Source organism: Phaseolus vulgaris, chromosome 3 (assembly GCF_051622355.1).
Source record: "Phaseolus vulgaris cultivar YP4 chromosome 3, ASM5162235v1, whole genome shotgun sequence".
Taxonomy (NCBI): Eukaryota; Viridiplantae; Streptophyta; class Magnoliopsida; order Fabales; family Fabaceae; genus Phaseolus; species Phaseolus vulgaris.
In genome coordinates this window covers 41,866,155-42,010,333 of record NC_143500.1, presented here as the reverse complement: position 1 = coordinate 42,010,333, position 144,179 = coordinate 41,866,155, and the positions used below count along the sequence as shown (strand labels likewise).

The 144,179-nt window shown below is 31.9% G+C and overlaps 15 protein-coding genes and 1 pseudogene across 19 annotated transcripts in view; 8 read left to right on the top strand and 8 right to left on the bottom strand.

Annotated features, from left to right (window-relative positions):
• Positions 1–335: 335 nt before the first annotated feature.
• LOC137807693 (MADS-box protein EJ2) lies at positions 336–4,889 on the top strand. The gene is made up of 8 exons (XM_068608452.1): positions 336–763; positions 3,166–3,244; positions 3,573–3,631; positions 3,734–3,833; positions 3,993–4,034; positions 4,120–4,161; positions 4,337–4,476; positions 4,589–4,889. The coding sequence occupies exons 1-8, from the start codon at positions 579–581 to the stop codon at positions 4,671–4,673; spliced, it is 732 nt and encodes a 243-aa protein (XP_068464553.1). The 5' UTR covers positions 336–578; the 3' UTR covers positions 4,674–4,889.
• Positions 4,890–10,220: 5,331 nt separating this feature from the next.
• Positions 10,221–15,724, top strand: LOC137807694 (agamous-like MADS-box protein FUL-L; annotated as a pseudogene). The gene is made up of 7 exons (XR_016519113.1): positions 10,221–10,572; positions 13,019–13,097; positions 14,323–14,387; positions 14,470–14,569; positions 14,856–14,897; positions 15,032–15,139; positions 15,423–15,724. The product of XR_016519113.1 is annotated as an agamous-like MADS-box protein FUL-L (transcript).
• Positions 15,725–18,940: 3,216 nt separating this feature from the next.
• Positions 18,941–20,403, top strand: MRH6 (Adenine nucleotide alpha hydrolases-like superfamily protein). 2 transcript variants are annotated; one of them, XM_090299485.1, is made up of 4 exons: positions 18,946–19,085; positions 19,330–19,485; positions 19,782–19,867; positions 19,975–20,403. In XM_090299485.1, exons 2-4 carry the CDS (start codon positions 19,368–19,370, stop codon positions 20,257–20,259), a joined length of 489 nt encoding a protein of 162 aa, XP_090155611.1. In that variant the 5' UTR covers positions 18,946–19,085; positions 19,330–19,367; the 3' UTR covers positions 20,260–20,403. The 2 variants fall into 2 exon arrangements, with proteins under 2 accessions (XP_068464552.1, XP_090155611.1); XM_068608451.2 differs by having other exon boundaries at positions 18,941–19,485.
• A 5,654-nt stretch (positions 20,404–26,057) lies between these two features.
• Positions 26,058–30,082, top strand: LOC137807691 (hexosyltransferase GAUT11). Its single transcript, XM_068608450.2, has 2 exons — positions 26,058–26,552; positions 28,256–30,082. The coding sequence occupies exons 1-2, from the start codon at positions 26,397–26,399 to the stop codon at positions 29,708–29,710; spliced, it is 1,611 nt and encodes a 536-aa protein (XP_068464551.1). The 5' UTR covers positions 26,058–26,396; the 3' UTR covers positions 29,711–30,082.
• Positions 30,083–33,711: 3,629 nt separating this feature from the next.
• Positions 33,712–35,528, bottom strand: ASPGA1 (N-terminal nucleophile aminohydrolases (Ntn hydrolases) superfamily protein). Its single transcript, XM_068608449.2, has 4 exons — positions 35,234–35,528; positions 34,908–35,141; positions 34,723–34,809; positions 33,712–34,380 (listed from the first exon to the last, which is right to left on the bottom strand). Exons 1-4 carry the CDS (start codon positions 35,393–35,395, stop codon positions 33,895–33,897), a joined length of 969 nt encoding a protein of 322 aa, XP_068464550.1. The 5' UTR covers positions 35,396–35,528; the 3' UTR covers positions 33,712–33,894.
• A 2,641-nt stretch (positions 35,529–38,169) lies between these two features.
• On the top strand, positions 38,170–39,230 carry BASL (breaking of asymmetry in the stomatal lineage). The gene is made up of 3 exons (XM_068605576.2): positions 38,170–38,546; positions 38,641–38,930; positions 39,039–39,230. Exons 1-3 carry the CDS (start codon positions 38,241–38,243, stop codon positions 39,145–39,147), a joined length of 705 nt encoding a protein of 234 aa, XP_068461677.2. The 5' UTR covers positions 38,170–38,240; the 3' UTR covers positions 39,148–39,230.
• Positions 39,231–44,862: 5,632 nt separating this feature from the next.
• Positions 44,863–49,592, bottom strand: MPB2C (movement protein binding protein 2C). Its single transcript, XM_068608448.2, has 5 exons — positions 49,295–49,592; positions 48,991–49,074; positions 46,703–47,035; positions 45,806–46,024; positions 44,863–45,296 (listed from the first exon to the last, which is right to left on the bottom strand). Exons 1-5 carry the CDS (start codon positions 49,460–49,462, stop codon positions 45,126–45,128), a joined length of 975 nt encoding a protein of 324 aa, XP_068464549.1. The 5' UTR covers positions 49,463–49,592; the 3' UTR covers positions 44,863–45,125.
• Positions 49,593–57,353: 7,761 nt separating this feature from the next.
• On the bottom strand, positions 57,354–58,966 carry LOC137807688 (dof zinc finger protein DOF5.4). Its single transcript, XM_068608447.2, has one exon. It carries the CDS (start codon positions 58,572–58,574, stop codon positions 57,711–57,713), a length of 864 nt encoding a protein of 287 aa, XP_068464548.1. The 5' UTR covers positions 58,575–58,966; the 3' UTR covers positions 57,354–57,710.
• A 19,190-nt stretch (positions 58,967–78,156) lies between these two features.
• Positions 78,157–86,235, top strand: LOC137807686 (uncharacterized). Its single transcript, XM_068608445.1, has 6 exons — positions 78,157–79,008; positions 79,328–79,428; positions 83,118–83,215; positions 83,918–84,126; positions 84,871–84,923; positions 85,864–86,235. Exons 1-6 carry the CDS (start codon positions 78,753–78,755, stop codon positions 85,885–85,887), a joined length of 741 nt encoding a protein of 246 aa, XP_068464546.1. The 5' UTR covers positions 78,157–78,752; the 3' UTR covers positions 85,888–86,235.
• A 5,932-nt stretch (positions 86,236–92,167) lies between these two features.
• Positions 92,168–93,052, bottom strand: LOC137805634 (uncharacterized). The gene has a single exon (XM_068605575.1). The coding sequence runs from the start codon at positions 93,050–93,052 to the stop codon at positions 92,168–92,170; it is 885 nt and encodes a 294-aa protein (XP_068461676.1).
• A 4,385-nt stretch (positions 93,053–97,437) lies between these two features.
• On the bottom strand, positions 97,438–105,111 carry BIM1 (basic helix-loop-helix (bHLH) DNA-binding superfamily protein). Of its 2 annotated transcripts, none has more exons than XM_068608444.2 (10): positions 104,023–105,111; positions 103,290–103,682; positions 100,987–101,089; positions 100,756–100,883; positions 99,714–99,819; positions 99,497–99,566; positions 99,319–99,414; positions 98,655–99,097; positions 97,995–98,130; positions 97,438–97,900 (listed from the first exon to the last, which is right to left on the bottom strand). In XM_068608444.2, the coding sequence occupies exons 1-10, from the start codon at positions 104,036–104,038 to the stop codon at positions 97,796–97,798; spliced, it is 1,596 nt and encodes a 531-aa protein (XP_068464545.2). In that variant the 5' UTR covers positions 104,039–105,111; the 3' UTR covers positions 97,438–97,795. The 2 variants fall into 2 exon arrangements, with proteins under 2 accessions (XP_068464545.2, XP_068464544.2); XM_068608443.2 differs by having other exon boundaries at positions 98,655–99,100; positions 104,023–104,857.
• A 9,104-nt stretch (positions 105,112–114,215) lies between these two features.
• LOC137807684 (uncharacterized) lies at positions 114,216–120,868 on the bottom strand. The gene is made up of 3 exons (XM_068608442.1): positions 120,420–120,868; positions 115,125–116,421; positions 114,216–114,683 (listed from the first exon to the last, which is right to left on the bottom strand). The coding sequence occupies exons 1-3, from the start codon at positions 120,717–120,719 to the stop codon at positions 114,451–114,453; spliced, it is 1,830 nt and encodes a 609-aa protein (XP_068464543.1). The 5' UTR covers positions 120,720–120,868; the 3' UTR covers positions 114,216–114,450.
• Positions 120,869–124,847: 3,979 nt separating this feature from the next.
• On the bottom strand, positions 124,848–125,707 carry LOC137805927 (uncharacterized). Its single transcript, XM_068605802.2, has 3 exons — positions 125,544–125,707; positions 125,384–125,445; positions 124,848–125,294 (listed from the first exon to the last, which is right to left on the bottom strand). Exons 1-3 carry the CDS (start codon positions 125,632–125,634, stop codon positions 125,001–125,003), a joined length of 447 nt encoding a protein of 148 aa, XP_068461903.1. The 5' UTR covers positions 125,635–125,707; the 3' UTR covers positions 124,848–125,000.
• A 5,112-nt stretch (positions 125,708–130,819) lies between these two features.
• On the top strand, positions 130,820–132,200 carry LOC137807683 (uncharacterized). The gene has a single exon (XM_068608441.2). The coding sequence runs from the start codon at positions 131,016–131,018 to the stop codon at positions 132,018–132,020; it is 1,005 nt and encodes a 334-aa protein (XP_068464542.2). The 5' UTR covers positions 130,820–131,015; the 3' UTR covers positions 132,021–132,200.
• A 152-nt stretch (positions 132,201–132,352) lies between these two features.
• On the top strand, positions 132,353–136,080 carry LOC137805633 (uncharacterized). Its single transcript, XM_090299484.1, has one exon. The coding sequence runs from the start codon at positions 134,540–134,542 to the stop codon at positions 135,170–135,172; it is 633 nt and encodes a 210-aa protein (XP_090155610.1). The 5' UTR covers positions 132,353–134,539; the 3' UTR covers positions 135,173–136,080.
• Positions 136,081–140,933: 4,853 nt separating this feature from the next.
• The window catches only part of LOC137807687 (serine protease SPPA, chloroplastic), a 9,086-nt gene continuing 5,840 nt past the window's right edge, over positions 140,934–144,179 (bottom strand). Inside the window, exons 8-13 of one of the 2 annotated variants that reach the window (XR_016519112.1) lie at positions 143,555–143,687; positions 143,150–143,304; positions 142,524–142,629; positions 141,697–141,784; positions 141,469–141,612; positions 140,934–141,378 (exon numbers count right to left, since the gene is read on the bottom strand). Coding sequence is in view for 1 of the 2 variants with exons in the window: in XM_068608446.2 (XP_068464547.2) it covers positions 141,148–141,378; positions 141,469–141,612; positions 141,697–141,784; positions 142,524–142,629; positions 143,150–143,304; positions 143,618–143,687 (794 nt within the window). In the remaining variant the exon portion in view is untranslated. The remainder of the gene's footprint in view (positions 141,379–141,468; positions 141,613–141,696; positions 141,785–142,523; positions 142,630–143,149; positions 143,305–143,554; positions 143,688–144,179) is intronic. The other variant, XM_068608446.2, reaches the window with a different exon arrangement.

Sequence of the window (144,179 nt, the reverse complement as noted above, 5' to 3'; positions counted from 1 at the left end):
CCTGACACCTTTATGGCATGTGTGGCAATATTAAAACTGGTTGGTAATGAAAGTGAACATAACCTTTTGTAACTCAATATAGGTTTCCTATTCAAGCATAACCAAAGTTGAATGAAATAGTAAATGTGATTTTGGGGTGTGGAATTGTGGTAAGTTAGTGAGCTAGAGATATTTTTGGCTACCTAGGCGACACTATACAGTTAGTGGCCTAACAATAGACAAACAAGGATTAAGTTCAACTTTTGGGGTACTAAGATAAGGTACAAATAAGATATATGAGAAAGTATGTCAAATTAGTATGCAAGCATAAAAGTTTGTCATTCTAGTGTTTAGCTGATTAAACATATTATAGAGGGTATACGGCAGAGAGATGAAAACCAAACATAAGGGAACCTTTTTCAGGTTTCCTCTTTTATTTCCTCTCTTGCACTATTGTTTTATCCCTTTTGGTACCCCAAGCAAAGAGTCGATTTAAGAAAGCACTCTCATCTCTTAACCAATACAGGAAAGGGAGTTTCCAGAGCGAGAGAGAGTGTGTGTGTGTGTGTTTTTAAGAGAAGTAGAGAGAGAAAAGAGAGATGGGAAGAGGGAGGGTTGAACTCAAGAGGATAGAGAACAAAATCAACAGGCAAGTCACATTTGCCAAGAGAAGAAATGGCTTGCTCAAGAAGGCCTATGAGCTCTCAGTCCTTTGTGATGCTGAGGTTGCCCTCATCATCTTCTCCAACCGTGGCAAGCTCTATGAGTTCAGCAGCACCTCAAGGTATACATAAATAAACTCTTAATGCTTATGTCTCTCTCATGTTTAATTGTTTGAATGAGTACACAAGTGCAAACATGTCAGCAATGACTTCTCTTTTGTGCACCAATAGTGTTCCTGTTAATTTGGAGCATTTTTTGTACAAGATCTGTGTTTCACTGCTGCTTCTCCTCAGCCTAAGTACTTCCTGATTCATTCAAAACAACTTATAATTAAGTTTCAGCAGCTCACACCCAAAATCAAAGGCCCTTTTTGCCTCACATCTTCCTTTCTTTTTTTCTTTTTCCTAACTTGTGGGAAGTGTAAAGTTCCGATCTTTCCTCTCTGTTTGCTTTCCGTAATTTTATATGCAACAAACAAGTTGTTTTATTTAGTTCCTATACTTTTAAATGTGAAGATCTGAAATTCTATCTTTTAACCCCCTCTATATAAGGTTGGAAATTTTTCATTTTGGTGTCTTTCAGATGTTCTTTTGAAAAACTTTGCTGCTTCTATTTCATCTGGGATACACATACCCTCTTGAACTAGGGCAAGCTCATTTCTGGAACAGACGAGTGTAGAAGTTGTTAATCTTTTGTTTTATTTCGGTAAAAGAACTTATAAAAGTGTGATTTTGGCTTCTAACAGTCCTCTTAATCTTTGGCCAAAGTCAATTTCTTTTAACTTGGGTGATCATGAATATAAACCATGAACTGGCCCTAATAATAACCATTTTGAATTTTTGAAATATTTCTGATTAGAGAAAGAGCCTTAACAGTTAAAGCCAGGGTTTTACTGTTATGATTTGGTGTCAGAGATGGGATGTTTGATGCGAAAACCTGTTTTACTTTGCATTACAATTTAAGGATTTGCGCAGACTCAGAGAGGGAGAGAGACAGGAAAAGAGTGTCCTTTAGCTTCTAAGGCTGTGAATCTACGTCTATCCTCAAAACCGTTGTGGAATAGCTTGTTTGATCTACAGAGACTAAAAGACAAAAACACTTTTCTCACTGCTTGCAGAAACAATTATAGAGAGCAATTATTTTCCTTTTTCACAAATCGAAATGAAAGAATGAAGATCAGAATTGGAGCAAATGAGCAGTAATCTAACAAAAACTCTTTAACTGTCTTGATCTCTTCGAGTTGTCCACTAATCTATATATTTTCTTCCTTTCACTTTCTTCTCTTCAATCAATGACATTGTACATTGAACTTTCGTCTTCTTTTCTTCTAATAGAAGTTTATCTTGTGCACTGGAAAGTGTTTGGTGCTGTTATTGTAGTAAGTTTTGCTTGATTGTTGGAAAGCTTTGTCTTAGGCTTCACGACTTTGGATATATATGAATGCTGTTGTCGGTGTTCCATCGATGCGTCATTGTTTTCAACTTTTTCATTATACTAATAATATAACGCCTCCAAACGTTAGTGTGTATAATGGTTATTGTCATTCTTCTATAACCATTGGACATTATATGTCACTTAAAAAAAACCTAATATTTGACGGGTTACCTGCTGGTTATAATTCAAAAAATGTCCCATTAATTCACTGTTCTGCATGTGGTTATAATGCCCAGTTAAATTTTTTTTTTGCTTTAAATCTACTTGGTAAAAAGGTTTTGCTTTTCTTATAAAACAAAACCCATTTTATAAATTACCCACAGGGTGAATGCTTTGGATTTTAACACTTTATGAAAATATCTGAAGCATAGAAGTTTGTAATGTGATCAATAATTCAACTTAACTAACTAAATGCATTTGTATAAATAATATAAATATGTCGGCTAAAACGATTCCCTATCTCCCAGTCAACATGCATTAATAATGTTAAAAAATTTCTATCACAGACTAAAATATAAAAAATAGGAAATGCATATCAATAGTGATGTTTTAACCCCTAAAAGCGACACAGTACTTATCTTTTCAAATGATGAATCTTCCATATAAATCTAATTAAGGGAATACTAAAGTTTAAACGGTAAGATATTCTAACACTTGCTAAAGTCAAAGCCATTTTTCGTTAATTACTCGTACTAATGTATGAAAAGGTATGCAGGAATTATATAGACGGTTTGCTGTTATGGTTTAACATCCTTCTGTGAAGACCATTACAATGGTGCAATTTTTGGGCTCTTAACACAGAAATTAAGTGATTTTCTGATGATTAATTTCCAAAGCATTGATATTGCCCAATTATGAACATACATAAGCTTGCTGAGCTGCTATCCCTTAACAATGTTGCAGAACATGCATAGACACGTATAAGCGTGCCATTTTTCTCTTTTTAGGGTTTGGGTGTACACTTTTCTGAATAAAATTTGCAGGTTTATTCAATCTTAATTAATTTGCAATTTTTTGTTCAAAATTTTCCTCCTTTACAAATGAATGATCCCTTATTTTTTATTGAGTAATTATTTCTTTGAAACACAGTATGGTGAAAACACTGGAGAAGTACCAAAAGTACAGTTACAGTGCACTGGAGACCACCCGACCAATTAACGACATTCAGGTAAGTCTTCATGTATTAATTACAAGAAATGATTTTCTTGCTTTAAACAATGGTTTCGTAGACTTTAAACAATTTTTTCTTACTATATCACCTCCTCCAATGACGTAGTTTTTTTATACATTCTAGTGCTATATGAAATAGTCTTTTGCCGAAAAAATGGATTCAATGTTTGAGCACTAGTGATTCAAATTTGTGTAGTAACTTCTTTAGGTTGACCTTTGCTTGCTGTTAGTCTTCTTAAGATTGCACTTGTTGCCTTGCTTTGGATGAATTACTAATTTTGTGATTCATAAATGAAATATCTGATAACAAATATGTGATTTGACAGAACTACCAGGAATATTTGAGATTAAAAGCAAGGGTAGAAATCTTGCAACGTTCACAAAGGTAATTAACTTAAGAAGAAGAGAGTCCAAGACATTGTGTTTTTGGTCTTAAAGCTTGTACTTCATATGAATATGTTTCTGTCATTGATTCTAAATGATGCAGGAACCTACTTGGGGAAGATCTTGCCCAAATGAATACAACTGATCTTGAGCAGCTAGAGAATCAACTAGAGACAGCACTGAAGAATATTAGGTCAACAAAGGTAATAACATTGGACAACTTCAATTTCACTTTTAAGTATTCTCAACTTGACTAGCTACCTGGATCAGTGTTCTTTCTCTTCGCAAATGCTTTCACATCTTTTTGTTATATCTTTCGATTTCTTGGATATTTTAACAATGTTTTTTCACAATTTTTTCAGACTCAATTCATGCTTGACCAGCTGGCTGATCTTCACCACCGGGTATGCGCGTGTTTTTTCATCTTAGTAGATTTGACACTGTCTTATATTCTTTGCTGTAACCTTGGCTTTTACAAACTCAATGCAGGAAACGTTACTTGTTGAAACTAATAATGTGTTAAGGAGTAAGGTAACAGCTACTTCCAATTTCAAATGCTATTTTTTGTATTTGAAGTTTATATTTGATGAAGCAATAATCTGGTGGATAGCCTTCAACATGAGGAAATGAGCAGATTTTTATCCATATATACTAATATTACCTAAGGGTTTTTGGTTGAAAATGATCTGTGTTGAAATTGAAACAGTTGGAAGAAACTAATAACTCACAAGTTCCAGTGAGTCTAGCTTTGGAAGCTGGAGGGTCTAACATCCATTACACAAACTTTCCTCCTCAATCAGAGGGGTTCTTCCAGGCAATGGGAGTGAATCCCAACTTGCAAATTGGGTAAACTCATTACACAAAATTTCTCAAACACATTTTTCTACGCAATAGACCTATGAATTATATATTGATTGCTCTATATATATCTTCAAAGTGTGTGTTTTGTTGATTATAGATTCAACCAGATTGGTCCTGATGATGCAAACGTTGGAGCTTCATCCTTGAGTATGCATGGATTCGCCTCTGGGTGGATGCTTTGATGATATTGAATTTACATATAAAAAGAAAACGCGTCATGGATGTGTAGAACGCACCCATAATTATATATATGTTCTCATTTCCTTTTTTATGCATTATTTGTCAATGTTTAAATGAATAAAAAAGGTTGCGAGTAGTATTGTCATACACATTTTGTGAACCTAAAACGCTGTATATTTGCATTCAAGTTTAAACTTCAAGCGTTTATTTATGCCTTAGCACCAGTGTACACCCCTTTCTATAATTAGCTCCGGATCCATGATTGGTTTTTCATATTATTGAAGATAAATTAAATTTTGTATTTTTTTTCAAATTTATTACTGATAAAAGCATGTCTGTCTGATAAAAAGAATTGCTACTCGAATCAATAGTCATCGAGTTTGTACAAACAATACCAAAATTCTGAATGTTTGGGTTGCATGAGGTTTTAAGGTTTACCGAAACATGTGAAGACATCTGACATGGATATTGTAATAAAAGTTGCTATGAGAATAATTTTACCATTAAGTTGGACACTTAATGTGATTTAAAAGTCCTAAAGTCAATAATTTTTTTAGTTTTAACCTAAATATTAGTGAGTGATATTGATTAGCAAAAAGCCAAAGATAAAAAGAAAGAACATAACTGGATGTATAATGATCGCAATGAATTATGGACAAGACAATGAATATTCCCCATCAGTGCTTGCACCTCCATAAATTTCAACTGCAGCCCATACTCCTTGTGAAAAAAATCAAACTACCCTTCTTTTATTTATATTTAACCTACCTTCTTATTTAGTCTCCCCCACCTTTTCTTCTATGTACCCCCTTCCAATTTTCTTCCTCAATCTGTGAGTGGGAAAAGCTACTGAAGTATATTAATCACTCAGCTTGTATCGCCGTTAAAGAGGTAAGTATTTACGATATATTTTGTTATCAGTGTGTTATGTGTGTAATTTAGTTTTTGAATTCAGAAATACATTTGAAATGTATTATGAATTATACAATTCAGACCCTATATATATACATTATGTATTCATAAATATATTTTGAAATGCATTATTATGTATGTTTTAATTTTTAAAATATAATTAATTCTTGTTATTATTATTGTCAGGGATATAAGACCAAAGGTGTATCATCATCCCAAGTGTAAGCTATACAAAGATTAACCGTATGTATAAGGGATATGAAAAGGGTTGTCACTCCTACCATTTATGGTGATGTGTTGCCATTATATGCTATAGGAGAGTATGAGAAAATTGGAGTAGGATTTTCCGGGAGACCTAGTGATACGTCATTGTTGCAGAGTTATGCCGACCATGTGACGTGTAGATTGTGGAAGGATGAAGATTAAGGAGAACTAAAGTTGGTCTCCAGCATAAGCAAGCTAATTAAGTTTGGGATCACTCATTCCTAAATTAAGGTTACGATGCTTAACACTAGATTGTTGCCGATGTGTAACATTAGTTATGAGACTGCTGATAAATGTCTCATACCAGCCTTTGTTGAGAAGTGGCACCACGACACCCCAACAATTTCCACCTTCCTGTTGGTGAGATGACCATCACTTTGGATTATATGTTTGCATTGCTTCATCTTCCCATTCTAGGGGTAGTTTTGCACGTCGCATGACATCAACGTCATCATTGTTGGTCGAGTTACTTGGGATAGATTTTGGTGATGCCACAACAGAGTTGCGTTAGTGTCATGGTGTTCACGTTCGACTAAGCTGGTTGTGCAAGGTGTATAAGGAGTGCATCGTACACCACAAATGAGAGTTCACAACTTGAGTTTATTTATTGCATCGAGTAACATGCATAATCTTTCGTAATAAAAGTTCGACATCAATTAATGTGTCGTACTTGTCACTATTCGGTAATTTGAGGATGTAATTGTTGTCATTAATGACTTATGGTTGTACTTTACCATCCATCTTGTTACTGGTGGACACTGGCTTAGTGTGTGTAATCAAATACATGCAGTGGTTCAAATTAATGTCACATTCATACATACTTCCTCATGCGGATAAAGATCGACCATTTACTATCGTGTTATCAACCACATTGTCCAGATGATGGTTAGACACGATTTTCATCACAACACGAGCATTCTTGTTTGGTGAGTTATTTCCATTATTATGTTACCATGATTATTTGTTTTATGTTTCAAGTGACTAATGCATTAGTTCCATGAATGTATGGTTTTTATTTTCAGCAATAAGGATTGAATAACAGGAACCACTTAAGGGGTGGTTCAACCCTTATACATACCTATATAATAGGAACCAATTTCTCTGGTCTCCCAAACCATCAAAATGAGAGAGTCAAAAATAATCTACCACTATAAATCCCGTACAATATAAAAACAAACTCATTATAATCTCACTGCAACCATAACAAGGGGCAAAATAGAATAACAGACCTTAGTCACCAACCCAACTACCAACCCAACAACCCACAAAAACCAACAACCATCAAAATAGAAATACCTATCACCCTAAACTGGATCATGCCAATTAAATCGATTTCAAACACGATAAAGAGCAAGACACCAGTCAGAAAAGGAAAAGCAAGCTGAGGGTATTTTAGAAGTTACCCATGACCAAGCCTTCAATTGAGCCAAAGTGAAGATTTCATAATGATCCACTACACCTCCTTTAAAAATAACCTTGTTCCTGTGACACCAAATCTCTCTAACCATCGAGATCCACACACTTCCCAGCACAGAGTTAAGCGGCTTTATAACATTACAAAATTGCAAGAAGTGTATGGTATATATGGTATATATTCAAAAGATTGTCGGTATTCTCTAATGCGTGATCGATTGTGGACATATGGCAAAAGGTACTCCAACGAATGACAAAAGTGCATTGCCTTTATCTTGAGAATTTACGAATGAATGGACCGTTTATACTAGATCTCCATGGCTATACAAAGCAAACGATAGATACATAGTTATAGTACTAAGGTTTTGTATTTTAAAACTTAATAATGATATTATACAAAAAAAAAATTAATTATTAATATATGTGATATTATCATCAATTTAGAAGGTTTACTTTTTGGTGAATATTGTTCCTATTAAAAGAATATTTTTATTAAATAAATTATTTATTTTAATATTAAAAAATAATCTTTAAAATAAATTAATTGTGTTTGAAATTAATTTAAAATAAAATAAAAAAATTATTTTAAAAAATCTAAAAATAATGTATTCTAAAATGTTCAATCTAAAATACATCTTGTATTCTATTATGGAATGTACAATCCAAAATACAGAAGATTTATTTTACATTGTACCTTCCAAAATACATATTTTATATCTGGACTATACATTCTAAAATACAATTTAAAAAAAAGTAAAAATGAATTTTAAAATTATGTGAGGGTGTAGTTGAATTTTATGGGAGTGCAGAATGAAAAACCCTCACAATCTTTGTAGTTGGGCTGACCTTTGAATTCTGCCCACGGACCCCATTTTTACTGGAGTTACTGTAAGAGACTTTCTACTGGCACCCTCTCTTTGCTATTACCAGCTTAAGACGAAGAGAATATTCGAAATTATATACTGCGATTTTTCTTTTTCACTTTAACATTTTCTGGATGATAACATTGATCGTTGGTGGTTGTGCGCTGCTTCTTCTCCAAACCTGCTTTTTAGTGTCTTTGAATAATTATAGAAATATTAGTTGCATGCTTGGGGAAAGTCTTAATAAAAATTACTCATTTTTTAAAATTTGTAAAATATTTATTATTCTCAACGCAATGGAAAAAGTGCATTTTAAAACTGAAATGCAACTAAAAATTAATTCTTAATCTTTACAGTAAATGATTATTTTTATTATGTATTTTTTTTATAATTTTATTCATTTTTAAACTCCAATGAAAAGTTAAATCAATATTTATATTTAATTAATTATTTTATTGAATGTAGTTTTTATTTTCTTAGTTTCTCTAATTAAGACTATACACACTAAGATTCATTAATTGATATTAAATTGATTTTTCATCAATTAAATCGGTTTTAAGTATTTTAAAGGTAAACATATATTTTAACAATTTAATTTATTTTTATTATTAACTATATTAAAAAACCAATTTATTCTTTGAGATTATAATGATAACCTAAATTGGACTCTAAAATAAAAAAAATGAGGAAATAATTCATGAAATTATGAATAATCTCAATTTAAGCCATTTGTTATTGATTAAAAAGGCCTAATAAGTGTCTGACTAATTGTCAGTTAGAAACACAGGTTTGAGCTCTAATAATGCTACTGCAGGTGGCGTTCTGAGGAAATGATTTTAGTCTTAAAAAAATAATCAAAATTATTTTAACCAAATATTTTAGTCCTAATAAATCAATTTTAATGTGCAAGTTTTATTCTAATTAAAAATACTACTATTTTTATAATGTTAGAAATTCAATTTGTAAAGGTATACTTAACATATTCTAATTTTATAATAAATATTATAAATGACGATATAATACTGTTTTTAATTATTTAATTTTTTCTTTTGTAATACTAAACTTTTTTTAATTGAGCTTTGTTTTAATTTTTGGGATCGCTATGACATATCTTTAATGGGTACATCCAAGAAAAAAAATACAATATTGAACAAATAAAATCATTTTAAAATTTATTTTATTATTATTATAAGTTTTTAGGTTGCTATGGTGGTGATTTATTTTGGGTTTTGTTTTGGAGATATATAGCCTCATCCTTATGTTTACGAATTGCACATCCCATAAATATTTATTTTATTTAATTTATTTATTATTGATAAAAAAAATTTTATAATATTAAACTTAAAATATTAAATCCTAAACTCTAAACTAAAAAAATCCTAAACATATAGATTTCTAATTATATAAAAAACTCATATATATATATATATATATATATATAATAATGTGACAATACATAAATTTTATCTTGTCAAAACAACATTATCACAATTCACTATCAGTTTAATAGAAGCTAATTAAGATAATATAAATATAACATGTCTTGGTGACTCTCATCTTATATTTTACTTATAAACCAGAGTTTTTCTACTATAACAAAAATCCACAATACAAAGTAGAAGACTATAGAGACACTTCTCTTGAAGTCACTTGGTCTATATTAATTTTACTTGGTGATGCTACATTCTCAGTTTTTTTTATAACAGTTACTCTTTCTTTTAAGGATTATTTGGTGTTTTATATCTGTCATTTGTTAAAATTTTAAAATAATATATTTTTTAATTATACCCTTATTAATATTTCATCATACATCTAAAAAAGATTTAAAAAATAGAAAACTGAAAAAATGTATTAAAATTTTTAGTTAAAATCATATAAAAAAAATAAAAAATGAAATACATGTGGGGAATATAAGAAGTGTGAAGAAAGGGTGGGGACAGGACAGTGTCTCCGACCAATCGTAAGTCGACAACGTATTTGGCGAAACCACTCAGGTTTTGGAAAACCACGTTGTATATTCGATTACCGGCTTCTCTTTTTTTTCTGATTCCCCAATAGTTATTCATTTATTATACACTAAAATAGTAAATACCAAATACCCACCAAAGATATTTGGGTCTTCCAATAAAGTATGGAGAATTGTGATATTTATATATGTACCTATTTCCTCTGCCTTCTTCCTCTCAGATTGTTCTTCCTCATCCGATTGAAATTGGTAGCAGAGTGAGGTAACTGAGAAGGAGAGAGAATCTAAGTATTGGTTAATGGGGAGGGGAAGAGTGGAGTTGAAGAGGATCGAGAACAAGATCAATAGGCAAGTCTCGTTCTCAAAGAGAAGGTCTGGTTTGCTCAAGAAAGCTCGCGAGATCTCTGTGCTTTGCGATGCTGATGTCGCTCTCCTCGTCTTCTCCCCCAAAGGCAAACTTTTAGACTTCTCCAACCAACCTTCGTACGTAACCTCTCTTCTCTTCTCTTCTACACACTCTTTCTCTATGCATGTCTCTGTCTCTTCTACTCCTTCTACCAATGCACCCTTATTCCTTCTTTCTTTATATCTATGCCTCACATGTCATTTCTTCTGCTTTACTACTTACTGTCATCGTTTCCTGTTTCTTTCTTCATATATTTCCTTCTCTTGTTTCTTACAAGATTCTTAGCACGCAGTTTAGATTTCTTGTTTAGTTAGACTTGATTTTTGAAAGTAAAAGAAGAAGAAAACAAACAGAACCTGGATCGGCAAAGAAATTATTAGAAAGTTCTTCTTCGTCATTATATGTCTGTATTCCTACTGATTTTTATATGCCACTGATGATGGAGGTTAGATAGGTTATGATGATTTTTCATCACCATATTGGAAGGTCACCACGAATTTATTTAGATTTAAAGATTTAAAGATTAGGATTTAAAGCTTATTTTCAACATTATTAATTTTATTCATAATAAAATAATTTAGTTATTATTAATTTATCCTCTTTATATAAAATTCAAATTCAAATACTATTAAGAAGTGAACTTTAAACCTAATTCGGTGATCCGATAACAGTTCGATAGCGGGTGGTCTGATAAGTCCAACAAACACTCATTAGGATAGACTCAAAATGGTTTTATATTAAGAAATGAACTTTAAGCCTAACTCAATCCCATAAAACCGGTTCATGAAATTGAGGTTTACATTCACTTATATAAAATAAAATATCCTAACCTCTAGTCAACATGGTATCTCCAATAAATAGTAATGTAAAATTATTATATTTAAATTTTAAATATAACTTTTAAGTTTAAACTTAACTCAATTATGTATATATACTAATTTTATATAACTTATTCTTAAAATATCTAAAATAAAGTTAATTGAGTTATATTATACTTGTGTCTAGTCTTGTCTGATATTTTTAAGGCAAAGTTTACACACAAATTAGCATTATGTCTGATCAACCTGGGATTTCTATCCATTTGAGTGTGTTCATGATAAAGTCCCTCACCATGCTCTTAAAAAGAAGGATGCGATTCCCAATAATTGACTCTAACAACTTGTTTTAAAACACTTAAATAATTAAAGACAGGTAATAGTTTTGTTATGTATCTGGAGAAGTTGAATGTGACCAAGCATACAGTAGTAAAATATATGCACGTGATTTGCCATTTTGGGGCCATCTTCATATGTAACTATACATAGCCACACCTAACTTTGAGAAAAGGGACCAATTACTGAAAACTGATATTCGGATATTTCAAAATAGGATCACTTTATGAGAGATGAATCTAGGTATATGATGATGTAACAAAAAAAGTGATAGAGACTCTAGGAATGTCTAGCCCCGTTCAATAATATGGAATATTTAAATGTGTTTGATTCTATTTCTTTAACCGTTGTCTTTTAAGTGTGTTTGAGTGTTCATCAGTGGTTGGTTGGTGGTGAAAAACGATTACCTACAGAAGTTTTGGTATTATGAAGTGTCTAAATCTCTCTTCGATTAGTTTAAGATGTTTACTAGAATATGCTTACGCGTTTGATTTTCTTCTTTTAACACCACCCAGTTTTAAGGATCAAATTCTTTGGTGCTTATAAAAGTATAGGTTAAAAAAAAATTCACAAGAACTTAATCCAATTCAATAGTTTTCTCTTTACATATGAAGTTTAAAATTTTAACTATAAACAAAAAAACAATTTTGGTATAAAAGTATATAATGAAAAACATATTTAACTTTAAAAAATTTATGTATTAGTGTTTATAAAAAACATAGAATTTTTTTAAAAAAAGTTAGGTATAAAAATAATTGATACAGAGACAATCAGGCTTACCAATCAAGCTCAGGGATGACGGTGTGCCAATTCATTCTATTTATAACATTTTTGACAGGAAGAGCAAGAATCACGAGTTCCTTTCTCTGCTTTTTAAATTAATTATGAGAAAAATTCTTTAAAAAACTTTTTTTTTGGCTAAGGTCTCAAAATTATGCTTACCTTTCACGTCCCAATTTTATATATATAATATGTGTTATAAAGTAGTTTAAATTTAATTTAATCCTGTAAAATAAATTTATAAAGTGAGAATTGTCTTTATATATATATATATATATTTATTGGTTTTTCTAATATAGTCCTGATGTAAAATATTATTGGTTTGATACAACTATAACATAGTGTGTGTGACTCTGTTAATGAACTTAAAATAATTTTGAGTTCATTTTTGTAAAGTAGTTTAGGTTTGTATACAACTCCTATGATCTATGATTATTGTGAAAGTATCATTTCTCATATTCAAATCATCGTATCAAACAGAATGTTGATATTATTTCTACGTAGTTGTTGTGTTTGTTTGTAGGCTTTAAGGTGATGCAATGAGCATATAAAATCTTTGCTCACTGCAACTTTTAATTTCCTGAGTTAACAGTGTGGAAAGAATTCTCCAACGGTATGAGAGGCATTCGTATGCAGAGAGGCAAGACGGTGCAGGTGATCAAGCACCAAATGTAAGCCTTCAATTTCCTCTTAATCAACTTTTAACTGTTATTTTGATATTACTTTACTAAGAATGCAATAGTTGCATTGTTAGTCTAAACTTTTAGCTGTCAACTAATTAAAGATTATTATTAGTATCATTTTTAATATAGTTTGATAAAAAAAAATTGTTAAATATATTGGAATGATAATTAAATTTTCAGCTATAAGATGAATTTGGACTGGAAAACAAATAAATTTATTTCATCATTTATCGAGTTTCATCATAGTTAAAATTGTATTCAAAATCTTTTACATAATCTGTAACCTGATGTTAAAAACAATGTTAAAAGACTTTGAAATCTTAAAGCAACAATAATGATTTTATTTATAATCAAGAATTAGTTATATATGACATGAAATTAACCAGCATCAACAAGCTTTGAAATATATATCATTAGAAAATTATTAAATAAAAATTAATGTTAAAAACAAAAAATAATTAATTATTATATTAATTAAATTAGATATTATTTTATAAACTAAAAAAATTTATTAATATAAAAAATAATTTATATTATTAAAAAAAATTATAAATTAGTTTCAATTACTAACATTTTATCTATCAACTTTAAAATTTAGAGTAACTATTCATAATTAATTTATGATAGTTTTAATTAGGATAAAATTTAATTTCAAATAAAATCAAAAAATTTAATACAATTTTTTTTCTTGTTTTTTTAATAATTTAAGACAAAATTAGAAGACAAATATGTAATTAAATTCACTTTTATATCACATTTTTCCTTATTTTATGGGTGGTGGAGGCAAGAAACCGCATTTCCCCTTCTTTTTTCTAAACAATTCATAAACAAACATTATTGTTTGAAAAAACCTAACAAGTTAATTTCCCATTATAGTAGCAAACCAAATATTTGAGGAGTTAATGTGATAAAGACTTGGAAATATTAGTTTAATGCCAATATTTTTTTGCAAAACTAATACGAAGGAATAAATAAAAAATAAAAAATATTTGAACAAGAATCTGTGTCTAACTATATTTACACATAACATCCTAAACATGTAATAGTATTAAAAAGTAAATTTAAAATTTAATTGAAAACAAAAGTCACTTTATATAAAAGAAAGTTTGGAGCACTTATATGTAAATGACAGGGATCTTGAAGAAATAGTTGTTAGTGTTACAATAATTAGAAGTATTGGAATAGTGATATAATTATCTGCTTGCATTGATAGGAAAACTGGGTTATGGAACAAGAAAGACTGAAGGATAGGGTGGAGGCACTGCAGCAACGTCAAAGGTATTGAAATTTTATGAACAAGAGGTACTTGTGTTTGTTGTCTAATCAAATATGCAATGACAGATTTAGTGTTTCCTTTCAGGAATTTTATGGGAGAAGAGCTTCATAGCTTAAATCTTAGAGGACTTCAGCGTTTAGAACAACAACTTGATTCTGCCCTCAAACACATTAGATCACGAAAGGTCAAATAAAACTATACATATGCATTCTAGTTAGCATTTTAAATTTTGTAATATTAGTTCATCTATCTACGAATGTTTTTTAGGTTGTTGGAGAAATAAAAAATGTCAAGTTTTATTTGTGCATATGAACAACATTACTGCAATATATCCTCTAGTATATGTCTTGCTGGTGATTAAGTATCCAAAAATACATAATTACATGATTGCACTTGAGATTCTTCTAGTATAATTTGTAGTTGGAATTGAATGTCATTGTGATAATCATTATCTGTGTGTTAATGTGCAGAACCAAACCATGCACGAATCTATTTCAAAGCTTCAGAAAAAGGTGAGTTGTTTAGTAAACAACCGATTACAATGATGGTGAACAGTTTTCTTTTTTTCCCTTAAAAAAGAAGATTGAAATATTTACTTAAAAGCAGTGCACACATCTTACGAGTACATGGTTTGAGTAAACAACAGATTAAAGAAAAAGAGAAGGCACTGGGCCCTGAAGAGCATGAGGTTGCAAAATATCAGGGATGTGACTTCTGTCATTGTAACTAAGCCATTGGAGTCCTTGAATATTGGGTTAGTATCTTTGCTCTGAATCTATTCTTATCATGTGTGCATTTGAGTATATGCATATGAATTCACTTTGAACATACCACCTCATGTTGGATGAATGCTGAATTCTTCACTCTTATATTCTCCACACTTCAATTTACTGTTCAAAGTTATATATACATGAAATGTTAAGCTCAAATGAGTGTGTGCATATTACCTAATTTATTTCTAAAATCCACATTATTATTAGTTGAATTTGGATTTGTAACTACTAATACTAATTGAGTGACTTGGGGGCTTAATGTAGAGGCTCCCCAAAAGCTAGATGTAATGAAGGAACTCCAGCGTCAACTAAACCTAAAACCACACTTCCTCCTTGGATGATAACTCGTCCTACAGATGAATAGAGGAAGCGTGTTAGGATCATATCATGACTTGTACATAAGTCCACATCGTTGAAGACATTTAGTGGTGAGTATACCACTTGGATTGTAATTTGTATGTGAGATGTGTGACTGCATTATAAAATTGAGATGTTGCTAAGTTCATTAAAGGTTGTTTATAAATGATACTAATAAAATTGAGTTTCAACAAAAGGTTCTACTTTCACACATATCCAATATAAAATTCATGATAACTTTACCTGCAGCTCCAAAGTATTTGTTTTTTTTTTCTATAGGAAATTAACTATATTTATGACATTTAGAAAGAGTATGCTATATATATTAAGGAATCAATGAGTTGAGAGAAATAGAGGAAGATACATAAATAGTGAGTTTACCAACAATATTTTTGATGGTGAGGAACATGAGTTAAGGGCTGCAAGGATTATCAGTAATCTTGAAGCATTGAATCTTTGGGAGGCCCTAAAAGAAAATTATGGTTACTGTACCACGAAAATGTGAGTAAAAAATCTCATTTTTGGAGGAGACGAAATACTGGTCAACTATGACTTTAGAAGAATTGGTCAAAGAAGAATGATGAAATAATAGGAGATTGTACAAAGTTTTTTTTTTCATGTAAAAGAAGAGAATTGTAAATGTGACAAAAATAACAATAAATGGAAGAAAAAAGAGTGTGCTTCAATAATAAAGGTGAGAACTTTTCCTCTTGTCCACATTGTAAAAGACAAATCATCCAAAGAAAAAAATGTAGGTGGATGCCAGATGTCAAATGTGAAAAATGATGTGATTTGGGACATGTAGAGTGAATTTGTAAGTCCAAATCAAAAGAAACAATGTGACTTTAGAGGAGAAAAGATGATCAACTCTTTGTTGCAACATGTTTTGCTAGAACCAACATTTTTAGTGACTCATGGTAAATGGATAAATTCTATCATTTCAAAAGTCAAAATTGGAAATAATGATTTCATTTAATTAAAGAAAAATGGACCATTGTTATTGAAAGTTTGACACGTTTGAAGTGTATATTAAAATACTTTATATTATTAATAAATATTTTCCAATTTAAATATATATATATATATATATATATATATATATATATATTTAAAATGAATACTCAATCGATAATAGAAAATATTTTTTTAGATGTGATGGATTGCCATTAAGCATTACTCTTGCTTGTGTGGACTCATATCATAAACTCAAAGTAAATTGGAAACTCAAATTCTAAAATAATTTTGTAAAAAATTTGAATTAATAAAAAAAATAATTAACCTTGGATCTCTATTAAAGATTCAAGGAGTTCAGCTACTTACAAAGAATTTAGAGAGAAATCTAAAAAAGTGACAAGAAATTCATAAACTAATCTTTTTCTCAGTTTTTTTAACAGAGGTATTTGAGTTAATCTATGAGCTGAGTGTTATTAAATAAAATTGATCCAATTAACTTTTTTTTAAAGGTAATATAATGTATGAAGTTCAGACACTTCTCTTAAACGGCGTGTCGGTGTCAGATACTCATATCGGACATCGACACTCGTATGACACTTGTAGGATACATATCCGTGAAGTGTCCAATTCAAAAAGTATTTGTTGAATTTCTGACAATTCTAACACAATTTTAAAAAGAAAAAATACATTAACTTTCTAAAACTCAAACTTGTTGTATAAATTTTTATTATGATTATAAAAATAAGAATTTTTTTTTTTTGAACCAGTCATGAAAAATATTTTTCTGATCCAAAAAATAATGTAGAACATACTTGTGCACATAAATCTTTATTATCAATTTATATAATTCATAATTATATAATATATAGATTCGTGTCTCCGTGTCTTACATTTGATACATTATACGTATCTTCATGTCCGTGTTGTATCAGTATCTATTGTCTGTGATACATAAATTATAAAATAGTTTGGAGCTAATTTGAGTGAGTTATGTTCAATTTAAAATGAATAATCCAAAACGTTAAAAAAATGCAGAACTTGGAAATTCAATTATTGTTTTAATGTGGAATTGCTCCTAGTGCAGTTGAGATCACGAGAAACAAAAACACTTGAAACTTCCAAATTGAATATCTTTAGTTCTAATTATAATTTAAATAATACCAATGCATCAAAACGAATACAATTCTAAAAATCAATGAAGATCAACAATTAAATCTATTAAAGTCCACTAATTATAACCTCGCTTAATATTTAATATTAAATTCAAATATATGAAACATGACTTACATGTATCGTACATCAAGTTTTTGTTTTACACATAAATAACATTACAGAGGAACGATGGTACTTCAAATATAATAATAGTAGTTCTTTAAGTTTATACGTAGTGTATATAAAATTATTTAATCCTATTTTATTTTTATTTTTATTTTTATTTTATTTTATGTTTTTGAACTCCATAACCCCTCATCTTCTGCTCAAAAAACTTTCTTTTTGCACCTCATAAAATAAATAGATAAAATGACTAAATGTTCCTATTTAATCCGTTCTTATATTGGAAAGTTTTTTCTAAAACACACTTTAAAAAAATTATTCTAGAAATTATAGTTCAGAACAATTTTATACACGCAAAAAGTTTATTCCAAAATCTTTTTCTATATTTGTTGAATTCTAAAATGTATGTTGTAGAAAGCTTCCAAAAAATATAATACAGATAAAAAAATGTTTCCAAAAAATATATTTGTTGAATTCTAAAAAAATATGTTCTAGAAAGCTTAAAAAAATATAATACAGAAATTATTTTAAAAAAAAAGGTAAAACAGTTTTTTTGAAAATTGATGGGATGCACAAAGAATTTTAATAGGATGGAAGAAGAAACACCCTTCACCTATTGATATGGACCCAACAATATTGGGAAAAAAAACAAGTGAAATCAAATAAAAATTTTATTTTATTCTTTTAGTAGGGTTTAATTTTTAATTTCAGCCTTTTTATAACTAAAAAATTAACGATAAATTAATTTTACCTTAGTTTTATATAATTCAAATAATGGAAATTAATGGTATCATTTTATTTCATTCTATTTTATCTAAGTACAATAATCATCTTCCATGAAAGACATTTATAAGAAAATGTGGCTACCATTTTTTGGGAGCTCAATTATTATCGTTTCCTTGCATAGAACATCTTCACATCCAACAATGGAAAAGGATGTTTTGTGACTTTTGTAACGGCTTGACATTACGTGGCTCCATGTTTGAATCGCTTAAAATTCTGAATCAACGTGATCTCCATGACTCCTCAAATTGATATAAATACTTTTCCATATATATAAACTCCTTAACTCAATGATTAGTGCGCGTAATTATAATATTAATAATTTTGTATTGGAAGGTGTTGTCTCGAGAATTGTTTTTCCACGTGTGTGGAAAGCATTAAGGATTAAAGAATTAATGTCAACATTGTCAACTCTGGTTCATCATGCAAACTCCTCTTGATGGTTGGCACGTTCGATATTAGCCCCACATCGAAGACATAACACGGAAACAGACGAAGAAACCATTAATTGGCATTTAAAAGAGAGGCGGAAGAGAACGAAGAGGTTCAAAGTCAAGGGTGAGTGTGAGTATAACAAAGAAGCTTTGTTTCATTAATTTTGTTCCTATTATTGTGTGTGTATAGAAGGACACAGTTTGAGTCCTTTGGGACTAACCCGACATGGGAAGACCACGTATCAGGCTCTGCTTTGGTCACGCCACGCCTCGTGTTCGAGCCTGTTCTGCATCTACTTTTCGCTCCAAGTCCCCCTCCTCTGCTTCTATCAATTATGCAAACAGAACTGAGTTTTCAGGTAATGCAGGCCACCACTCTAACGGGGCTGAAGGAGGCAATAAGATAATGGTGGTTGTGGATTCAAGCTTTGAAGCAAAAGGGGCTCTTGATTGGGCTCTTTCTCACACTGTTCAAACCCAAGACACTCTTGTTCTTGTTCATGTCACCAGACCCAACACGGAAGGTCAGAACTAATACTGTTACTGTTAGCATGCACTTAGATATTGGCTAAGTTAGAATGCAGTTCTTGGTTTAGTTTTTCAAGATTAAAATCTCGTACTGTAGTCTCTTAAAATCTTTGTTAGATCAAATTGATCATTTTACAGAATTGCCCATTTGATCTAACTGAGACACTCTAAATGATTGAAGTAGAAGTTTTTAAATTTATCTGACCAAACTGGAAAAAACAAATCAAGATGATTGAACAAAATGTATGAATTGTGTACAAGTTTTGACAAAGCTGTGTGTTTGTATTCACAGGCAAGGAATCTGGTGCGAAGTTTAATGTGAAGGCTTATCAACTTCTCCTTGATATGAAAAGTGTGTGCGAAAGGAAGAGACCCGGGGTAAGTTTCTTTAGAGAAATGTGATTGTTTTCTTGTGAAATGGACATGGATGAATGAATGTAGGAGAAGAGGTAACTGACTAAAGTGTTGTTGTGGATGGGTTTCAGGTGGTGGTGAATGTAGTGATGTTGGAAGGAGAGGAAAAGGGTGTTGCCATAGTGGAAGAGGCAAAGCAACAGAGGGTGTCATTGTTGGTTGTGGGACAAAGAAAGCGATCATTTTTATGGTGCATCTTGCGAACATGGGTAAGGAAGGGAAAAGGACCAGGCTTCGTGGAGTATTGTATACAGAACTCACCCTGCATGACAATTGCGATCAGGAGGAAGAATAAGAAACATGGGGGCTACTTGATTACTACCAAACGTCACAAAAAGTTTTGGCTTTTGGCTTAGTATTATCACCATTTGTGAAATGTGCTGAGGTGTTAAGGAAGGACTTTTGTCTCTAAATTTCGTCCTTGTTCAAATTGGTTGCTGGAACTTTCACTGTACTTCAAATTAAATTACAAATATAGATTTACTTGTGGATTTTAGAAATAGTCCTTTTAAAGTTGCAAGTGAGATTAACAAGACACAAGTTAGCTAAATATGCCATATAAATGCATGATGTTATGAATCATAAGCTACATGTCTTGAAGAGCATTTTGGGAAATACTGAACAATCTTCATCTGTCCAGTGATTTGGTGATTTTTCACACTGTTACACAACACGCAGGGGATATAATTGAAAGCTCAAAATTAAAATTTTATGAATGAAGGAAGTTAAGAACAGGAAATTGTGGATAAAGTAGAGAACTGAAAGTTAGAACCTCAGATATCAGAAAGAAAAAAGCAATGAAGCATTGTTTGGTTGTTGAGTTGAGCAATGTAATATTGCCAACCAGAGTTGTTCAGAGTGAAATTAATAGAATGGCGATAAATTAATTTGGGTGTTTCTTCCTCCACCTCCAACCAATTTCTTCCTGTACCCCCATTAATATTGGAAAGGACTGTTTTACCATTTTTAAAATGATTTCTCGATTGCTTTTTTTTTTTAATATTTCTAGGACATATTTTACAGAATTCATAAAATATATTTCTGGAAAATGTTTTCCAAAACAGAATTTTCAGAACAAACTTTCCAAAACATATAATGCATTCTAGAATGTGTTTTTTAAAAATATATTTTTTAAAATATGTTTGGAAATAACTTTTCAGAATAATTGCGAATTAGAAGGGCATTTTGGTTATTTTATGTAATTAATGAAATGCAAAGAGAAATTTGACGAAATACAGGAAGAAACCCCATCAATTGGCTATGGGCTAGCCCGGTCTAAAATGGTAGCTCAACAGACTCTTTCTTCCTACACCTCCATACCTTCTTGTGCCACCCCCATACTAAATATGAAAATATCATTTTATCCTTTTTTTTCACTCCCTTGGATTTGAAATAATAAGCCTATGGATTATGTAATCTGGATAAATTCCGGATTACATAATTCGGAAGTCAATTTCATATTTAGAAAAGACTTCCGGATTATGCAATCCGAAAGCTAATAACACATCAGAAAAAAAGACTTCCAGATTACATAATCCGGAAACTAATCTTATGTATAGAAAAGACTTCCGGATTATGTAATCCGGAAGCTAATCACAAAAGACTTCCGGATTACATAATCCAGAAGCTAATTTTGAATCTAAAAAATGACTTCCGGATTATATAATCCGGAATATTGAAAAGGGTATTTTTGGAATAAGAAAAATGTATGGGGGTGGCACAAGAAGGTATGGAGGTGCAGGAAGAAGCAGCCAGCTCAACAAGGTGTGATGAGTTAAGGTAGCCCATCAATTGTACAGTGACATTGTGTTTGAAAAAGAGATGCAACAACTATTAAATATTTTTCTCCAACTTGTCTCCTTTGAGATTTTGTACTAATATTAGAACTAGATTTTAGTTTCTCCAATATATGGTAGCATTGAAATCCTTTAAATTCATAAAAAATATATATATTTCTTTTACTTTTCTAATCATGATGTTACCAACATTTTAAATAGTTTCGGTCCCATGATTAGTGTTCATGTGTTTCACATACAAGTTCATTATATCATTCTAGTTTGAAATTGTCTTGAATCGATAATCTCTAGTCTTTTTGTGAGATTTGGAAGAAAAATAAATAAGTAAATAATTAAATGAATAATTATAAATTTTCTTTAAATAATAACACTATATAATATGACATGTTCTATATTTCAATCAATATTTTTAGTTATGTATTTAGTTTCATCCCAATTAAATCCACTAGAATCAAGAATGTCACTAATAACTCCATATCATGATCTTCAAAGTTTTGATTAGATGGTTAGCATTCTTGCAAGTGACTTGGAATTTGAAGTTGGAGGATAACATTATATATGCTACCATTTTCCAAGTTTGTGCTCTCTTATTGTCCAAATTTCTTTGATCTCTTAACACTTCAACATTTTTCAAGCAAAGAAAAAGGGAGAATAAATAAGAAGTGCTTCCAAAAGGAAAGAGGGCATGTGAAAAGAGTGAGAGCATAGAGAGGTGGGGCTGAAATTTGAAATTACTTATTTTAAAAATGAATTTCAACTTCTATTATCTTAGTTATTTGAGTTCCTCTAAAAAAATTCCTAAATTTCAATTTCTTTTTAATTTCCTTATCCAAATAATTTACTTTATTCTAATGAATTCTAATTTAGTAAATAGATAAATTATTCTCTTAAATTATCTTATTTAAAAAATAGAGTGAATATTTATCTTATTACAAATAAGGAATGTTAGCGGGTTGGATAGAATTTGAACAAACCCATTATGCAACCTACTAAGAAAATATTTGGTTGGGTTTCTACATTCTTTTATGTTAAAAACAATCCAACCCAACACACTATTATATGAGTTTGATTGGCTTGGACTAGTTAGGTCAAAATTTTGAAAAACTTTTTTTTTTTTAAAGTTGTAATTTTCAAGTATCAACCTAATTAAAAAATAACACAATCCGTACAAAAGTTAATTCAAAATTTCAAGTAAGCCAATAGTTAAGTCATAACAAGTTTGTCCAATCTAATTCAAGACATGAAAAGAAAAATATAACACAATTTGTTCATAACACAAGTATAAGAATGGGTCTTGGGTTGAGTCTTGGGTCACCTGTACTAAACATATCACCTAACCTGTATAAAAGTGAGTTAGTTTGGATTGCGTTGAATTTGACCCAATTATAAATTAATCTCGACCCAATCTAATTGAGTTGGATTAGGTCGAGTTTGGTCATCGAATAACTTGACCAAATGAATACCTAATTATAAATTTTAAAATATCAAATTTCCTAAATATTAGAAGTTTAGATTATTATACCTACATACAAAAGATTGAGCATCTTCATTACAAAATCTTATTTTGACATCTTGTACTATTTGTCAATTTTGACTCTAATAGTAAATTTCACTTTAAGATCTTAGTAGTTTTTTTTAGATCTCACCATTTTGTTTCATCATAGAAAAAAAATTTAAAATATGATTTTTTTTTTATTGTTTTAGGTTTGTAAAAGAACTCACTCCTCATGGTGAAGATTTTATCTCTCCTTATAATACAAGATATCGTAAGTAATAGATCTTATGTGTAAAATCTTTCTTGAAGATCCATCATTACATATGTGTTATTGGGAAGATCAAACCAAATAATGGGATGCACCAAATAGAAAAAGGAACGCATCAAACACCGATACTTTTATGTGAGAAACCCTCAAAGTGAAGAAAAAACCACGATACCTAGTTCAATAAAAAACTTCCACTAATTAATTGGTACACCACAAATTCTCTTTAAGTCTCCAAGGATAAAAAAACAATATCTCTTTTCTCCAACAAGATGGATAACAATATAAGAATTCTTTATCTCTTTCCTCGTGGCTTCTTTCCTTTTCTCATTAGAGACATTCAATTATTATCTCTCTATTTCCCATTAAAAATCTTGATGCAAAAAGATATATTCTTTAATAGGCATAAGGGAAGCCCATAAAAAAATAATATATTTTTTTTATTTTCTCTAATTAAGCATCATGAGTCCAACAACTTAGTGAGTTACCTAACAAATTCCCTTGCCAATTAATTGTGGTCATAGTCAATCAAGATCTTTCTCTTTACCGATAATAGATTTTACTACAAGGAACGTCTTTATCATCATATCTCTGTCATTCTTATCTATATATATTCAAGAATTTTTTAGACTCAAACAAATCACTTCATCTCTTTCATAAGTTGTAAGCTAAAGTCTCATTAAACACATGATGATAAACAATTTGATCTATCCATTTTCTAATCATGCAAATAGTTTTTTTTTCTTTAACTTCTTCCAATCTTCCCAAGGTTTATCTCTTGGTTTAATACTTTTTTTCCTCGATAGGATCATATAGGTATTTGCAAAATAACAAATCTTCCATTCAAAATTTCCACATTAAATAATTGGTAGAATCCAATTTAATTAGGATTGTGACGCCATCATCATCTTCTATCTTTCAAGAACAAATCAAAACTCCTAACTAGAGCTTTGATAACACTGATTGTAAAGATGGCAAAAATAACATGTAAAAGTAGTACTCATATCAAAATTTTGATGTATAAATAATAGCATACTATAAAAAATATCAAACAACAAACAAACACCAATAATAAAAAAAAAAAAGACGCATCAAACAAGAAAGAAAAACCAATTCACACAAAAACTTTTGATGTGTGAAACCCCTCAAAATGCAAGAAAAAACCACGAAACCTAATCCAATTAAAACTTTCACTAATACTAATTAAAGAATACACCATAAATTCTCTTTCGCAAGAAGGTAGGAATCAATAAAAAAAAACATGTTTCCTTAGCTTAGCTAGAATATAAAAAGAACCAAATACATAAAATAATTTATATAAAATATCTCTTCCAAAGTTTTTATATACAAATTTTCATGTCCACGAGACACAAATTATTATTTTCATTTTATTTCTGTTTTGCTGGATTCTTTTCTTTTTTTATTAAAGACTTTTAATTTCTATCTTTTTTATTTTATTTTATTTTTCACTTTTACATGTTTTCCTCTTTGTCCAGTATTTTGTCAGTGTGAAGTTGAGATAAAACATGAGGAAGAAAAACTGATGACAGTTGATGCCATCATGTGAAGACATGTTCACAGTGCGCAGGGACAAAAATCACAAAGCTTCATGCACAAACTACATCTAATTAATTACATTATGTTTCGAGTTTTTATGAAAGTAACATAATAAGTAAGAAGTTGTTTTAGTTTAATGAAAAAAGTTCGGACAATATTTGATAGTAACATACTTTCACACCATTATATTATTTAATTTTACTAGATTATTTTATTTCAAAATTTATTTTTTAAATAGTATAAATTGTATTCATGAATCCTTATAATAATATAAAATTGTTTAATATTTTATTAATATTCTCTCTCTGTTCATATCATTCAAACATTTTTTAAAATTTTTAAAAAAGTGTAATAATATAATATATTCAAAAACAATTAAGATTTAACTAATAATAATATACGCGATGAGAGTTGTGAGACTATATACTTTAAGAGATAATATTATTGAGATAATGCTTTTAAAACGTAAAAAAAATTGCATTTTCATCGTGAATTTGAATTATAAGTTTTAAACTTAGTTATTATTATACACTTCATATTAATTCCTGAACTCCATTACTTTAAAAAAATAAATTTAGCATATTCAAATTTAATCACTTTAAAGACTAAAATAGGACTGAGTAATTACATTTAAGGAATAAAATAATAACAAGAAATAAAATTCAGAAAACAAGGTGAGTAAAGGTGTGATACCAGACATTTTCTAATCAGAAAACTAAAGTGATAAATAAATTACCCTTTCATTTTTAAAAAAAAAAATTGAACACTCACAAATTTAAATAATAAAAAAATATTTCCATTTTCATTTCTAGGAAAAAAAAACTTTATATAACGTTTAGTACACAATAATTTTCTATATTTTAATACTTTTTCTGAAATATATTATCGTAAAATAAAAATGATGGTAGTATATTACACATTAAATAAATGTATATAATAAAATGAAAAAAATAATTAAAATGGAGTTGTATTTAAAGATGATTTAATTTTTATAAAAAATAGGCGAGGTAGTAATAAATAAAATTTAGTTTTGAGAGTGAGACGAGTGTTTTTAACAGTAAGAAAAGAAATGATATAAGAGTTGGGAAAGTGTAGGAGGCTAACTAACAGGTGAAAAGTGACTAAGTTTCAACCTCTATGTGTAGGTTTCATTTGATGCCATCATTCTTTATTTTTGTCTGTGATTGATTGAGGGAGTAAATGAATCCACAGTGAGTGAAGAAGGCTTTGCAATTGCATGCTTTTCCTTCCAATAGGGAGTGCCGTGAGATTCAGATTGGAATTGGAATTGGAATCGACAATTGAATTTTGAATTTTGAATTTTGAATTTATGCTGTTGGGCTGCCGCCGGCTCTGGATTGGGTGGTGAATCGGTGAAAGATGCGACGGCGGGCTGCCGATTTTCGGCGCCCGGTTCGACGGAGGTTTTCATATTGGATCTGGCTTCTCCTCGCCTTCTCCTCTATCCTAGCTCTCCTTCTCTTCCTTCTCCAACACAACCACCACCACCAAGATCCGCATCATTATCCCTTGCCGGTAACTCTCAACTTCTCTCTTCTCTTTTCATTCCCAATCGCAACTAATTCATACCATACTCACGTATATCTTACATTTACTTAGCCGATAAGATTATGATTTCACTGATTAGATCCTAATTCAAATCGTGTCTTTTCGGCTACTCACTCTTATTCACTAGCTTCTCGCCATTAGCGTCGTTCCTTGTGGTAATCCAATGTCCGTAAATTTGGTGATAGATGAGGTTTGTCTACAGTGAGCCAATAAGAGTGTTTGTGTTTTTTTAATTTTAGTAGGATAAGTTCATTATGCGCTTTATATCAAATCTTGGGTGGATTCAACTTTATTTGCTCGTTTGGGAGGAGTTATGTGTACAAGTAACAATAGTAACGTTTATGGTTGGAAGGTTTTTGGAGGGAGAGGTGCTTCCAGGACTCTATTCATATGGTTTGAATCTGTTTACTTTTGTTACCAGTGGCTTTTGTTTAGCATGTTAAATCATTTTTTTTTCATTTGTACTTTGGGTATACTGAAATCTGTGTTTGAATCCTATTGAGAATACGAAGTAAAGGACATTGGTTATTGTTGAATAAACCAAGATTTTTTTAATTACCTTTTACCCTTTTGAAAGGTAAGAGATTAGAGAACTGGTGCTACAGGTGGAAATTGTTTAGTGATTAACTACTAAAATGGGAAACAGGCATTTATTACTAGGTTTGGGAACTGTTCTGTATTTACTTGCGCATCATTCCCCTTACAACTGTTCACTCACATGCCACCCAATCTTCAGAAATTTTTATGCCATAGTTTCTAATTCAACCAAAACCCGTGACTTGTTTCGATAGTCATTCTACTTTTCAACAACAATCTATTATTCATTTGACTCCCCCTTCCGTGTCTTGTTTAGTATCCACCTCCTGTTCAATTGACCTTTTTCCAGATATGTAGTTTGTCAGAATGATGATAAACTTTTCATCATTCTATTATATTGGCATCCTTTGCTATGGTTATTATCTAAAGCTCTTTCAAGTCATCCAACAATCAGGAAAATATATAAAACCATGACATGCTTCTCAGGAAATGTTTTCATGAATGAGTTTAGTTTGGATAAACTTATTGATAAACACTGACTGGAGAAGGAAATGCAAAGGTAAAATAAATCAAACTTCTCTAGACAAACTAAAATCAACTTACGAACCTCACCTTTTCTGAACTTTTATCTAATTTCTCCAAAAGTTGAGGTGTATAACTTGCTTTAAACTTAAGAGAAATTTGATTATTTTACCTTCATATTTCTTCTATAATTACGTATGAAGAAGTTTATCTAAATCCGGTCACGATACTAATTGTACACATTTGCTTCTGTATGCATGAATTAATTTCATACTCAATTTTCTCTATGATATAAAACGCATAAGTTGAGTGATTAATATGAAACAGTAAACAGGATTAAATGTTTTTTGATAGTGTAAAAGAGTGGGTCTTGAAGACTACTGATGCATGTAAAATAGGCTATAGAAGTGAAAGACCAGAGACCTTGACTTAGAGTCCCAGAGAACTTATCCATTTCTATAAACCACTAGAAGAGATATATTATAGCTCCATATATCGTAGTTTCTGTTGTTACCTTTTAGTTAATATCACTTTCTGTTGTTACAACTTACAAGTAATTCCCTTATCTGTTCCTTTTGGATACTAATGGAGCAGGTGATCTTGCTTTGCAGGAGAGAAATGCAAGAGTTGAACATTTTGCTAAGGAGAATTTGAATTTTACTCAAGAGATTTTAAGTGTAAAATCATTTTCACGACAGTTAGCAGAACAAATGATTCTAGCCAAAGCTTATGTGGTTATTGCCAAAGAACATAACAATCTTCACCTTGCCTGGCAGCTTAGCTCAAAGATCAGAAATTGCCAGCTTTTGCTTTCAAAAGCGGCCATCACTGGTGAGCCCATCACGTTGGAGGAAGCAGAGCCAATTATTAAAAGCCTTTCTCTTCTAATGTTTAAGGCACAAGATATCCATTATGACATTTCAACCACAATAGTAACCATGAAATCACATATTCAAGCTCTAGAAGAGCGAGTCAATGCAGCAATAGTTCAAAGCACCGTGTTTGGTCAAATAGCAGCTGAAGCAGTATCTAAGAGTCTTCATTGCCTAAATGTGAAACTCATGTCTGATTGGCTAAAGATACCATCTCTCCAGGAACTCTCAGATGAGAGGAAAAACTCCCCACGGCTTGTGGACAACAATCTATATCATTTCTGCATATTTTCAGATAATGTACTGGCAACATCTGTAGTTGTAAACTCAACTGTCTCCAATGCTGACCATCCAAAGCAATTGGTCTTTCACATTGTCACTAATGGAGTCAGTTATGGGGTAATGCTAGCATGGTTCCTACGTAATGACTTTAAAGGAGCCACCATAGAGATACAGAACATTGAGGAGTTTCATTGGTTGAATGCATCTTATTCTCCTCTTGTCAAGCAGCTTCTCAATCCTGATTCAAGAACCTTCTATTTTGGAGCATATCAAGATTTAAATGTTGAACCCAAAATGCGGAATGCCAAGTATCTGTCTTTATTGAATCATCTTCGGTTTTACATCCCTGAGATTTATCCGCAACTAGAGAAGGTTGTCTTCCTGGATGATGACCTTGTTGTCCAGAAGGATCTGACCCCACTTTTCTCCCTGGATTTGCATGGGAATGTTAATGGTGCTGTTGAAACTTGTCTCGAAGCCTTTCATCGATACTACAAGTATGTCAACTTCTCAAATTCGGTTATTAGCTCGAGATTCGATCCACAGGCATGTGCATGGGCATTTGGTATGAACATTTTTGATTTGGTTGCATGGAGGAAGGCAAATGTGACCACAAAATATCACTATTGGCAAGAACAAAATGCCGACGGGACACTCTGGAAGCTGGGGACACTTCCTCCTGCCCTTCTGTGTTTTTATGGTTTGACAGAGCCACTTGACAGAAGATGGCATGTTTTGGGATTGGGTTATGACCTAAATATTGACAATCGCCTCATTGAAAGTGCGGCAGTCATTCACTTCAACGGGAACATGAAGCCGTGGTTGAAGTTAGCCATAGGCAGATACAAGCCACTATGGGACAAGTACATAAATCAAAGTCACCCTCATTTTCAAGATTGTGTCACAAGTTGAAATGCACTACTTCTCGATTGCTGATGGATTATGCAAACTCAGATTATTTTATACTCTTGATCCTTGGTTGCCTAAATGTAGAGTCAGAAGTAGAATTTTTTTACTTTGCTAGGAATTATTTTTCACCCCTTCTCTTATCTACTCCCAAATTTTCTTTTGAATCAATCTTGAAAGAAAACAGAATGATTTCTTATACACTGCAAAGTTTATATGCGTTACGTGAAGAGATATGAGAGAAATTCATTTTTGGCCGGGAGGGCTATCTTTTCCCTTTATGCAAGTGGTAGAATGATTGTTCTTTAGTAATTCTTGTAATAATTTATCAGCTCTTTCAAATAGCAATGTAATCGAATGAAAACATTTTTTCCTTTTCCGTCGTGTTATGGGTTACAGAGATCTTACAGTTACCTTTTGCCAGGTGAACGCAACTTTATTTGCTAAACTATAATTTGTTGGGTACTGTTATCCGTTTAGAACTACGTATCAATTGTAAAGGAAAAGGCAACTGGTGGAACAAAGACAAGGATTGAGGAACAAACCTGGAAGTAAATTACAATAATAGTAGGACAAAGACAGCACAGGTTACCATTTCAATTCCTCAGTTTTAATTTACATAATAACAAAACAGGGTAGATTGATAGCATGTTTCAAACAACGTCTTGGCAATACATCTGACACCAAACCACTCAAATGATGTACAAGTTACAATACAACCACATCAAAACAAATAGCCGACAGCCACTGTCTTAACTACTTTGTATTTTGTTGTCAGCTAAGTATTGGTTTAATTGTAGTTTAGTTTTCTCTCACTATGCAATATCTTTTTTTTTTCAAATTGATTTTTTAACTTTGATTCACCGATAATAACCTTATAATTATTGAAAATAGTTTTTTAAAATATTACATACGTCCAAATGGATGTACCACTAAAATATTACATCCACCCATAAAAAGTACTTAATGAAACATGGAATGAATTTACTTTAAAATATCATAAATAAACAATATAGTAGTCAAACGGTTGGGATCGAATCTCTAATGACCTACATTACCAAATTGACTTGTGTATTCATTTAGTTTTATTTAAATATTTTAAAACAATTATTGTACCATTTGAATCATGTTAAATCGATCTTGTATAAATTGGATTTTCTTAACCTAGCTGATTAAATAGGTGGGTTGAACCAATTTTGACAATTTTAATAAATAAGTATGTTAAAATGAGTTAATCTAATTCAACTTGTCCTCAACATGAAAAACAAAAAATACTTGGGTTTTGTTAAAAAGAATTTTTTTTTATGAAAAATGAGTAATTCATAAATTAAACCACCAGGTGAATAAGGTAATACAATAAATTGATGTAAATAATCTAAATATAAACATATTACAATCACATTTACATCCTACTAAATTATCTTCGCATAAATGTTCTTCACAAACTATCATCAAAACTCGAATAAAAATAGTGTAAAAAAGTAAAATGTGATAAAATTCACAATAGCTTAAAAAAAATGTTTAACAAAATAATATTTTAAAAAAACAAGTCATCAATATGTTTTACGTTAAAATCTCAATTTAGATGTCATAAATGACTTTGAAGTAGTAAATCATTCCAACTCATCAAGTGTTGAAATTGGTTTGAAATAAAATATATATAATTTTTTTTTAAATATGGATTAAATTGAACTCAACTCTTAATCTATTTCTTAACACACTTTAATTTTCACATATTATCTTTATAATATATAATTTTGTTAGTATGATCAAATGCTAATGAAATAAGTGAACATTTTAACTTTACATTTAAAAATAGATGTACAAAATATACTTAAGTGAACAAACTTAATTAACCTGTAGTAAGTTAAGCTGAGCTACAAGTCTTCTAATTTATCAAATGATCGAGAGTTAAGTTGAGTTGACTTGTTTTAGTTCAACACGTGATCAACCAACTCGTGTGAACTGGTTAATTTTTTTTAACAACCCCCTAATCAGGCTTCTTAATCCGTTGTTCGATTAAAAGGGTCATGCATGTTAATATATTAAATCAACTAACTCAATCACATGTTAAATTAATTAAGGCACAAATTTAACCACTTTTGACATGCTTTATAAGTTAAACTTTCAGTACATATGCAATCAAACTAAGGCTCTGTTTGGATTGAGGAGGAGATTTGTGAGGAGGGGAGGAAGTGGATTTGTGAGAATTAGAGAAGATGTGTGAGGATATGTGAGGATGTTTGGATTGAGAGATGATAGAGTAGATTTGTGAGGATGATTTATTGTAAGTTTACAAATTTACCCTTGTTATTAAAAAATATTTGAATAATGAATTATGATTTTTTTGTGTAGGTTTGAATTAATTAAATATTTTTAATATATAATATTCATAATTACTTATATTTTTTAATAAAAAATTAAAAAATATAATAGAAAATATTTGTGTTAAATTGAAATAAATTTATTAAATACATTAAAATTTATGAAAATAATATTTATTATTATATTCATTTGTAACTTTATATAACTATATATATTGTTGATATTATAATTTTATTTTTTTATTTTCATTATTTATAATTATATGTTGTTATTAATAGTATAATTAAATATTTTTAAAATTATAAATAATAAATAAATTTATGTAATATTTATTTTTGTATATTGTAATAAAATGTTCACATGGATATTTAGGTAAAATACAATAATCCTACATCATCCTCACAAATCTCTTCATTTTGTGAATAGTGAAAAAAATCATCCACCCTCTCCCCCCATCCACTCCCCCACCATCAAAATCCTTGAAACAAACACAAAAAAATTTCCACTCCCTCCTACCTCTTGGAAACAAACACACCCTAATAGATTAAAGAATTATTTGTCATAGGCCCTATTAATGCCTATTACCACCTAATGGTAGACGAAGTCCGTGGTGGGATGCCTTATGAAGAAGAAAAAAAAACAGAGACACAGGAGAGATGCAAACTAAGTGTGCAAAATCAGAATTCTTTTTTAAAGGTTATCGTTATTACATGTGTTTGGGACTACTTATCTTCTTCCATATGTATTTATACTTGTATTCTGATAGTTATTTTACACACAAAAAATCATTGCTGTATTTCATATTCTCTTTCTTTTATGAATGAAAACATTATTCCCCCTCAGATTAAATTGAATGTTTAGTCTTAATTTCATTCTAGTCTTTCATCTTCAACCTAACTCCAAATGTCACATTTTAGTGGCAATTTTTGTTCTAGTTACTGTGGTGCATAGTTAATCAGATAAACTAATAGAGGTCCTTCTGTTTAAGGTAGATCTTTTATACATTGTTCTTTTTCTCAAATAGGGCAATCTCTTCCACGGAAGGTAGTAGTTCTATCACGCATCAGTAGAAGTCTGCATTGCTAGGAATTTTAGACAAAGGAGATTTTTTACAACTTTCCCTATCAACTATCAACCAGTGATACATTCAAATTAATATGAATCTATCTCATCATTCCGAAAATAACCAGTGGTTGGAGAAATAAACCATGGCAGATAGTTTTAACCCTCTATCTTACCTCACCAAAGTTATCATTTTATCACGTTAGCGAAACTTTTCAGCTACTTCTGTTTTTTAACTGAACTTGGCACTTACTGCTAAACTTAAAATGTAGCCTAGTTTCATCACAGAATGGACAATATAATAGTGACACCTGACACACAAAGAACTTTGAAGTTACAAAGAAAAAATGCCATCCTCCCCCTTGGCCCAAAACAGAAAAAGAAAAAGGAGAAAACAAAAATAAGCATTCTGTGAGGACAGTGCATAATAAAGGAAACACTGACAGATATTAAAGGGGAACTAACAAAAAAATTTGAAGTACTGTATAGGAAGTGTTGGTTAACGTTTTTCCTTGACAAAGTCCACGTGAAATCTCATGTGAGATTAAAATTTGATGCTTATTCTGGTTCACTAATAAAAGTTACAACTTGATGTTATAGTTTATGAGAGGTAGCATAGGTTATAGTAATTTGCAACTGAATTGCGTTGTATTGTACTTCCATGAAATGGATGGTTATAAAACCCCTGATGATAATAAGGTGATCAAATTCACCATGTAGCACATGAAGCGCATGACATAAGCGCATGAAGCATCATCAAATGTCAGAATACATTAAGCTTGGGAATCAGAAAAGCCTAAAGATCAGTCAATTTTGGCAGAAGGCCAAATTGCAACCTCAGAATACCCATCTTCAGTAGCACATGCTCTGAACATGCCTGTTGTATTATAAGGCATTGCAACTTCTCCTTTGGCAGACACAGCAATCAAACCAAGAGTGCCTTTTGGCGTGCGCTCATGTACAACACAAGTCGCAGCTTCCTCGAGAGAAAGACCCTTAAACTCCATCAGAGCAGCCACATCTCTTGCCACAGTTCCTCGTATTATTGCTTCACCTTTGCCTGTTGCCGAAACCGCACAACGTGCATCAGCATAGGTCCCAGCACCTATGAGCGGTGTGTCACCAATTCGGCCAACCATTTTGTTCACTAACCCGCCAGTAGATGTTGCAGAAGCTAAATTTCCATTACCATCAACAGCCACACACCCAACAGTTCCAATTTGACTATCACCATTAGCAATTGCTGTTTCTTTCTTAGTATCGTTTTGGATAGGTTGGGTATAGTCAATCTACATATGTGTGAATCAACATCGTTGGAAGAATAAAAAAAGGACTTTCAGGCGATTAATGTAAGAAACAACCTATATGGACTTTCTTAAGTATGTTTTAGTAATATTGTCTAATTAAAATTAGAGTTTCACTTCAGCGATTATATTACTATTTAATGCAACCTATATTAACAGATGATTCAAAATGAAATTTTAATTTCGACTTGAGAATGAGAATAAAGCTAAATTTGCATAAAAGTTTAATAAAAAAACGAAAAGAAATTCGAGTTTGGATTAGAAAATAGTACGAAATAAATAAAATATCAGCAGAGTAAATGCATGTTTGTTTTCAAAATTTGGTACCTGGACCCTATTGGCTTCTTTTGCCTGCTTTAGCCTTTCAATATTTTCTGCAGTGATAAAATGGCTTGAATCCAGAGTCTCAACGCCCTGAAGAGGAAGGATGAACAATGATGGAGAAAGACGAGTGTTTTTTGAAGTTATAGTAGTAATAAATGACGATGAAAATAAAGGGAAAGGAGAGAAACTTGTTGTCTTGCAAATTCCTCTGCTCCATCGAAAGCGAGATAAATGTGAGGCGTTTTCTCCATGACCAATCGAGCGAGAGAGATGGCGTTGACGACCGTAGTGAGGCCGGAAACGGCTCCGCAATCCATAGTGGTGCCGTCCATTATTGAAGCTTCCATTTCCACGGTGCCGTTAGAAGTGAGCACAGATCCCTTCCCCGCGTTGAACTGCGGAATGTTCTCCAACTCCCGAACCTAAACACACTCCAAAACACAAAACGAATCAATCAATCAATCACCATACATACATAATACGTACTTGTCATGTTGATTGATGTGATACATACGACGCGCTCAACCACGTCGAGAGGAGGCAGTTTGGCTTTGAGAGCTTCGACGCCGATTTGGAGGCAGTGGCGGAGGGCTTCCTCTCGCGGATGGCGGCGCTCCGGTGGTAGTGAAAGAGGTATGTCGCCGGCGCCGCCGTGTAGAGCTATGGCCCAACCCATATTGTTATTGTTTGTTGAGTGTAGTCTGTTGTGAAAACGACTCCCTCTTAACTTCCCACACTACGGCCTAGTGGCAAATATTATATCACTATTACTTTGACCCGTGAAACGCACGGGATTTAACAAAAAAACTTTCACACTCCTTACTTTTAACAAAAGAACCAAATAGAATGTCGATAAGCACATCTTACGTATTACAATTGGAAAATGATACTTTGAGAATCTTAGTATATAATTATGGGTTTAGAAATAAATATATATAATAAAATATAAATTTGTAATTAAATGATATAAAAAAATAGTAAAATAATAATATTAAGAATTTGTAATGTGGTTGTATAAAAAACTAAAATTGTCAATGTATTATTACTTATATTTTGTCAAAGATCGCAGCATAAATATAGTATAGGAGTACATAAATAAGAAAAAAAAAATCATGTAAAAGACTTCCTTTACATCTTACATCAATTATAAGAATTTTATTTTGCACATATTTAAATTGAAATAGTTTTTAAAAATATATTTCAAATTAAATTATGTTCTGTATTTGATGATATTTTATTTATATTTCCGCATTTATTTTAATATTTAAAATAAATACATAAATTAGTTAATTAATAAAAAAATAATGAGATCATTTTTTTTTCAATTTTTTGTGTTGATCTTTTTTGACAACTAATTTGTATGCACACTTGTGTCAAATGTAGATAACACTCTTCCTATTAGAAATAATTAGGCAAATGTGATTATGTTTATCAAGCATATCTTTGAACTCTTATTTATTTTTTAACACATGTGAATGTAGTTGTAAGTTGTTTTTTGTGGTTTATTTTTACACTATAAAAAATAGATTGTTTACTAACTACTTGTTATATTTCTTCGTTATTTTGATAGTTGGGGAAGTCTCAACTTCATTGGGTACATGAGTTATTGATGTAAAAGATTAAATCAAATAATTAAACCATTTAAAAATGTACTCATCACTTTAAAATAGTTGGGTATTATGAAGTACATGATATTTTTTTGCTATATCCGTATTATATTAACTTTTTAAAATAATATTATTATGAATCACATTACTCTAATGAAAAAAAATACACATAATTCAAACAAGTATTATATTATTATTTATTTATTTTAAAATTTATTGTATAAAGTATGTTTTTTAAATGATGGTAATAAAATGTTCAAATAAAAAATTAATTAAGTAAATTATTTTTCATGTAAATAATCAAATGAAAAATAATATGTAACAGAAATACATTTTATTTTATTTTAAATTTTATTATAGTTAATAAATTTATATTTAATAATAGTATGTAATATTTAAAGTTTCCTTTTTTGTAGGTAACATTGAAAATTCAATCGTGAAAATAGATTTTAATCTAATGGTAAGTTTTGAAAAACAAAATATAATTCAATTAAAAGATATTAAATAATATAATATTTAGTAAAAATTATAACAGTATAACTTAAATAAATAAAGATGAAAGGGGTGTTTTCTTATAAAAAATAGTACTATATTAGTTTGAGAAAGAATCACCTTTAAAACTATTGTAATTATATTTTGCAACTTTATTATCATAAAAGGATCTAGGATGAATAATGAATTTGGATATATGTAAAGGTTATAAATATATGAAATAAAGATTAAAATTTGTTACCCAATAAAGATCTCTTATCCCTCAATTTTATTCAATTCAAGAATAGTGAATGACAATAAGCCTATACAAAAAGAGGAGACAACAACAAGTATGACTTTTCACTTACTTAGGTTAATCCATCTTCTAATCCAATTCAATTAGTTTTGGTTGAAAATTTTATAATTGAGTTCATTTCAACTTAATTATAACTCATTTTATACATATTTGTTAATAAGTTTAGTATGATATTGGAAACCTACTCTTATATTTGTTTATGGATAAATTATATTATAATTTTTTAAAATTTTAAATTAATTTGGATAAACTTGTTATAACTTCACCTATCCACTTATTTAAAGTTTAGAATAACTTTTGTAAAGATGGTTTTATTTTATTTTAATTAGATTGACTATTGAAAATTATATTTTTTAATAAATAAAATTTCAGAATCTTGCTCAATCTACTAAAAATTGGATTGAACTTAATATAAAAAGTGTTGAAAGTCAACCCAAGCTGATATTAAACCAATTCGAATGAATCCAAACTAACCCATCAACCCATTCTTTAAATACTCTCATTATTTATTTTTCTGTAACAATCCATTATGAAATGAAACGTTGGATCAGGAATTTAAGGCACAAATTAAGGTACGTTTACTCCTAATTTATGTGAGTTTATTATAGCAATTAAAAAGATGCCATGTAATGACCTTTCTTCAGCTTCATTCTCTTTTTAATTTCTGGTCAGTTTCAATTGGCAAATGAAATTGTGTGTGACAATTGGTTTTTGTGTCAAATTCCTCCCCCCTCTCCCCATTGGTCCTTGTGAATTGAATATTGTAACTCCCTTAGATTTTAAGGACTTTGTCCAAATTCAGATGCTAAAGCAAATTCTCCTATTTTTAATCTGTCTCCACTGAGTCATATTTCCTTTCTCACAGTATATCCTGACAAAGAACAAAACCACACAATGACATGCCTACTCAGATCATGTTTCTCTGTTTGCTCGATGCCCTTAGGTAAAGTGAGAAAGCTAATTTCCTTGGTTAATATTTTGCTGTTATACAGTTCAAATAAGAGAAAAAAAAAATGACAATATTTTCACTTTTATTGATCCCATTTCATATTCTCTCACAATTTTCTGAACTTCTGGCAGATGATCACAAACTGACTTCACCCGCTCGTGCTGCAGTGAAGAAAAGCATGGCATTTAACAAAAGCGAGGAAAGAAACTTTAATAGCATCTGCAACGACAATTTGTCACGGTCGAGCAACAAATGCAACACCAAAAGACTAGCAAACAAACCAATAATAAAGGACAAAGATGTTGGTGGGGTTCCCATTGGAAATGAGTTCGATCATTCAAGTTGGTCACTCTCCAAGGATGAAGATTACATAGTGTTTTGCTTTGGAAAGGATGTCGCACAAAAGAACAAAGGTGTCAATTCTGAGGCTCTTGTCAAATGTCTCAATGGAATGCACCAACCTCCAAGGCCAGTGAAGAGTAAGGTATGCACATCATAAAATATATGGTTACCCTGTTTGGCTGTTGGCTGTTAGATAAACTTTGATTTCCGTTACTTGGTGTGTGTGAATTTAGCAGCTGAAATATGGTGCGGATGAAGAACAAGGAAGTGTCTGGAACATTCATGACAAAAGATCAAACTTTAGCCAGCATCGTAATGATGAATTTGATGGAGCTTCTGTAGTTCAGTGCCACCACCCTCAACTATCCTTGCATGAAAAGGAACAAGTGATGGTAGACATGGGCTCACAGAAACATAGGAACATCATAAGAAGGGCTTCCCACGTTGAGGGAACTGAAGGGTCTGCAGCAGAATCAAGAAACTCTGACCAAACTGAAGGCAGTAGAAGTTCTTTTGCCTTCCCTGTGTAAGTTAAATTTTGTTGGAACTTTCATCAAAGTGTGTATTTATAATAATAATCTTAGGTAGATTAGATTCATGGTAGTAATTAACATGATGTTTTGGTATAAAACAGGCTAGCTTGGGAATGGATTGGAAGCCCTGTACAAATGCCGAAATCAGAAGGTTTGCAACTAAGGAAGCACAAGTTCAGAGCTGTGACATTTCAGTGTTGTAGATTCTGATGCCTCTGCACATTCTTTCATTTTATTATTTTGTATTTCCTCAACAATGAATTCTTTTGTCCAGATTGTAGTCAGCTACCATATTGTACTCATGTTCATAGTAAATCACCACAACTTCTTCCCATTTCATCTTCATTCTACTCTTTTTTTTTTTCCTTTACCAAATTGATTATTATATTCTCAAACAACACTAATAATAACTGATTTTACTTTTACATTTTCTTATCTTTTGTCTTTTTCATTACACTAATTGTCCCATTTATAATTTTATCATCAAATATGTAATATTGTTCAAAAAGTTATGACTTTTGTAGATTTTTATTTTTTCTAAAATTAAAATTCATCATTATTTATTCAATTAATACTGATGCATAAATGGTAAGAATTTTAATTAAAATCTATTTACAATATTGTGAACATATGAAATCTCTTTTATTTTGAGGAGTGGATTTTTCTTGTTGACATTTTATTTATCACTATTCCATTTCAAATTTGAGTAGGGGCTTATTAGTTTCCTTGTATACCCCATCAAAGGAATAGGTTGGAATAGAATTACGAACACATTTACCAATCATAATATACGTAAGTTTATAGTTTCAGTCAGACAAATGTATGAGAAGTTTTGAATTTCAGGTGATACTTTGACACAGTGAAAAGTAAAAGAATCTATTTAATAACTCAATAACTCAATAAATTAATATTTTAATTAAATTTGTTCTATTTTTGAATTTAAAATATTATTATATTATTATAAAGAGATGTTAATTAAATGAAAGTTTTCTACTATTTATGGTGTGAATTATTCTTATTTGAATCCCAACACATTCAGGTGGATGGCATGAACATAAAAGTAAATGATAATTAAAAAAAATATTTAAATAAATCTTGCAAGAAAATGTGACATGATCAATTGATTAATTCAATGAATTCACCTATAAATTATATTATTAATCAATTCAATAAGAGTTATACAGGGATCAATAATAACAATACTATTTTTTTTTATCAGCAAAATAATAACAATACTAATAGTATTTTAAAGTAAAATGAATCCGCAAGGTCGTAACTTTGTCACATGTTTAGGCCTTTAAATGTGTAAATTGGTTTTTTCTCTTAAAATAAAAGCTGTAAATTTCTCTCTTAACTTTAAAGAACATTAAGAATGTCTTATTTTAAGTTTGGAATCCCAATTAAAGTGAATAATAAAATAAGAAAAATAACTAAAATTAACAATGAAACATTAAGAATCGCTAAAACAAACCATAGTTAATATATCAATATATGATATCAAATAAAATATTTTCAAAATCTAGTTTAGATCTAATACGAAACTAAATCCAAATCCAATAAAATAGATTAAACAAAATTTAAATTCAGTTTAACTGGATCAGATCAAATTGATTTGAATTTTTTAAAATTCAATTTAAATTGGATTAAATTTAAATGAAATCTATTTTGTCAATTAGATTAAATTTTATGTGTAATTGACTTAATCAATTTGATCTTTGTATTGGTCGGATACGGTCCCAACATGACTTGAGTCCAGTCCGTCTTGATCCCATCTGAATTCTATTCGGCCTAAACCCAGTTAGTTGACTTAGCTCAATCTTAGTCCAACCTAACCTAATTTCGATTGAATTCGATTTGAATTGGTCCAACACAAGTCGATTGAATGTGGGGCTAGACCGACTCAACTCGACCTGAAAATAGGTCAACTCAGTTTTACTTGACATGGATTGACTCAACTTAGCTTAACATGGCCACAACCTGATATGAGTCTAACGACAAAAAATAGGTCAAACTCGACTTGGTTTGACCTGACCCAATCCATCTTGGTCCCACCTAGGTTCATCTAGACTTATATCCGACTCAACTTGGCTCAACTTGACCTACACTTAGTCGGACTAGATTCGGTCTTACCTAAACCTTACATAACTCGATTAAACGTAGTCCAACCCGATATAGGCTCAATGTCGTATGCCAATAAGAGCCCAACTCAAATTTACCATACCTGAATCTAGGATTGGGTTGACTATACTTAACAAGAGGTTGTATTAGACTTGAGTCCAAACTAACTGTGACTTTAACCTAATTGATTTGACTCGATTCAAGATTGAATTGGACTTTAACTCAAGTTAACTCTAACTTAACTCAACTTAGGTTTTGAACTTAATTGGTTCAACTTGGGTTTGAGTTGAACTATCTACGGTAATGATGCATTGGACTTTCTATTTTTGTCTACTATATGAGTAGTCTTCATAATCCATTCTTTAATTGCAAATTTTCAACCTCCCAATGGGATGAGTGTTATCTAGGGGTGGCAATGCGGGCTGGCCCGCGGGTATGTGGGCTAGCCCGCATAAGAAATATTTATTAAAAATAATAATTTTTTAAATAAAATTTTTGAATTTTTTATTTAGATGCATTAAGTAAATGGTCTCATAATATTATTTTCATGAAACATGCGTAATAAGATGTTACTAAAATATGAGGCTACATGAAGAAAATATAGGAGTGTAGAAAAAAAATTATACATTTTAAAGTTATGCGGGCCGCCCCGCCCCGCACTTGGCCTGCGCGAGCTGCAGGTTATGCAGGGTGGACCTAAGCGGATCAGCAAGTTAAAATAAGCAATCCGCCCCGTGTTTTTTTCAGTGGACCACGGGCCAACCCATATGAACCGCCCCACTTTGCCACCCCTAGTCTTATCATTGTTGGGTTAGTGTGAAGAGTTACCTATTAAACCATAATAAAAGTATTACTAACAACACAAATTTGGAGGGTTCATCTTTAGGAAATTGGAGTATGAAATCCTTTGATTGGGTATCATATAGAACATTTGGAAGGCTAGAAATCAGATTGGTTTTTAAGGGTAAAATCTTTATCTATGATGAAATTTTGCTTTATGATTTATGCATTGTATTTATAAGCTTGTGTTATAGAAGGAATTGATTCGGTAGTTATGAAGCATTTAGTGCAATTGCACTTAAATATCAATTAGCCATTACCTTTTTTAAAGGTTTATAAGGAATGAAAGATTATTTTTCACCTTTGTATAGGGGGTATTAGTGCTCTTTACCAATACATACATTTTTCGATGTGAATAGAAAAATCAAATGCAACAATTAAGAATGTATTGAATACATATGCAACAATTAAGAATGTATTAAATACATATAATAACTTCTTATAATGTAAAAGCTTTAAACTTTTATAATAACGTTTGATGTCTAAAATTGTGTAAAATAAATTTGATGAAAGCCAAAACGTTTGTACAAACACACTTGAACTAAACCATTTTTAATAAAGTGTTCTATTTTTATAATGTAAAATACTACGCAAAATACTAAAACTAAGGAAAAGAGGTACAGGACAAATTCTTTCTACATCCAATCTTTTATGCTTCTATACACTTTTTAAATTTTCAAAATTGCCCTTTATTCTGAAAATAAAAATCCAGAAATTAAAAACTACATTCCAAAAAAGTAAATTTATGATAGATTATTGTGTTCTTAAAATGAAATTCTAGAATAGAATTCTAAAATTAAAATCCTCTTCTAAAAAACTATTTTAGAATGTAAAAAATATATTATAGAAAAAAATTCTAGAAAACAAAATCTGAAAACATATTTCAGAAAAAAAATTCTAAAATTTAGAAAAGTGTTTCAGAAATTCAAATTGAAAAACGTATTCCAAAAAATAAAATCCAAAATGTATTTTTATCCATGCCTCCTTTTATTTAAAAATTGGATTGAAGTTCAAATTTGATTGGGTGAAAAAGTAATTGCCCAATCGTAGATATGAAAGCATATGAACGTCTAGTGTGTTGTTAGATGATGCAATGGGTATTCAATCCCCACGTTTTCTTCTTACACCTCCATAATATTTTTAATACCAAAACTACCCTTCATTAACAAAAAATGTTGAATTTATTTTTTTACTTGTATAATTCAAAATATATTGAAAATATTTTTCAAACTGTACAGTTAAAAAAAATAAATAGAATTTTTTAACAGAGGTGCATGAATAAAACGGCTCAATTCCCCAGAGCGTACACTTTTCTTGTTGTGTTTGTTTCATTTCTTTTATGTAACAGAAAAAGTATGAGCATCTCTACATGTGAAGTTCGGATACGGCCAAAAATCGAACCGTTTGTGCTTCCAGTACGCTGCCGACACGGATATGCGGCGGGTGCATGCACAATGCGATGTCGAACGCAGCTGTATGGGCCAGATACGACCTTCTTCCAGGACACGTCGGAGGAGGCGCAGTCCACTCCTTGGACACGCCGGTCCACTCTTTAAACCCTTATTTCACATAAAATTTTAACTAAAATCTCAAATAAAATCATAAAATCTTAAACAAATCATTTAAATAAAAAAATATATAAAAATCTTAAGAAAATCAAGAAATAAAAAAGAAAATTAAGAATAAATAAAATATTTTTTTCCTTAAAAAAATTTATAATTTGAAAAATAAACTCTATAAATATGAGTTAGAACATTGCTGAACTCAAGTAGAAAACGTAAAGTGGTAAGTATTACAGAAAAAGAAAGAAAAGAAAAAAAGAGAACATGTGGAGAGAAGTAAGTACCTATCCAAAGTTATAATATTATATTATAATATCACTTCCACACTGTTCAATTGTCCATTCAATAAATTCCTTCGGATTCCAATGTTAAAATTCTTAAATTTTTTTCTTTGCCATTAGAATGCATACCTACCATTGTTACATAGAAAAGGTATATTTTTCATATAATTTACATAATTTACGTACAATACAATATTAATTTGAATTTATTTATTTTTATTAAATTTTTAATAATTTTCATATAACAAAATTATACTTTTTCATATAATTTACATAATTTACGTACAATACAATATTAATTTGAATTTATTTATTTTTATTAAATTTTTAATAATTTTCATATAACAAAATTATACTTTTTCATATAATTTACGTACAATACAATATTAATTTGAATTTATTTATTTTTATTAAATTATCCGTATGTATCTGGGCTTCATAGATCTCTACTCTAATAATTCCCTGCTAGTATTGAATTATAATTATGTTATTTAAATTATATGTTAAATATTGTAAAAGAAATTATATATAATGAATAGATAATTAAATATTTTAATTTACACACATATATATATATATACACATTAATTTTTATATCAATTGATGAGATTAAATATTAAATTATTATATAATATCTTCACCAAATTAGTCATTGATCGAGTTATACAGGAGTCGATAGATAAACACAAGAGAAAATAGATAATCATCAAATGGGTAGACGCACAGAGGTAAAAGACGTACAATGCCTAGTAATCTCAGTCATCACCGAAGATAATTTTAGGATCCATTACTTTCTTTCATTCAAGATAAACAGTATTATCAAATAAAGAATAGGTCTTCAAATTTCCACCTGTTTGTATATTCCAGAAAACAACTTTAGAACAAAAAGCCAAATTTTATACATACTTTGGCATTGTCAGCCGTAACAGTAGCAGCTCGCAGATGTGAAAAAGACGGTCCACAAATCAATACATACATGTATATATATATATATATATATATATATTATATGTATGTATATATGTATCTAAGTATCTATGTGCGTAGTACGTATACATATAACCACTGTCAATGGGAATCAGCTGCTAGAAGAAAACTTGCAGCATGCCACTTCGAAGAGAAACTAAAACAAATCAGGTCATGATTAACTCTGCTTTTGAAAAATCCGATCCAAAGATGTGGTGAAATTCTGTATACAGTTAGACCCGCGAGAACACATTTTCACTTCATTGAACATGCTCGTTTAGTACTTCATCACATAAACGGCACAACTTTACATATTTGTTCAGAAACAGGCTTGTAAACAAATCAATCTCTCTAACACATACCTTACCATTTTGACTAAAGGGACCTATCGTGTAGACACATCAAACAAAAACTAGTGACCTTACAGGTTAAAATCTTTGGATTTGAAAACAAGTGACTGAAGATGTAACCTAGCATTAGCAGCAGCCGCAATAGATTCCTCGTCTTGTTTTTCCTTGGTAATAGCAACAGCAGCCATATAAGCTTTTCTTGCTTCTTCCATTTCCTGTAAGTCCATCTCGTCCAAATCATCCTGTTAAACGTTTACTTGAAAAGGTCAACATCCAAGGATTAGATATTTCTACATACTAACACAATTTTGTTCTAGAAAACAAAGATATACACTAAGAGTCCATTTGGTAGATAAGGAAGAAGTAGAATGGACGAAACAGAAAAGGTAGAATGGATGAAACAGAAAAGGCTCATAAAACAGACGAGAAATAAACCAAACAACCAGTATTGTTTTCACTCTCTCCCTCCTATTTTCATTCTACCAAAGAAGGTATAAATGTATAGTCTCGTACGACTTGATGATGCAGTTCTTACCAAATACCCCTTAACTAAAGAGAAAAGAATGAATAGAATCACTGAATTTGTAAGCATGCACAAGTGGAAGCCACGGGCATCGATAAACAAGTTATTCACGTATCTTGAACCAGTAAGGCAATCCAAATCATAGTGCTGTGTTGAAATTGTTACCACATATATAGCAGCATGTAGAAAAATATGCTGTGTACATTTGAAAAACATTCATAAACTCACAATACTAGGCAGATGACTGAAATCATAAGGCTTCGCATCATAATCGTCAGTGTATTTTGCAGTGTCAGTTTTTGATAATCCTTCCAGTAATAATGTGAATGATGAAATATCTGCTTGCATGGAACCTAGCTCATCTTGAAGTTTCTCTACTTTCTTGGTGGATGTCATCGCTTCCCATTGTATCTTCTCCAGAGCAGCTTGCTTGTCTGCAAGCTTAATCTGTGGAAAAGGAGACCTGTTAATAAGTGAAAGAAATACTTTATCCCTAGGGGATATAAGGTTGGCTTGGCAGTAAAAGTGGACGGGAGGGAGGAATAGAAAGGTCATGCGTTTAAATCCCGGCTAACAAAAACTAACATTTAACAACTAACATTTTGTGATAATAAAATAAACACCTTTAAAACCTCCCCCTCCCCAAGGAAATGAGCGTTCCTTCCCCCTATATATTATCAATCACAAACTAAATTGGATAAGGCAGGATAAGATCTGAACTAGCATTTTATTTCAATGCATTCTATGATTGAGGTTTCATAAAGTCCAAATAAACCTATAGTAAAAATTTCTGTGGGGCAACACACGTCAAATTTTTAACCGTACCAAAAACTTAAGTAGAATCATAAACAAAATCAACACTGTCAAAGTTAAACTCGTTGCAATTGTTAGCCTTCCAACATTCCTTAAGCATTCGCCTACTAAAATACACCAGAATTATTGAATCAAACTTTAAACATAAAACTCAAAAGCCAGCATCATGTTCCAGATATATATGTATGAAGCGTGTGTATTAAGTCAATAGGTATCATAAAGTCTAAGAGTTAAACTAGCCTAACGTAAATGATATAGAAAGACCTTATGCCAAATTACTAATGGGAAAAAAATTAAGAAGCGGATCATTACTTTAGCATCAGAGAGCTGATGTTGAGTAAACTTCAGTAAAGTGTCCTTTTCTGAAGCCTGGTGTTTCAGCTCATCAAGTTTTAAGTTAAAAGCATTCAACTGGTCTCTCGTGTTTTCTGCTGACTTTAAAAGTTCATCTTTCTCCAACAATTTCTTCTGAAGTTCCTCTACCTGCTCCTTCAACACACCCAACTCTTCACCTTCTCTTGAAGAAAACATGGAATAACCATCAGCATCATTGCCAACATTTTTTCCTTGTTCTTTTTCTCCATGATCCCTTTTCTTTTTGGCAGGAATAGATTGCGCAACATTCCTACTTTTAGAATCTGTTACCTATCAGAGGATGTAAATGATTCAGTACAACAATCACAGTAAAGAAATGTCAGTCACTCGATCATAATGCATTATGAGCAGAAAATTTAACATTTATATGAGAAATTTTTCTTTCAAAAGAATAGTTACGACTGCCATAAGAACAAGACGGGGAAAAAACTAAAATAACAGCAATAAGCAAGTTCAATCTATAGTAAGAAATTGGTACAGATATTTATAAATTGACCTTCAACATTTGGAAGTAGGACTAAAGGTTACTTGAACGACATAATACCAGACAATATATGGTCAGTCAGAAAAGCCTCCGGATTCGAATAACAAAATCCTACATCATACCAATGGGCCTAGCAATCCTTCACTTGTGTTATCTAAAATTATTATATCACATTATAAACAAAAAGAGCTTTCTGCTCACCATCTTACCGAAGGTTCAATTTTCACAGAGTGAGTCATGGTGGTAGTGGTGTCAACCACCTGGTTTGAATCTCAACTTCTAAGGAAGCAGCTGCTGTAAAGTGGCCGTTAACCCATGTGCTAACATGGTCAAATAGGGATTAGTCTCCCAAGCAATTCAAAGGGCCTAAACCAATAGGGATACTCATGGGTTCAACAAAAGGGCAAAAAGGGGAAGTTAACTATTCAAACAAAGTGATTCAATTAAGTGCTGAAGTATGTAAAAGGTCCGATACACAAGCACGTATTCTAAATATAATATGAAAAAAAGGACAGTCAGCAATGCACGAATATTTTTCATAACATACAAAGGATTGAAAATTATTAAATTTCATATTCAATTGAACAAGTATCACTAGTACTACATTATTGTTTCAAATCAGGAGATTGAAGAGACAAAAATAATACAGATTTGTTATGTCACTCAAAATATGTCACCATTTACATGAATAACTATCATATTCAAACCCATCCACAAAAGTTTCCCAGAAGTAAATGTGGGTAGACATTAACTTATGATTATGGAGACATGTACAACATGCATTTAAGGAGCAGTAAAATGTATCCAATGTGGTAAGTTGGAAATATACAGAGCTTTTATGGCATCTGTGCTTGAGGAGGAAATAGGTAGTTCCACAATTTTTCATATAGAACCTCCATCATGGAACTACTCATAAATCTAACGCAGACAGAATAGGCAAAATCATGCCACACAAGGATACTTGTATTAATACCAGAGACTCAAAATTAGGTACAGCTTCAGCCAATATTGATAACTGCAAGTGCAGTGTGACAGATTCAAGTGGGAGTTTAAACAGAAGGAGGGAAACAACAAAAACAAGTCTGTATGTATCATTGCAAGGTTGTCAAATTCTTGAGTTAACTCTTATTTATTAGGCGTTTACTACCCACGTAGAGAAAACAAGTTAACTAACTACCAATCAAACTCTTTTATAAGTAAACTTGGATAAACTCTTTAAACTTATGTAAAGTCGCATAAACTCTTGAAGCAAGTCAAGAAGTTCGAAATCAAATGTATACTTTGCCCTTCATTGACCCTACAATAATTTATTAGGCCTTAAATGATTTGATTTGGTTATTTATGTAGTTTAATCTTTATTTAGCACTAAAGTACTGTCATACTTCATCATAATGATTTGCTACTTTTCTTTATTATGAAGTTGAGATGTTGAATAATTTATATATTTTAAAGTATTATTTTATGCATATATGGCATTTATAAATTGTTCATATTTATTTATATTAGTTAACGAGTTGCACCTATCAGTCAGGTCTACGGAGGTTCTATAAGTAAAACAGCCTTGATTGCAAGTGCCATGATAGAATGCCAAAACGGAACGAAATCCCTAATTGCTTCCATGATTGAATATGTAGAACAAGATTTATGTAAGATTACAATAAACCCAATAAAAAGGGAAATTTCGAAGAAGAATTCAAAAAAATTAAAAGAACCAAAGAGGGAAAAAGTGACCCGGTCTTACTCTTTTAGACAACGATTCTCTTGTAGGTGTCTTGGTGTAGATCATGGAACCACGCCGCGTGAACGAACGGCTCGCTTTACGATCCTAATCATAATTAAGCAATACAGTACTTAAGATAATTAAATGTAAATTCAAGAACACCAATTGTCAAAAGATCGCCATAAAATAAAATACAATAATGTTGTTGTTGTTGTTGTTTCCTTTTCCTCTTGCGCATAAACAAAATCAAAATCTTCCTCTTTTTTGCGTTACCCTGAATTCAGAAGAAACGAGAACGAAAAGGGTTCAAGGGTTAGTGGCTTACGATAAGTGACTGAACGAGAGGGACAATATCGACGAGATCGTTGAAAAGGACGCGATCCAAATTGGTATTGGGCGCTGCACCGGACGCTAACGTGTGCTCTTTGGATGAAAGCCATGAATTGGTTTCAGCCAACTCCGAATTCTCCTGCAAATCAACGTAATGCTGCATTTTCTTCTTCCCTTCTCGCTGCAGTGGAGAGGAGAGAGAAAGCTAGAGAGAGAAAGACACTGAGGTGACTGCACTTTGAAAATGCCTCACTCCTCTCTCTGGACAGACAAAACAAAACAACGGATATTCATCTTTAAATCACAGAAATGCCCCTTCACCTTCCTCTTACAAACGCCTGCTATTTTTTAATTTATATTCAATTCTAATCTATTGAATTAAAAAAAGTTCTAATATCCAAAAAAAATATAGTTTTATCTCAAAATATTAAATTTTAGATGCTAAAAATGTATTCTTTAAACCATTTTAAAATCTCAAATTCAGCATTTAAAATTTTTAACCATATTTTTAAAAATTTGAGAAACTGTAGTGAACTTTTTTAAACTTAGAAGGTAAAAATAAATTCATTTCAAATTTCTAAAATTATAGACATAGTTAAATTAAAAATTAATTTGGGATTTTTAATTTGAATAAAAACGTGTTTTAGTTTTTTAGTTGTTCTTTTTTGTGACACTTCAGCTACACTTAGGGGTAATAAGCACTTTAGTTTATTTACTTTGACATTTCCATTTACTTTTATTACTAAATTAACCTTATATTTTTACATTAAGTGGATATAATCTTCCAACAAAATACCTTCACTGAAAATTATTGCATCTCTTATTTGAGAATATTATTTTTAATTTGAAATTTTTTATAGGGATTAAAATTTGAGGGGAGAAAAATAGACTCTAATTAGTTTTCGCCCTCAAGAGAAAGTATTGATGACTATGTCAATCTTACTGCATATTTCGAATTTCTATTTTTTCTTTTGTATACCCTTTCTTTAATTTTGCTAAATAAAATCAAATTTACCTAGTACCATATTAAAGAAGATCGTGCATCTGAGGACGAAAATGTCACGTTGTGCATAGCCAAGAGTTACATTATATGCAAAATTATGGCTAATTATAGTTGTATACTTCATTCTTTATTTATTTATTTATTTATTGTTGAAAGAGATAAAAGAGAAGGAGAAATTATAGACATCATCAATGTATTGAATTTTTAATCCATCTAATAAGGATAAAGAGGTTATAGGATAAAAATTTCATATAAAAAAATTATGAATAAGGATTAATTCACGGACTAGTTTTTTAAAAGAAAAAAAATGTTATATAAAATAAGAATTTAAGTAAACATTTATTTGAATATATATATATATATATATTAAAGTTAATTTACTTTAGAATTAGAGTATTCAAAATTATACCGTTTCGGATTTGGTCGGTCATATACCGATTAGTCTGACCTGTCAGGTGGCCCAAGGCCAAGATAACTACGATTTAAGGTAATACATGTAGTAGGGGTGGCAATGCGGGCTGACATGCCCCGCAATTGGCCCACAAAAAGTGGGTCGGGTTGGCCTGTCCCGCATAAAATTTGTGGGCTGATTTTTCTAACCCGCCCCGCATAAGGGTTAGCCCGCGGGCCTGCGGGTCAGTCTGCATAAGAAATATTTATTAAAAAAATAATTTTTTAAATACAAATTTTGAATTTTTTTTATTTAGATGCATTAGATAAATGGTCTCATAATATTATTTTCATGAAACATGTGTAATAAAATGTTATTAAAAATTTCAGAATATAAACTATGAGGCTACACGAAGAAAATATGGAGTTGTAGAAAAAAAATTATACATTTTAAAGTTATGCGGGCCAATCCGCCCTGCCTCGCACTTGGCCTGCGTGGGCTATGGGTTATACGGGGCAGGCCTAAACGATCCGCCCCGTGTTTTTTTCATCGAGTCGCACGGCCCACCCCTAACATGTAGACACATGATTATTATTCTAATTTAAAAAATAATATAAAATCCTAAATAATATTTAATTTTTATTATAAAAAAAACTAACGTCTCACTATTGCATTTAACCTTTGATGACTATTGAAACCTGAATAATCTATCCATTTTAGAAAGACAAAAAAATACTATTAAATATTATAAAATCATTGAAGATGTTATGAATTAGGGATTGAAGGTAGTTTCTTCTTGCACCTCCATCACTTTCTTCTTGCACCTCATACTTAAAAAAATACTCCAATTATCATTTGATATTTTTCATTGAATGTTTTTTCTTTAATTCAAGGATGTGAAATTCAAAGACTTATAGGTTATAGAATCTGAAAGTTAAATTTGTGTTTCAGATTGTACAATATTTATATTTCAGATTGCACAAATCCATAATACAATTTTGTATTTGAGATTGTAAAATTTGGAATGGATAATTTTAGAATTTTTTATAATACGAGGCTACTGTAAGGAATTATGGAGGTGCATAAAGTAATTCCTAATTTTTAAAATACACGGGATATGCGGGTCAGCCCATCCCGCACGGGCTGCAGATTATGCGGAGTGTGCTTAAGCGAGTCAGTGGATTGAAATAGACAACATGTCCTACATTTTTTTCTCATCGAGTTGCGGGCAAGCCCGCATGGTCCGCCTCGCTTTGTCATCTCTAATATTAGATTCAATAATATTTATAACTCATTAATACATTAAACTAACTTGAGTGTTGGAGTGTCCTTGCAAGTACCTCCCCCACCTTGTAAATCTAGAGCAAATGACACATTACAAACATAAATAACGTGTGTAAGGAGTGATGCATTCAAGCTCACTTCTATCTTGTATGGACACAAGTAAATTTTATTTTTAAAAAAAATCTATAAATAAAATTTATTTTAAAGATAAAACTTTAGACCCAAAAGTTGGTAATTCTTGACTTTTTAAGACGATAATATTATTTAAAAAATTAATAACGAAGAAAGAAATAACATGGCTTGATTTAATTTTTAGTTGCCTCACTAAGTCAAGTTTGTATCATTTTAAAAAAATAAATATGTAAAATAATTTGTCACTTTGATTTTTGGTGCTAATTAATTTTGACCTTTTTAACTGTCGTATCTTATAAAATCACACATACATATATTAAAAACAATATTTTAACTCATCAATGCAATTGTAAACTTTTTGTCACAAAATATTTATGTGAGTATTATGCCTTTTGTTAATGTTTTTAAAATTCTTGTCAACCATACTACTTGTGTAACATAACCCTTTTTTTTAAAGATAATCTATATTTACGGCTGAGGGTGTAACAATAGATTATGTCTTTAAAATTCATGACACAGTAATCGAGATTAAATGATTATTCAAATGTGTTTTTTCTTATTTCTATATTTCTCTATGCATATATCCAATAAGCTTCACATTATCTCAAAATTCTTTTTACTCTTTATAAATGACAAACGCATGACTTTCCATTGATTTATTGGATAAACTAACTCCATAAATTATATATAGTCTATTTATGATGAGATATCTAAAACTTTTTATGTTTATGATTTCCAAGCATGACTTAGCTATTTTCTAAAAAAAATTCTTTTGGTATTTTCTCTCCGAAATGATAAAAGAATGATAAATTTATCAGAGAAAGTCCTAATTCTTAACACAACACTTACAAGATTTTGAAATCAAAGTACGACATTTTGTATTAATTTGGTGTTCTAGTTTATTAAGACGTTATAGTATGTGTTTTTGCTTACACAATTACACACCCCTCACTTAAAATTCATAAGCTGCATGATATAGAATATCTGGTCTTTTCTCTGCACGAAAATTAAAGCAACAAAGTTCAAATGTTGGTAAAGTTATGCATATGCATATGCATTAAGGTGAAACATAGAACGCACAAATCAACAGGTTTGATCGACATGCAGATTGATTTGGGAGGGATAGATCCTCTATCTCGCCTAACATCGTACGTTGTTTATGTAACAAAATCTGAACGTGCGTCATAAAATTAACTACAACAAATCATTTAGTCCATCCTCAACTAGTGAATTATGAAGCACATATTAATGATACGTGTTATCGATACCATACATATATTGGATACAATATGTTATATGCATCATACAGTTATTCTTAAAAGTATATAAGACATGATTACATATATGTGTGTTATACATGTTTATACAAATAAAAAAAAAGGACTTAAGAATGATAGGGAAAACACCTAGGACCAGAACTGAAAGAGAAAAAAAGAAGGTTAACCAACGTGAACAACATAAAACAAGGGAGGAAAAAGATAGAAGTTGATACACTTGTGTTTCTTTTTTTGTGCTTTGGATATAGTCGATAGTCTATACAGGAACACTACACAAAAATCATCAAATAGAAACCAATCTTTAGAGACCAAAATAACTAGTTGCAATAGTAACTAAATTAGAGACCATTTTATAAACTAAAAAAAATGATTTCTAAAATTAGTTTCTATTATTGTTAAATAGTTTCTAAATTGGTATTTAATTAGCTACCAAGGTTTTAACTAACAATTATTTAGATTCTAAATTTGATAGCAAAAACTTTGGTTACTAATTAAATACCAATTTAGAAATCATTTAACAATAATATAAACTAATTTAGAAACAAAAAATTTAGCTAGTCCCTAAAATAGTCTCTAATTTAGTCACTATAATAACTAATTATTTTTTGTCTCTAAAATTAATTTTTATTTTATGATTTTCTTGTAATGGAATAGAAACCGTCTAAAAGTCCATATTTAGTTCTCAAGAAGCAATGCTTATAGGTTTTTATATCTGAATATGTAGAATCTATTTGGTATAAATGAATAAAAAAAATGTGTCTGGGTTAAGAAAAAAAAAATCAAAATGTGTCTGGGTTAAGAAAAAAAAAATCAATTTGTAAAATGTATTTTAATTTTTTTTTCTCATCTTTTGTTTTAAATCTACCAAACACTTTCTTTATTTCTTATATCTTTTTCGCTCTCTATTTTATTTTATTTTTACTAAAAAAACCATAATTATAATAACTTTTTTATAGTTTTAATAGTACTTACTTATGCGATATGAATAGCCGAGACAAATTAAAATACAAGTGCACGAACAGATACCCTCTCAAAGGAAAGGCCGGTGAGAATGGTGAAAGGACAATAATGAGAGTATCAATGGTGGAAGACATATTTACCCTGCTGCAATTTTACATTTTGAGCTTGGTTATTTACACGAGAATTGATATTTTATTCTTCTAATCAACACAGAGCCAGAGGGAGAGGTGTTTCATTTTCAAATCCTTTTGCCCGGGACATTTATCTTTTGTGTAGTGTGAGACATGCAAAACTTTTCGGTTCCATGTTTCACTTTCATGGTGTCATAGGGTGCTAGTGGTGATCATGTAAATTCTCTTGGCGTTGCCATATTTATGACTAGATATATGTCGTTTTATGCATGAGGTTGGAAGTCGTCATGCAACTTTTTTTTTTCCCACCCATTAATGCATAATAACCAATTGAGAAGATATTTTCTCCCCAAAATAAGATAAGGATTTTAAGATATTTCCTACTTTGAAAAAGGGAGCCAATGCTAGCCCCACATCCAATTATTTTAGATGGAGAAGTCGTTTTTATGTGTCTGCACGAAGTGTTTGTGCATGTTTAGCCATAGAAATTTAAAGATAAAGGGTGAAAAAAAGGTAGATTTTTTTTTTTAAGTGTGAAGTTCAAAAGAAGGTATAATCTTCGAACATCTTTGTGTGCAGTTGACCATGAGTCAAGTAAGTGTGAATTTGGATCTAAGTTAAGTTTTGAAAAGTGAGATTTTCCAGTTACAAACCTTTAAACTGTTTTCAGAGGCACCCTTAAACGCTGGATTGGCGTTGAACCATCCTTTGAACGGTAAAACAAACAGCTATATTTGAAATTGATCAGCCAGAAGTAAAACATGCTTACAAATTCTGAATCTCTTCACACTTTAGGTAGCAATGTCTTCATAGCTCCTTAATAACTTGTGCAAGAGCATGAGGTATTACAATGGTTGAAGAGTCCATGGAAGTAGCAACAGCACAGGCATGCTCAACAGAATCAAACATAGCATTAATAATACTAGACTTTGATGCCATCTCTGCCAAACATGGATTTGCAGCTGAGCCAGAAAGTACAGAACCTCGTCCAAATGAGCCCACACCGGTTGGGTTGGGTAAAGTGATTCATTGGATTATTACGAAGAGCAAAAGTACATATAGATAAAATAAGTAGCAGCACTTGTACGTTACGTAATTAATATAAAGGGCAAAGATCGTGGGAAATCTGTTGGCAGAATAGGAAGGAAAGGAATACATTCCTAACCTTAACATCAAAGGAATACATTCCTAACATTAACATCATTCATCACCAGACATATGGTCTACACTCTGACTCTTTTCCACAGACCAATACAATAATGATAATAGTATTGGTTGAAGTCTGATTAGAGTAGAGGGTGTAGGGAAAGGAGCTAAGCAATAATGGTTGAATGCACAAGTTCAGACGCCAAGGTTTGAATAGGGGCAGCTATGTATGACAACACAATAGTGAGTGGAAAGAAGGACCACGAAAACCATGTGCCTAGTTCTGAGGCCCTAACATGGGTGCAGTCGCAATCCACGCTGCTCTGTCACATTAAAAGGCCACGCCATGGACCAGTTGTCTCTAGTCTTAGTCCATCCTTCCATCACCCATTTCGGCAAACAATATGGGCTAACTCTGCACACACCCTAACAATTGCTTGCCTTTCCCCCATCCCATCCCTTTGAACCACTTCCCTCGCAATTCCCCTCTTCCCTACGTCTTAGTTCAGTTTATTACCCTCCTTTATTTACTAATATTAACTAACACATGGACAACAAAACATTCACGTTCAATGTTATATATATAAATAGATATATACAGGGAAATTGGTCGGTCGTTTCGCTATTGATTGTACCGATCAATTCTTGCATCATATCAGTGACTTTCGGACAACAATAATTAACTTCAAACTGCTATTGTTAGAGGATCAGATTGAAACTTAATACTATGAAGCCACCACACCTAGCTCATCATGACAAGGACTCCCTCTAGTCCTACCTAGATTAATTTGAATTTGAATATGCATACATTTTGTCAGTTTAGGTTTGGGACCGTATTTGGAGAGTGCAGTAAATACTATAGACGACAAATATGGTAAGTCTTGAGATGGGGGGAAAACAGGAGTAATATTTTGGAACTTGGTTAAATAAGCAGTAGTGTATCTTGAATGATAAAGAAATTTGATCCTATTTGAATATTGTAAAGAAAATAGTGTGTTTGGAGTTGGAGGTGAAAGTGCGAGGGGGGGTATGAGGATGGAGTGGTTGTTGGTTTGCCGTGTTGGAACAGAGGCATCCGCGTCACTCTGGCACTGGCAGCATGGACCCATCCGCGTCATGAATAAATAATCACCGTCAGCTTCAACTGTTGTTGATTTCTGGTGAAGAGAGACGCTGTCCGCGCCATGATGACCCTCTCTTTCCATGCATATCCCCACAAACAACAGTGGTTGAGTTGATACTCCACTATGAATGCACTACTTTAGATATAACTTCTCCACCACTCCTCCATCCAGATTAATTGCTCTTCTTCCCCTTGTGATCCACCACAACACAACACATCACATTCTTCTCTTCCCACCCAAACTCAAACCCACGTGTCCCCACTTTTTTTGCATTCCTCTCCCGCACGCGGACTCATCAACATGATCGCGCATGCAACTCATCACTACCCCACGCCCCAACCTACCCTATCCCACCCAATCCCTATTTTCTTTCTTTCTTTCTTTCATTTCCCGCATCTTGCATCAACCTCACAATACAATTTAACTAACATTCAACCAATACTCTCTTCTCTTCTCCCTCCCACCACCTATTATTTCTTAATTCATTGTTAGTACTATAATAATAATAAGAGAGACGCCATAATCATCGTACGGAAGGACCAGCGTGACAAAATAAACCAAAAAGCCCAAACCTAAACAACCAACTCAATAAACAATTACGGTCCATATCAAAACACCCTGCTATAATTTCTCTGTTAATCAATCAAATTCCACATACATATATTAAAACGTGAGCTCATAAAACAAAGGAAAAAGAAAAATCAGATTGAAACTAACATGGAATTAGTTGTGCATGCACGTCACTAATTAGAATCAAGCTCAATCACCCCCCAAATTTATAAATTAAAAAAAAAATATACACCTCGTCATTAATTATATCGAGTCCTTCCACCTTCGCTTTCGATTTTTTCTTTTTACTTTTGAGTTTGGTTTCAAATATCCTTTGCCCTCCTTTCAAGTTAAAATTATATAAGAAACAATAAAAAAAGGTGAGATGAGATTTGTGAAGGAGTGGAGCCGTTTTCAGGGGAGATGAAAGAGAGAAGAATTGTCGTGGTCAGACCAGTGAGTGTGACTCCAGTAAGCGTGATCAACGGTGTTAGGGAGATCAAACAAACCTTGATCCGCACCGCCCTGCCAATCCAACGATCCGAATGTTCCGTGGCTCGTTTTACCATGCATAGTCGTCAAATCAACGGTGTGATCGAGGAAGGAGCTTTCGGGCAACTTCAATTCCTGGTTGCTGGTCACCTTCGAGTTCTGCCACTGAAACGACGACGCATCGGGCAGAGCGTTCCCGAAACCGAAAGCCAATGGCTCGTTAGTTGAAGTAGCGATCAGGCTGGTGAAAGGTCCAATCTCGGAGAAGATACCACCGCAGTCCCCTGCTCCTTGCTCCAGAGGATTCGTTTCCAAAACAGGATCCGCGGGGACCAACAACTTCGACTCTTGCACGTTCGTGGAATCGGAGTTTATCGGCGCCGATACTGGCTCCGCGGCAGCGGCGGTGAGGCTCGAGCTCTCGCTGCTTGAATGGTCGGGGTCGGGCAGCGGGGGAGGAGGGGCGGTGTCGGAGGTTTTGGCGGGTTTGTTGGAGCGTTTGGATTTGCGGCAGCCGCCTCCGACCGGGACGTTGCGGAGGACGCCCCCTTTGGTCCAGTAGCGGCGGCAGTTTTTGCAGAAGTGGCGGGGCTGGGAGAGGTTGTAGTTGTTGTAGTAACAGAACTTGGTGTTGAGAGAATCACAGCGGGGGCACTTAAGCGCCTGGTGGTTCTGGTGGTGGGGTCGGAGCCTCCTGTCGGCGGTGGCGGTGGCGGAGAAAAACCTGGGTCCTCCTCCTGCTCCTCCTCCTCCCGTTCCCGGTGCCATGGAGTGTATTTGCTGCATTTGTTGGAGTTAATTGGGAGGGAGTAGTTTTGATGAGATGCACCTGAAACTAGTGTTTATGTCAGTGAGTGTGTTGGTGTTGTTGAGTAACACACATGTGTGTATGTGTAGAGAGAGTACGGAGAAGAAAAAGCAGAGGGAGAGAGATAAGAGAATTGGGATGCGGAATGAGAATGGGTTTGAGAGAGTGACAAATATGCGTGGAGGCTGCAACAACGTACTTCTTCCCTCTCTATATTACTTACTTACATCTATCTATGTGCCTGTCCTCTGAGTTGTAATGTTTATGTTATGCTATGTTTCGGGATTTGGGAATCAACCTGAATTGACCCAACAACCCCTATAACATACCCGTAACTACTTTCGCAGCCCAACCCACGCACTTTCTAACATATTGCATAAATTCATATTTATTCTATATAACTCTCAATTATAACATAAATTACCACTATTCATAATTATTTTACTAAAAAAATTTAACTTAAAGAGATTCAAAAAAGTTAATACCTCCAAATTTTAATATACTTGCGTTTTAACACAAGTATAATTACCTGTAAGAATTAAAAATTATATTTATTTTTTATATGGACTGAAACTGAAGGGTGTGTCTGAGATATTTTGAGTAATAAAAGACGTATTTTACTAATAATAATATAAGGATTTGATTTTGATAAAAGAACATTTAATTTAGTATTTTGTGGATTACGTTTTGGTAATATGAAGAAAAGATATGTATGAAATTAATGTTAAGTTTTTTTATTGTTTTCTACATCTAATAATAGTACATGTATAATTTATTTAATTATTAAAAAATAATAATAATAGAATTATTTTTTTTAGTAAAACTACATTTCAGTGTACTTTTAAAAAAATATATAGTTAATAATTGTTTCAAATGCTTTATATTAACAAAAATCAAGTGCGTACTGTTTTCTATTTAAATCCGGAGTTTCTTTCAATCTTTTTCTTCATTGAAAAATTAAAGTGTGTTTTTTTGTTTGTTAAATAATTGATGTTAATTACTGTATTATTGGTAAAGTTAGTTTTAACCAAGACAAAGCTTGTTCAACTCTATTGAACTATAAGGTGAATGTATTTCTATATATTTTTTAATTATAAACTGCTGACATACTCCAATACAATAACAATTACACACATTAATGAAATTTAAAAGCGTTTGTTAGTATATACTTACTTTTTAATTTAATGTTTATAAGATATGACATAGACGTACGCTAGAAATTTAATAATTCGTACATTATAATAATATTTTTATTGGCATAAATTTTACACTATAACTTAAATTATTCGTATTTTCTTGGGAACAGGCACGTGATGTTGAAATTAATAATTTAATTTATATTAAGAAGAGCATTGATGATAACATTGTACTGTTGAGTTATTAATAAAAACAGTTTTCTATTGTAGTAAAAATATATTTTATATCGATCTGTCTTAATATCAAATTCAACGATTTTTCAAAAAAATTGAATAATACATTTTAGTTTTAATTAAATAATTATGTTTGTTGTTTGATTGTATATTGATAAAATATCATTAGAATTTGTATTAATAGAAAATGTTAAATTTATCTTATAGCACAAGCTTAATTGTGTTTTTTATATCTCGTTTTATTAAACATAACTAGTTGACAATGCAATAAAATACATAAGTATATGTATTTTATAAATCACATAATCATAGGAAGTCAAGTATTTCAAAAGAGTATATGCAGAAATATGTTTAAATTATCTTTTAGCAACCTGATTATGTTGCTACTGTTTATTCTGGTGCATACATTCAATTATGACATGCTAAAATAATATAAGGGTAAGCTACTGAGCTAATTTATATCACATTTTATTTTAACAATTTCAGTATAATTTTGGATTATATTATTACATCGTAAATAAAAGTAAAGAATCTTTCATCAACATTCTAAATAAATATTATCAATTAAAACATTTTAATATGATACTAAAATCTTCATTCATATCCTTAATGTACAGTATAATTACTACACAATGCACACTTTAAGATACTCAGATACATGTTATATTATAGTATAGCATTTGTAATGATAATTCTCACACATATTTCAACAACATCTCTTTTATATATATATATATATATATATTATATATATATAATACATTAATCACATATCTTAATAAATATATCATGATCAGTATAATATTACATTGTATAAAATTATTTGAGTGACTACATTTTCCTTAATTAAAAATAAGTTTCACCTGAAGCAAGATATATATTGAGAGCATAATTGAATTTGTTTTTTTTTTCTCGCTTAAATGTGAATTTGCATATTTGAGTGACCTCATAGCTTGAGTAATACACACATATTTGATTTCTTCAACCAAGTTTCAAAGTTTTAACCATTGTTTAATTTGCACTTGAATGTTCCACCCTCACTTAAGTATCTTCACACATATAAATTTCAAAAATTCATACGATACTATCACAACCTTGCTTTGGCGACCATTGTAACGCTTAAGTGATATCCTTTTGAGTGATATCCTTCTAAAGGAGAAAGAGTTATCTCAACCTCTCTTTCGTACAAACTTTTATTTGAATTATTCTCTCAATCGTTCGAGTTAAATCCTCTATCACTTGAACACTAAGCAACCATTTAAACAATATCAAACTTTAAAGCACCCATATTCACATTTTAAAAAAATCAATAAAAAATAAATTAAAACCATACTCTAAAATCATCCAAATCAATATATTATATATCATATTAATAATAACTCCATGTGGATTAGTGGTTACATTTATTCTTCATCTCATTCCAAAACTATAATTATCATTTCCAACACCACTAACCTTTCTCATGGACTAAATACTAAAAAATGAAGAAGAAAAATAATACTTAATAAGAATTGATTAACGTACAAAAAAAGTATCATTTGGGTTACTATATCCTTTTCTAGCTACCTATCTAAAGATACAATACACTACAAGAAAATCATGAAATAAAAACCATTTTTTAGAAATCAAAATAATTAGTTGCAATAGTAACTAAATTAGAAACCATTTTAGAAACTAAAAAAAAAATTGGTTTCTAAATTAATTTTTATTATTGTTAAATAATTTCTAAATTGGTATCTAATTAACAACCAAGGTTTTAACTACCAATTATTTAGTTTCTAAATTTGGTCTCTAAAACCTTAGTTGTTAATTAGATACCAATTTAGAAACTATTTAACAATAATATAAATTAATTTAGAAACCAATTTTTTTTTAGTTTCTAAACTGATATTTAATTTAGTTACTACTACAACTAATTATTTTGATTTCTAAAAATTTGTTTCTATTTCATAATTTTCTTGTAGTGATATAGCATAACAATGTTAGATTGATTTTTCTCAAAATTTAAAGAGTTTAAAAATAGAGTACTAGAAAGATGAAATTTTAAATAAATAAATAAATATTTTTTATTTATATTTTTTCCTGAAAAATCTCATGTTACAATAGTTAATCAAAGTGAATGGTTTGAGTGCCTTGCTTTTGTGCTTACGTAGTCTTATAAAACTTAAGGGGGTGGATTTAGATTTTTATTGAACATATTTTCTCAATTTACAAACATAATTTTCGAACTTCGTTGAAAATTTGAAACTCCAAGTAAATTAAGTGTTAGGCAAAATTTTAAAATCGCGAGAATTTTATGAGTAATTAAAACAAAATTAACTTACTTTAGATAAACTATAGGAAAAAACAATCAAATCAATAACGAATCATTAAATACAAATAATGTATAAGGTGCGAAATTTGTAAAAAAAAAAGACTAATTATTGTGATGAATAAGAATTATAATCTAAATTGAATAGTTATATCTAAATGATAAATGTTATAAGTTACCATCTAAGAAAGTAATGTACATTTTCCTTTTAGTTTTAAACATTTATGTAGAATTGTATAAATAAAATTTATAATTTCTGTTTTATGTGATAACTAAATATACCACAGGAGCTTTTCTCTTCTTCCCCCTCCCATTCTCTCTACATACATATATACACCTTTTTTTCATTCTCTAAAAAAGCATTAAGTCATAGTTAACATCATTTAATTTGAATCATTTTATTCAATAATTATCATTCTTGAAACACATCAAAACAAAAAAAACGTTAAAAAATCAAAACTCAGTTAAATAAACAATAATTAAAAATATTTTATTGAATAATACATGATCAAATAAGATTTACTTGTATTTTGTATTGAGATAATGGTTGTTCTCTTAAAGTTTAACAGTACATACAGTTAATTTTATCAATATTTATGTTAATATGATTTATAATGTAATTATTGTAAGAAGTAATAACTTTATGATACTGCTTTATATTGTTATATTTTCTAAAGTGAAATATATGTATATATATATATATATATATATATTACTTTAAAAAATAAAATAGTATTTATACTAAACTCAATCTCCTCCCATTTTTTTAGTATAAAGACGCAAAATATGGATGTAAGTTGTCAAATTTTAGAAGATATAAATATTAATGGATAAAGATAAATAGGTTAAATGTTACTAATTTTTGTTTTATTAAAAAATTTATCTCTTAAAACTCTATTTTTTTACATTCTCTCTAAAATTAAAGAATAACAAGGATATTATTATATTGGTAGAATATGAATATGAGAATATATCAAGATGAAAGATTAAGTTAAAATATATATATATATATATATATAGGTGAGTAGTTTATCCCTACTTAGGATTTGTTTTTTTTTTTCTTTTCTTGAAATATTGCCACTGCGTATATTATTATTGTGTGTATTATTGGTGTGTGTTGCCCTTATGAGAGATTTCTAGGATGGTATGGCCCCAAAGATCGTAGTAATAAGTTATTAAGGAAATGAGACAATTAAGGTATAAGGTGATGAGAAGTTGTAGAAACTTTGTGCATCATTGTTACAATGTAGGAGAATGAACTACTTCAGCATAGGAAGTTAAGGATGTATTTGCATATGCTTATGATAAATAATGGGTTACTCTTTGGTGAGACATGTTTAATACGATTCTTTTAAAAGTGGACATGTTTAATATTAGCCTTTTGACAAGAGTTGAGTGTTACAAAAACACATTATTTTATTAAGACTTAAGAATTTCTATGATCCAATTATGAGGATATGATTTGATTCATATATTTATGTTTTTATATGTATATCATGTTGTGTGATGATTTAAAAATAATTAATTTATCCTTATTTATATGTATGAATTGTTGCAATCTTACCTAATAATGAATATATAATATTACATATATCTATTTAGGAGTTAAATAGAGTTATATATATATATATATATATTTTTTGTATATATAGTTTTGTCAACTTAATATACTACACGAAGTCGAGATCTCTTCGGCCACAAACAACTATATCAACTAAGTCTTATTCTAACACCCTAATAATAATATTAGAGGATAATTGGATACAATCGTACATGATATTAGAACATTAATCACGAAAGTAGTGTTAATAGATACTCATTTAACATAAGAGTTTAACTCAATCTTATAAAGATCATATTAAGATACATATTTATCAACATTTAATACACTCTAACAACCTAAGATCAAATATTAACTTATATTTATATAGAGATATTGCTTAGATTTAACACATTATCTCAATAGAATTCTTGTATCCAATTTTTAGAAGTATATAAATGTATACTATTTTAAGTAAAATTGTATCTTATTGCAGATATTATAAGTACAAAAGCATAATTTTCATAATTAAAATTGGGTTTCCAAATATTTTGAAATAATTCTGAAAACATAAAATAATTAGGTGCTGGTCATGATTTTAGAAAAAAATGATAAATGGTTACATGCTTGATAATATCCTCCAATAATCGAATTTTATAAAAAATAAATTAGAAAGCAAATTCATAATGTCTTAATAGATTATATTAGATTTTGAATGTTTTGTGTGTTAGAAATAAGGTGAGACGATGAGAGTGGTAAAAAAGAAAAGAAAAAAAAAAACGAGATGAAGAGTTGAAAATGAGAGGGATGGAGGGTAGGGTGGGGACGTGGAGCGAAGTGAGGGGTGGTTGGAATGTGTAATCCAGAAAACCAGTTTTGTCGGCCACCCCACCTCTTTCTCTCTCTCTCACTCAGTCCTATGTACGTGTGCACATCATATCCATCCATAACTCAACAACACAACTAACTCTATTTCCCTTCTTTCACAAAATCTCAACTCTTCAACTGCTCCTTTTCTTCTCCTTCTCTTTCCCTATAAATTACCTTCCATTCCAACAACTCAATCATAATAAACTCTTTGCTTAACATATTTTTGCACACTTAATTATTCCGCAGCTTCGTCAAGAGTTTTTCACAATCCAACCTGCATTATACTGCTAACCCTCAAACTATTGCATTATACTGCTCACTCTCAAACTATTCAGAGTTAAGGTCAATAAGAATTTATATATTTCTTCATTCTCAAATTTATTGAGATATTTTTTAAAAATAAAATTATGATGAAGCATCGACTTTCGCTTTGAAACAAACAATATTTTAGTTATGATGATTAATCCTAACAATACTATTTCGAAAGAATATGATTTTAACTTTCTAAAAGAAATTCAACAAAACTGAACTACACTTAATTCACAAGATATCTCAACTTATTTAGTTGCATTACACAACTCAACATTTAACTTCACAAAAAACTCATTCTTATTAGTTTATAAAGAGTTTAATGTAATCAGACTCATCAGTTATATCATACATGCTTAACTCTTAACCAAACACAATTCTTGTTTGGCGTCCATATACTAATTCTTTAGTCTAATTTAACTTTGTTATTATCTATTTAACAAAAAAACTATATTTACTTATTTTAAAAACAATTGAAATTAAATAACCGAGAACATTTAAAATAGTTAGATAAAAAAAAAACAGAACGACTATTGTTCTTACAAGGTCGGGATCCTAGTAGAGTGACTCCTTCTATCTTCGTTTTCTAGTCTTCTTAGCCTCTAAGTGGGGTGATCTTCGGTTTGTTCTTCCTCACTTCAAGCCGAATGGGGGTACCTGCGAAGGCACTCCGACGATCAAGTTAGTTCGAGTACAATATGCAACTGAGTTTAAAGTGAAAAATTACCTTTTGTGTTGGGGTCCCCTATAATATTTATACTTTTTGGACGAGCCTCAATTGTCGTGGGCTTGCATGTGGATCCAAAAGAAGGCCTAACTATGCCTTAATCTCGATTTACCATTAAGTATGACTTAATCACGGTTAGTTGAAGGTTTATGTTTTGCATTCGGATTAAGGGAGTTATTCGGCCTTCTCGACTATTCGACCATATCGATCTTCTCTGCTTGAGGTTGTGAAGCTCTCGTCGGATTGCCGACCCTCTGACTTCTACCGGTAACATGACATTTGTGTCGTAGGTGGGGTTATAGGGAGTTTCTCCTGTGGCCGAGTGCGGGGTGCACCTATAGGCCCAAAGGACTTCAACAAGTTCTTTTGTCCATCTTCCCTTCGCACTGCCCAACCTTTTCTTCAATTCAGTCAGTATGACCTTGTTTGTGGATTCGGCTGTCCATTAGTCTACGGGTGTTCTTCTAAACTCGTTTTGTACCGAATGGCAAGATTGTCATAGAACTCGGCAAGCTTCTGGTTTGTGAATTGTCTCCCATTATCAGTAATAATGGTGGGTGGAATACCAAATATGCATTCTAGTCCTTTTTGTTGAGTCTATTCCATCTTCAACACTTTCAAATGAAGCTTTGAACTTGTTGAGTTGTAATTTTCGCGAGAGGCTCTTCTTCGATCCACTTTGTAAAATAATCCACCCCTACTAGTAGGAATTTTCTCTGCCCTGTTGCTGGTGGGAAAGGACCGACTATATCCACCCCCCATAAGGCAAACGACCATGGAGAATTGATGTTTTATAAGTCACGAGGATGGAGATGTATGAGAGGAGCGGGCTCTTAGCAGTTTTGGCATTTCTTAACGAAGTTGACACAATTGGCTCTCAGGGTGGGCCAATAATAGCCGACTCTCAATACCGTTGTCACCATTGTTTGTGCTCCCAAATGTAAGCCATAAACATCGTGGTGTAGTTCCTTCGAAAGGTATTCAACCTCGGTCTTAGACACATTTAAGCAATGGAGTTGAGAAACCTCTCTTATATAGGTCATCACCCACTAAGACAAAACGAGAAGCTTTCTTTGTAATCGCGAGGTCGCAACATTCCTTCCTGGCTTCCCGATCTCCCAGCATACCCTTGATCTCAGAAATCCAATATGCTCCTTCTTGCTCTATCGTCATGTATTCTTCGATGGCAACCAACAGATTATATAAAGTTTGCTATATGATAGTATCATGTCGGCCTTTCAGCTTGCTATTGGCCAGTTTTGATAGGATGTCAGCTTGAGAGTTATCTTCTCACTTTATCTGATGTATGCTGACACCTTCAAATCTTGTCATGATGCCGACCAATCAGTGGTAATACTTTAGAAGCAAAAGATCCTTCACTTGATACTCCCCGCTGATGTGACCGACTGCTATCTATGATTCTATCTTGCACTCGACCTTTCAGACTCCCATGTCTTTAGCCACCAATAACTCGACTATGAGAGCTTCATAATCAGCTTGGTTGTTTGATGCTTTGAACCCAAAATGTAAAGACTGTTCTATCTGGAGTTTTCATGGCCCTTCGAGAACAACTTTTGCCCCTCATCCGCCTTGTAGTAAAAGAGGCTTCAAAACATGAACAAAATTGATTTCTCAATGCGTGAGCGATCACTGTCCATAAGGACTTATCCGCGATGTATTGCACAAGTCTCACAGGATACAACAGGAACTTCCTGAAAATTTCCGAAGATCAAAACTAACAAGTTACTCTTAAAAGAATAATAATTCAATAAACCCAAAAAAGTATTTATAATAAAGTAGTAAATGAAGAGAGAGAAAAGAGGAAAGTGAAAAGGTGAAAAGGAAAGGGGAAGAAAATGGTGCACGGTGAGAGGCAAAGAAGATGTGTCTTGGAGCATTCTCGTGCTTCTTATATATAGGCAAGGTGAGAAGCTCAACAACCCACTAGAAGAGGAGAGCACGATTCTAGTGGTTTTGGAGGTTCGGAGGTGACGCCGGAGACGTGCCGATAAAGGTGGGAGTCAACCTTAAGAGGAGGAAGACGTGCAAAGAACGTGGACGACCCAATCTTGCAAACGAACCAAAGAGAAATCCTATCCCGCAACGGTAAAGGATTTCGTGGATATTTCGCAAAGCTGTTGCATTTTCGCAACCACTTTGAGAACCTCCCTTCCACTACCCCCGAGAAAATCTGCACACACTCTGTTTTATATGTTTTCTGTTTTGCAATATCATAGATCTATTTTGCAACAGTTGGAAGATCCATCGACATACAAAATCCATGGTGCTTCTGGCTTCAGATTGTCTTGAAGTTTCGAGGTGAAGTCGACTAAGCATTGTGACTTGATAGGCCCTCTCGGCTCATATGTAATGCCAAACTCCGACAACTCTACCGACCAACCAATCATTCTTCCTACCAACTCGGGTTTCTGCAATACTTTACTAATGAGGCAGTCGGTTCGCACAATAATTTCATTACTTTGAAAATATGGTTGAAGCCTCCTGGATGTGTGAACGAAAGCCAAAGCTATCTTCTCAATCATCATATACCTGGTCTCGACGTCTTGTAATACTCGACTTCAAAATAAATCGGCTTCTGTACGACTGTGCCTTGAACAATTGCGACACTCACGACTATCGGTGATGTGACAAGGTACACCAGTAAAGGAAGTCCTTGGATTGGTTTTCTCAATATGGGTGGTTGGGATAGTGTTTGCTTAACGACTTTGAATGCTTCCTTGCATGTTTCATTCCATGAAAACTTTTCAGCTTTCTTTATAAGCTTCATAATTAACTTTATCTTATCCGCTAACATTGGCATAAATCTACATAATGATGTCAACCTTCCTACAAGTTGTTGAACCTCCTTCAGTTTATTCAGACTTCTCATGGTCTCTAAGACTTGACATTTGTCTGGGTTGGCCTTGATTCCTCCCTTGGCTTGTCAACATGAAGCCTAAGAACTTGCCACCCTCAACTCTGAATACACATTTTTAAGGATTCAGTCGCATGTCATAATGCCTAAGTTGTTTGAAGATCTCGTCCATGGCAACTGCATGTTGTTCGACGTTGTCGGATTTTACAATCATGTCATCGACATACACTTCCATCGTCTTCCCAATTTTCTCCCGGAACATCCGATCCATCAACCTTTGATATGTGGCGCCCGCATTCTTGAAACTGAATGACATAACCTCATAATAAAAGTTGGCCTTTTCGGTTAGGAAAGTTGTATTCTCCTGGTCTATCGGAGTCATGGGTATTAGATTGTACCCAAAATATGAGTTGAGAAAGCTTAACACTTTGTGACCAACAACTCCATCCACTAGTTGAGTCAATACTAAGCAGTGAGTACGCATCTTTAGGATAAGTCTTATTAAGATCAATGTAGTCGGTACACATTCGTCACTTCCCATTATTCTTCTAGACTAAAACTATATTATGGCCTCTTGAGTTCCCGAATGGGTGTTTTTGGTTGGAGGAAGTTGCCCCTCTATAATCTCTAGGACTGTTGGTTCCCCATTAAGTTTCTGCTTCATCCGAGCATTTTCCCTCCTCAATGCCTCTATCTCTTCCTCACTCTTCCTCTTCATTCATTGGATCTCTTCCTCGTTTTTTCTTCTTCAACATCTCCATCTCATTTCTCATTTGCAAAATCAATGTCATTGGATCAGGTTGGTTAGTCTTTTCTACTTGCGTATTTTTGTCATTGCCTGTCATGTTCCTTGTTATTACCATGTGAACACTCCAATGAGTTTTTTCCCGACCCCATGGTGGACGCCAATAAATATTGATAATCGTATTTATTTTTTTTGACAAACGTTATTGAAATTATTTTATTGATAATATAACCTACAATTAATTTTTAATAGTGTTAAAGTTTGGCTCGTCAACAATAAAAGTGTTTTTTGGTGTCAAACACTTTTTTTTTTCAATTTATATCAACAAAAATTCTATTTAGTTGATCTCTGTAGAGGTTATTTTTCAACTAATATCAATTAAATTAAAGTTATTTTCTGACGACTAAGTCATGATTATTTCTTAATTAATGTTGCTTAGCAAATTTATGAGAAATATTGGGATAATTAATTTTTTGTTGAGTCGACTGAATTTTTAAATCGATGTTAACATGAATTATTTTTTATTTACATTGTTATGTTTGTTTTGTTGTTATTGCATAACACTCCTGTTTTCATTCATATTAGATAGGTTTTTTTTTTCAATATTAAATATGTTATTTTTTGTAGCATATGTGAACTAGATTTATAGAAATAACTATGTCGTGATTTTTTTTTATATTTAATGATTATTGATTAAGAAAAGTTTAGATCAAACCAAAAAATTTCCACCTTTATTAATAAAAATTGGAAAAATAATTATTTCACTAAAAAAAATTATTAAATAACAATCAAATTTAGAGACAGAAAAATAATTAGTCACTATATTAACTAAATTAAATACTAATTTATAAATTAAAAATTTATTTATATTTAAAATAATTTATTATTAATAAAAATTTATAAAATGATTTTTAAATTGGTATCTAAATTAACTGCTTAAGTTTTAGTTACTCATATTTTATATTCTAAATTGTTATCTAAAAAACTAATAGAAACTAAGTTAGAATATAAAATAGTGAAAAAACTAAAAATTTTGTAGTTACCAATTTAAAATTATTTTATAATTTTTTATTAATAATAAAAATTATTTTTAAAATTAAAAATTTATTTAGTTTATAAAATAGTCTTTAATTTAATCAAATAATAACTAATTACTTTATTCTCTAAAATTAATTTATATTTAATGATTTTTTTTCTAGTGTTTAACAAAGTTGAAAAACTAAACTTAATTGATTGATTTAGTCTAAATAACGATAGTTCACGTTAAAAAAAATCTCTGTTAGGAACTTTATAAAAAAATAACATAAAAAATTGACTACAAAAATCATTAACTTTGATATATATGAATTATTAATATTTTTTTATTTGGTTATAATTAAAATATTTTATTCAAATAAAATAATAAATTTAAATTACTTATCAAATAAAATATTTAAAAATACTTTTTTTTAAATATTAATTCAAATTTCATATATTTAAATATCTTGACAATGCTGAAATTCTATATCTTAGTGTGAAATATCATCGTTAGTCTATCATCTATCTAATTATATTCTATATTCACAGATATGAGTAATCTCTAATTGATCTATCACCAAAAAAAATAAAAATCAAACACTTACAAACCAGTTTACGATTTTTTTTAATTAAAATTACATTTGTGTATTTTTAGTTAAATATTATGATGGTAGATACCTTTTCGATTACATTTATTTAGTTCTGAATTGTAATTCCCTAATAAATATTATTATTTTTATTCAACTCAAATATAATTACATTTAATTTCATTTTATTTTAATTATAAACATGTCACATCCGTGATTTAATGGTGACATTTATAAGTAAATTTTAATTTTAATTTTATAAAGTTATAAATATTCACTATTCAACTTGAGATCTCAGTTAGGCTGACACTTCAAGTAACAACAATTATTTTTCATCACATGAAAAAAAATATTATTAAAAAATAAGAAAATACAAAAATATGAGGGACTAGACCAGAACTCATATGTTAACAAAAACGATACATAGGTAGACTATACCTATTCCTAAAGAATTCTAATAACAGACTATATGGAAACCTATTATACCAATGAAAATATTCTCTATGAATAAATCCTGAATTATCCAACTTATCAGCACACACATTCCCTTTACGAAAAATATGAGTAACCCTAAATCTAATTTTCCCACAGTAATTAAGACAAGTATTCTATTGATTGCGAAGCATCCAAGGAACATTTGTCCTAGTAGCAACACAAACCAAAACAGAATCTCATTCCAGTCAAACATTAGTAAGCCCAATCTTTTGAGCTTACTCCATAGCATGTATAACCCCATAGAACTCAGCAACCAGAGCAGTCTGAAGAAACGCAGAAAAAAGCTCCAATAAATTCTCCCATACTCCCATGAAAAATACCTCCACAAGTAACAAAACCAGGATATCCCCTATCAGCCCCATCAGTGTTAATTTTAATCCCATCAGTGTTAATTTTAACCCCATCAGTGTTAATTTAAACCCCGTCTAGTGAAGAAAACACCCATCTAACCGGAAGAGGACGTAGAACTTTACCGATACGAGTGTTAATACCAAAAAACTTGAGCACGTTAAAATCGAACATATCATTCTTCATTGAAGCTTTAGACGAATTACCCACTAGACAAGTTAAATCCTAAACCCTAGACCAAAATAGCCCTAGAAACCTCAATCTTATCTTGAAAATGAGCATAATTCCTCATACGTCATATCATCCAAATAGAAAAAGTTACCACAACAAGTTTAATCAATTTATCCAAAGGACTACCATCACTCTAAATAAAAGAAAGAAGATATAATTTTAACAATGGTTATTTGTTCCTAGTTTAATTCTATATGAAATTTATCTATTCATATTTATCACTACTAGAAAATCATTCAATAGAAACTAATTTTAAAGATAAAAAATAATTAGTTGTTATACTTACTAAATTAGATACTATTTTAGAGACTACAAAAATTATTAGTATTTAAATAAGTTTCTATTATTGATAAATAATTTTTAAATTGGTATCTAGTTAGCTACCTAGGTTTTAGTTACCAATTATTTAGATTTTAAAGTTGGTAATCAACATTTAATATTGAAGAAAGATTAAAAACAAGATCAGATACAGAGAGGAGGAACACGTAGAGCATAAAAGAGATGCATAAGTTCGAAAAAAAGGTAGAACATAAACTTGACTAGAAATTCATGTGTTTCTGACTTAAAATGAATGCTCTAGTTGAGATTCATCCTTCTTGCCTAAAACATCGCTGTAAATACGGATTAACATAAAAATTTGACTCTAATAGTGAATGGCCTAATTTGAAGTAGTGTAAATAGCATAGGAGGGAATATGTAAATATTGAATTCAATAACATTTATGACTCATTAGTACACTATATTACCTTTTGCGTCATAATGCCCTTACAAGTACCCCTCCCTCACCTTGTCGAATAATGTGACTTAGAAGATGAGACTCAAAAGAAAAGATTGAGAGAAAAACAGAAATAGTTATTAGAGTAACCATAAACAACCAATTGATATTTTTACACACCTCAATCTTTCTAAGAACATAAACTTCTTCATCCTCAATTATCATCCTTAACTTCGCATTTAATAAACTATACTACTCACTATATCACTTTAAAATACTCACTATCTCACTTTAAAATAAAAATTGTTTGCATTTGTAAGTAAAAATTTAGTAATGTTCATTTGTTCCTAACTTAAGCTCTCTTTGGCTGGACTACTTAATTTGCCAATAATTACCTCCCTTGGTAATGTTGGCAACTTCTTCCCCCTCCAACATTTTTCTTACTATTGAATTCAATATTATTAAGAAGTGAACTTTAAGCTCAACTCAACCTTATAAGGTGAGGTTTTTACCCACTTATATATTATTTAATGTCATAATTTCTAGTCTATGAGGAATCTCCAACACCTCTTCTCACGCCGAGATTGTTAACTCATACGTGAAACTATATATTTATGAGTGATTTGATAAATCCAACAAACTTTCATTAAGATAAACTTGAGAGGACTTTGATATCATATTAATAAACTTTGATATCATATTAATAAATATTTCTATTACTTATCAAATCATAATCACAACCTTACTTGTCCATTGAATCTCTCATGGTTTTTATCATTACATAATCGTTACTTTTAAAAGAAAAAAAAGTAATTAAACATTGTGACAATTTTGCATTTTTATTTAATAAACTCAAGTTCAATCCCTACAAAACATCTTATAAAACCTGGACTGAAGGACTTATTTTAATCACTTAGGGTTTATGTTACTGCAATAGAGAAAGTTTATTCTCAAAAATGGTTTTGTGTAGTGTAAAAGGGAAAAAGTTTGAAAACCTCGTTGACACCATGTAGTATTATTTAACATGGCCCATCAATCCCCATGAATATCCACAGATTATGGTTTGCCTTTTTGGTTAGTTAATTCAAATAATTACAATAAATGTTTGTTGTAATTTCTTTCCAGTAATAACCATTAGTTTACCATTACAATTAAAAAAGTATTTCACAATTCGTCTAGTGTCGTTCTAGTTGATTGAATATACCTGAATAACAATTTTATTATAATCGAGACTTAATATAACACTATCAAAATTTGTCACTCAAATTGTAGTTGCTATAATCAAATTTGAACAAATCTTAAATATGTGAACAGTTATTAACATTTTTCAAAAATTTGGTTGAACTTGGATTTTTGGGGATAGTAAGTTGAGTCATAAAATTCGTTAGTGGTTGACTTTAAACCCAACACAGAGTTATTGAAGTTTATGAAGTATTTAAAAGGTCCGTTGGATTAAGTATAGGATTGGGTCCATGAGAATGTGAACAAGCAAATTGTGAAATATTTTTGTATTGGCATAACACGGTTTTCCACTATAGTGTTTTTTTTTTCAAAAATAATAAATTTAGGTATTTTTTTTTACAAAAATAGATAAGTTGTATTCTATGGATATAACTTAAAAGGGAAAGTTATCCTAAAGTTGTATTTATGAATTTCACTTCAAAATGGTATTCATAAAGTACGATTTACTCATTTTCATTATTTTTTTTACTAAATTATAATTAAAAAAAAAACAATAATACTAAATTAAAATAATTAGAATTTGGATTAAGAAAAAGTGTTAAACAAAAATTAATAGAGTTAGTTTCATTGTTACAACTATTTAACTAAAAGGGCAATCATTAATATATTTATACAACATTTTGTAGTGGTATGAATCAAGCTTGACTCTGTTCATAAAAGGGTGCGACGAGGTAATGAGAGTTTGAGGACATGATCCGTTGATGATTGTCGGAATGAGTTGAGCCTTTTTTAGCCTCATTGGATTAAGCCTGAGGTTAGGGGGGTTGTAGTGGTATGGGTCGAGCCTGACTCTGTTCATAATGGTCGTATACTGATCTTTATATTTAAGGAGATTCGATGCTTCGATGCTGTATCATAAAAGATTTAGGAGTTCCAGATATTTAGCCATGATTAGGTGGTAGCGTTTATGGAATGGGGTAAGTTACACAGTATGTACAAAGGAAATAGGGGAGGAGGTCGACATATAGAAGGAGACACAACAAGAAGAGACAGATCACAAACTAGGTTAAGAGCACACTAGTTATTGACCACTTTAAATGTTCTAGGTTTGAGGTCGCCAATACTTGTCTGGAACACATTTCATATGGATTGACATGTCATCTAAAATAAATTGCGTTTGTGTAATTGCCTATAACAGGTTTACTTTCCTTTCAGAACCACACAAAGTCACCATAAAAATTAATTTTCTCTTTGTAATAATACATCCAATTAGAGAGATTAAATTGTTGATTGTTAGATTAATTTTCTCTTTGTAATAATACATCCAATTAGAGAGATTAAATTGTTGATTGTTAGGAAATATTTATAAGATTTTGAGTTAAGTTTATTAACCACCAAAACAATATTGCCACAAAAGATTGATTATGCTGTTAATTCTTCCATGTACTTTACAAAAATGATGATTTCTGAAGGAAATAAAAAAATGATGATTTCCGAAGGAAATAAAAAAAATGAAATTGTAAAGATAATTTAAATTTTGGTGGTGATTTAAGTTATTCAATAAAGTAATGTGGATTTATAATCAATGTTAATATGTTTTAGCAACTTAAAGCTAACATTATTTTGCATTAGTTAATGATAGACTGACTACTGTCCTTCTATAACCTCCACTTTGTCTTAATTATGCTATGTCTTTCCTCTATCCATTTTTTTAAGTCTCACTCTAAGGTGTCGGCAATTTTTTCAATGCAATTCATTAAATTTGGGCACTACTGTAGCGTAATACAAGTTGACGCTAAAACACAAAATTCTTATAAAGCAACTTAATATTTGAAAAGTAATAATTAATCGTGTCAATTAAACACACTCATTTTGAAAATTAATAATGAATCGTGTCAATTAAACATACCCATTAATAATGGTACCGAAAATAAATTAGTTAATATATCAATTATATGTAAAGTAAGATTATACTATATATATAATTAGATATAAAATCTTAATAAAAGATAAGACTAAAATTCAGTATACGAAAAAAATACAAATTTTAGTTTTGAAATCAGTTTTTTAATATTGAATTAGATTTAAATTGTTAATAGTTAAGATGAGTCTGGTGGTTCGAGGAAGTGAGTGTTTGATGAACATTCGAGTCAATGAATTTTGGTTTTGGATTTTTGCAAAGTCTTGTTGTAATTTCTTTACGTATCTCAACTGAGTTTTGAATTTAGTGGACTGTATGAGGCTGGTTGGTTAATGTTTTCTTTAAGTTTGGTTTGGTTGTTCTTTATTTAAGTTAGAAGGTGTCTCTTGGTAAGACGCTAATTATTTATGTATAAGTGTTGAACTATCCGTAAAGTGGTTTCCATTTATTTATTTTTTATTTTGATAAAAAAAGAATTCCGAGTCAATGAGAGATGTGGTGAATGTTAAATCTTTACACGGTTGATGGTGCGTGGCTTTGCGCGGTGACGAAATAGAGTTTGGGAGTAAGATTGGATTCCTGAAAAAAAAGAGTTATCCAAAACAAGGGTAGTTTAGAAAATTGATAAGTAAGTTGTGGTTGATATTAAAATAAGGGATAGAAGAATATACATGTGTGTGAAGGAAGTGTAGTGTTAAACCTAGTAGGAGTAGAAGCTGGAGTAGGTGTTAATTGGAAGATATATATAATTGAAAACTGGAATGGGTTTGCAGCAGATTGAAAGGATGATCGTTCTTGTGTTCCACCTGTTATCTGTAGGAGTAGGCAGTGAGGACCACCATATCCAAACACAATTGGTTACGTTGAAGTGAAATTACCGTAACGAAAAGCGATTGGACAAATGAAATTGACATGCACCAAAGACAAGCAGCATCAAGCACAGTGGAGTGTGTAGATTTTAAAACGCTAGTTTGATGTTCTCGTGTTATTATTATTGTTGTTATGATTACGATTATGTGATTGCCAATAATATTGCACAGTGTGCCGGGCGAAGAATAGTCAGGCACACTTCAACCGTTAAATTAACACACACACATTGTTCCAACTAATTTCGACTAAATTTGATTAATGGACCCCTTCTATTCATTTTTCTCCACTACCCACTGCACTGCACATCACACATCACACATATAATACAACCCAACCAAATAAATCCCTATCAGACGGTCAGCGAGATATGCCTGCTATTTATTCAAGACTTAATTGTTGTTCTTCGTGAATCGTCGTCACATCACACAGCAATAGCAACAACAACAACAGCGTGTGATTCAAGCTTGGATCCAGTAACGCTGCTGCAGGCCCTACAACAACTACGAGATTAGGTATGAGTAGCGTGTGTTGCGGTGTGTGTTATGTGCTATATGTATATATGTGGTATGGTTAATTATTACTGATGGATTTGTTAGAGAATGTAGTGGGGTGCAACAGGGAAGGGAGTTGATCGATGAACAGTTGGATTAATTAGGCATAATTAGGCATAATTAGGAGGGAAAGGAAATGAAATGAATGATAATAATGCAGAGATAGAGATGTAGGTGGAGGAGTAGTGAAATGAAATAATTGGTGGTAAGGTAATTAAAGTAATAATGAGAATAGTGTAGCGTGATTGGTTGAGTGAACAGGTAATATGATGGGAACATGTTCACATGCACATGGGACGGTGGGGGGCTCCCATTTAGGTCTACCGGTACTTGTCCACATCTATGAAAAATGAAAATTAAAGTCTAGGTAGCTTCTTTCTTTCTTTGCTTACGTGTATATGTGTTCGTGTTTGTGTTTGTGTTCATGTATAATAATAATAATAATAATGCAGTGATGGTGGCCTATGCAACACACAAGAGGGTTGAGAGAGTCTAGGTTAAATTGGGGGTGAGAGGGGGGCCTTCTTCATATGGACTTTTTCAAAAATGTGCCTGGAGCTTTCACGATCCATCAGATCCTCCAAGATACGCTATTTCATGCTTCTTCGTTTAATGGCTGTCACTGTCACGACCCACCAACTATGGGCTTCACCCCATTGCCCCAGGCCCAGTCGGTTGGAGCCAGGGCACCCCTTCCTCCCAGGCCCCACACCACCCCTATCCTCTCCTCCTTCCTGAGGCCCCACCCATTTCACAAAAATATCAAAAATCCATAATATTATAAATTGGTGGGCCTGTCGCTGTTTATTGCTGTCTCGTGATCCCTTACCAGCATCTTCAACAACACTTATGTTACTTAACTTTGCTTATTAACCAATACGCGTCTATTTCTTTCCAACTTTCACTTAGTTTAAGTTGCCGTTTTAATGGATCAATAATATCATACGTAACCAACCCTGCACTTGCACAAAGTCAAAATTAGGTATAAGACGGTATGGAAAATGTTGATATTAAGAAAGTAAATTATTTGAGAAGGACAAATGTAGAAAATTATATGGATTAGGCCCAAAAACTCATATCCAAAATCTTGATTAGGTATTCTGAACTATACTTTTAAATTGTGGGATGTTATAAAAATACCTAAAGAAAAATGCGTTTGTGTTTATTAATATGTCAAATAAAAATACATTTTGGTTGTGCGTAGTGAATTCCTCCACCGTGTTTTTGTTTATGAAATTAGAGTGCATTGTGATTGGATGGCCACAATTTTGTTAAAGATATTTTCTTGGAAAGAAGCTGTGACCTTGAGGGTCTGAAAATAAGGAAAAATGAAAAAGGCTGAGAGAGTGACGGAGCACAGTACGTGGCAACCTGCACTTGTTCTTCTCTTCCATTTCCAATCAAAATCCACATCCTTAATCTGCGACAATTGTTTCTCCGAAATTGCTAAGAAAAAACGTGTAATCAATCAGAAAAGAAGAGAAAGAGAAAGATGGAGCTGTGGAACAAAGCCCGAAGCTTTGCGGAAGAAGCATCGAAACGATCTAATGATCTGTCCTTGGGAGCTTCCAAATTGAGCGACATCATTACAGAGACCACAAAAGAGATAGCGGCGCAAGCTTCCAAGCACTTGCCCCAACCTTTTCTCACAAACGACGTCGATCTCCACCGTTTTGGCATCACCGAAGAGTTGAGAGAGTTCGTCAAAGGGATCACCATCACTACCTTTGAAGATTTCCCCCTCCGAGGTAATTTCTTTTCCTTTTATTGTATCTCTGGGTTACGATTTTCTTCGTTAAGTGAGAAATGGAAATTAGTTAGAGTAAATATAATTTGTAACCAAAGTTGTGTCATATTCTAAAGTGAAAATGGAGCATTTCATTCTCTACCATTTCTATTTAAAACCTATTTCAATGTTTTTTTATTCCAAAATTTCCGTCATTATCAAACAATAATAGTTCATTTCAAATGCTACCTACCAAGTTTGAATCGTGTATCATTCGGCCGCTACTTTCCTTTGTTGCACGGGGTGATCTTATCGCAGTTTTGGTTCTCATCCATTTTCAGATGATACGGAATTTTCTGATGTTCCTGCGGTTTCAAACGTCAGGCAGGATCTAAGTGATTGGCAGGAAAAACATGCCAGTCTTGTTCTTTCTACCGTGAAGGTAGCATCTTCTGTGTTTCGTTGAATCAGAATGTTATCAAAGTTGTGCAGGGCATGGCTACTTTTATCAATGTTAATGCACCGCGTGTTTTCTCAGTGCTTTCATTAAATTTAAGAGGCACCGATTATCAATTTTTTACTAGCATGCAAATGATGTTTGGCTTAGAAGTACTGATTGCTTTTTATTCAGGAGTTTAGTTGTAGACTCTTAGACATCTTTTTTTCTTCCAACAATCATATTAACTTGAAAACTTGACATGTCTTGGATATTTTTAGTATTCTGCACCACCTCACAGAAGAAGAGGAGGAAGAGAATACAAGATGGGAAAAGAGACTGGAGAGAAAAATGAATCTCATTAACAGAATGGAATCATCTCAGTTGATTAGAATATGTACATGCTATGCTATTAAAATACATCACAAAGAAAGAAAAAGTAGTTACAGCTTAACAAGCTAATCTTGAAGTCCACTAACGAATTAGTTATATAATCATGTGGGATCAGTGAGAGTTTCATCCTTATTGTCTAATAAGGCCCCAAAAGCTGGAGCATGTATATGAGAAAAGTTTGACTTGGACAAGTTCTCATGAAAGAAACATAAATATAGTGGTTTTGTCAACATATCTTCCACTTGAGCAGCGGAAGGAATGAGTTGGAAAATAAGACCTTCTTGAAGTTTTTTCTGAATAAATGAATAGAATTCAGTTCCTATATGTTTTGTTCCAAAAAAAAGGAGTATTAATCCTTGTGTAAAAATCATTACACAAATATTTATTGGGTCTTTTGGGAGGATTCAATAACAATAAGACATGAGTCAAACCCGTATAAGAGATTTATACCACCTTCAACCAAAAACCTTAAGAAAATGAATGCGTGAGTCTTCTTTCTTATATGTTACTCAACTTTCTTATTTCTACTCAATGTGTGACTTAGACTTAACTTGGTTTCTTAACGATCTCCCCCTCTAACATGAGTCCCTTTACATTGGACACTCCCCCTTGAGCATAAACATTTTTAGACCAAGAGCTCACAAAAGAGCTATATACTTTGTCTCTAAAGAAGACCTAGACATTGTAGTTGACCTTTTAGATTTTCAGGAAATAAAATTTTTCCCATGAATACACAATAATTGGTGATTGACCTCCTGGAGTTAATTCAAGTACCCCAATTCGAATAAGAAAATCCTTTGATAAATAGTTGAGTGAAGAAGATTTTTATTATAACATGTATGACTGTAGCTCGTGTGTCTGGTACTAAGTGGCGCAAGTCATACTTGAATTGGCTTAATTGATATGAGAAGTACTAACAGGGTTTGAAGCATGAGTATGAGAAATAGTTTGTTGGTGAATTAGAGCCATTAAGTTGATATATTACTCTTTGGTAATTTGAAAATTATAATAATCTAATGAATTAACCTCATAAGGAACAACATCCTCTTGAGTATTCACAATTTCAGCCATATTAGTAGACTTTATTGTTCCCTGCTTGGAAAACTATATTTTTTATAACATGTATCCACTATATGGTTATCTTTGCCACAAAATGTGTAGATTCATGAACCATTACCTCTTCTAGTTCTTCCTCCGTAACCATGGTCTTTTCATGTTCCTTTCCTTCCTTTGAAGCTTCATTGATCATTTGAAGAGGTGCTACATTCATTGTGTTTATTATTCATAACATTCATTAACATATTGTTGTTATCACTCTTATTAGTAAGAAGGGTTGGTCGAAACTCTCGTTCTTGTTGAAAAACCATTGATACTTGTGTGATTGATGGAATTTGATCCATCAACATAATTTGAGATCACTCTTGTCTACATTGTTCATTGAGACCACACAAGAATCTTATCATGTAACTCGAGGTAATGATTCAATATCTTTAATTCCTCCTAAGGCGTTTTAGTCTTATGTAATATTCCTATATTAGTCATATTAAGAAGTGAGTTTAAGTCTAACTCATCCTCACAAAAGCGACTTGTAAGGTGAGAATTGCCCTCACTTATATTCTGTAAATTGACTCTCTAATCAATGTGGGATCTCTAACTCACCTCCTCACGTCGAGGCATGTTTATCTCTTGTGTGGGTCTAGATATTCGTGGGTGATTTGATAGCGGGTGACACGATAGGCCTATCAAATCTCGCTAACATGTATGACTGTAGCTCGTGTGTCTGGTACCAAGTGGTCGCAAGGGTTTGAAGCATGAGTCTGAGAAATAGTTTGTTGTTGAATTAGAGCCATTAAGTTGATATATCACTCTTTGGTCGATTAGAAAATTATTAGAGATCCTTCATCGATTAGAAATATGATAAAATTATAATGTATAAGTGGATGCGAATTTCCCTTTACAAGCCGATTTGTAGGGTTGAGTTAGATCTAGATCCACTTTTAAGAAGTTAGCAAATGTCCAATCCTCAATGCTAGGGATTGTGTTGGACACCCGACATTGACTAAAGAATGATTAAATTATAGTATATAAGTTGGTGTAAATCTCATTTTGCAAGTCAGTTTTGTAGGGTTGAGTTTAACCTATTATGTCTTGTTATTGGACCACTCATAAGTATTTATTCTCACGCTTAATATGTGTAATTCTTAGCATGAGGAAGTTTTTGGAGACTCCACATCAACTTGAGATATAGTATTATAGTATATAAGTGGGTCCGATACCATATTGTATTCTACACCACATCTCAGAAGAGAAATTAGAAAATTTGAGAGTTTGATGGTCCCGATAGATATTGGATAAGTAATAATTTACATCTAAATCCTTCACAGGAATTGCTATATAATGTTCTTCTTTTCTGCTTTTAAATTTTTTTGCTTAGCTACCATTAGTTATTGGTGACAGATGAAAAATTATGTATCCTTAGCCATTGGAATGTGTTGTAAATAACAGATTATTTGGATAAAAACAATTTTCAGTATCTTCATAGTAATTAGGAAAAATAATTTTTAGAATCTTGTTATTTATTTTAGCATATTTTTATTTCCTTTTTTTAAAATGTTTTGGTTATTAAAAATAGAGATGATAAGAATGTAATTTGTGTGATGGATATCAATAAAATGATTCTTTATTTTTCAAGTGAATCGGAAATATTTATCAACGTGCCCAGAAAATTACTCAACCAGGATACTTTGTAAATTAAATTGATGTTTTCGGTAAAATAGTATCATGGAGTAATGACTGAATCTGAAATACATAAATACAATAACTTATAGAGTGTGTGTGAGATTCAAATACTGTGAGTAATTTGTGTGTCTGAATTAGAGTTGACCATTGTGTTCTGGGAGTTTTTGTTTGTGTATGTGAGAAAGAGAGGAGTGGCGGGGATAGAGCAATGGTGTAAGAGTTAAAAACCCTGAATTGCAGCATGGTGAGTTATGGTTGTCCTTTTTCATGCACCTGCAACTGTGACCTTGGCAGATCCACTCACGATGGTTGGTGATATGCTTCATGGTAAATCATAAGATGCTTGGTATTTTTATTTCCAAGTTTGTTGAAGCAAATCATTGTGTCAAAGACATTGCATGTTTTTATGTTAATCTCGCATGAATAAAGTAAAATCTTTCACCTTGGTGTGTGGGCTGGCTTGTGTACACAGGTTCTATTATATTCTGTCAATTACATTTTTCTTGCAATCACACATTTGAAACATAATGCACTCCCACTATTCAGTTTATTCTTTGTTACAGGAGATTTCTCGATTGAGGTATGAACTGTGTCCACGAGTCATGAAAGAGAGGAAGTTTTGGAGAATATATTTTATACTTGTGAATAATCATACTGCACCGTATGTATTTTTTTGTTGCTTGATTATTTTGGTTTCACATTAAATATTGTTTGAGTTTCATCTGACACGGCTCAATTTAACATAGGATTGTTTGATGTTTGTAGTCTTAAAATACTAAAGGATCTTGTATTCTATGCAGGTTTTTTTTATACTCACCAAGTGAGAATTGAAGAGATATATATAATATGCTGTTTTTAATTATAAATAACTAAATATCATATTCTAGGCCTTAAGCAATGAATGTTTCTAAATTAGAACATAGTAATGTATAAATGTTCCCATGGCTCCGAAAACTCTCACCCTGGAGGTATAAAAATAAAATACGCACAAAAAGAAATTGAAGGAACTTCTGCTATGACAAAATGAACATGTGAAGTTTTCAGAAATGTAATTTAGATGTTTAAAGGAGAGTTCATACAGGCAGCAGTTGTGGTTGAATATTTTTAAAATAACAAGTATTGGTACAGTATAATAACAAAATTTAGTGGGATGTGCTTAAATTATTAATAGCAATAATTTAGCAGATTATTGTACCCCTAAAAAATCAATATTGTGGAAAATTTTCATGCTAGTTATACTAGCCCATGTGTTATATGTGCATCTAGCAATTAATTCACTCAGATGATCATAAAATGGGTTATATTGTTATAGTTATGCTGTTTTGTGACATTTAGTAAACTTCTGCCTTGTGATTTCTGGCAGCTATGAGAATCAGTACATGGAAGATGAAAAACTAAAATCTTGTGAACAAGTAAAAGATCACATAGTCACGATGCGGCCATTAAATCCTGAATTGATCTGTAATCAAGAGGCGCAGGAAGTGCAAAAAGATACCAAATTATCCAATTCATCAACTGGGCAAGACTTGGATGAATTTCTTCTGGGAGAAGGAAACAGTGATGACGAGCCCGGTACACCTTTTTTATTTAATCTATTAAAAATTGTGTATATGAGTTTGGTACATACATCTCCATTTATAAATGATATAAACACATTTAATGTCCCAGAGTAATTTAAAGGATATTAACCATATAGGAAAATGGATATAGTTATGTCAAGCCAAACAATATAGTTTTTGGATTATTGAGTTCGTTGGACTATGCTTGGAAGTTTTAGAGAGAATGGGATGGACGGGAAGGGAAAGGACAAAATCGTGTAGTTTTGCATTCCTCGTGTTTGGATGATTAATGAGAGAAGAAAGGGCAAGGTAGAAAAGGTTCTAAATATTAGCTTAAAATTTTTTCAATATAACAACACATTTTTAATACAAACAACTAAATTTGTAGGTCAAATAGTAAATCGCAAGTTTTTAAGATAAAAAGAAAGCTTCTCACCCCTCATTATAGCCTAGTTTGAAGGGGGACAAAAGTGAGAGCTTGAGGGCATTATTTCCTTTCCATGTCTTCTCTTTCCACTCCTCATCAAGCAAGTAATCCCTTAATCAGTGCAGACAGAACTAAAGTCACTCGAACTTTCGTCATGTTTTCCTATTTGTTAGCCTATACCACTATGTTCTCCGGAGTTGGAGTTATATCCAATGATAGTATTAGATTATTATTTTGGGTATTTAAGTTAGAGTATAGAATAATATGTGCTCTGGGTGAATTTAAACTTTCGTGACTTTATATTTGCCAACAATCTCTCTGGTCTTTCAGATGATGGCGATAGAAGATACGATGATGATTTGGACAAACTGATGGATAATTCGGTAAGCATGATATAATCTGTACTGGTTATAGTATGGATGTGCAAGTGCATACACACACACTCGCCATTTAGGATTACTTAGCAAACTATAATGTTATATTTGTTAAGAAGTTTCTGAAAATGGTTGCTCATTAAAACTTCTGTGTATATCCTCGAGTAAAAATAATATCTATAACATAAACTTAAAAAAAAAACATTTTCTATATTATCCTAGAAAATGCTTGTCTAGGCTTACAAATTGGTCCCTCGTAATTTGCTGACATGATAAAATATTAACGTTGTCAGATTTAGTACTTGCCAACATTTTTCTATTTTGTCCCTATATGAAACAAATGTACACTTTGTTTTGAACTCTGCAAGAAATAGAGAAAAATCTACCATTCGATCCTTGCTCTTGACACATTTTCTGTTGTTTTAATTGTACTTTTTTTTATCACCTATTCAATATATGAATGTTAGGTTACAGTTAAATCTAGTTATTGGGTAAACTTCCCTGTGTTCCAGTTTTTGTTTATAAGCCTTTTTTTAATTGGATCAAAGAAAGGTTAGCCTTTCCGTTTTGAAATAAGAAACCGTTTTCTTTTATATATATATAGTCGTAATCCTAATGCCATTGAATTAGTTGTAAGTTAAAAACAGCAATATAAAAAGGTTATAGTTTCTATAGATTATTTTTATTTAAAAAAAAAAACTTATTGTTCACAAGAAGATTTCATTATAAAATATTAGTATTAACTTGTGTTAGAATTTGGCAGTAAAAGAGGAATGTTTTTTGGTCAGTAAAAGACTGTTGAACCATATCACATACTCTTTTCCCCATAGTAGAAGATTTATTTGGCCCAATTGGAACTTCAGTTTGGTCTGAAATTTTATTAAATCCTTCATTGAAGTTGGCGGCACTCTGGATATTCATTTATTTTAGAACTTACTTGAATGTTCAGGATGACGAGAAAGGAAAATCATAGATGTTGGTTGAAATTATTGACTGACATGGCGACACATGGTGGCTGATCAGTTCTGTGATGTTTCAACCCTCTCCTGCCCCTTTATTTAAGTGTTAGTAGTTTCCCCATGTTGAGGGAGATGCAGAGGGTCTGTGATCATAAAATCTACAATTATCTGTTGTACACCTTTGTTATTCTTTAAATGCTTTTCTCTCTTTGCATGTAAAAGTACACATTAAATGTGCTGCTGAAAGGAAAAGGAAAAAGTCATACTTATTATTGTATGGAAAGTCAAGAGGTTGTTTGGGTCAATAATGGTAAACTATTGTAATGACTTTGAAAAATACAACGACTAATTTTTTTGTTTAACTATTAGAGTATTGGATAAGAAAAATGGAAGAACATGCTACTCATGAAACATAAATATAAAGTTAACTCGTCATTTGAAGAAACTCTCAGATAAAGAACATAAGTCAAGAGTATCAAACTCTCTTTACAAATTTAACAAAAACTCTAAATTTTATCTATTTCAAATGTGATTGGTAAAAATGAAAGATCCTTTATTTGTAAGATGAGGAAAGTGTTTAAGAAGTTTCTAAATAATTACTAAAGAAGGAAATTAAATATAATCAAAGAAGAATAACGATAATAACCTAATTTATCTAACAGTCATGAGAAAAAAATTGCAATATCCTCATAATGAAATAATTAGATACATAAATTTGCATGACCACTTATATAGTTGTATGAATCTATACATTTAACCACTTCTAAAACATAAAAGAATACTCCTCAAACATGTACAAGGAATTTCTCTATTTTAGAAACATTTCTACTTTCCTATTCAAGTTGTCGTCACAATATAAAATTAGAGTCCCATGAATAAAACACAACATTAGAAGTGGTTAACAAAAAATATATTATTCTTTAAAAAGTTAAGTAATTTCAATAGAGATTAACTTTTAGTTTATAATTGGAATATTCAGAGTTTAAGAAACGATATTAAAACAACGACAGGTTTCCAAAAGAAAGGTAAATTAAACATTGAAACACCGTTCTTACATAGTTTGATAACTTCTATTATGCAGTCAATCGTAATAAAAAGCAAAAGTTTATATAGAGGAGACCCACTTCAAATTCAGTATGACAGCATTCAAATAAGGAGTTAATTGATATAAATATTTGAAACAATTGTATATCTGTTTAAATTTAAAATAAGTTAAGATAAGATGTTATGTTTCGATTTTTGAATTATTGATTAATTTTCAATATTTTTTTTTATAAAGTTTTCGTGTTAGGTATCACTATGCAACTTGACATCTCAGTTAAGCTGACACCTCAAGTAACAACAATTATCTGCCATCACATGAAAAAAATATTATTAAAAAAAGAAAAAAGAAAGAAAATACAAAAATATGGGGAGATTAGACCAAAACCCATATGTTAACACAAACGATACATAGGTAGATTATACCTATTCATAAAGAATTCTAAGAACAGACTAGCTGGGAGTCTATTATACCAATGAAAAGATTTTCTATGAATAAATCCTAAATTAGCCAACTTATCAGCACACGCATTCCCTTCACGAAAAATATGAGTTACCCTAAACCTGATTGTCCCACAAAAATTAAGACAAGTATTTCATCGATTCTGAAGCATCCACGGAACATTAGTCCTAGCAGTAAACGCAGCACAAACCAAGGCAAAATCACATTCAAGCCAGACATTAGTAAGTCCCATTTTTTGAGCTTCCTCCATAGCATGTATAACACCATAAAACTCAGCAACTAAAGCAGTTTGAACTTCAAGAAACGCTGAAAAAGCACCAATAAATTCTCCCATACTCCCACGAAAAATACCTCCACAAGTAGCAAGACCAGGATACCCCTTAGCAGCCCCATCAGTATTAATTTTGACCCAGCCTGGTAAAGGAAATTCCCATCTAATAGGAAGAGGACGAAGAACTTTACCACTACGAGTCTTAATACCGAAAAACTTAATCACGTTGAAGTCCAACATATCATTCTTCATTGAAGCTTTAGACGAATTTCCCACTAGACAAGTTAAATCTTTAATTATCGAAATAGCCTTAGAAACCCCAATCTTATCCTGAAATCTAGCATAATTCCTCATACGCCATATCATCCATATAGAAAAGGTTATCACCGCAAGCTTAATCAATTTAACCAAAGGACTACCATCACTCTTAATAAAAGAAAGTAGATCATCCTTATTAGAGAAATGAGAAGTAAGAAAAATTTGTCGTACCCAACTCCAAATATGCAATGTGTTAGAACATTAAAAAAATAGATGTTGAATAGATTCCTCTTGCTTTTCACAAAGCGAACACATAGAACATATATGCAAACCCTTATTCTAAATATGTTGATCTGTAGGAAGTCGCCCATGAAAAATTTTCCAGAGTACTAGAGTTTTGGAAGGCGGAATAGATGAAGACCAAATGAATTTACCCCAATCACCTGGAACTCCTGGTTCCAAGAAAAAAGTCCTAGCCGATTTAAGAGTGAAACGACCAGACTCATTTAGAATCCAATTAGGAATATCCTGTTCCTCTCTAATCATGATATGATAAAAAAAAGAGGCATCTGCTGTAAAGAGAAGGGAATATTCCAATCACAACCAGTCCAAAATTGAGAGACTGTATCCGGAATGCTAACACCATCAGATAACCCTGCAATATTTGCTAAAGAAGTAGTAGAGCACCATTTATCATTCCAGAAATTAATAAAAGAACATGTACCAACAGTCCAATAAGTATAGTCAAGTATGGTAGAATAAAATTGCTTAATTCCAGGCCAGAGAAAGGAAGATCTATAAACCGTTCGAAATTCATATTTTGATTTAAGAACCCTGGCTTTCAAGAGTAAAGACCAAGGTTTGTCGCTATAAGCAAAGTTCCAAGCAAGCTTAAGAAGATATGCATTATTTTCATGATGAAGATTAATGATATTCAAGCCTCCATCCTCAAGAGGTGAACAAATTTTCCCCCAATTAACGGTAGCAATACCTTTTTTCAGAATATCACCAGTCCAAATAAAATTCTGACACCACTGCTCAACTTGCTTAATAAGTGAAACAGGCCACTTATACATATTAAAACTATAAGCTAGAGATCCAGTAATCACTGTATTGACCAGCTGAATTCGACCCATCATGCTAAGAGATTTACCTTTCCAAGATGCTAGCTTCAATTTAACTTTATCAGCCAAAGGTTGAAGAAACCGACACTTTGGAGCACCAACAAAGATAGGCACTCCTAAATAATTGAAAGGCAAACAACCATGACTACAGGAAAGAATATTTTGAATTTTGGTGACAAATCTTGGAGAATTATCCATGGTGAAGAAACTACTTTTAGAGTTATTAATATATTGACCAGAAAAATCACCATATGTTTTAAGAAAAGAACTCAAATTTCTAAGAGACTTAATATCCCCCCTACAAAAAATAAATATGTCATCAGCATACAAAATATGAGAGGGAGTGAGATAACCGTGCGGACTGACCATATTTAAAATCTTCTTATCATTCACAAGCTTAGAGAGACCTCTACTAAGAACTTCCTCTGCAAGACAGAAAAGTAAAGGAGACAATGGATCACCTTGTCTTACCCCTCGACTGCAAGGAAAAAACCCCACCAAACTACCACTTATTCTTATAGAAAGCATAGCTGAACGGAGAATTGTACTAATCCAACCGACAAATGAGGGGTGAAAACCAAAGCGTTTTAAAACTAATAATAAGAACTTCCAACTTAGAGTGTTAAAAGCTTTATGAATATCAACTTTGTAAGCCACATTACCTCCTCTAACCTTTTTAGAAAGCAGGTTAATAGCTTCAGAAGCAATACCAATGCAATCCTGAATCTGTCTACCCTGTACAAATCCATATTGATTAGGAGAAATGATTCTAGAAGCCACAAGTGCAAGCCTATCCGCCAGTATCTTGGAAATAATCTTAAACTTGAAATTAGCAACAGCAATTGGCCTGTAATCTTTAATGGAATCAGCACCCTGAACCTTTGGAATAAGAGATATCACATTACTATTCATTCCAGGAAGAACCCAGTTTTGTTTAAAAAACTGTTGAACAGCATTGCAAACATCTGTCCCAATAATTTCCCAGCAAGAATGATAGAAAACACCACCAAAACCATTAGGGCCAGGAGCACTATTACCGTTAAGATTAAAAACAGCATTTTTAATTTCAGAGAAATCTGGACACTTAATCAACATCATATTCTCCTCAGAGGAAACCATCGCAGGAATATAAGAACCAATAAAATCTTCCATATTATCAGTATCCAGAACATTAGAAATAGACTCAGCATAAAGATTTTTATAAAAGTCCAAAATATGATCCTCAATGATTTTAGGATCCTCCGTAACCTCATTATCAATCCGTAGATGATGAATCCCACTAGAATTATATCTCCTTTTGACCACCGCATGGAAAAAAGCAGTATTTCGATCTCCATCCTTGAACCATAACATCCTAGCCCTTTCTTTCCAAAACAAATATTGACAGTGAAGAGCATGATCAAACTCCTCCTTAGCAATCTTTTATTGACAGAGAAGTCCGCCACTATCAGACAAACTAGCAGTCTCTAAGCTTTTTTGAATACCAAGAAGGATGTCCTGCTTAAGAAGAACTCCATTATGAACATTACCAAAAGAATTTTTATTCCAGTCTCGGAGCTCAAGTTTCAACCTTTTTTACTTATGTTGCAAGATAAACATAGGACAACCAACAACCTGATTAGCCCAAGAATCATGAATAAGCTTTAGACACGAAGTGTCCTGAAGCCACATCGAAAAGAAACGAAAATTGCTAACCTTCCGCAAAGAATTACTAGCAAGACTAGCAAGAATAGGGGAATGATCAGAACAATTTTTAATAAGAACCTGATAAGAACAAGATTCCCATTCATCCAGACACACTCCATTACATAAATCCCTATCCAGTCTTCTGTGAATTCTATGCAACCCTCTCCTTCCGTTACACCAAGTATAACAAGATTCAGTAAAAAGCATACAAGAAAGATCATTAGTATTAATCCAGTCCAGGAATTCATTACAAGAAACCTGATTAGGAGCCACCCCCCCTTTACAGTCATCCGCCGAGAGCACAGCATTAAAATCTCCCAGAATACACCAAGGCCCTGTGAAGAAACTAAGATCCCTCCATAAAAATCGTCTAGACAAGTATGTGGTAGCACCATAAACACCTGCAAAGCTAAAACTCTTATCCTCCAGACGACAAGTTACAGAGATAAATTGATCATTAACCAAGAAATTTTGGACAAGATTAGGAACCGACAAACACCAAAGCTTAGCAACTTTATTAACAATAGGAGACGTAGCCACCAAATGCATATTAAGAGATTTGAAAAGGACGTCGAAAGCATTAGTGTACGACATCATGGGTTCAGCAAGAAAAACCAGGAGAGGTTTATGTAGGTTAAGTAAACTAAGCAACATCTCCACAGTTTTGTGGTTCCCCAATCCTCTGACATTCCAAAAAAATGAAGAGACCTTCATTGCGACGTTGTAGAGAGAACTGCCTTAGCAGTTTTCCTGGATTTACCAGTCCCCTTAGGTGGTCTCCTTGGTTTTCTTTTAGTGCGAACTGTTTCCTCCCCATTATCACTGTCATCCTCCTCCATGTCATTAGAGTCCGTCCAAAATTTTGAAACAACCTGATTTTCAATATGATCAGAATTAATTCCAACAATGGTAGGCGGAATAGTTGACGCTCCAATATGAGAATCAACTCCCACATCTGTAGTTTCCAAACCATCAAGAGAAGAAAAGTGATTTTGAAGGACCAACGATATTGCTTTAACATCCCCAAGATATTTAGCCTTTCGAGGGGAGGGATGAGGCGACTGAGATGGTACAGTCACAATAGCAGAGACCTCCACATTAGGAACTGGAGCATTAGTATCCGCATGTGATTTAACCCTCTGAGGAGAGGTAGTACGCAACGGAGATGGTACAATCACAGGAACAGATACCTCCACATGATGATCATCAATAAAAGTTGTTGAATTTGACTGAGTCCTTAGCTTGCATAACAGCAAGTGAGTCCAAAGTGGGAGTGGACAACCCCTGCTTGGGTGAGGACCTATCATGATCTGAAGCATCTTCAAGAGGAGGCATATCTGCAAAAACATCCTCCCCTCCATCTGTTTCATCAACTTTCAACTTATCAATGAGGCCTTCCACGAGTTTTGTCTCCGGATCTTTTTTCCTATATTCTTTACGTTGTTTAGGAATCACGGTCCTCCCTTGGTCCCGTTCATCAGAAGATGTCTTCTGAGAAGGTTTATGTTGAGGCCCAAGAACACGACCCTGGTCATGGATCGCCCACACTGAGCAAGCTCGTGCCCAATCATCTTACAATGAGAGCAAAAAGGAGGGAGCCATTCATATTCCACACCAGCTACAAAAGCAAAGTCTGGACGTTCAACCAAAAGTTGATCGGAGAGAGGGGACAGAAGATCAATATCCACCAACACTCTAGCAAACATACCCCTATTCTTTCTCATAGTATGCTCATCCAAAGACAAAGGAGTACCAAGGCCTCTAACGATGGAATATATTGTATTTGGTTTCCAATACTCCAAAGGCAAATGGTAGATTCTAACCCATGTCTGAGTTTTGGTATTCTTCATGGTAGCTGGGACAAAGTCTTTTGTCCAGGCAAACAATCTCAATAAACCAGGAGATAACTTGAGGGAACCCATTCCGAGGGCCCATCTCATGTCTTCTATAGAAGCGAATTCAAACTCATAGAAACCCTTTCCAAGAGGAATTGCTTTCCATGGTCCAAGAGCTTTCCACACCGGCTGCAACTTTTTAGTTAAATCCAGGTGTGTGAGAAGTTTATTCCCCTTAGATAGAATAACCCAACCATGGAGATGGGTTTTGCAATCCTCAAGACCAGCCAAGTAATCTGCCCCATCAATCTGGACAGCAATCATGTCACCCTTAATACAAGGGGTAGGTAGTTGGGACAAAGAAATATCACATGTATTTCCCAAAGCCTGAGCAAAAGTCTTCCTTTGACCGGACATGGAATATACTTTATTATCAGGACAAACTTTTCGATCGATCAAACAAGTCCATGGAAGGAGGAAACCCGCAGAGCCCTCCACCATTTTAAAAGGCTAACAAGTTGCCGCCAAAAACTTCCGCAAAACCCTAAAACCCCCAAATCTTCAAATTAGGGTTTTGCTGGCGGTGCTTGGAGCTCCGTCAATTGAAGTTTCGTTTCAACCAATCACCTTTGTGCTGGACTGCGAAGGTGTTGATCGGAATTAAGGCTGGGGCGGTGAGGTTCCGATTTGAGGAATTAGGGCACCACTTTTTCACAATCTCGGTGGAGAGAACCAGCGCGGCGCAATATGGGTGGACCAGCTGCGACACCCGACGGGACAGCCGCAAAAGGACGAACCACTCGCAGGTGGCTGCAGCGACACGGCGAGGCGCACGACGCACGTATTCCTTCTTCGTATTCTTTTCTCCGAGAAAATATTAATTTATTATGAATTGTTCAGTTAAACAATATTAGTTGGAAGATTGAGAGACAAAATATTTTAACAAAACTTTGATTACTGAATTTTCAATATTTTATTATTGCTTAGTTTTATTTATTTATTTATTTATTAATTATTTTTAATGTAAACTTAGACAAGTAATAATTTTTTAAGGAAATTTTTTACTCCACACTTCCTTTTATAAATAAAGTTTCGTTTTTTTTTAGTAAAAGTCTTCATATATTATTTTTTATTTTTTGTTACTATATACTAAATTTTATATTTTAAATGAGTTAAATAAAAGAAAAACTAAATAAATCTATCAATTAAAACTAAGTCCATGATTTTTCAATTTTAAAATAAGTTAAATTTAATTTTTTACTTTTTTTATTCGTTGTCAATGATAAATCCAATTATTAACTTTTCAATATCACGTTTTTTAACTATTAATTATAAATATTTTAGTGTTTTTATATTTACAAATTTATTTAATATATACTTATAGAGGTGACCTTAATTTCGTGAGAAAATTGTTTACGTCATTATTTTTTTTCATTTTATATATTAAGATTATTTTTTGTCCTCTTGGATAAAATTTTCATAGTTTGAATCGCTTCAACAAAAAGAGAATTAAGAGAAATCTATCATTAAAATTAGAAATTATAATTTAAATTTTAAATTTTAAATCATAAAAACGAGTTTAATTAAAAAAAAATCTTTCTGTTCATGATAAATTTTAATTATTAAGTTTTCAATCTTATAGTTTTATTTTTCATTTATTAATTGATATATATATATATATATATATATATATATATATATATATATATATATATTAGCTAAGTTAATAAACAACCCAAACCGTAGGAGAAACAAAAAGGTAGTGAAGAAAAAAAAAGGAAGATAAATATGTGAGCAATAGAGTAAAAAAACTAAATATTGTTGATGCAAAGAAAAAAGAGAAAGAAATGACATGAAAAGCATTAGAAAGTAGTAGGAATTTCTGAAATATAAAAGCATGAATAGTGGGGAAGTGAAAAGAAGAAGAAACAGTATATTTAGTAAGCATTTTACGTAGCCTTCAAATGAAAAAAAAAAACTACTTCTTAAATTATCTAAAATCATTTTTTTAGTTTTTACATTCTAAAATTTATGTAAAAGACAAACACATACCACCAGAACACAACATCTTATTAAGATTTTGGGTCCCAAATAGTCAACCTAAATACAACAAAGTCAACATCTTTGTCCCAACAAACAATCTAATGCACAGTCTCAGTTGACGATGATATGCACATTTCCCAATAAATAATACATATCAAAAGCACCAAATTATAGTCAGAAACAGTTACCACTCCCAATCACACATCACTATAAAGCGGTTTTTGTTTTTTCAGTTAAATCAGTTTTTATTAATTTTAAAATATGACAAGTTTAATCTGTGATGACTTCAATAGTTTTTTTGAGAAAATTTGTATTAAGTTTTTTATTGGTGCAGACTAAAATAAAGAATTTGAAGAAAGAAATTTGATAAAGAAAAAGAAATTGAATGAAGTGCATGTGATTGATAGTGTGCATTGTTTTTACCACAATATCCGGGCACAGGAAGAGGATAAGGTAGGTGTCCACAGCAACACACAATGTTTCAATGCAACAAATAACTACAAACGATTCTGAGTTGAAGATTGAAGTGATGCAAGGAAGAAGACAAGCCATGCACTCACTGCACATGCAATTCCTGCTCCTAAAATTTAACATTTTGCCTTCAATGGAAGTCCTCTTCAAGCTCACATTTTACATTTTCGACCAACTGCTGTACTTCACAATGATTTTTCGAAGAATTACCTAAATAGTACAATGCAGTCATTGTTATTCACAAGATCAACTTTTTTCAATATAAAAAAAATATATTCAACATTTTCCTAAAACTCCTTTTTATATGTCTCTTCTAATAAAAAAATGTGTCTTGAAATGAGCTTCAAAACGTATGAAGCTCGGACACTTCTATTAGATAGCATGTCCGTGTCGGACATACGTATCGGACACGACATTCATTGAACACTTATCATTGAAATGTCTAATTCAAAAAATATTTGTTAGATTTCTAACAATTTTAACACGATTCTTACACAATTTTAAAGAAAAGAAATACATTAATTTTCTAAAAACTCAAATTTATTGTATAAATTTTTATTACAATTATAAAAATAAGAAACAAATCATTTTGAAACAACAATGAAAAAACATCTTTCTGCTAAAAAAAAGATTGAAACATACTTGTACAGATAAATCTTCATTGTTAATTTATAAAATTCATAATGATATAATATATACATTCGTGTCCCTGTGTCCTATATTTTAGAAATTATACGTATTTTAGTGTCCGTATCAGTATTTGTACTACATAGTTCAAAACACAATAATCTATTTAGTATTTTTAAAAAAATATTTTCATAAATTTCTAGAAAACTCAGCCATTTTAATGTGATTCACTTTACATATAACACTATATGCATTTATTTACTTGCTTGATGACATGAACTTAAAGGGAGATATACTAGATCAATTTATATAGTTTTGTAGATTTTTATAATAATTAAAATCACGAAACATAATGAAATTAAGAATTGAAAGCCACCAATTGAGGTGAGTTTCTTCGTGTAAGGTGTCGGCATTATGCAAATTGCAGAATAGTAGTGCGTTGTATATATTCAACTGTTAAACACTTCACCATTCATCATAGTCAACTCCTAATTTGTTCACAGCATCAAAGTGGCAAACACACAATTTCAAACCACCTTTTTCTCAAACCATAATCCTCCGTCACGCCCAAATTAGGATTTGCATTCAAATTTTTTTTTAAAATGCAGACAACAGATGATGGAGTATCTTCTTTGAGTGCTTTGAAGGATTGTTTTTGTCAAATCAAACAGAGTTTGAATAGATGGAAACAGGGAAAGTTTTTCCAATTCTATAAATTATCTAAACACCTAAAGATAATGTCACAAATGGTGCTAATGGTAACACTAACCCAGGGATTTTCATAAGTAGCAAATTATTTATTCACCTTTCATAACACAGCTTATATTAATGCATGTTGCTTTCATCTTCAACGTTTGTCTCAATTCACAACCGTTAACATGAGCCATTATCAATTAAGTGACTAATAATTAATTGACTAATTAATTAAGTGAGTTGCTATTTCAAAAGCTGTAACATAAAAGCGACTAATTGTTGACTTTTGAATGGGCCCAAATCCTAATATACAATGTAATGCAAGCCACATATACTCACCTTAACTCTTTCTCTTAAATTTTACACTATTAATAATTTATTTTTATTTTTATTTTTTTTAGTTAAACTTGGGTCGCATTGCTTAACTAAAAATAAAGTTGTTTGTATAACATATACTTTAAACGCACTTCTATTTTTACAAACCGCATCGGTCATGCAAGACTCAAGCTTAAATTACCTTTACAAATATACATTCAGATTTTTTTAGATTCAACTTACATATGAACAATCTATTTAATTCATTAAATAATATATGAAAAAATAAAATTTGAATTGAAATTGAAATGAACATGTGTGGATACTCAGGGAAGTCTATGGGTAAAACTTCAGTATAAAAAACCAACATTAAAATTTTCATCGTCTTATTTTGTTAATGATATAGATAACACCTTTGAATAAATTGAGGATATTGACAGACAGACAGAAGTTTTATTTTTCTGTAATATTTTGATATGCTTGTAATCGACATAATGACTGTTTTGGTTCCACGGTCATGAAGGTTTTTAAATTTTAAAATACCGTAAGCAAGGGGGAACCTTCAAACTTATAGTTGCGTTCAAAACACAATCGTGATTCAAATCGTTTCAATAGTTGCGTTCTTATAGTTTTCTAACTTTGATCCCTTATCAACTTTTCTTGGCTATTATAGTATCCAAACATTCTAAATATATAATAGGTTTCGTTGTAGTTTACACCATTTCATAAGAATTCAGTAGAGCGCCAAAACCAATGTTAAACAATACCAGGAAAACGAAATGTCCAACAATATTGAGCAAATAAAGGACTCAGTTTACAAACTTTACATGAATAGAAGCTGTGGTTAAAAAATAGCTTCTCAATTAGTATGGAAGCCTTTTATATTTATATGATTCATATTATTCTGTTGGGGTGAGCCTAACGATCCCAACAAACTAAGAAGACGCTGAATGTACAGTCGATCTCACCCTCGCAGGATAGCAGGCCAGCAGAAGACATAAATACCCCTTTCAAAAATTAATTTTAAAAAGTTACCCCAAATAATTAATAATTAATGAAAATTATAATAAGGAAAGAATGAATATAACGGTCCAATTAATTTCTGCAGATCTTTAGCTTCTTAATTGCTTGGTCAGACTTCCCAGAGCTAGCAACTCTAGAGCGCATCACCTTTTGGTTGTTAGAAGGTACTTCACCATCCTAGGGGAACATCGTCCACAAATTAGATAATGTACAATGTAGCATATGTTCGAAACAAAGACCCGGCAAATGGGTAATTAGAGTGTCAATATACCTTAGCACCACACACTGACACTGGTATTGTTGGTCTGATGTTTGCCTGCTTACCAAGTTCAATTTGCACTGAGATGCTAGCCTGTGACAAATCCACCCCTGAACTTTGCAGTGCATGTGTAAGCGTATGCAGCAACCTGTCCAAGTATAATACATTTATCTTAGTATGTTATAATCAAAATGCTCCTACAAATCACCGTTGCTTTGCTATCCTCATTGCTAAGACCGACCGGGTCCACAAAAATGTTGAGAAAATTATTTGGACTAGTTTCTAATACTGCATAATTAATTGTTTGAATGGAACAGAGCAGCACTCTATACCATCATTGCATGAGACAACTGATCTAATACAAAGAGATGAATTGGAAATCCTAATCACAGAAAGAAGTGAATTTAGTCTAAATTAAGGTTGCATAGCATAATCCAGTGACTCTTCAGCATCATCCTAGGATCAAGATAAGTACGATGAAACAATAATAAGTTATTAAAGAGCATGTCTCCATAACACCTGCCACATCTCCGTTCCCTTTAAATGAATGATTACTAGAGAATAGATCCATTTTTATGCCCAACTGACCAACATAAGTTCAAAATGGTATGGCGATTTCGAAAATGTTTTCTTATTATACACAAAACAAATACACATAATATAAATCCTCACCCTTTTGAGTACACACTTGATATGCTAATTGCACCACCTTCAATAGCGAGTTCTTTCTCTTTCAGCTTTTCACTGGTAGCCGCCATGGTCTGACACTCCACTGAAGGTTGATATTTGTTCTCGGCATCAGAACCCGGTCTATGCGCGAGCTGAGACACTAAGCCACCTGGACCGCTCATTTGTGCTGGAGAGAAGAAATTTAGCTGTGAAGAAATAGGAATTGGAAAAGCCTTGTTCATTATTCCAGCCTGATGGTCCATTGTCTTGGAGGTAGTTGGTGTACTCAAGCCAGATTCTACATTCTGGGTACTCCCAGGAATTGTTGGGGAGATGCTAATATTTTTCTCCTCATTCTTTGAAGCAAAAAGCAGTGTTGGAGATGGACTTGACCCATTATCAGTGCCACGATGTTGAAAGCTTTCTGCTGGCTTGTCATTATTTCTCTGCTATAAAATAAAAAATTGCAAAATAAGTTTTTGGATGGTTCGAAAATCGTTATTATATTTCTAAATTCAAATTCGTTGCAACAGGCTATTCGTACTAATGAATGAAACCAACAGAGATATGCGATTTAAATGATAGGAAATAGTAAATATCTCAAGGAAGGTAATGTTTTTTTCCTTTAAATCCTGCGCAGCTTATGATAGGTATATTTGGTATTTACCCATGGCATCAATTTTTCTTGCTCGTTACTCCACCCTTGAAATGAACCTTCATACTTGTGCACCTTCTCTTGTAAAAAATGAATATACTCAATGACCTAGAAATATTTCAGATTGAGCACTAATCAGAAATATTGCAATCTTATAACATAAAAACTATATCATCTGACATGAATGTACCTCTAATAAAAAAGATGCTTTGTCCCTCTTTTGGTCACTGTGTGGAATAAGCTCTCTTAGCATTTGGAATCTGCATGATTAATTCAAATGTTCTGTCAGAAGACTATGAACACTGTAAGGAAATTTGCTTTTTAACTATGTTAGTTTATATTCAGTTCATAAATAATAAAGTAAAAAGGAAAGTCCCTTTAAGCCAGCATTGGCAGGTAACACATGCCTGTCATTAATTTTGCTCCTTCTCCGCTGTTCTGTTGCAGAGTGTTTTGATCTTGGTGTGTTTGGCTTTTGATCGGTACTCTTACCATCCACTTTCACCGTCAGATCTGTCGAAAATAATCACATAAATTAACTTGGTCAGAAAATTTTAAACAAATGACTTTTAGAACAAATAATAAAAAACCTGCGTCAATTTCCTTCTCAGCCCGGCCAAAACGATGTAATTACAAAAATAAAAATTAAAAAGTGGTTGTTGTACTCAAAATTTTCTCCTTACTCCCTCTTTATATTAAAATTAAAACACAAAAGCGAAGACATAGGAAGAATAATTATTAAATAAAAGATATAGTTGATGCTAAGTATCACCGGAAAGCAATAATAAAAAATAGAATAAGAATAAATAAATTAAAAAAAAATGTATCACCGGAAAGCATCACAAATTCGACTTGTTTTGGCTTGAGACTCCTCACTAAAGTCTCCCAAATATTACTTGAACAAAGAGAAATGTAATTGTACAATATTTTTATTTATAATAAACTTCTTCTAACACATTTTCTATTATTAGTTAAAATTTATTAAAAACTATAAAAATTATAAGTGAAGACTCTTTAAATAAAGAACGAGATCACACAAATTAATGTTTTTCTGATATTTTCATACAACATAGAGAGAGGTAAAGAAGAAAAAAAAATGTGAGATAAAATTATATATATGTATATATACAATGGGACAAAATAAAATAAAATATTAAAAAAATATCATAAAAATGATGAATAAATAATATGTTTTTAAAATTAGAGAATAAAAAAAACTGTTTGTTTAGCTACTGATTCATTCATAGTAATAAATTTAAAACTTATTAATTCCTGAAATTTCAGAAAATGCCCGATACTGTGTATAAAACCCAATATCTAGTTACAACTGTACAGCTAAAAAGAGAAATTTAACATGAAAATTATTGAGCCAGCTGAGCATATTGCATTAAAGAGGTACGGGCAATGGGTATGGTGCACCTTTCTCAAGAATGGAATATTAAAAATTACCTCTTTGGTTATTGGAAGGTTCTTTCTTGAGAAAAAATGTTTCTTCGTTCTCCAGGGCTTCATCCTGGGCACTGTCCCTTGCGGACTTCATCATTTCAATAAAACTCTGGCTCTTCTGCCCAGTTGTCCTGTTGATTCAATTCCACAAATACAACATAAACATTAATAAAATTAAGAAGACAAAAAAAGGCGTATAAATATGGAAGTGGAGGCAGAGAGAGAGAGACTAACTGAGACGAAGAGCGAGAGCTGAAGCTATCGTGATGATTGGTGCAAAACGACTGCGAGGTCCGCTCCGTTGATGTCCACTGTCCTAGTTTTGTCGCCGCACACTCTGTCTCCGAATAAAACCGTTAGACATGCTTGTAATAGACAGACTAGATATATGCATATACTATGCAATTCATATTTAATACTGTCATTATTTCTACTGTTTTTTTATGGCCTAATACCGATAGACAAGCACTGAATTTGGTCTGGCTAACAAGTTCATTTCGCTACTTCGGTCTATCTATGGCATTGCATGTAAATCTTAAATGAATCAAGGAACACATGTAAGTTCATGTTACTAGACCTTAAGTTCATGAATCAACAGACACACTATGTAGAAGTTGTTTTTTTTTCACCTTGATAATCTTATGAAAAAATATTTGAACATATATTTTTCATAATCTTTTAAATAATACAAACATAATTTTCCTATTGAAGATATATGACTTTTTCCATCTACTGGTTAAATTTCTCAGCATCTATATTAAGATTTTTTTTTATTGCCTCCGTTGTAAACACAAAAGTAAAAAATTCATAATATGAACGAACAACTAAAATTGACAATAATATTAACTAGACATAATCAGATTATTTCTTCTGTAGGTGACTCAACAATGCGTGAGAGAATATATAAACACACACACACACGATATATATCATTTCCAAAAATAATAGAAAATGTCCCTTGTATTTCACGATTTTTTTAATTATATTTAAAAAAAATGCATTGGTCACGTACAAATGTTTTAAAAATAAAAAATAAAAAAAAATAATTTAATATATATTATTATGATAATTATAGTTGAATATTCCATAATATAAACTAGAATGAAATTAGGTATATAACATGTTTAAAATTAAAAAAAAAAAAAGATAAATAACCAAATTTCCCCATAAATATGTAAGGATGGTTTATATAGATCTTAAAAAATGAAAATATAATTTAATTTATAAGTGTGTAAAAAATTCAAACTGGTTCATATAACATTATAGCTTTAAAACAAAATATATCTCTAATCCTATAAAACTTATCAATAATAGTATAGCTTAATGATGAAATAATATATGATTTACTGTTAAATTATTTAATAAAAACATATTTTAATAGTAAAATAGTCCTATTAAACTTAACAATCGGACATAGTTTCATAAAATTTATTAAAACAAATGTTTCCTTTTCTCAATAACAAAATTAATAGTGTCTTCCACATTTTGGGTCCAGGTCATTTACTTAATTAAAACAGAAATTACTAAAATCAACACTCGTCAATTTATTTATAGAGAATATCTACAGCTTTAAAACTTTAAAATTCATTTCAATTTTAGATTCATTAAGATGTATTTGTCCAAAAAGAAAAATTATACTTAACTCGATACAATGTATCAACTTTTAAAAAGAAATCAACTTAAAATTAAGAAATGACATTTGGAACGAATAAAAATATAAAAGCAAGAGTAATTATTTTTTTTAAAAAAAAGTGACGTGACTTAACAATGATGAAAATCACTTTTTAAAATACTTATAAAAAGAGGGTTCTGATCTACGTGGAATGATAGATTTTAACAAGTAAACCATGCTTAATTTTAAGCAAGTGGGTAGAGTATAGTATTTCAACAAACTTTAAGAATACTGTATTATTTTTGCAAAAAAGAATACACAACAAGTTTGTCAATTTGAAAGTAGTTTAATATGATTATTTATTTATGAAAAATTATGATTTTTTTTTTGTTTTTGACAATATTTCGTAACTTTATTGTGTCTAGTATTTTACTTTATTTTCCTCTAAATATGTTTGGATAATGTTTTAATTAATGAAATGAAATAATTCAGATAAGGTTTTCGACACGAAAATAAAATTTAAAAAAATTTAAGGACAAAAAATAAAATTCAGTAGTTACTCATGAAAAAAAAATATTTAAGTCTTATAAAATGTATGTAAATTCTATTTCGTTGGGCGGAAATAGGGAAGGAAGTGTGATTGCTTGACCTTGTTTTAATTTAGGTTTATAAAGGTTAAGGAAAATCCCCCAGAAATCTAGTGGGATAAAATATCCAATAAGCATTTATTCAATAAATTATGATGATATGAAATTTATGGAGATAAGATGAAAATTATTTTATTTTATCAAAGAAAAAAATTAGTAATAATCAATAATAATAACTTAAAAAAGAATTATAAATGTTAATTATTATTATTTTATAAATTAAAACAAATTGGGTGAAGTTTTTCTAGAGAGAGAGATAGAGAAAATTTATGGTTTACCTCCAATAGAGGGTTTGTCGCCCGAATTATTCTCCTTTCCTGTTTTGTCCCTCTTCCCCGCCGATGAGTCTTCCCACAAAGTGAAACCGCTGGAAGTAGTGTATGAACTGCAGTTGGAGTTCTCATCGTTCCTGTCCGTACTAGTTGCTGGACGCACGAAAAGGGACGTCTCTGCTTTCGGAAGCCTTTGATTATTATTGTTATTGTTATTATTAACATACGAAATGTGGTTAATGCTGTAAGTCCCAATTCCTCCAGGTAAGAGATGCTCAACGGAGGGTCCTGCCTTCTCAACCACCCATGATATTTCATCTGTGGCTTCTTCCTTCGCACTCCCCTTCGTCTCTAGCCGTTCCAGTGGCTGCAGGAAATCATGAGTCTTCAGACAACTCCCTGTATGTTCACAGGTCAAAAACGCCAATAAGATCGATGCAAGTCAACGGAACACAAACCTAATTCATTCGTTCCTCGCAACTTCTCAGCACACTAAACTTATTATAAACCGCTCTCACACAGGATCACAACGCAACAGAACTCCCGTTCTTTCTTAACGATAAAATTGAGTTTTATAATGTCTCACTTAACTGATACAAAATTGTGATGAAATTAGGGATTATACAGATCAAAACTGGAAAATGAAAGGAAAGAAATATAAAAAAAAAAAAAGTGCACAACAGTTGGTCCAATGAATTAAGTAATTAAAAAAAGAGATAGAAGTAATTAATGGCGCAACCTCCGTTGGCAGTCATGACGGTGGTGGCGGGGAGGAAATCTGGAAAAATCGGCAGCGTGCGGCGGAAGGAGATCTAGATCGACGGCGGTGGCGGTTGGGCGTGAGCGGATCTGAATTGGTGGAGGAGAAGCGAGGAGGTGAGAGGAGAAAGGAAAGGGGAAAGTGAGGGGAAGGAGTAGAGGAAGGTGGAGGGAGAAGAGAAAGAGAAGCAGGCACATGCAGTGTGGGTGGAAGGGGAAGAGAAGAGAAAGAGAAGAGATGAGAGAGAGGGTGGGAAGGGTATGTATCGTGGAGTGTGAGTGTTGTTTGGGTTGGAGAAAGAAAGAAGGGAGAGAAATACTTACATAGACATCTACCCAATACGTAAGCATTACACACCTCCACTCCGTTAATTACAACGCATCAAAACTCACACGTGTAACACAACAATAAACACCTACCTTCGTTTCATAACCCCGGCCACCGCCTCCACTCACTCCCTCCAACTTTTCATCCTGTACCAACAAACATGCTTTATTAATCTTCTCATCCTTCCTCTATCGTTAAAACCCCTGCCACCACTCTCAGGAATGTTTCGGTTTATTAAACTCTTTCACTCTCCTTCAATTTTAAACTTCATTCTTTACCATTTTTTATAAAACAACTTCGCTATTTACTTTTAAAATACCGAATCAAGCCTTTCAACCAACATCTATTCTGTCAGGATATAAATGTTCAAATTAACTTTTTACATGCAGAATTAGTTTCTTTTTTACAAATAAAAAATGTCAATTTCATCACGAACATATAGGTTAATCTGGGTGGAGAGGGAAGCCTAACTTTTGAAGGACACCTCATTTCTTCTCTGCAATAGCTGGCTGGATATATAACTGTATGGGCGAAAGCAGAGCAGTACCGTAGAGAAAATTAATCTAACAAAAGGATATTATGAAAAGTGATTTATTATAAATTAATATTAAAGAGTTTAAATGTGACCCGTGATTAAATAGCAAAACGAGAAGCCTTTTTGAGTTGTGTGAAAGAGTTGAGGTGAGAGAGAGAGAGAGAAGGGTAACGGGAGCGTTGACACGGGAACAGGAGGTAGTTGACGTGCTTAAATGAAATTAAGAAAGCTTAAATAGAGGCCTGAGGTGATGATTAGCGCACAGATCCCTAGCAATATTATGTGCCTGTTACTAATTAAACTCCTCCATTTTTTTAAGTAACTCGAAATGGATTTACATTTCCCCTGTTTGGTTTTTATCCAAAAAAGATGAAAAAAAAAAAGAATGAAGACAGAGAAAAGGAACAGAAGATGTTGGTGGTGAGGGAGGAAAAGTCACGTGCCGCACCACCTCACCTCCACTCTTCATATCCCCTGATGTTATGATGGATCTTTTTGGCTGTGCCGTCAAACGCGCCATTTTTTATTTTTTTGTTTTACTTTTAAATCTACCCTTCTCTCCTTTCCATCATATATATCATGCCATCACCTATGCCTCCATGTGCATGCCCTTCAAGATTCTCCCTCTCTTACCCACCCCACATAACTTTTATTTATATTTTACTTACAAACTAATATCCTATTTTTACCATAATATTTTTAATGTTTTAAAACTTATTATGTCACTTTCTTACTAGCTACAGAAATCGATATATCAATCTCAGCAATTTTGAATCATAAACAGTTTATCCATTCAAACCCTAAACTGCAAATATTATTCAGTGATGCGCATTAGCAAGTAAAATAATTAAAAGCGCAAACTGACACCGAATCATGGCAATTAATTAGAAACTTTATCATCTGCCTATCCACGCTTTATGTTGATTCCTGCATTTTATAAGTTAAATTCCATACATGCTGTTTTATGTATTTAGTTGTAATTAAGATAAAATTTAGAAAATTGTGACGTTAGCGAGTTGATTATGCAGAGACATGTGAGTTTTGAAGGTTTGTCGTGGGCTTTCTCTTTCCGCGGGGTGCAGCTTCCCTCTACCTTCTTTGTGTTTGTGTTTTGTTTTGTTTAATAGTGTTTTACAATAATTGTTTGTTTACATGAGTTTTAATTAAAGAAAGAGAAGAATATGATGAATTGATTAATGAAACGATTCTTTAGCCCTCCGACAATCATGGCGAGCATTTACACTGTGATGCAAAGATACAATGGTACAGCTTGGAGTTACGATTTCCATGCATCTTTACCTTTCTTCTTTCTCTTTTGGGATATATAAATACACACACAACTTATCTTTGCTTCGGAGTACACTAATTAATCCATTCCAACAAACTACACACACTCAATTTTCGGACACATGGCGTTGCTTTCTGCCATCAAATATAAAACTGCACGCCTTTTATTCATCATAAATAGTGGTCATGGTTTATTAAGACTTCAAACTTCTAGTTGGCAAACAACCTATTGAACATGCATCCGCAAATTCTTAGATTCTTTGTTAGGGAGATAAATACCACTAAAATTTGAATATAGTGAGTTATGGAGAAATTTTTATAAAAATCAGAACACTCAACTCGAAAACAGTGATTTATAAATTGTAATGGATAAAGTAGACCTATATAGTACTTGAAAATGATTTATAAATTGTAATGGATAAAGTAGACCTATACAGTACTTGAAACTGGTTGTATAATTGTTGATTGTCGATAATTTTCTTTCTCTTTCTCTTCACTCTAAATCCTTTTCTTTAATTGCTGGTGTTCGGTCGGTGTTTACCTTAAAATGGTACTCCGACAATCAAATAAGTACTCGGTATACGAAGTGTATAGTAAGAACTAGTTAAAAGCGTACCTTGGTCACGGGTCATATGTTGTAATGGATCGAATCTATCATATATCAGTATTAGCTTATTTTTAGGGAAGTTCCCTAATTTTTCGGGGCGTTATCCAAATTTGGTGGGAAGTGTTCCATATTTTTAGAGAGTTTTTGCAATTGCTTTAACTGCTAATTATTGTAACCGCTTTAAATGTGTCTTCAATCGTCCATCACTGAAACTAAGTGACATGACTCGTCTGGTACGACCAATACATAAATAATTTTATACAAAATATTAAAACACAATATTTAATTCAAATAGTATATTTATGAATTTTTTACCCTAAATTTCTAATACAAATTTATATTTATTAACAGGTTATATGGTGTTTTTTTAAAAAAAAAACATATGTTTTAGTGGTGTTTTAAATGTGTAGTTAATTATTTTTCTTTAAATTTAAAATCAACTTTTTAGTTTAAGTAAGTTGGAAGGAAAAAGAATTTTTTTATTTTTCTAATTAAACTCCTTTTACTTAAATAATTTTTCTATAAATATTTTAATTGATGTTAGAGATCTGATCGATTATATATATGTTCAAATTATAGTATATAAGAGATTCAAATATCATATTACAAGTTGATATTGTATGACTTTCAAGAATAAGATGTGTAATAGAAATATATACTAAGCTACTAAACCAAACTAGTTGTATTGGTTGCAAAAAAAATTCTATGGTTTCAAATAAGACGATAGACAATGGTATTCACCAATCTCTTTCAAATTATGCTTTTTTTACTTACCAGATTCATTTGTCCAATGGTAATGACATGGTACTCTTTAAAAATCATCTTATTAAAATAAAGATGTTACCTATATGATCAATGATCTTGACAACCTCATTCTTTCTTAAATTTGAAGTTGTTGTGCTACTATTGATTGTTAATATTTGTCAAAGAAAATACACATTAAGTCTAGGTATTCTTGATGATGCATGCTTAGCTTTAAAACATTTTCCACTCTAATAGATTACTCTCAAAAATTACATCAACATTTTAATGATTCTTGGTCATTAAATATTCGATGCAAAATGTATACTTTGATTTGTTTCTAAAATTTATTTTAAACTCTTCCCTTACACCGCTTTGTATGTATAATAAGATTATGCATGATTTTTCTAAATCATTTGTGAAATTTAGTTGAAATATAATTTTTTTTGTTTTTGTTTTAAAAAGCTAACGTGATTTAATGACTGTATTTTATCATGCTACTGTAAAAAATTGACTAACAACGCATAATCTCTTTTTAAAATAAGTGTGAAACATGATTTAAAAATATTAACTCATAAGTTTAATCTACTCAACTGAAATTGTGAAATTTAACCTATTTTCTTAGTCGTTCACTCATAAATATTAGTGAAATTTGCGTGATAGTAAATCATATTTATCTAACAAAAACATAACAAAACATATAGAACAACGACTTTTGTATAATCTCATAAAAGATGTACATTTTGCTGAAATTTTTATTCCATCTTTACTCTCTCTTCCTATAATATGTTTTGGATATATTAGGCAGCAGTGAGAACTCGATCTCATGAGAAATAAAAATAATAATTATAAATTATTAGGATATATTTAAATGGCTATTGTTGTTCTGATCTTTTATACATGATCAAAATATATAATTTTGAAAAAGAATTCGAGAGTGTCAGTAGAATATGTATCTACATGATAACTAAATTCTTAATATCATAATTAATTAATAATAACTTATTAGAAAAACAAATGGTCAATTTAATAATCATAATAGTTAAACAGTTACTTATGAACTGTAATAATTATTTTAAAACCAATCTAACAGTCTATCGGAAGAGTTTATAAATATAAATTCTCCAAAAAAAAAATATTATATATTTTTACTTACATGGTTTACTACCATGCACTCTTATCAACTTAAACATCATATCATATCCATGTAATAAGAGTATATTTATTATTTTATTGTCAAAAATTAGTTATATAATCTTATATAGTAAAATTTACAGAGGAAATTTAATACTGTACACTAAATTAAATTTATTAATATATTTAAAAAATGTGAAAATGATATATAAAAAAAATGGAAGAATATAGGTTGCAAAAGTGATGAGCGGTGGGTAAGGCATGGTTTGGTGGGTGGGGTTAGAGATGGAGGCCACGTGAGTTGATCCAAACTCACGTGCATAAAAACAAAAAGGAGTATGCAAAACACAGCAGAAGCTTACACAACCTAACTCAACTTGTATTACCTCCCATAAATCCTATTGCAGAAGATCACACACAGCAGAACTGTACTCTCTGCAATGGGGTCCCCCACTTTATCACTTCTCTACGGTTACCAAAATAACACCAGATATTAATATTATCTTAATTTCAATTTTCTATTTCAAAAATTTCTGAGTTAAGAATACGCATTCTCATGTATCATATTTCTTTTATTACTTTTATTTATTTATTACGTATAAGGAAACGGAGTGTTAAAAATAAAAAGATTCTGATGCGTAAAGACAGCGTACAAGGTTCATGCACGGAGTCGCAACCCTGTGCTTCCTCAACATAAAATATTGCTTAAAGCTCCTTATCGGCATCGACTCTGTTTGGTTACAATAATTGTTTCAGTGTTATTCTAATAAACTCATTAACAAATTAAAACAAAATGTAAAAAAAATCGATTGAGGCCTATTCAATAATTAACCACAACTTTTTCATGCAGGTACCACCATCTCACTATGCTTTACCAATATAATAGATTTTTTAGAGAATGAATTGCACAATCGTACTTAAAAAAACAGAAAGCAGAAATAAAATATAGAACCAAGAACGTGACACTCTAATTCTGTAGTGCAGTGCACTTTTTCAAGTACTAATTCATTTACTTTTTCTATAATATTTCCATCTCAATCATTAGTTATGTTTTTCAGATTTAAGTGGAGTCGGAAGCACACAACACAGAAGATAGATGAACACTGCAAAACGTATACCAGAAAAAAAAAAAAGATAATAGATTGGTTTGATTATTGAAACAAATTATATTACCTTTTAACAGTTTGAAATTGAAACATATAAAAAGTATATGAGAAGGGAAGGTAAATAAGAATTATCAATGTTTGAAGCAAATATAAAGGTGAAAAAATAATTTTATAATTATGCCATGTGGTGGCTGAGAAGGTGGTGACATTCCTCTGTTAAGGAATCAGTTTAGGGATCAGTTAACAAATCCATTTTAATTTAGGTGATTTAATTAATATGAACTCACCCCTCCCACTCTTGAGACAAGTCATGATCCTAATAGAGACATTCTTGTTAATAATCTAATTACAGAGTCGAAGCACAGTTCTAAAGGCTTTTTTGTTTTAATTTATGTTGTGTGTGTTTTGAAGGAGAAGTGAAATGAATATTTAATTAATAAAAAAGTTGTAATTAGCTGTGACTATGAGTTATGCCTTAAGTTAAGCCAACCGATAGGGAATAGAATACCATATCGGGTTCCTGCACGTCTTAATTGAATGGACACGTGTCGAATTCTCCGGAAGACCCGCACCCCATCACGTGATTAAAATGTATAGATACTTTCTCTCTTCACGTGGCCAACTCATCCATCATCGTTGCTGGCTCCACCATATTTACGTTAATTAATTATTAATTTATAAACTTAATCGCTTATGCATATGTATATATGTATGTATGGTTCATCTGTTAAATTTAAATGAAAAAGAGCATACGGGTCACATGAAGTTTTAAATATTTAAAAGTGGCTATGGTTTGTGTCTATTCTAATTAGATACTAGTCACATTTCTACTTCAAAAGCTTCTCCAATCAAAATATTTTGTTTTCCTGTGATAATGAAAGGTCAATTTAGTTACAAAAACTATAATTAACAAAAAAATAAACATTTTTTTACTTTTTTATAGTTTGCTTTTAAATTTCTAAAATTAAATGGGATTTAAATTAAAATAATAACATATATTATAAAACTCTAAAAACATTTAAAAAGTTATTTAAGTTTTTAAAAGTTCGTTAGTATGATAACAACATACAATATGAAAGTTAAATAGATAATTTGTTATTTTCATTAGTCTCAGTTGTGTAGGAAGTCCGCATAGGAAAAAGATAGTGAGTGAGTTAACTAGATTAACTCGTTGGTTTATTAAGTTATAATAAACATAACTAGTTATGAGACAGAGTAGATAAACCTACCTAAAATGATGATTAATTACTGTAATTTTGTATTAACTTATACAATATCTTATTTTTATATTTTTTATTATAATTTTGACATATTATTTATTTGATAAGATATTAATTTTACATTTATTTAGCTCATTTAAATTTTATCTAAAGATAAACTTATGAAGTGAAAAAAAAATGTTTATGTAAATTGAGTCGCAAATTCACGGGTCACCTCTATACATGTCGGACCAACTACTCTTTTAGTGAAGATACATTGTCATCCCTATTTTCACTCTCCTAACATTAGAACGTTTTGGGTAATTTTATTTTTCGGTTGTACACATATAATGCCTACAACTTTTCTCTGTCTAAAGGCTAAATTACATCACAAGTGACCCTTTCAGTCTCAATAATAAAAAACCTAAAAGAGCTGTACACGGTAATTTCTCTCAATAATTAAAAATAGTTAAATAAAAATAGTTAAAATTAGAGAAATAAAAGTTCGAGATGATGAAGTCATGACTAATTGGGTTGAACTAACTAGACACCGTGTTTAATGTTTAGTGAGTGAGCTTAATCATTGTGTCCATTTTATAATTTCTATTTAAAAATATTATTGGTGTGTAGCAATACAAAAATGAAAATTTAATTGTTATCCGCGTAAATAAGTTGCAGATTGACAACTTAACCATGTTAAATCATGTGTTGCTGATTTTCTACCGTTGATTTGTAATTTTGTATGTTTTTCCAATAATAAAATTGCATAATTGTGTGTTTGAACTTCTTGAAAAACGATGAAGAAATGGAATTGAAAGGGAGTAGAAATGGTAATTATATTGTGTAATTGTGTTGGTGAAGCATGAGAAAGGAGTTGAAATGTGGAGTTGAGTGGTAGTGGCATGATGTTGCAAAGTATGTATATAAAGTGACTCTTGAACTACTTTCTACTTTAGCTTTTGTGATGGAAGCGGAGTAGGTTTGTTGAAGAAAGAGAGAGTGAAATGAAGAAAAGAGAGTGAAGAAAGATAAGTGAAGGAAGGTAGTTTGTTGTTAGAAATAGGGGAGCACGGTTGACAGAGCACGTGAAGAAGCACTAAGTCACGTGCGATCATCCCCTGCCGTTGGTCTACCCCGCGTGCGGTGGGGACCAATTATCTTTTATGATGTCAGGCTCATGCATGATGGATGGATGGATGGTGCATGTATGAATGGTAGATGTATGGATGGTGGGAGTGGGTGTGGGTGTCACGTGGGGGTGGGAGAGGACCCACAGAGGGAGGGATGGAAAAGTAGGAAAAGGGGGAGAGTGGGGGCATGTGCTTTCCTTTCTCAACTGACCTGTCGTTTATGGCTGATTCAAATCTGAAAGCGATCCAATAAGAGAGACACTTCTTTCACATGACGTGCCTCACTCACGTGCCTCCCTCACGTGCCTCCCTCACGTGCTTCTCTTTCTTTGTCGTTTACCTACGCCTCATGCATGCCATCCAAGGACCCACTTCCGGTAGGACAAGTGTCTCCATCCACCCCACTCTGTCCCACATTCCATTACTCTCCTATTCCTATTCCTATTCCTATTCCCTCCACTTTTCATCTTTTAATACAACAATTCTTTCTATTCTCATTTCTCCTCTACCAAAACTATCAATATATCTATCCAAATATTTTTATTATATTTTTTCTTAAACTAATCAAATAAATACATTATTTACAAATATATTTACTTACACTACAACCAATAACAATGTAACACCACCCATTTCATTTTTCATTAAATAAACAGTGCTGTCACGGGAAAACTGTACGCCTAGAATTGTGCAATTATACTGTGACTAACTTTTTTTATATCTATATTATTAACACAGAATATATAATTACAAATGAATATAATAATACCATTTACGTCATATTCATCTTGATTGCTATTTGAAAGCGTTTAAAAATGAACCAACAGATTATTGGAAAATAATATAAAAACTTTACATCAGAAATCTTTAGAAGTGTTGAGATTACATAATTTTTTTACATTAAGAGCAATATTTTTTATATGGAAAATTTTGTTACAGCATTTTTAAACTTGTTAATATATATATATATATATATATATATATATATATATATATATATGATTGCAACGTAATATATTTCTTACCATTAAGAGAAATTAATGTGAGAATAGAAATAATAGAGATGATTTATGTAATTTCATCCAATCTCATAAATAGTTAGAATACTTTACTATAGAAAGTAAACCCGCACCTGCATCAGCTTTATTTTCTCTTCCAGCGTCTTTGCCAATTCTGATGCTCAAATTTGTATGGACTGGGCCATGATTTATGAATCAATGCTACTGTTGAGAGACTGTTTCTTCCTGCACCTCCATGCCTTCTTCTCTCACCTCCATAAATTTTCAAATTTCTGAAAATGCCCCTCTATAATATTCCGGATTACATAATCCGGAAGTCATTTTTTAAATTTGTAATTACCTTCCAGATTACATAATCCGGTAGTTTTTTTTCAGAAACATTATTACTTTCCGGATTACATAATCCAGAAGTCTTATTTAGCTTCCGAATTATGTAATCCGGAAGTCTTTATTCAAATGAGTTTCCGGATTACATAATCCGGAAACTACTCTATGGGTGACACAAGAAGGAGAAAAATGTATTTTCATATTGTATATGGAGGTGGCAGAAGAAGATATGGAGGTGCAGGAAGAAACAGTCCTGTTGAGATACACTCTAAAGCTCGAAAATAATCCAACACTCCAGATCCACCAAAAGCAAGTTTGAAAATCTGATTCGAGAACATTCACACATTCCATGCATCACCATGAGAATGAATTTTTGTCATTCGTTGAACATAGGTTTATGTGTATTGAATATTGTTCTAAACACGTTAAAGAGTTTAAATATATAAAACGAGTAACTTTGTACCTCTTTACCGTACTAGAGAATTTAAAATTAGTGACGAAATAGTGTCTGCTTATTTTTAAAAGTCTTCATTAAAATTTACTGATCCAGTAATTAGCCATAAAAATGCCATTGAAGAGGCTGCAAACAGTAGCTGCTTTGGTGGAGGGAAAGTTTGTGTCAATTGTAATACTACACCCTCCTGATGGTGCTTTCTTGATTCGTGACGTAATGTGACTGGAGTTCACACACTCATTGGAGGCAACTGTACATTTTGCTTTTTCTCTGTACGACTGTACCCAAATAAGTGATACACTTACATAGTGCAAAAAATTATGCTGCTTTCATGTTTATTGTGCATACTTGAAGAATCGGTACATGAATACTCCAGTTTTCAATTTAAAAATCAACTCCTATTCCATCCAGGTGGAAAGTAACTAGATTACACTGCTATCCCCTAACTCCGACTTGAATTTTACAATGGAGAACAATAATCACACCAAATAGATAGAAGCACATCATGCATTCCCCAAAGAGAAGAAAAAAATAATGCAGATCAAGCGCAACCTTTCTCCGTCATGGTGGAACTGACAACATTGTTTACAAAGGCGTAAAAGCATTGCCTGCAACAGTTAGGCATTAAAGTAGATTTCTGAAACTGGGGGGTATTGTCGGAATGACAGCAAACTGAGCAAGAGGAGGATGTGCTGCACTTTTGCTGCTCAGAACTGCAAGCAGCCAAGATGGTATGGGTGGCCTGCCTTGCAACTACCTTGAAGGTATCAAAACCTGCATCACCAATAGCTTCAACTTCAAGTGATATACTTTCATTTCAAGTAACAATTATCATTTGCATAAAAACCTATTTAACAGTTTTACAACATGCATTCAAGTAACAATTATCATTTGCATAAAAACCTAATTAACAGTTCTACAACATGCATTCGAGAAAAACCACAGCAAAATAACAAGTTTCTCTTAAACAATTTTTGTTTTGCTTGAGAAAATTTGAGAAACCAAGAAGAGGAATGGAATTTATGTTTGGCATAGAAGTGCATTCGGCCACATAAGTGATCATTTATCCAAAACAAGCTGAACTACGCACACATGCTACCTAATTAAAAATCAGATATGGATGGTAAAAAGTGTACGCTAAGCACCTATAAATATTCCAGCCAATAACGATAATGAAAATCTAGGGCAAAAATCTGAATTTCGATAACCAATTACCTAATTTTTTATCTCTGGTTAAGAGCTTCAGATTCAATTTAACAAGAGACTGGATCTCAGTTTTTGCATCGTCAGTTTTTCTTGTGCTTCCATCCTCGCAACTTCTAGCTAATATCTTTTCTCCATTGACAAGATCCACGTCCCTACAAGAGGAGAGCAGACTAACAAACTTGCCACTCGAGGAAGCTAAATCTGCCGAAGTTACCTGGCAAGCATTTCTCTCTTCTTCACCACAGGGAACACCACCCTGGATATTAGTAGGGACCTTTCTGGACAATGAACTTTCACAATATCCTTCTGGATGAGTAGTATGGTCCCTCACACTGTGTATCATCTCCTCACATCTAACCCTATTTTTCTTTTTCTCTTCCAACTTTAGGGTCGAGCAATTTTTGAAATTCTGGACACGTCTAGAATAGTCACACTGTTTTTCTTTCTTAGTGTTCCTCAAGTCTAATGCTTTCGAATGTTGATCCTTCAGTTCTGGGAAATTACAATGTTCAACTGATGTTTTACAAGCTCCTCCACTGCATGAGGGTCTATCTACTCCCTGCCGATTGCTGCTAGTTCTTTGACGAGTCAGTAGCATCATCTTTGCCCTGTCCACCATTTTCCAAGCCTTGTCAGCGTCATCTTTATAGACTCTCTCATTCAACGTTTTGTTAGTAGGACCACCTTGGACAGTGGATTGTTGCATGCTTGTGGAAGCCCTAGAATGTGAATCATATAATGTGCCATGTGATAAGGATCTAGAATCTTGCTTTTGACTAACTTTACTGCTAGGTTGATCCGCATTACAATGGAACTCTAATGAACCACTCCTCAAAGCATTCCAGTTTTCACGAAATGCCTGTACATTACGCTGCATACTATGGAAACCTGTGGCAGGAATTTTTCCTTTGAATCTGCTTAACCTATCTGATAAAGGAATAGCAGAAGGAGATAACACGTTCTGTTGTAACGGAGATGTTCTTGGTCTTTTAACCACCCGACTGCCTGTTTCCCTCACAATATCAAAGATATCAACGGTTTCACTGGGTTCACCCTCTGGCACAACATTTTGTTGTTCTGATTCTTCATTGGCATTGGTCTCCCGGGAAATAGCACAATCGTGACAAAACCAATCACCTTCAGGAACAGTATATCCCAGGCCAACACAGTATGTGTGTGAAGCAGTATCACAAAGATCACAAAGTAGTAGAAGATTTTCATCTGTCCCAGCATGACAAACACCACATTTGGTTTCAGCATAAGAATCTACAGGGCCAATTGCCACATTTCCATTAGGATGATAGGCCTACAAAACATAAGAGATCATTTGCATATTAACATTAGTGCATCTACTATTGAATCACCAGCTAGAATTAATTTATAAATTAGGAGATTATGATTTCTTCTGGTTCAGAAAAAAAAGAAGAAAAGAGAATTATGATTTCTTTGAACTTTGTGATACCTTGAGTGGTTTAAATAAGTTTTACACTAACATCTAATTTTGCCATTCACTTGTGACTGTCGTTTAATGAGTTTGATATGTCAAACTTACTAAATGATATGACAGCACATTAGCTAATGATGTATATAAACACCCAACTTTTGGTGGGACAATGAATAGCTACAATCAAACCCGTACAACGGGGCCGAATGATGTATAAGACGGTGAGGCAATAGCAATTCCAAATTTACACTTTGTTTGGATTAAGTAATGGAAAATGAGAGTGGAAAGTTTGTAAGTGAGTATGATTGATTTGAAAGATATAAAAATATTTGGTAATTTCTTAATTTAAACAAATATCAGAGTGCCCTAGCTATGACAATGAAAAAGGGTTAAGCATGAGAGCACATTGGCGTGGTCCAAACATTGTTACTTTGGCACAAACATAGACATAATCAATTATGATTAGGCATAATCGATTATGTCCTTGAAAACATAGGCATTCTAATATGTTTTACCTTACATAATCGATTATGGCGCAAACATAATCAACTATGTAGGTTTTTGGTGCAACTATGCAGTGATCCAGGACATGCATAATCGATTATGATTGGGACATAATTGATTGTGCATGGAAGAAAATCGATTTTGTGATCATGGTAAGTGAAGATATGGTTATTGGTTGTCCTTTGAATAATGACACAGGACTAAACCACTTGTGCCTTCACAGCGTCTTCATCCTACTCAAATGAGCTTCAAAGTTCACAAATCACAAACCACAACACTCGCAGGATGCTAAGTTCATAGGATAATGCCAATATGTGGTAGCTATGTTTAGAATAATGGCAGTGTGTGGAGTGTTGCCAGTGTAGTAACTGAGAGTGTAATGACACGTGATTATACCAAAAGAAAGTTCCACGTTGACTTTCCTTGCATTTTTTATCGTTTGAGCATGGGACATACAACCAAGGCTGTCCCACATATTTTCTTTTCATTTCTCCTCAAATCATCCAATTCAAACCACCAATTTTCCATGCAAATTCACTCCTTCACTTCCTCAAAAAACATTACTGGAAGCAAACAAAGTGTGAATGTTTGATTGCAGTTATGCAATGCAATATGGCATGAGTTGCATGAATATTTTTTTAGTGTCTTTTAAGCTTGTGTTTCCCTATTCAAGTCACTTTATAAAGCTATGATTATATCAATTTCAAGAATAGGATTGTTTCTTATTAGGTTTAATACGAGGGTTTAAATTTTAACAGCGAGCTGATTGCTAACTTCAAAAATAGCTTCCTACTGATTCTGCGGCATATTGATAAGTGTCATTATTTAGTGAAATTTCATGCAAAAAGCTAAGCACTTATGGTTTTAATTGTTGATTAAGTTAATACCCAACCCTAATTTGAGAAGTATTGAATTCAACAATATATTTTTGAGTCATGAGACTAATGAAACCATTTAATCCCAAATCTGTGACATTTTCAGGAAATTAAGAAAAAGATGGAGCAAATGACTAGAGGATGAATAGACAGGCTTTAGAAGATAGAAAACAAGGCCTTGAACATTCAAGAAACCTCGCTCAGGTGAGCTGTCTAGAGGCAAGCCTTGCTACAGTGATGGGCTCGCCTGAGCTTCGCCCACGACAAGCTCAAGCAAGATTTTGCTCGCCCAAGCGAGAATAATCTAGAGGCTACCTTTGTTCCAACAAAGGCTCGCCCAAGCGCCATGTCTCGCTCAAGCGAGAAGCGCCAAGACAAGAATGTTCCAAAGAAGGGGTGTTCTAAATCAATGGTCTCACTTAGCGACATTGGCTAGCTTGAGGGACATGTCACTAACCCAAAGAACGAAAAGGGTTATAAACGAATAAGAGAGGGAAAAAAGGTCTTGGAAAAACCCTTGAAGCTAGAAGTGAAGAAGCAAAACTCTCAACTCTCTTTTCTTGTTTTCCATAAACTTTTGGTGTTTGTAATGGTTACCTTGAGTAGCTAACCTCCTTTCTTTGGGATTGAATGTAATCTTTTCAAACTCTTATGTATTTTTTGGCGATATTTACATATGATATTTTGTTTCTACTTGATATTGGTATTTTCATTTCATGATTAAAGCTAGATTCTATCTGATCAATATACTATTTATTTTGATTCTTGGATTTAACTCTGAAGATCAATCCATGTAGATCCAATTCTGAAGAGTTCAAGTTATCCAATTTTGAAAAATATTTACTTAATAACCTTGTTATTTTGGTGGGTTTTCTAGATTTTTATACACTGGATGATACTTTTTTCAAGGTAGATGAATTGCATAGAAAGTATGAATCAGAAACCCTATTTTTTGGACTGCAAAATCAAATCCCAGAATGAATTGTAAGATTCGTTACCAATAATAAAACATGGCATATATAAGAAAATAACTAAAAACATATCTCTAGGATCATTTTAATAAAAATAAACATGAGATATAAAAACAATTATATATTAACATAATTCAAAAGGTCATCAGTAAATAAAACAAGTCTAAGCTATCTGATGGGCTTTTAAGTTTAAATTGTCCCTCAATTAGCTATTTAAAATAAACAAAATAAAATATAACAAAACAGAAATTTTAAAAACTCATTTGACGCATTTAACTTTCTACCTTAAGTTCTTTAAAAAATCATAAATTTTAAAGGCAGCAAGGCCCATACCCAATGCCCACACTTGAACTAGTTTTCTTTCCTTTCTTCCTAAACAATACCTTCTATCCTCGATACACTCGCTGGATACAACCTCTGCATCTCATCAGAATGCCCTTGACATGGATGCATCGCCTAGGACACAGTTGAAACCTGTGATGCATAAGGCAACTGCAATTGCCTTTGTTGTGGACTTCACAACATCATCACATTGCACTTGCATTTTTATGTTGAAACCCGCAAGGCAATTGCATGATAGCGCTGTGGTTCCAAAGTCGTGGGATTCACTTGGAGATCGCATATTGCATCATCAGGCTTCTGAATCGTATCAAATCAATAGCATCGATGCATGCTATACTAACTGCCGTGACTTTCTTTACTATAAATATTTTACTCTTAGGTAGTTCTGCTGTTGGGAGTAAGAGCAACAAGATTGATGAGACATACTCTATGCCACTGAATATGGGTTAAAGGCATATCCCTATTCCCTAAATTAAGACACCGATTAGGGAAGATATTCTTCATCATCTTTAGTTATCTGACTTCAGTACTTGTGTTGATTGCATCAAAGGCAATTCACAGCCAAAACCAGAAGTAAGAAAACATGTGCCATGATGTGTTATAACATATTGACAATATACTGCCCGACATTTAGAATCACGGAGCAGTTTATATCCATTCACTACTGACACCCAACCACCTGCATTTACCATATAAATCGCTAATACTGGAAACTAACTACCTCTACGTGTCCTTGAAAATCGGCACCAATCGGTTACTTCATACTCATAAGCCTATAAATATCATCTCACAGAGTGTTCTTGACCAACTTAATATCTTTTACTCACTTCTATTTAAACATCTTATAATTCTTTCTTACTGACTTGAGCATCTTGCAGGTGGACTTCCACTCGGACTATCATCATCAAAGCTCGACAATCCTTCATTGAAGAGATCGGCTCATCTGATTAACCCGGATTCACCACACCACCTTTCTTATGGGATTATGTGTCCATATATGTGTTTTAGAATTAATTAATCAATCTCTACAAGCTTGTTATATCAGCCTTAAATTTCCATAATCCCTAAAAGATATGCACTTTTAAGAAGACGATAAATAAGTAAATGCGAAAGCTTGGTATGATCAATTAAATAATAATCATACATAAGAAAGGTAGATGAAAAGAACCTGGTCACGATGAGGGACCTTCACGTCCCTAGAGAAAGAAAAGACGCCAGGCATAGAGAGCCTGCGAACGTTGGAAAATCTCTGGCGACAAATTGGGCATCGAGACTCGTGCTTGGACCATTCCATGATGCAGACAAAGCAAAAGTAGTGGCTGCAGCAATCGATTTCCCCTGCGATGGAAACCCCTCGCCCCGCGTAGCAAATCCCGCAACAAACGCTCTCTTCCTCGTCCTCATCCTCCTCTACTTGGGATCTCACTCTCTTCTTTGGAGAACTCAACGACGCCGACGACGATCCCATCCTCGCCGGATCTCTCTTCCCCTTCCGATTCCGAATCACACACTGTTCAGAACCATACGATGAAGAAAGCTCCACAGCCACAAAACTTTGTTGCTCTGGCCCAACTCATCTTTGTCTCGTCTACACTCTTATGATTGGGCCAAAGGCCCAATTTCCCGTATGCATGAGACGTGGCCGGTTTGAACTTTTCCGGGAAAAAAACAAAGATCAAAATTATTTTTGTTAATTCTTCGATTATAAATATTTATTATACAGTATTAATAAATTTTTAGTTAAATCATTTTTTATATATTTAAAAAATATACCTAGTTGCACTACCATTTACTATCTTTAATAACATTATCGTAGTTATATTTATATATTTAAACTGTTATAATACATAAATTTCACGTCTACTTTTTTACACTATAAATAATATAAACATAACATTATAACATTTTTTTAGATAAATAATACTATAAATAAAATTAATTTAATATATCATTTTTTTAGATGTCACTGAAAGATTTTTTTTTTTAAATTATATCAATTTTCTATTAATCACATTTTAATGTTTTCTTAAAAGAATTATTTGATCAAATCTATTTCTTAAAATCAGTCAAAATAAAATAACTAAATAAATAAATTACTAGAAAAATATTAATTTTCTGTTATTTTCACGAATTTTTTCTCTACAAAATATCTATAAATATTTATATGAATGAAAAATACATAATTTAAAATTTTCTTATTAAATTATATAATTAAATTTTAAAACACACTATTTAAATCTATACAATCTTCATTTTTATATCTCTGAAGTATCTACAAAATTCTTTTATTGAATTTTAGAAGTAAATTTTAAAATTATATTTTTTACTAAACAATTTTTATCAATTTTAGTCACTGTTGTGCAAGAATAGTAACAATCGTTCCAAGCACATCAACCATTAGGTATTTGGATTTTGCATCAACTCAGTTATTGTCATTAATCTTTCAATGTCTTTGTTCGTGATTCAATTGCACACTCGTTAATCCTCCACTATAAACTACTAGTTAGGGTTTTGTTTTGTTTTTTACATTGTTAAATAGTTTGTAAAATTTTTGATTATGATTTGGTATCTAATTCTACTTTGATTCATTTTATTTGGTCAGCGTCACATTCTTCTTTTGCTTGTTAACCGTGTCTATACATTTTTTTTAACATAATGTGTTTATATTTTGCGAGTCCTAGTTTTAGATTCACACTAAAATATTATTTAAAAAACTTATGTTGCTTGCTTTGTAATTTACAAATTTATAAAATTCTTATTTTTCAATTTTATTAGAGTATGGAAATCAAGCAGGTGTATCTCAAGTGAGTCAAAAAGATAATATGAGAATTATGGAAAACATACATGTTGTGGTAGAAAAAATTATAAATGGTTGATATAAAATTATTGTAAGGTCCTTATCAACACATGTTGATACTTCCTATCATTATTCATTGTACAACTGAGCACACTTTTTCTGAATTGAAAAACATTATTATGTATGGTCTAATTGGTTGGGTTACCACTATCATAAACACTATATGTATATGATTGCAGAACATAAAATAGCTTATGCAAATAAAAAATTAAAAAATAAATAAAAATTAAAAATATTTTAGAAATGTTTCAACCTTATACAAATTTCACTCACCTCCTAAATTACAAATAAAAAAATATTTTATTGATTAAACGCATTATACTCTAATTTTAAATTTATGAAAGTGAATAGTTAGTTAGCTCTAATTCATGATGGAAGTTGAAGAGTTTTAATGAAGTTCTTTCTTTCTTTGTTTATAAAAAAAATAAGTTTTTTGTTAAAAAATTATATATGTTCTATATAGACATCATTTTTCCTCCATTTCTTTTGTCATAATGGTGCATCTATGCATACTTATTGTGGTTTAGGATTACTAGCTAGTACATTACCATCTAATTGAAAGATAGTTCTTTTACTATGAAAATTTTCTTGTAAATCTTTGTTCTCTAAAGTATGTTTTTTAATTTTATTGACAATAATGATCATTATATTACAAATAAAAAATTTAGAACAATTATAAACAAACAAATGTTAATTAATTCAGATAAATTTTTGAAATTCTATAAATTGATAAAGCTTAGTTACTTAAACTCATTTATTAATTAATATTTCTTTTAAAAAATAAGTTCATAAAATGTTGTTAAAACATGAAAGTCTTTCACTTATTAAGTTATTAAGTAAGTCTAAGTTTTTTTAATTGTTAAGTAATTTTTTAATACTAATTTAGCTTTTTATTTATGAGATATAAATAAAGAGGAAAAACCCTATTTAATACAACAATAAAATTCAAAGAAAAACTACATTTCAGTTATTAAAATAAAGGTTATTAGTGTAATTTGTTATTACATCATAGTTTCCATTCATAAAAATTATAATATGTCATCATTTATTTGTTTATTCTAGATAGTTAATTTGTTTACTTTACTTTGTTTTATTATGTTAATTATTTATTAATGAATTCTATCTAACACAAGTAGAACAATCAATTTTGTTCAAGGGAACAAATAGAAAAAATAGAATGTAAACCCAAATTTGATTTTGATGGGACTAACTTGAGTAAATTGAAAGAAGAGAAACCTCACAACAAACAACATATATAATAATCCTAAGTTGAAATGGTTGCTTTATATAATTTTATAATTTACACTACATTCTTATGGAACTATTAATATTATCTTTCCACAACAAACAATGTCACTCTCTCACCGAGACAACTCTAGTTCTTGGTTGTTGTGCATTTTCCTACAAATCATGAGCACCTAATTGTAGTGTCCAATCTTCTGATCATTTTAATCACTTTGTGTTATGATGGAAACAATGATTTTGAAAAACATTCATCAACAATTGCCTAAGGTTCTATGCAGTAACCAACATTATACATTATGGATTCTATTGTTTATAATGCAGATCGATTTAATTATAGGGTGGTGATACGTTCACATACAGTAAAAATATCAACTTAACAACTCAATAAAATAATGTTTTAATTATATTTACTTTATTTTTTAATTTAAAATATTATTATAATTAAGTCAGTGTTATTTTACTATTTATAGGGTGAAAAAACTTTATTCTTAATTGTATTGTCTGATAAGTTTAATTTAATTGTATTGTCTGATATGTATAGAGTTTAGTACTCTACCACTAGTGTGTGAGTAGTCAATGTAATGCAATCAGGCTTCACTTTTATGAAGGTATGAAGGTTGCATATATGGTACATTGAATTATACCTTTTTTTTTTAAAGTAGATTGTCGTCGGTACAATGGTCTGAATTTTGTTTTAAAATGAGTTAAAACACTCATTTGTGCTTTCTATTAAGTTATTCTTTGTTAATTTTTTTTTTTTTTACTAATATAAAACATACCTAACATTTGATAAAATATTATTAAATTATATTAATACATTTTTTTATTTATATTTAGTAACATTTTTAATGTTACTATCATAGTGTTTTATCTCAATAGTTTTTTTTTTATCATTATTTTTTTATTTGTATAATCAAAACAAAAACTAGTAGAGTTGCTTAGTCCAAATGTCTTTCCCAAAACTTCTTAGAAAAAATACTTTGAAAAATAAAAATATACTTAAATTATTTGATTAAAAAAGGGGTAAAATTATAGTAGATTAGTATGTCCAACAACTTGTAATTATCAGACAATTTTGAAAAACTAAGTATGTTTACTTAATGTTGTTAAATTATTTTGAATCAATATTAAACTTTTATTCTAATAATTCATTTAAAAATTATTTAATAACGTTAGAATTAATATATCTGTGCCCTCGGATCTAAAAGTGTTAAAGAATTAATCAAAATTAATGAAGCAAATGTTCCAAGTGGTAAGAAGCTTAGTTTTCCTTATATAAAGTCTTGGATACAAGTTAATGAGTGTTGGGAGAATTTTGTTCTTTTAAATGAGTTCAGTAATGGATTTGCTAATTAAATATCGGATTTAAACAAAGAATATTATTATATTTAAACGAAATCTTAATATAATTAGTGAAAAACTCCTTTTGGGAACACTAGCTGAGTTCACATTTTTAAAGCCTCAATTTACATACAAGAATATAATAATCACCTATAGTTTAGTTATGACTCCCCTAAACAGTAACATTACAAAACTGAGAGCAAAGCAAATCAAATGTGGTTAGAAGTAAGTAAAAACTAACCAAACTAAAAACACATCACATATATATGCCAAAATTCCGTGTATATATGTTTCAAACTTTGTGATTCAGTTGTTCTTGGGCGGGTGAGGTCTTGGAACATAATAATCAGCATTCAGAGGCACCAAACCAGACATATTGACTTTCGTAGAATGCCTCCTTTTACCAACTTTATGCTGTTTCACATTCAAAACTTCTCCATGGTTGCAGTTTCCAACCACACAAAGCGTTGCCGCATTAGCTCCATTCTCAGCCTCTTCCACCTTCAACTTCGAGAGTACTCCTCTTGACATCATCTTTCTCCCAGAGGGAAAACTCGTACCTTGATCTGTCTCAGCAACTGCTGCAACACCATGATAAATCTGTTGTGGAAAAAATGTTGCCACATTAATTCAGTCACGCTTTGAATCACTTCATAGCATAGAGTATCAAACATAAGTAATGTTCTTACCTCTAAGTTTACTAGACTTCTTCTTGTTTCAATGTTGGTAAAAACCACCAGGGTCTTCTTACCTGAACAATAAAGATAAGGCAAAAACTGATTGAAATGAACACAACATTATGACAACAACAGAAAAAGAGAATATGGGGAAAGTGAAAAGTTAATGAACCTTGGTGTTGGGTGTGTGCGCTGGAGAATCTTAGAGGAAGCAAAACGAAAACTAGGAGAAAGGTAGTGGACCTTAAGTTTGCAGGCACCATTATTGCGAATGGAATAACAGAGTGGTGAGGGGTATGTCGTTGAACAAAAAGAGGAGAGGAATCTGCGTAAGAGAAGGGTGTCTTTCCTTATAGGGTCCCATGCATGTCAAAGTTAGCCAGCTTCATTTCAAGAAACAATGATTTATTTATTATTAATATCAATGTTAAAGAGTAGTATACTAATTACTATACTGGTTACTTTGGAAAAGGAATTAGCGTCTAGCGAGAACAATGTTGAAAAAGGGCTTTGTTTTGTCTGTGGGAGTGAAACTAGGGTTGAAGTCAAAATGAAGAAAAAGGTGTATGATCGCGTGAAATGGAAGATACGAGTTGTTCAGCTCTTGTCGGCCGTCATGCATGCAACGAGGAGAACTTGTTCGGTCCATTTTCCATAACTCCACGCTCCATTTCCTATGAAACTTCATACACCTTTTTCGATTCTCCTCACAAACTCTATACAAATGAGACAAGATATTAGTGGCTATATATATAATAAGTGTTCCATTTCAGACTATGTGGAACTAGAGTTGTTTCTTAACTAGAACCTATGTTTATAAAAGATTGGTCTCAGATTCCGTTTTTAGAGACAAACCCTTGAGTCCAATATGTGAGGTTTGTTTGTTCATATCAAAATACTATTATTAAACAGTGATGTTCATAGCTTGAGCTTGATACAATTACCTAAAAGTGAGTGGGGATGGGAGAAATAAATTAGGGCACGCTTTGTGGTAAACTGTGTAGAATGTGCATTATTAAATAAAATAAAATAAAATAAAAGGTAGTTGGTGTGTAGACTTAAAGTTGTATCTCCTTCTTGGGGTTTTAAGTAGGAAGCAACCAATACATATATATAGCTTTAAGCCTGTTCTCATTTTGACCAAGATTGTAGGGTGCTTTGAAAGAAGTGTTCTCATTTGACCATTACGACTGGCGAGGAACAATGTTATAATTAAGAATATTTAATTCATCCATGAAAATGTCATTACTAATTAAAATAATGAGGCTTGCTGAAATGAATATTAATTATCACTAAAATGGGATCGGATGAGTCTAGATAGGAAAAATCTGACTAAAATATACTATTATTAATTGTGTATGAGAGTTGAAGCTCTTCTACTCATTTTGATTTATAAAACATTTTTTTCAATAAAACAGAAAATGTTTTTCTTGACCTTTAATATTGGCAGTTCCGCTTATGACAAGGAAGAACGAAAAAATGTTGTTTTTTCTTCTTTCTGAATTTCTAAAGCTAATTTTATTTAATTAGCATATAGATTATAGTCTTTCATAATATATAAGTGATATATAAGTGAGTGCAAACTTCACCCCATAAACTGGTTTTATGGAATTGAATTAGATTTAAAGTTCACTTTCTAATATGGTATCAGAACCATTTTAAATTTATCCTAGTAAATATTTATTAGCCTTATCAGGCTACCGCTATCGGACCGTTATCAGACTATTCACCATATGTTATCTCACGCACGACATGAAAGAGATCTCATCTGTTGTTAATCTGCAAAATAATGAGATTGCATGACTACTTAAAGTTTATCCTACGCAATACTCCAGACAATAAAGTGAAATCCTGAAAAAATTGGACATGGTAAGAACTTCTTTGATTGGTGATGGAGAGATGGCCAAAAATCATCAAAATTAATGAAAATTTATCATTAACTTTTTAATTTTTTATTGTGATACCCAGAAATGTCACATTCAGGTCGGGAATGATTCACTTTTTGTTGTGGAGTACACTTCTTGGTTTTCTAGGTGTTGTTGACTCCTAAAAATACTTGGTTGTCTTCCATTAACAAGAGAGGAATATCTACAAAAAGTCTTCATGACATCTAAGTTAATTCTTGGTAAATACTAATAAATGCAATGCATTTTTGTGTGTGTTGTTTTTATCATGTACTTATAGGATTGAAAAGAACCTGGTGGACCCATTTATGAATGAATTATCAAGTTAATCTAAATAGGGAATGATTCATAATATTATATGACATCCATTCGGATTTAAAATGAATTTCCAATATTATTTAATTAATACTTAATATAATATATATATATATATAATGAAAAAACTTTTTTCCAATTTATTCAACCTATAACTTATGGATATTTAAAAGTCATTAAGATTATATATATATATATATATATATATATATGTTTTATATAAATGATAACACTCTTCATTCTCCTCGTATAAATCCAACATTTCAATATGTAAATATTTTTTTATTAAAATTTAATGTAATCAGAGACCAATCATCCAAATTTCTAACAATGGTTGGAATTGTTAGATTTGGACAAATTAAACTCCCAATGGAGGATACTGACCTAAATCCTTTGATGTTTCATTCCATGCCTACAAAATTTTCATTAATAATGTTCCATCTGACATCATGTTATATCTTCCACTACACGAACTTTTCACCCAAATAGCTTGGTTTTTTTTTTTTTTCCCAAATAACACACTGGAGCAAATATTTACAAAGATAGCATGTTTTTTTAGGTCAAAATTCGGTCTGGAAGGTATCGAATTCTGACATTTGATAGAGTGGATGATTGCTGGAACCGAAATTCGGTTTCCGATAAATCGAATTTCGAACTAGTTTTTGCATTTTTTTTTCTCTTTGTTTGAAAAAAAATAATAGAATGGGAAAAAGTAGGAAAATTAAAATATTAATGGTTTTAAAAAGAAATAATTTGAGGGGGAATTTGGAATAAAGTGTATAAATTTAAAATATTTTTAAAAATTAAATTGAGAAAGATAATTATATTTACTAAATACTATTTTCTAAACCAAGAGGTTAATGTTATATCATGTTTGTTCTAGATATAGTAGTTGAATCTTTTTTCCAATGATCGTTTAGTGTTATATTTAATTTTTATTGAATCATACATATTTTTTTATTAACCAGTCTTTGATGACTTCTTTATTGTTTGTCGTGTGGTATTTGGATAATGTCTATTGATAGTAAGACCAATTATGTTAGACTATCATTATTCTTAAATTGTTATATATGTAAAATGGTAATCATTTTGACTTTATAGTTTTTGAGGGGCTTAGGAGATGAAGCGTTTTGGGTTTTGGATCTTCCTCGATTCAACAGTTCTCATTGGATCACACCCAAAAACTCTTTCATTAATGCGTGTCACATCATGTGTTTGGCGTCACCAACATTATGTCCAATCTCGGGAAATCCAATTGTCATAATGGTTTCGGATAAAGACTCTTTGGATTAAACATCCTGTATGGGGGCAAGTGTACGGGTAGGGTTCGCACGATCGAGACTATGACTCGGCACCCGATCCAAGCCGATTGACACCACAAAGACCATTTACGCTTAAGCAGGATTAATGAGGCTAATCAACAATCAAACACTAGGTAATGCATCCCTAAACATGACTCAACTCCCTAATCCGACCAAATAACAAAGGGCGCATGATAATAATATAAATAGGCATAGATTCTAAGAATCAGGTACGTCATTACACAGTACTTAGAACACCGAGTGTCGAATATTTTTATTTGAGTGTCTAAGTGCCTTTTGCCGGTACCATTCAAGCCCGAACTTTGCGAAGACCAAGAGGCAGAGTGACTGATAAGTGTCTAATTTTAGTAATATTTCATATTAAAATACAGACACTTATGAATATTAATTGCTAAAATACATATAAAATGATCCTTAATTTATGAATTTATACATTCTTACATATTTTATGATATTAATTTGAATAAGAGCATTTCATTCCCAAATTTGGTGTTAATTTCAGGTTTTTAGGAAAGAATGAAGATGACTAAGCTAAAGATGAATGATATAAGCTAAAAAGTGAAAACTGAAAGGTCCCAGAACACATAAAAGCGCCAAAAAGCCAACTTTGCAACTAGGACTCTCGCTTGAGCGAGAATGCTCTAAAGACGTTTTCGAAAATCGACACCTTTCTTGCTTGAGCGAGCTTCATCTCGCTTGAGCGAGAATGCGTCAGACAAATTGGACCATTTTTATGTTTTCATCAATAAGCCCATCAGAGTGACGCCATCTAACCCTAACAAATTAGGTTAAATAGGGGGCTAAAGACTCAACCCTAGTGTGTCAGATTGAGAGAAAAACACCATTGAGTAACTTGTAACCCAATTGGGAGAATATGAGGTGCTAGAAGATGTGTGGCTAATTTTACCCTTTGAGATTGGGAGTAATATGTTCGAACTCTTATGTATTTATGTGATATTTAAATATGATAAAATATTATGTTCTTGATTGATTATTGATATTGTTGTTTTGTTTCTAATTCTTGATCTTAAATTTGACTAGAAACTATTTTTAGGGTTCTGACCTAAACAACAATAATTAACATATTTGAGCATTATGAATAGACTTGAAATGTTAATATTATATTTATAAGTTGTTTTTATAAATATGCGAGTAATCAATATAAATGAATTTTATACGAGCATAAAAAAACATAATGTTAATATGCTAATCAAAATACATAAGAGTGAGAAAGATAAAATCTAATCCCCATTTTTTCAACTTGAAGTAACCAATTCTTTGCCTTTTTTCTTATTGATCATCGCCAACATAACCACTTTCAACACACTTTTTATTGTTTTGTTTTATATTTAAAGAGTATTGTACTTGATAATTCAACGGTTACTTGTGGGATCAATATCCGTTCTTAAAAATAAATTATTACTTATAACAACACGATCACGTAAAAATTTATCAATAACGATAGTAGAAGGAGGAGTTCGTACTAAAAGAAAAAGAAGAAGTGCAGACTGACCAACCGAATAGTAGTTCGAATCTTTATCTTGATTCAAATCATGTTCAAGAACAATAATATGTATTAAAGAGTGTTATTGCTACTACTTTTGTTTAATATTTTGTGCTAATGCATATTATGTTTTGTTTTTGTATAAATTATATCATATACTAAGTACTGTCGGTAATTGTTCAGTCTCTTTATGAAGGAAATACAAAACTAAGGTTAAATTAAAAACAGAAAAAGTCTATTTACTTTAAAAAAATTACAATTCTTACAGAAAAAAAATATCAATTACTATATAATTTAAAACATGTTGGAGTAGATCGAGCATTTAAATATTGTCTAATAAATAAATAAATAAACCGAAGAAAAAGTGGAAAATAAATTTATTGTGTGCCATAGGAAAAGGAAGGGAGACACATTCAGAACGTGTGCGCAAAGAGAGCGGAACACGGTATGCTTCCCCATATTCAGGAGGCGAGAAGACACGGACAATGAAATGCAATAGCCAGGGGCTTTTCGTCATTTCACACTCCAACCCATTATAGGCCCAAAAACTCCCCCACACTTTCCATTCACACCACACTTTCTTCCTCCCACAAACAACAATGGCAGATGTAACCACCTACCCCCGCCACCACCGCCACCCAGACGATGACCAAACCCTGATTCCTTTCCCTTATTGGGACTTAGACTTCGATTTTGACCCCGAATTCCATCCTAACCCTTTCTCCCTCACTGACCGCGAGAATCAGGTCAATTTCGTAATGGATCTCTTTCACCAGCGCGTCGAACAGTCGCAACTCACCGATCCCCTCTCTAATGACGCCTTTTTCGGTGTCATCGACGCCCTCGACGACCTTGGCTTCCCCACCGCCGACGACTTATTCGTCGGACGCCGGCTCTCCGTCGGATCTGACTCCGACGAATCGCTCTTCCAGTCCGGAAACGTCGGCAGCGTGTTTGGGATGTGCACGCACTCGGAGGAAGAGTACAACGTGAACGACGACGTTTCGAGCATCCCTCTCTGCTTGGACGCGCTTCAATTAGAAGACAACAGAGACAGTTACGAGGATTTCGAGTGGGAGGAAGTGGTCGACGAGAGAGAAGTTCTGAGCATGCTCGACGACACCTCCGTTTCCGTCTCTGTGGGAATCGAAGAGGAAAGGGAGGAGGAAGTAGAATTTGAATTGGAGGCCAACAATTTGGGATGGCAGGTTCTGTTGAACGCCAATGTGGAGGGAACGAATTCCGAGCCTTATTTCGGGGACAACGAGGATTTCGTATACGCCGCGGAGTACGAAATGTTCGGCCAATTCAACGAGGAATCCTTAGTTGGGAAGCCTCCGGCTTCCATCTCCGCCGTGAGGAGCCTTCCGGCGGCGGTCGTGAGCGCTGCTGACGTGGCGAACGAAAACGTGGTTTGCGCGGTCTGTAAGGAGGAGTTTGGCGTTGGGGAAGGGGTGAAGCAGTTACCGTGTTCGCATCGTTACCATGCGGACTGCATTGTGCCATGGTTGGGGATAAGGAACACGTGTCCTGTTTGTCGCTTTGAGTTTCCCACTGATGATGCTGATTATGAGCGGAGGAAGGCTCATAGATCTGTTATGTGATCATATTATATGTTTACTTGATGAATTTTCACTTTTAGGGTATTTGATCAAGTATAGATTTTTTGCTCCTGATAAAAATGCTTGTGATGTTCTTGTTGATTTTGAAGATTTGAGTTTAGGGATTTTCTCTTCGAATTGTACTTTGCATACATCACATAAACGAATCATTTTTGCCTGGAATTTGTGGTTGTTGTGATTTGTTTATGTTCTTATTCTTGATGATCCAGTGCCGTTCTGAGTCACCAGCATATTGGAGGAAGTTTCCGGCAGATTGGTGGAGGAACCCTGGAAGTGTAAGCAGACCCTTTTGACGGATTTTATCCTCTCATATTCTTACTGCTGTTTGCATTCACATTCAAATATCATATCTTTAACTGCGAGTGGTATCATAACTTGTTGATTGGTTGGTGATGTTCAAATTGGGAAAAACTTCTTTGCATATGCAAAAGTAAGATTATTTGGCACGGGAAGTTAGGGAGTTCATGTGTTTAATTTTGGATTCTGAAAAAGTTAGATTCAAATGCTTAGTAAACTAGTTTCTCGTTGAAGTTGTAAAATTTCAAAATAAGTATACATTATATTTTTAATAATTATAAATTTATATTTTTATAATGTTTTAAATTTGTTATAATCTAATTTTTTTATACAAATTAAATTTTAAGTCATATTCATATAATTTTTTTTTCTGCTACGTCGTCATTTCATGAAACTTAAACGCCAGAGGGTTGAAAAGCTTCCCTTGACTGTTAGCAATTAGTTTCATATATTAATAGAGGCAATGACCAATTTTGACCGTTGGCTTCCTGATCCGGTGTGTCATCCCTTCTTCATGTAGCTAAAGTCTTGCTAGCTTTCTTTGTCTGAGGACGAAATTTCTTACCTGGATTTTTTTTTTTATTGGAGTGTGTTTTCTGGGATTCGTATCAGTACTGCCTGAAAATGGAATAATGAGGAATACGAAGTTGCATTCTTGTGTGTGGCTTGAAATATGATATTTGTTATGGAAAATATTATTTTGGTTTTAGAAACGTAGTATTCATTCCTGTTTTTGGGGGATGTTCTAGTTGAGTTGCTTGCTGAAGATTCATTTGTTAGTCATTCTCACTTTAGTGTGGTTGATTATTGCCACGCACGGCACGCCTACGTAAATTAAATTTTAAGATAATTTGTCACGTGAAAACTCGATATCAGTAATAGCAATAGACAATGAAGAGTGACAATTCACATTCAATGGCTCCTGCTATTATTGATCTGTAAATTATCCTTTTTTCTGCATCTGTAAAATATTAGTAATATGTTTTATTCCATTAAATTGAACAAAAACAAACCTATTCTTTTCTGTCAGGTGTTGTTGGTTACCATAAACACTTTTGCCTCTAGATCAAAGAGTGAATTTATATAGTTTATTAAAATGTCTCTCAAATTAATTTCACTCAGACAAAAACTTGTAAAATGGATGTCAATAAGAAACAGGGTTGCAGGTTAAAGATCCACATATGATGCTTGGAAGTTAGTGATTTGAAACTCGACGTGACAATGGGATCAAAAGCTGGTGTTTTACTATGCATGAGAATACCTATTATAGGCAATATATTAGACTTTTAATTAGCATCTGCACTATATAAGCAATGAATAGAGAATACCTTTGCAAGTGCAAGAATAATACTTTTTATACGTGTTAACCTTGACATATAAATGTCATCCGTGTAAGCAATGTTTCATTGCCATTGTCCACTAGGTAAAAGTGATAGTTTATGATGGAAGATTCCATGGAGACGCCAAATTCGCCAATTATTTCGTTTGCTTTTTCATAAAACATGTGGCATTTTATTCAATCCAAAGCTTAAAATGCTACTGTTAACAGCCTTCAATTTTTGAGGTCTCCTTCGATATAAAAAGTTATAATATATTTATTGGGTCGAGTGAATTTTTCTACTAATTTAATTTATTGTGTCCTAATTTTAGGTTAAAATTTAACGCGCATTGCCATTTTTTCTTGGATAGGGTATATAACCAAGACTAAAAATAGGAAAAAGAACTGCAAATAGAGTCCTTAGCCAGCATTTTACTGAATGGGGTATAAAGTTATGAGCTTATATGGCATAATTTAATCCTCTGGCTCTCATCTAGGATGGAGAACTGAATTTGTTGCTTTTGTATAATTTTTTAGGCATACTTATAATCAAAAAGTCAATGGCATTGCCTTCCCAGCCATTAAACCACTTTACTTCTCAAATCTCCTTGTGTCTAGGTCAATTATATCCCACCATTTTGTTGAACAAAACTTATCTCCATTATTTGTTATTAATCTTTATCAAATATGTAATCTTAACTTTCCTAATATGTAGAATCAATATTATCTACGGAACTTAACCCATCTATAAATACACCTGCCAACTTAAATGTGAAGAAATTCCCATAGCTACTTGTATTCTATTTGCATTAACTATCCAATTCCAATCTATAAAAGTTGTATATCAGTTAGTTCCGTCTCTCATACTCAAATGAAAAATTGAGACATGGAATGCAATGAAGATGATGAGCTCCATGTAGCCCCTTATGCTTCCTTAACACAGTGCTTTCGCTATCTTTCTCCAACCCAGAAACCTATCCTGACCTCAACAATGGAAACTGATGAAGGCCATACTTTGACCCATCTGGATCAACCTCATAGTTTACACCATATTCCATTTTTCTACTCCCAATTGCACCTTCCAAGCACCAGCCACAACCCAATTCAAGTCCCACTCCATAAATCCTCTCCCAACACATCATCAAATAGTAACAACAATAACAATTCTGATGAAGCAAAGGCTCTCCTTGATGACAGAAAGAAGAAGAGGATGTTCTCCAACAGAGAATCTGCTCGCAGGTCTCGCATGCGAAAGAAGCAACAGATTGAACTCCTGCAGTATCATGTGGATCATCTGCAGACACTAAACCATCAACTCTCCGAAAAGATCATTTACTTGCTGGAATGTAACCAACAAATCCACCAACAGAATGCTCAGCTAAAAGAGAAAGTTTCCTCTCTTCAGGTAGCACTCTCTGACTTGTTGGTTCCTGAAGGAGGTGCCGAGCAACCACACCACATCCCTAATGGCTTCCTAGTTGAGCCTTCAACTAGAGCAATTGCAAGTTCCATAGTATAGCCATATGCGCTGTAAGAACAATTATAAGCATTTGAGTGTGAATCTGATGCAGATTTTTTGGCCTGATGTTCTGGTTGGTTTCAGTGATACAGTCATCTAGAAATCTAACTCACAGGTAAATAGTTTGTTACTCCTTCCCAGCTGGCTAATGCAGCATCCGAAGTTTGACTTGTGGAGTTGAAAAGTGGTAAATATTGTTTAAATTTTAAAATATTTGTGATTCAATGCTATGTGTGTCCTTGAATAAAATGTTGATTTGATACTCTACCATGGGTAACATATATAATATACTGAATATCTGTTTAATTAATGATCCCGATTCACTTTGCTTCTCTTTAACCAAAAGAAAGAAATAGATGAAATTATAGTACCCACTGGGAATGAGGATCAAACATTAGGAAATAGTATTTCATGAAAAGACGAAAGGAAGACGAAACAAAGAAGAAAGAAGAAAACCAAAGTGCAACTCATAAAAGCAGAAAACAAATGAAGGAACATTTATTTCTGAAAAACAGAGTGTGATGCACACACGTTTTCAAGGTTGCAACACTTATAAAGAGAACAAAACGACAAAGCCTAACCCACTACACCGTCTAGTTACAAGACCACTAGACAGTCTTGTTATAGGACCGACTAGTCTCAACAGAATCATTAGACGGTGACCCTCTAGTCTCATAAGAACCACTAAACGGTCTTATAGGATCATCTAGTCTCAACAAAATTTGATTGTCTAGTCTCATTAGAACCACGGTCTGGTCAGAACCGCTATATAACTCGATATTCCCTCCTCAAACTAGATAATGTTTGTTCATTATCCCAAGTTTAGATAATGGTGGTCTTAAGGATTTAGTACAAACATTGACAAGTTGTTCATCTGAGCGAATAGGAATAAGACGAATCATATTAGATTGTATTTTTTTCTTGAATCACATGACATATATGTTAATATGCTTGATGTGCTTATGAAAAGTAGGACTAGAAGCAATATGACGAACGACTTGATTGTCACATGAAAGAACAACAATATTATTGAAAGAACAACAATATTATTGAAATTGATGTGCAAATCATGGAGTAAGTTGCTTATCCACACTATTTCACGAATGGTGGAGGCTAGAGCGTGATATTTGGTTTCATAAGAAGAATGAGATACATTGATTTGTTTCTTTAACCTCCCTGAGATGAGAGAAAAAGAAAGATACAAAAACCTGGGGTAGACCGTCTGGTTGTAGGACATGAGACACAATCTGAATCACTAAAACTTTTCAATTGTATGTAAAAATCTAAAGAAAATAATAAACCTATGCCTTGATGTATCTGATAGTTGTTTTACTATACTTTTATTTTTATTATAAATGTTTTCACTAAACTTTATGTGGTTTTGATGAATGTGAATGTCATGTTATTTGAAGTTTTCTTTATTATTTCTAAACATCAAATCAAGGGAATACAGATTGATTGAAGATACTCTAATTTGGTACTAGCGTTTGGTATTTAATGCATTACACGAGAGCTTTTACTGAAAAAAGAGTGGGAAATAACTGAAAAGTCACAATTTTCCTGTCCTAAAATTAGGAGTATTCATGTACTTGTCCATTAGATAAATGTCTAGAAAGTCCTTTTTTTCTTTCTTTTTCTCTTTCAGTTTTTCGATTTTTCTATAACTACTTTTCTTTTAGCATTTAGATTCTTTATTTTTATTTTTATGAACAATTTGTCAAATTCCGATTGAATTGAAATGATTGCTTAAGAAATCATTGGATTACTCTTACAAATTGTTGAATATGCATGCAATTTCAGAAGGGGTTGTCAAACTTTTTTTATTAAAATAATTCAGTATAAAATTATTTATAAAAATAAAAGTAAAAAACAATTTATCATTATGATTTTTTTACAAAGTTAAAGCCTATTATTGTGTCTGGATTTGTTTATAATAATAAGGATCTCATCAAATTCACATTAAATATAATCTACAATGACTATGAATGCAATAGATTGATGTAGTGGTTAAACATCCGGATGATATATTGCAAGATAAATCATAAAAAAAAATCTGCATTCAATTTTTACATGTGCAAAAGCTCATAAAAAATATAACTACAATGAAAATCATGTTTGTAGTGTCAAACAATTTGCATAAATTGTTGAGAGATGACAACGTGAGAAAAGGGAAAATGTTATTTATGTTTGATTGAAGCAACAAAAAATGATGTCCATATTTGATAATAGAATGAGGAGCAGCCACCTCATACATGCTTGCTTGATGAGGAAACAAATCAGACTTTGACATGCTATTTAAGGATAATTTAAAGAAAATATATCAAAATTAGGAAATAAACATTAAATCTAATTTAATTTATAAAATAAGATTTGTATCTATTTATATTATAAGATAGATGTAAGATCTTTAACAAAATTTATAGACTTATATAATATTTTAGAATTAATATAACAATATTTAGACTTATGTAATATTTTTGGATTAATATAACAATATTTAATAAGAGCCTCACTAAATGATTTTAAATTTTCACATCTAATATAAATAAACTCTTTAAAATAATTCGTGTACATCATGTGAATATGTACAAGAAAAATAATGCTTTTACATCCTAAAAAATTACAACCATCTTATAATTATTTTAACAATATACTAATAAATTAGAATTTCAATTTAAAATATAAAATAAATTTAGTTAAAATATTATTATTTTAAGTTGTGAAAAATGATTATTTTTATTTAATGGGTGTGAACATATTCCTACCCGTATACACAAATCACGTGAATATTTCATATGTCAAACTACAATATTAAAATTAGAATAGAAAACATAAGTTATATTTGGAAAATTTCTCTCTAAGAATTTCTGTAAAAGAAAAATTTAAAAAGTAAAAGTTAGTATTAAGTTAAAAAGACAAAAAAATTAAACTATTATGTCATATTTCTATTAACTTATGCATTGAATAATTTTAATTTATGAATAACTCAGTTTTTTTCCTATGTTTTTGTGGGGGAAATTTATTCAAAGATGCTCCTAATGATAGACTCATTTAAATAATAGATTATTAAGTTCAAGGACGATTATTTATTTTATAAGATTTAGAAATTGAATTCGAGCTTTTATTCTTTCAATTTCTTTTCCTATAAATTGTAGAAGGAATCAGACTCATCATCTTCTAAATTTGGTTCAACCTATAGTCGCTCTTATTATAATTTTTCTCGGTTTAATTAGTTGTAGTGATTTTCAAATGTTTTCGTCATTCAACTTGTGTGGCTTCGTTACACACGTACTTCTTCTGTTTTTGTTTTGTTTCATTTGACTTTTAATCACCTCCCAACACTATATGAAGTCATTCTATTTTTCAATTTTATTTGTTATCATATTAAGAGAAGGAGAAACTTTCGACTTGAATGAGATTTTTAAAACAATTCAGTAAACTTCTTTCAAAATTTAAAACTATATTCGAGTATGATAAAGAGTAATCGATTGAAACCGAACCAAAAAAAAAATCAAACTACTTTGAAAAAACTAAACCCAACTATTTAAAAAAAACGGTTCTGGTTTGGTTCGATTTAATTTTCCAAAAAAAAACTGCATTTTTGCACATGTCTAAATATTACTGTACTGAGACAAATTTCATTTCAAAATATAAATGGGAATTAAATTCATAAACATGACCATATTAGAGGCAGTAGTAGAATATCTTCATATACTAAAATCACTTGACCAAGGAACATAAAGATATAACTTTCATGCATCTAATCACTCACATCTCTCTGTATAATTTAGAATATGCAATAACTAACTTGGTGTATTGTTTAATAACATTAAATATATAACTCTTCATATTGAAAAGCATACCATTAGGTTCACAGACCATATGCTGTTGTTGAACGCTACAAATGTAATTCTTAACGGTATTATAATATTACTCAATCAAATACTCTTAACATAAAACTAATATCATTCTATGCTTATAAAATTCTACTCTCATATCTACTCAGAATAAATTAATTGCATAAACGATGTTGCATTAATGATTATAAAAATAAAGAATGTATCTATGTATAAGATATAAATGTACTTGTCCATGTCAATTGCTTGGTGTTGGAAAAAAAAGTTTACAGAATAAAAAAGTGAACACAAAAAAGTTTACAGAATCAAAAAAATTAACAAAAATAAGTTTATAAAAAAAAAAAATCCTACAAAAAAATTCATAGGTCAAGGATATTAAGTAAAAAAACTTATTTAAAAATAAAATGAAAGAAATTTATTAAAAAAATTTACACATAAAAATCATTTACTCAATCCAAATTCAAACACATTCGAGATCAAGTCGAGTTCAGTCAAGTTAGGTCAAACAAAAAGTTGATTCAAAATGAGTTTGGGTCAGATAAACAGAGTTGAGACCATGTTAAATTGGTCAAGATTAGTCTATCAAGCTTAATCGGGTCATATCTAAGTTAGGTTTAGTTGAGATGGGCCTAAGTTACCCGAGTCAAACCTAAGTTAAATTAAGTTAGGTAAGACCAAGGTCAACCTAAGTCCAGTTTGAGCTAAGTTAGGTCAAGTTAAGACTAACCTAACATAGGTTAGGCCCAAGTCAAGTTGAGTCGGATCAAGCCTAGTTTAGGTTGATTCAGACCCAGATTAGTGTGGACAGAAAGCGTAGGTTAAGTCAAGACCATGTCAAGTTGATCAGTCTAGGATCTAGGTCAGGTGCACGTCAAGCTAAGTTGTCACCGATCCATGTTATGTTAAGTTGAGTTAAACCTATGTCGACCTGGATTTGGATCAACCCATATTAGGTTGGACCGAGATAAACTCGGCCTATGTCAAGTTGAACTAAAGTTAAGCCAAGTTGGCTCGAAGTCAAGTCAAATTGTAAAGCCCAAGTTAGATCAAGGCTCATTCAAGAAAGGTAAGGTCCGGTTTGACCTAAGTCATCCCTATTTTAGCCTAACTCAAGTTAAGTCCAAACTAGTTTGGTTTGGCATAAATTAGAATGGGTTTGTTGAGGCCAAGTCAAGTTGAAATGGACTACGTTTGACTCAAGATGGGATTTAGTCAAGTGGAGTCCAAACGAACCATGTTGTGCTAAGTTAAACTTATTTAAGTCAAGATAAGACAAACTGAATCAAGCTCAAATCAAGCTAACTGAATCAAGCTCAAATCAAACTTAATTGAATCAGGTTAAAATCAACTTAAGTTAATCAATATCAAATTAAGTTGACTCAAAGGAGTTGACTCAGAGGTTACGACAAATTGTACCAGATCCTTAAAAAAAGGACTGATTGAACTAAACTCAATTCATTTAAGATCCACCCAATCAAGCTAGAACTAGATCCAAACAAAGTTTAAATCTCGAGCAATTTACTACTAATGTAAAAAAATATCAATTTACAATTTAAAATATTTTTAAAACACACACAAATATAAATATATATATATATATAATATATATAATATATAAAAGATTTGCCTACGCTAGACCTATCCTTATAATGTTTCAATAAAGGAAATAACCTTTTAGATCTGATAGCTCTGTGACACTAAAAGTTGAATCTACATTTGCCCTACTCTATATCGTAATTAAAAATAACTTCTTGGGTTAAGGAATTATCTTATTTTCTTTATCATCTTTTCTTTTCCTTATCAAGCCCTAATGTCTCAATAAAATTCAGCGTCTGAAGTTTAACTCGAGTAAATTGGAATCATTTGTAATTTGTTTTTGGAATCAAATTTTCATGGTACATGAATCATCGGAATGAGGTATTCTTCTCAAAGTGATTATATATAAAACACATGTCAAACGCTTATTTCACACTTATTCTCTCTATTTCTTTTTATTACATGGTACTACGTATCATACCTACATTTCTTTCTATCTCTCTTGTAAATAACAGGAGAAGTCCATGCATACCTCACTATACAATGAAAAACACAAACAGGAGTATTACTTATACGTAACAACTAAAGGGAACTTAGATAATCTTTTATCAATGCCAAAATAGGATTGGCGTATGGATATCCTTCCAATTTCTCAAACATGATTCCGTCCATCCGTGCTTGGACTCCATGAGAAAATGTCAAGTCCTCTAGTAATTCGTTTAAAGTTCTGTCAACTCCAACGAGAGAATTACCTAGACCACTCAAAATCTCGGGTAGAGAAGGGCTGGGTCTTGAGAGCTCCACAACAGTAACCTAACATAGATCAAGCATAAAAATAAAATTGTCTTGAAATGAAGTGTAAAGCATACCCCATCTAAAAACGAAGACATTATCAAAACCAACCTGTCTATCTTGAGGTATACCGGCCTTCAATTTTGCTATGGCAACAGCTCGAGAAAGTCCACCAATAGCATCAATCAAACCATGAGAAGCTGCATCCTTGCCAGTCCAAACCCTCCCCTGCGCAACCTCTTCCATCTTGTCTACCTAGTAACAGAGTAGTTATGGTAACTTGGATTTACAAAGATGAACAGAAAGCCAGCAAAGTAGATTATTTAATTTAAAGCATACAGTCATAGATCGAGAAAAGGCTGCTTTATCTCGAAATTGTTTATAAGCATGCTGAGCAGACCTGGAAAATAGCTCTGCTTCATCTGGTCTGTATGTAGCAGAGAAAGAGAGAGAGGATGATCATGAGTACAACCCTCGAATCAACCAAAAGTAAGTGATTAAGCAACATAAGTGGCAGCTAAAAAGCAAGGCAATAATGACGACAAACAGGCTATATAAAACGAAAACCTATGTTAAAATCATTATTAGTAAAATTATATTCCAGCACCACCTGTAGTGCCTAGAGGATAGAAGCAGCATGAATGTTCTGTGTATTTATCTTCTTTTGCCATAATCCGCTTGCTCTAATTAAAAAACCTTACACTGGGGGCACAACTGCATTGATGACAACGAGGGCAACTACATGTCCTTGAAAAAGAATTCTACATGTTTCCATCATACATTTAAACTATTTGCGCCCCTAAAGTCATTGATACCAGTATCAACTGATACATGTGGAATCCTAAGACAGATTTTATACATAGTTCATCACACTCTATAACTGATTAAGGAACTTTCCTAATCACTGAATTAAAAGAATGAGTACATTGAACCCAAAACTGGGCTGAATGAAAGGATTTTTGCTGGATTCAAATACTGCCACAAATATGGAATTTCATTATCGGCTTATTAGAACTACACTGGAGACTATTCAAAACAGATACATTATGTCTTCCATTCTCAAACAGACAATGCCTTATAGTTAAATATCAGATGGCACAGTGCACTGGTTAATACTCTCCACAGCTCTCGAATCTTAATAACAGAACACGAACAAATACCATTACCTAAACGAACGCTGTTCAGCTGCTCGCAGCTCAGCATATCTACCCCTTGATATAATTTCTTTGTTGAAGCCAATCTTCTCATAGAGTTTCCCAAGGTTAAGCTTTCCTACAAAAATATTTGTTCTGACAATCAAATTGCTAGATTACAATGTTTCGAGAGCTGATTGTTCATAAAATTACAATGTTTCCCTTCAGAGCTCAAACAAATACTTTTGCTTCAGCTCAAATTTCCTTTGGTTGAAATTAGTTACCATTCAAATAATACTACAAACTGCTATATTTTTCTCCATAAAATGCTATCATATGTGCCATATAGACAACTGTGTATGGAGTTAACAGAAATTGATGCATATATACTCTTTGAAGTTGATTTTCAAGAGTTGAGTAGATTTGACTAAAAGGGAAAAATAGGAATAATCAGTATAGTCATCTAGCGATAGATTATGTGTCTAGATTACTAGTTTCCTAAATTTAAGGAATACCAATTAAGTTTTTAACAAAGAGATCAGCAGTGTCAAACATACCAGCATGCATATGTTGGTTCGTAATAATTCTTAAAATTTATATTAATAGTTTCAGTTAAATTTATCATCCCCTGTTTCTCGTACTGAAACACCCAGGTTCACCTGTGACCACTCCAATTGAACCAGTTAAGGTAAGATTTTCTGCAACAATAACTCCTGCTCCCATTGCCATGTAGTACCCTCCACTTGCTGCAACATCAGACATTGAAGCAATGACTGGTTTTGAGGCAGCCAGAAGCCTGATTTCTCTCCACATCCTGCAGATCACGACACCAAAGATTTATTAGTAAACAAGCAATCAAACCGAAATACTTGCCTTTAGCATCATAATTTCATCACAAAGATCACACGTATTTCCATTTTCACTATATCATTAAAGCTCTCTTAATTACTCTAAAAACTAAAAGTATCATTTGAAAGAAATTCTTCAGGAAAAAATTATAGTACAGGTTCTTTAAAAAGTATTACTGATGTTGTATAAATCTTTCTTAAATGTATCCAACCAACCTTATTGTATGTCAGTTTAACAGAGAGTGAATTTTGAACAGTGGGGAATCTACCAGCACTTACAAATCAGAAGCAAGGGCATCCCCTCCTGGACTGTCAATTCGGATAATTGCAGCCTTGTATTTATTTGACTCTGAGCAAAAAAAAAAATGCACAGTGTGACCTCAAACTATGAAAGATATATAACCAAAAAAGAATAAAGATCAATATCATCATCCACATGTTTCATGTTTGGCAAACAGCATCATATATGAAAAATGAAAGCCAATGTTATTCCTGTATTTTGGTCCTACAAGCAAATAGGGCAGTTGCACCTTGCCGCTTAATACTCAAGTTACCTAAATGAATATAATTAACCCCCATTGCATATGTAACTTAAGGATGAAGATCTTATTTGTTATCTACTATTTCTCCAGCAAAAAGGATTCTGTCAAATTAATACATCAGACTTAGGAAGGAAACCATACTTCTAAAGCCTCATATTTGGTTGTGAAAACTTAAAAGAAGTGTATTCCCTAAGATTGTTCTCACAGATTCTTTTAAACAACCATTTTTCAAAGTCTAGAGACAGAAACCCTATTGCTTACACCCATTTAGTTGAAAAACTTAAAAATGCAGTAGTCCC

Bases quoted from the DNA above. Each gene is read 5' to 3' on its own strand.
- LOC137807693 (XM_068608452.1), top strand. From the start codon at position 579: ATGGGAAGAGGGAGGGTTGAACTCAAGAGGATAGAGAACAAAATCAAC. The intron at 3,245-3,572 runs GTAAGTCTTCAT...GTGATTTGACAG, and splicing joins GACCAATTAACGACATTCAG to AACTACCAGGAATATTTGAG. The intron at 3,632-3,733 runs GTAATTAACTTA...TAAATGATGCAG, and splicing joins ATCTTGCAACGTTCACAAAG to GAACCTACTTGGGGAAGATC.
- MRH6 (XM_068608451.2), top strand. From the start codon at position 19,188: ATGGGAAGACCACGTATCAGGCTCTGCTTTGGTCACGCCACGCCTCGT. The intron at 19,486-19,781 runs GTCAGAACTAAT...TTGTATTCACAG, and splicing joins CACCAGACCCAACACGGAAG to GCAAGGAATCTGGTGCGAAG. The intron at 19,868-19,974 runs GTAAGTTTCTTT...GATGGGTTTCAG, and splicing joins GCGAAAGGAAGAGACCCGGG to GTGGTGGTGAATGTAGTGAT.
- LOC137807691 (XM_068608450.2), top strand. From the start codon at position 26,397: ATGCGACGGCGGGCTGCCGATTTTCGGCGCCCGGTTCGACGGAGGTTT. The intron at 26,553-28,255 runs GTAACTCTCAAC...CTTGCTTTGCAG, and splicing joins CGCATCATTATCCCTTGCCG to GAGAGAAATGCAAGAGTTGA.
- ASPGA1 (XM_068608449.2), bottom strand. From the start codon at position 35,395: ATGGGTTGGGCCATAGCTCTACACGGCGGCGCCGGCGACATACCTCTT. The intron at 34,810-34,907 runs GTTTCTCTCCTT...CTTCCTCTTCAG, and splicing joins AGGAATTTGCAAGACAACAA to GGCGTTGAGACTCTGGATTC. The intron at 34,381-34,722 runs GTACCAAATTTT...ACACATATGTAG, and splicing joins AAGAAGCCAATAGGGTCCAG to ATTGACTATACCCAACCTAT.
- BASL (XM_068605576.2), top strand. From the start codon at position 38,241: ATGGCATTTAACAAAAGCGAGGAAAGAAACTTTAATAGCATCTGCAAC. The intron at 38,547-38,640 runs GTATGCACATCA...TGAATTTAGCAG, and splicing joins CAAGGCCAGTGAAGAGTAAG to CTGAAATATGGTGCGGATGA. The intron at 38,931-39,038 runs GTAAGTTAAATT...GGTATAAAACAG, and splicing joins AGTTCTTTTGCCTTCCCTGT to GCTAGCTTGGGAATGGATTG.
- MPB2C (XM_068608448.2), bottom strand. From the start codon at position 49,462: ATGCAGCATTACGTTGATTTGCAGGAGAATTCGGAGTTGGCTGAAACC. The intron at 49,075-49,294 runs GTAAGCCACTAA...AATTATGATTAG, and splicing joins CTCTCGTTCAGTCACTTATC to GATCGTAAAGCGAGCCGTTC. The intron at 46,025-46,702 runs GTAATGATCCGC...CCTTTTCCACAG, and splicing joins ATCAGCTCTCTGATGCTAAA to ATTAAGCTTGCAGACAAGCA.
- LOC137807688 (XM_068608447.2), bottom strand. From the start codon at position 58,574: ATGCAGCAAATACACTCCATGGCACCGGGAACGGGAGGAGGAGGAGCA.
- LOC137807686 (XM_068608445.1), top strand. From the start codon at position 78,753: ATGGAGCTGTGGAACAAAGCCCGAAGCTTTGCGGAAGAAGCATCGAAA. The intron at 79,009-79,327 runs GTAATTTCTTTT...ATCCATTTTCAG, and splicing joins TGAAGATTTCCCCCTCCGAG to ATGATACGGAATTTTCTGAT. The intron at 84,924-85,863 runs GTAAGCATGATA...TTGAATGTTCAG, and splicing joins ACAAACTGATGGATAATTCG to GATGACGAGAAAGGAAAATC.
- LOC137805634 (XM_068605575.1), bottom strand. From the start codon at position 93,052: ATGGTGGAGGGCTCTGCGGGTTTCCTCCTTCCATGGACTTGTTTGATC.
- BIM1 (XM_068608443.2), bottom strand. The intron at 101,090-103,289 runs GTAAACCATAAA...ATTCGGAGACAG, and splicing joins CGACAAACCCTCTATTGGAG to AGTGTGCGGCGACAAAACTA. The intron at 99,567-99,713 runs GCATGTGTTACC...TTAATCATGCAG, and splicing joins AGGAGCAAAATTAATGACAG to ATTCCAAATGCTAAGAGAGC.
- LOC137807684 (XM_068608442.1), bottom strand. From the start codon at position 120,719: ATGGGATCGTCGTCGGCGTCGTTGAGTTCTCCAAAGAAGAGAGTGAGA. The intron at 116,422-120,419 runs GTTCTTTTCATC...TATGTTTTGTAG, and splicing joins AGGTCCCTCATCGTGACCAG to GCCTATCATCCTAATGGAAA. The intron at 114,684-115,124 runs GTAATTGGTTAT...TTGGTGATGCAG, and splicing joins AACCAGAGATAAAAAATTAG to GTTTTGATACCTTCAAGGTA.
- LOC137805927 (XM_068605802.2), bottom strand. From the start codon at position 125,634: ATGGTGCCTGCAAACTTAAGGTCCACTACCTTTCTCCTAGTTTTCGTT. The intron at 125,446-125,543 runs GTTCATTAACTT...TTTATTGTTCAG, and splicing joins CGCACACACCCAACACCAAG to GTAAGAAGACCCTGGTGGTT. The intron at 125,295-125,383 runs GTAAGAACATTA...TTTCCACAACAG, and splicing joins GAAGTCTAGTAAACTTAGAG to ATTTATCATGGTGTTGCAGC.
- LOC137807683 (XM_068608441.2), top strand. From the start codon at position 131,016: ATGGCAGATGTAACCACCTACCCCCGCCACCACCGCCACCCAGACGAT.
- LOC137805633 (XM_090299484.1), top strand. From the start codon at position 134,540: ATGGAATGCAATGAAGATGATGAGCTCCATGTAGCCCCTTATGCTTCC.